The sequence below is a fragment of the Melanostigma gelatinosum genome, assembly GCF_949748355.1.
Source record: "Melanostigma gelatinosum genome assembly, chromosome: 7".
In the NCBI taxonomy this organism is placed as follows: Eukaryota; Metazoa; Chordata; class Actinopteri; order Perciformes; family Zoarcidae; genus Melanostigma; species Melanostigma gelatinosum.
The window spans coordinates 17,666,499-17,793,613 of record NC_136640.1 but is presented as its reverse complement, the minus strand read 5'-3'; the positions used below and the strand labels follow the sequence as shown (position 1 = coordinate 17,793,613).

General features: G+C 42.3%; 9 protein-coding genes across 12 annotated transcripts; 6 read left to right on the top strand and 3 right to left on the bottom strand.

The window, feature by feature from the left end:
• Positions 1-6,534: 6,534 nt before the first annotated feature.
• LOC306779674 (olfactory receptor 52B2-like) lies at positions 6,535-7,476 on the bottom strand (the record flags this gene model as incomplete). The annotated part of the gene is made up of 1 exon (XM_079271651.1): positions 6,535-7,476. The coding sequence occupies one exon, from the start codon at positions 7,474-7,476 to the stop codon at positions 6,535-6,537; it is 942 nt and encodes a 313-aa protein (XP_079127777.1).
• A 12,601-nt stretch (positions 7,477-20,077) lies between these two features.
• On the bottom strand, positions 20,078-21,019 carry LOC306779673 (olfactory receptor 52B2-like; the record flags this gene model as incomplete). Its single annotated transcript, XM_079271650.1, has 1 exon — positions 20,078-21,019. The coding sequence occupies one exon, from the start codon at positions 21,017-21,019 to the stop codon at positions 20,078-20,080; it is 942 nt and encodes a 313-aa protein (XP_079127776.1).
• Positions 21,020-28,685: 7,666 nt separating this feature from the next.
• Positions 28,686-29,615, top strand: LOC306779376 (olfactory receptor 52N4-like; the record flags this gene model as incomplete). The annotated part of the gene is made up of 1 exon (XM_079271260.1): positions 28,686-29,615. One exon carries the CDS (start codon positions 28,686-28,688, stop codon positions 29,613-29,615), a length of 930 nt encoding a protein of 309 aa, XP_079127386.1.
• A 6,597-nt stretch (positions 29,616-36,212) lies between these two features.
• On the top strand, positions 36,213-37,142 carry LOC306780222 (olfactory receptor 52N4-like; the record flags this gene model as incomplete). The annotated part of the gene is made up of 1 exon (XM_079272502.1): positions 36,213-37,142. The coding sequence occupies one exon, from the start codon at positions 36,213-36,215 to the stop codon at positions 37,140-37,142; it is 930 nt and encodes a 309-aa protein (XP_079128628.1).
• Positions 37,143-46,468: 9,326 nt separating this feature from the next.
• On the top strand, positions 46,469-47,398 carry LOC306779469 (olfactory receptor 52N4-like; the record flags this gene model as incomplete). The annotated part of the gene is made up of 1 exon (XM_079271405.1): positions 46,469-47,398. The coding sequence occupies one exon, from the start codon at positions 46,469-46,471 to the stop codon at positions 47,396-47,398; it is 930 nt and encodes a 309-aa protein (XP_079127531.1).
• A 4,059-nt stretch (positions 47,399-51,457) lies between these two features.
• LOC306779672 (neuronal acetylcholine receptor subunit alpha-10-like) lies at positions 51,458-53,459 on the bottom strand (the record flags this gene model as incomplete). Its single annotated transcript, XM_079271649.1, has 4 exons — positions 53,393-53,459; positions 52,381-52,526; positions 52,083-52,234; positions 51,458-51,611 (listed from the first exon to the last, which is right to left on the bottom strand). Exons 1-4 carry the CDS (start codon positions 53,451-53,453, stop codon positions 51,458-51,460), a joined length of 513 nt encoding a protein of 170 aa, XP_079127775.1. The 5' UTR covers positions 53,454-53,459.
• A 750-nt stretch (positions 53,460-54,209) lies between these two features.
• LOC306779400 (post-GPI attachment to proteins factor 2-like) lies at positions 54,210-55,836 on the top strand (the record flags this gene model as incomplete). Its single annotated transcript, XM_079271294.1, has 6 exons — positions 54,210-54,240; positions 54,471-54,644; positions 54,730-54,979; positions 55,270-55,376; positions 55,481-55,589; positions 55,706-55,836. Exons 2-6 carry the CDS (start codon positions 54,477-54,479, stop codon positions 55,834-55,836), a joined length of 765 nt encoding a protein of 254 aa, XP_079127420.1. The 5' UTR covers positions 54,210-54,240; positions 54,471-54,476.
• Positions 55,837-56,613: 777 nt separating this feature from the next.
• Positions 56,614-77,947, top strand: stim1a (stromal interaction molecule 1a). 4 transcript variants are annotated; one of them, XM_079271905.1, is made up of 13 exons: positions 56,614-56,753; positions 57,451-57,583; positions 60,540-60,670; positions 62,189-62,303; positions 63,274-63,385; positions 63,725-63,840; positions 66,355-66,532; positions 70,916-71,093; positions 71,853-72,020; positions 72,185-72,285; positions 72,611-72,840; positions 74,394-74,457; positions 75,197-77,947. In XM_079271905.1, the coding sequence occupies exons 2-13, from the start codon at positions 57,463-57,465 to the stop codon at positions 75,702-75,704; spliced, it is 2,022 nt and encodes a 673-aa protein (XP_079128031.1). In that variant the 5' UTR covers positions 56,614-56,753; positions 57,451-57,462; the 3' UTR covers positions 75,705-77,947. The 4 variants fall into 4 exon arrangements, with proteins under 4 accessions (XP_079128031.1, XP_079128028.1, XP_079128030.1 ...); XM_079271902.1 differs by having other exon boundaries at positions 74,394-74,814; XM_079271904.1 differs by lacking the exon at positions 56,614-56,753 and adding an exon at positions 57,006-57,248 and having other exon boundaries at positions 74,394-74,814.
• Positions 77,948-78,329: 382 nt separating this feature from the next.
• LOC306779747 (protein sel-1 homolog 3) lies at positions 78,330-85,959 on the top strand. The gene is made up of 23 exons (XM_079271744.1): positions 78,330-78,419; positions 78,523-78,997; positions 79,230-79,356; positions 79,464-79,585; positions 79,680-79,795; positions 79,883-79,944; positions 80,023-80,155; positions 80,236-80,371; positions 80,481-80,618; positions 80,944-81,149; positions 81,269-81,448; positions 81,925-82,044; positions 82,203-82,343; positions 82,462-82,524; positions 82,670-82,843; positions 82,941-83,068; positions 83,166-83,249; positions 83,339-83,429; positions 83,520-83,607; positions 83,704-83,813; positions 83,926-84,053; positions 84,158-84,260; positions 85,168-85,959. The coding sequence occupies exons 1-23, from the start codon at positions 78,375-78,377 to the stop codon at positions 85,255-85,257; spliced, it is 3,060 nt and encodes a 1,019-aa protein (XP_079127870.1). The 5' UTR covers positions 78,330-78,374; the 3' UTR covers positions 85,258-85,959.
• Positions 85,960-127,115: the final 41,156 nt, after the last annotated feature.

Here is a 127,115-nt window from a genome sequence, read left to right as displayed (position 1 = left end):
ATTGTTTGCTTTTTTTTTTTTTTTTTTTTCAATGGTTACAGACTACAGTACTGTTCTCTGAGTAAATGATCAGAGAACTCAGGTAATACCGCTGCATCTTCTTCCTGTGAGGCATTGCATTAGGTGTGAAAAATGCTGATGGAGGAGCAGGTAAAAAGGGGACAAAAAAGTATGTCTGGTGGAATTAGAAGACTGTTGTGCTCCTGTTAAAAAGTGTCGGGGTCACACTGCTCAGGGCTGCTGGACACATGTTCCTTGCTCGAAAGTAACACGGAAGACAATCATTCTTTCTTCCATAGTGAAACTTGAGACTGTCACCGGTGAGGCGTCTCCCATCGAAGGGAGTCGCTGAGATTTTCATGGCCCTCAGACTTTACCAACAGAAATAAAGGTTGTCTTAGCCTTAAATACCAATGATACAGTTTTATATACAGAAAGAAAACGACACTTATTACCACTTATTTTCACAGTCTTACATTTAAAACTACATTTGGAGCTTCAAATATAACAGATATAAAATGACCTGGCAACGCCACTGGATGAGTATACAGTATATTTAGGCCTACTGTTATTTAGAAAGAAATGTTCCTCATTGAATACCGTTTCCATCATCACTTCATTTACAGTATTTTCTGTTTACAAAATGGTTCAGTCTGCCAAAGGAATTAGAGCAGGATTGCAAATAAAGAAAATATTGTACAGTAAGGATCTGCATTCTTTTCATTTTTTTTCTCCTCCCTCAGATTCTTTGTTTATAAAATTATAGTTGACTGTATGTATTTGGTTTTCATCTAACTATGAAATAGGACATCATGAAAGTTAAATTGTTTTTGTGTTGTTGGTTTTGCTGTTTTTTAAATTATTTGTTTTCAATAAATGAAAACCATGAAATACGTATGTTTTAGAATATTTGATTTTCATTAATGGACCACACAGCAAACATCTGTACAACTTGTATATATTTTGAAGTGCATAATAAGTACATACAAATGTGAACACTTCTCTAGAGCAAACATATGCTCTAAAGACATATTTCAGTGCTGAAAGGATCCGTCATTGTTGTGATTCATTTCCACAGTCTTTCTTTCAAAATGAGCTCCTGTCATCGTATTCCTCATCGTCTATTTCCATGACATACAGTAGAACTCGCCAGAAGAGAAATGCTCTTAAACATACAGTATGGTAAGGCTCATAAACATATCTTAACATGGATATTAGAACCTTAACCATTCACAAAGCATGTAATCCTCAAATGGATAAAAGGATATGTAAAGAATATTTGACATAATTATCTATAAAGACTCTTTTGGGCTAAAGATTAAATTATACTGGATGTGAAAGTCAATATTGGTTCAGGATGAATGTAAAATATTTCATATAAAAGCCCAAAGCTTTGTTGAGAGGTTTAAATGAATTGTGGAAAACCATGAAATATGTGTTAGAATGATTTTTATTTGATTAATGGACCACACATCAAACATCTGTACAACTTGTATATATTTTGGACTCTGCAATAATTACAGTGTGATTATCGGATGTAAAATAATTTGCAGACATATGGAGTGCATGATAGGTAAGGCAAGGCAAGGCAAGTTTATTTGTATAGCACATTTCAACAACAAGGTAATTCAAAGTGCTTCACATAAAACCATTAAAAGCATCAAAACATAAGGCAAAAGAAAAGGAGATTTAAAAACAATTAAGAACATTCATTGAAACATTAAAAAACAGTGCAAGAAATAAAATGCAGTAGTAAAATGCAGAAATGCAGGAAATTGATGAATATATTAATTGAATGTGGTTCAATTAAAGGCAGCAGCAAACAGAAAAGTCTTCAATCTTGATTTAAATGAGCTGAGGGTCTCAGCAGACCTGCAGCTTTCTGGGACTTTGTTCCAGATATGTGGAGCAGAAAAACTGAACGCTACTTCTCCATGTTTAGTTCTGACTCTGGGAACAGATAGTAGACCGGTCCCAGACGACCTGAGGGGTCGGGATGGTTCATAAGGTAGCAGCAGATCAGAGATGTATTTTGGCCCTAAACCATTCAGTGCTTTGTAAACCAACAGCAGGATTTTAAAGTCAATTCTTTGTTGGACAGGAAGCCAGTGCAAAGACCTCAGAACTGGAGTGATGTGATCCACCCTCCTGGTCTTAGTGAGGACTCGAGCTGCAGCGTTCTGAATCAGCTGCAGCTTTCTGACGGACTTTTTACAGAGACCTGTAAACACACCATTACAGTAGTCCAGTCTGCTGAAGATAAATGCGTGGACAAGTTTTTCCAAATCCTGTTGAGACATAAGTCCTCTAATCCTTGATATATTCTTCAGGTGATAGTAGGCTGATTTTGTAATTGTCTTGATATGGCTGTTCAGGTTGAGGTCTGAATCCATAACTACAGCTAGATTTCTGGCTTGGTTTGTGGGTTTTAACATCAGTGACTGAAGCTGAGCAGTGATTTTCAATTGTTCATCCTTGGTACCAAAAACAATTACTTCTGTTTTATCTTTGTTTAATTGAAGAAAATTCTGGCACATCCAGTTGTTGGTTTGTTCAATGCAGTTACCCAGCCCTTGTATGGGATTATAGTCCCCTGGTGACATATCTATGTAGATTTGTGTGTCGTCTGCATAATTATGATAACACACTTTGTTGCTTTCCATAATCTGAGCTAGTGGAAGCATGTAGATGTTGAACAGAAGAGGCCCCAGTATTGAACCTTGGGGAACACCACATGTCATTTTAGTCAGCTCTGATGTGTAATCAGCCACAGACACAAAGTATTCTCGGTCCTTCAAGTAGGATTCAAACCAGTTAAGTGCTGTGCCAGAGAGTCCCACCCAGATGTTTAGTCTTTCTAGGAGTATGGCATGGTCGACCGTGTCGAATGCAGCACTGAGATCCAGTAACACTAAGACTGAACTTCTGCCATTGTCTATGTTTAAGTGGATGTCGTTGAAAACCTTAACAAGAGCAGTTTCAGTACTGTGGTGCTGTCGAAAGCCTGACTGGAAAACATCAAAGCAGTTATTTACGGCCAAGAAGTTGGTCAGCTGTTGGAAAACCGCTTTTTCAATTATTTTACTTAGAAATGGGAGGTTTGATATTGGCCTATAATTTTTCATCGTTGCGGAGTCTAAACTAGCCTTCTTTAGGAGTGGTTTAATAACTGCAGTTTTTAGGGCTTGTGGGAAGACACCTGAGAGAAGGGATGTGTTTACAATATGTAAGAGATCAGTGGTCATGCAGTTTGAAATATTTTTGAAAAAGTGTGTTGGTAGAATATCCAAGCAGCAGGAGGATGACTTCAGATGTTGTATAATGTCTTCTAGGCTTCTACGGTCGATTGAATGAAATTGTGTCATGATATTTGAATGGATGTTATTCAGAGATCGGGACAACACATATCCTGTGGTTGGTGTGGAGGCACTGACTGCTTGTCTAATTTTCAGAATTTTGTCAGTAAAAAAGGAGGCAAATTGATTGCATGCCCAGGTGGATTGGAGCTCAGCAGCTACCGACACTGGAGGGTTTGTTAGCCTGTCGACGGTAGCAAATAAGGCGCGTGTATTGTTCTTGTTTTTGGTTATGATGTCAGAGAAGAATGACTGCCTTGCATTTCTAAGTTCCAAATTATAATTGCGAAGTCTCTCTTTATAGATGTCACAGTGAACCTGGAGATTAGTTTTTCGTCACCTGCGCTCAGCTTTCCGACACTCGTTTCTCTATTCTGACCAGCGTAGCATTTCTCCAAGGAGATCTTTGCTTACCTGAGACAACCTTCACTTTAGTGGGTGCAATGGCATCAATAATATTTTTAACTTTAAAATTGAAGCCATCTACAAGCTCATTGACTGAGAGGCAAGAGAGGGCTGGTGTGGAGGAGAACTTCTGAATAAATAGTTCACTGGTGTTTTCAGAGATGTAACGCTTTGTCACAACCTTGGTTTGGACATTTGTGTGCAAGGAGATTGCACTCTCAAAGAAAACACAGAAATGATCAGAGAGTGCAACATCAGTCACAGCAACCTTGGAAATGTTTACACCTTTGGTGATGATTAGGTCCAGAGTGTACCCCCTGTTGTGGGTGGGTCCTGTCACATGCTGAGTTAGATCATAGTTATCAAGGACACCACATAGTTCTATAGACTCTCTGTCCTGGGGATTATCAACATGGATATTAAAATCACCAACAATAACAACACAGTCAAAATCAATACAGATTACAGACAGCAGTTCAGTAAACTCATCAAAGAAGGTTGCACAGTATTTAGGCGGTCTGTAAATGTTTAGGAATAAAGCTTGAGTGGAATTCAGAGCCACATATTCAAAAGAACTAAAATGACCAAAGGACATCTGCTTGCATTGAAGAGAATCATTAAATAAAATAGCAACTCCACCTCCTTTCTTATGCGCTCTTGTTTCACTCATGAAACTGAAGTAGAGAGGTGTTGATTCAATAAGAACAGCTGCACTGTTATCTTGATTTAACCAAGTTTCAGTTAAAAAGAAAATGTCCAGTTTGTGCCCAACAATAAAATCATTGATTAAAAATGTTTTTCCTGACAGAGACCTGACATTTAATAAAGCTAAGTTTAATGTGGTTAAAGCTTTCTTTGCCCAATTTATTTGGACAGGCTGACGAGGAATGTATGCTAAGTTTGATAAGTTTGCATGTTTACTATTGTTTCTTCACAGCCTCACCTTTCTTGTTCTATAAACTTGCAAGACAGGAATTGAAGCGGCTAGCTGCATACAGGGCCCCGACTTTTCCTGGAGAGAGTCATTGGTGTCATTAGCCTTGTAGCCTGGACCCAGAATATATCAATTAGTAGTGAGATTGCTTTTCTAATATATTAGTTTTATGCCGAAATTATATATAAATATGTGTGTCCTTAAATGACTTGGAGTTATGGTACTACAGCAGAAAGAAATAAAGTTATGTATTGTTCTAGCTCATAGTGTTTTAGTGTGTTGATGTTGTCTTTTTATAGTCTGATTTTGTGAACCGTGGCTGCAGAACACAAACTGAGTATTGCATTGTCTTTCTGTCTGTCAGGATTTCATTGATCATATGTAGGAAGAATGCTGAGGAGCCTATAAGGTCGTTGATGGGAAGGTTCAGCAGAATTAGGTACATTGGCTTATGCAGAGATTTGCTCAGTACAATAGTGAGGATTAGTCTTTTTTTTTAACCGTCTCTTGTGAGTCTTTGAACTTTATAGAAGAAAAATAAAATACATCACATATATCCTTTTAACATACATCAGATGAACAGCATCCTGATCCAGCTATATGTCTTCCTGCCCAGTGTGTCACAGCACTACAGAGATCCAGCAAATTTACAATTCTTTCTTCATATAATGAAGTATTAGATACAGTGTTTACATCTTTCAATATATATTTGTAGTCACACATATTCTGATCTGTCCACTTTGCCACACATATCGACAGTATTTTAATCTCCCCATAACATCCCTATAATTGTTTGCACATCTTATTTCATATATTGACATTACTAATGATTTCATGTCAAATGAGAAATGTGTTCCAGAATGAAACCCTCAACTTGCGATTGTGGCCCTTTTATTTCCTCCTTGTTGAGGAAAAACACATTTAATTCCTTTGAGAAACACTGCCGATTATCTATCTTCCTTTTTATTTGAGGAAATTACTCAATTCTATCATTTGGAGATTATGAGGAGAAAACAACAAAGAATAAGTAAAGGAGTGTTTGTTTCTTGACAATTGATGGTGATTAATTGTATTTGTTCATGCAAACAGCTGTGGAATTAAATACAATTTTGTCAACACAATGCAAGTTGTTAATACATACCTTTATTGCAATGTCAAGGAAAACATGACCACAATCAGAATCATATTGTTTTAATTTCCACATCAGTAGTCCACCTTACAGTCTACATACATACAATGTATTCAGTGTTGAGACATGCACACAGTTTACACACTTGCTACTGAATTATTTGAAATGGAGCAGAATATTTATTTTTGCATTTCAATACATTTTCACTGCATGTATTTGGTCAGTGCAAGTGCATTCGTACCTGCAGTGAGATACGTTTGCTTTTAGTTTTTGCAACGTTGTCACTTTCAGTCAAACATATTACATTATGTACATCTGTCAGCAGTTTTTAAATGATCTGTGATTCACTCGATTGTGCTCAGCGGATGTCATTTTCCTTACCCTTTATTAAAACAGTTTACAGTCTAAAGTTTCAACCTTCAGATGAGCAATGATCCAGGCTGTTAATCTGTAACCTGTGAAGTGCTGATAAACACATACGAACATTCACATGGACAATAAATAGAGAAATGCACAACATATGCATAAGACAAATAATCAACAGGCACGGAGATGTGTAACTTCTCCGTAGTGCTGTAATACACGGCATGTTGTTGCTAGTGGAGCCTTCATTTAAAGGGGATTCTGAAATCATTGTTTGTTTAGGCGACATAATATATGACGCAAGTGCATGACTCCTCTAATCATGTCGAATTACAATAGAAAACTGGTTACAACTTAGACGAACAAATATTTCTTTTTAGGAACATCACTAGGCTCCGCTTCAGTTCTGTTGTTTTCAGTCCATAAATAATCGGGTTCAAGAAAGGGGGAAACAATAAGATTGATATACCAAGAACCCTTCTAATGTACGGCGATGCACTCTGAAAGCGATGAGTAATGAGCATAAAGGCAGCATTAATTTCAAAGGTTAGGAAAACAACTAAATGTGTACCACATGTCTGAAAGGCTTTTTTCCGGGCATCGGGGTGATTAGTCATGACACATGTACGCAAAATCTGTGCATATGTGTAGGCTATTATTGACAGTGGTCCGCCCTGGAGTAAGACGATAGTAAACAACCCATAGTAGTTGTTTATTCTGGTGTCCTCACAGATCAGTTTGGTCAATGATGGATTGTTACAGAACAAATCCACTATATTTGTCCTGCAAATTTTGAACCGTGTAAGCAACAAAATCAGAGTGATCGTCATTGAGAAATTTGTAAACCATATTAAAAAAATAATTATGATGACTTTTTTTGGACTCATGATAGCATTATACCTCAAAGGACAACATATAGCGATGTACCTGTCATATGCCATGGCACTCAAGATCAGCAAGTTTCCTATGCCATAAAAATGAATCAGAAAAGCCTGAGTGATGCATGCAGAATGGGAAATCACTCTGTTCTGTGTCACAATGCTGTAAAGAAGATGAGGGAAAAAAGCTGTGGCTCCCAACATGTCACTAATGGGCAAGTTGAACAGTAGCATAAACATAGGCTTGTGTAGATTTTTACTGACAGCAATAGTTGACAGTACACACAAGTTGCAAAAGACAATAATAAGATAGGTGAGTGTGGCCAATAAAAACACTGGATAAATATGAGTAGCACTTATGCCCAATGGTACCAGTGTGAGTAAGTCCATATAAGATGCATTTTTAGACATCGTTATACCGTCTTTATGATGCTGTTGCCTTCAAAATTGAAAAAAAGCGTACTCTCACCTGAAAGAAATGTTTTTCTTAACAAGCTATTTTGAAATAAGGGCTATGCATTGATTCAAATGTGCTGCTGGTTGTATACTTGTTGCAGTACATTCTATGATCCTCACCTGTACTGCGCTATAAGGCACAATATAAAAGACTCTGTTATTTATTGCCACTACTTCAAAAACAAAGATGACTCATGGGGTTGGAACAGAATACGTCAGGTGATGCAATTGTTGAAAACAAACTGACATCATGACAGAACGAAAAGTTCAAACAACGTAGTTGTCTCTGCAACATAATTAATCGTATCACTTTTTTAATCAGCTGTCCCCTGCCTTATGTAAGATATGCCTACATGTTATATACATTTGGAATTTATATTTGTTGTCCTGTGTTTTTTTATTCTGACCATCTGGATTCGTCCAGTGACTGCTGTGAAAGGACAGCTGACAACATGGGAAAGACCGAGTGACAGCTTGGAGAGACAGCTGACTGGAGGGAACAGACCCCAATGGGGCCGTCATGGGCAGCAGTCCCCAACGCTGGTTCAGTTAGTTGGAGACACCCGCTAAATGCTACGACAAGTAAACAAAGGAACATACCCCTAGAGCCTGTGAGAGCGGGGGCGCAAGATGGCTCACATACTGACAACACGGTAACAGACCTAGGAACGGAAACGACTATGCACAAAGAGAGCACGACACATGCAACAACCACAACAGCAGCAGGACACAAGCTTCAGGTGTGCATTTGTGGTTGGGAGAAAGTAACATCAGCATTAGGCCTGAAGATCCACCAAGGGAGGAAAAAAGTGTTTGAGAGAGCAGAGACATGGGCCTCGCATTGACCAGTACTTCTTACGAAGCAACCAGTCAAATGAAGCACAGCGACGGGACACAAACCAAAGTTCGCAGAGCATCAGCACCCCTGTCACTGAGGGAAATACAAGCACAGAAATGTCGGTGGAATGGCCCACCTAACCACAGAGACCTCCAATGGAGAAAAAGATCAAAGGGCACAAACCTGGTGTGAAGTGGCCCAAAGCTGTTGAAAAAAAAGAGTGGGAAACCATCAACAATGATCTATCCAAAATTTTGGAGCAGCAAGTGGGCACTACAACTAGAGAGCGAGAAAAGATGGGCGACATTATCTGTAACTATGGAGAGGAGCGCTTTGGGGTTAACAAAGTGAGAAGCAGGAAAACAGTACCAGCACCAGCCAACTCCAGGAGACAACAAGAAATGGACAAGCTAGTCAGAGAAAGGAGACAGATGAAAAAGCTGTGGAAGAAAGCCTCTGACACAGAGAGAGAAGGCCTTGAACAACTCCAAGCGGACATCAAGAGACGACTGGCAACTTTGCAAAGATCAGAGAACTTGAGGAAACTCCGAAGAAAGAGGGAAAAAACAAGAACACTGTTCTACAAAGATCCTTTCAAGTTCGTCAAAGACCTCTTCGCAAAGGAAAAAAGCGGAACTTTGAAAACATCTAAGCAGGAACTAGAAGAACATCTAGAAAAGGTCCACCATGACAGGAGAAAGCATGAGCAGATGATCATCCCATTTGACATCCCACCAATTAAACCTCCAGCTGTCAACCTGGACACTAGCCCTCCAAAATGGAGCGAAGTAGAGAACGCAGTCCGGCGGGCAAGAGCAGCATCTGCTCCTGGGCCTAATGGAGTACCATACAAGCTCTACAAGAATGCACCGGACGTCCTACGCTTTCTTTGGAGGCTCATGAGGATAGTGTGGCAGAAACAAATAATACCCAAGGCATGGAGAAGGGCTGGAGGTGTGCTAATACCAAAAGAGAAAGATGCATCAGACATTGGTCAATTTCGGCCAATCAGCCTTCTGAACGTGGAGGGGAAAATCTTTTTCAGCATAATATCACAGAGGCTGTCCACTTACCAAGAAAGGAACAAGTACATTGATACATCTGTACAGAAAGCAGGGATTTCAGTATTCTTTGGTTGCTTGGAGCACACAAGCATGATCTGGCATCAGATCCAAGCAGCTAAGAAGGACAAAAGAGACCTCCATGTTGTATTCCTTGATCTGGCAAATGCGTTTGGTTCAGTTCCCCATGAACTGCTATGGGAATCTTTCAACTTTTTCCATGTACCAGAGCTCATCACCACACTGGTTAAAACCTATTTCCAAGACCTGCAACTGTGCTTCGCCACAGCTGACTTTACTACAACATGGCAGCGCTTGGAGGTAGGCATTATGGCAGACTGCACAATCTCACCCTTGGCTTTTACAATGGCCATGGAAGTCATCATCAGAGTCTCAAAATGGGTGGTGGGTGGTGAACGAACAACGGCAGGGCTCCGTCTACCACACATTCGCGCATATATGGACGATATGACAACACTGACCAATACTGCAGCGTGCACCAAGCGGCTACTTGGAAAGCTACAGGAGAACATCAAGTGGGCCCGCATGAAAATCAATCCAACCAAGTCTCAAAGTATCTCTATTGTCAAGGGAATGCTTAAAGACACGAGGTTCTGTATTGGCGATGACCCAACACCAACAGTATCTGAGCACCCTGTCAAAAGCCTGGGCAGATGGTACAATGCAAGCCTCAAGGACAAAGAGCAGGTGCAACAACTAAGGCAAGAAATTATCAACAACCTGGAGAACATCAATAAGACCGCATTGCCTGGAAAACTGAAGCTCTGGTGCCTACAATTTGGACTCCTCCCTCGGACAATGTGGCCACTCACTGTCTATGAGGTCCCGATAACAACTGTGGAGAAGATGGAGCGAACCATCACCTCGTACGTGAAAAAGTGGCTCGGTGTCCCACGATGTCTAACTAACATCAGCCTCTATGACAAAGGGGTCCTGGAACTACCTCTCACTAGTTTGACAGAAGAATACAAGTGTTCTAAAGTCAGACTGCAGATGACGCTGAGGGATTCCAGAGACAAGATTATCAGTAATGCTGCACTGCCCCTAGCAACTGGGCGGAAGTGGAAACCATCCAATGCTGTGCAGCAAGCAACATCAACCCTGAGGCACAAAGACATCATGGGGCAAGTTCAGCAGGGAAGAGGAGGCCTCGGCCTGACGGCAAGTGAACCAACTTGGTGAAAGGCCACAACATCAGAACGGAGGAAATTGGTGGTCGAGGAGGTGTGCAAGAGGAGGAGGTCGCAAGAAGTGCGAAGGCTGTCTCTCTCGTGAAGCAGGGACAATGGACGGGGTGGGAAGGTGTGGAGAGGAGAAAGATCAGCTGGAGGGAACTATGGGAAATGGAAGCAACAAAAATTTGCTTTATCATCAGAGCTACTTATGATGTGCTTCCATCACCAAATAATCTCCATCAGTGGTATGGCGAAGACCCAACCTGTGCCCTCTGCCCAACTCCAGCGACTCTCAAACACATCATGGTAAGCTGCAAGACCAGCCTCACGCAAGGCAGATATACCTGGTGGCACAACCAGGTCCTCAAAAGCCTGGCATCAGCGATTGACATCAAGCGGTGTGCGACCAACTCCTTACCCCCGAGAGTAGCCAATTCCCTGAAGGCAACAGCATTTGTCCGAGAAGGACAAAAAGCCCCCAAACATCCTTCCACCAAGCGAGAAACGGGACAATTAATCATGGCCCGTGACTGGAAGATGCCGGTCGACATCGGCCAGCAATTGATCTTTCCTCCAGAGATTGCTGCCACTAACCTCAGGCCAGACCTGGTACTCTGGTCCCCTTCACTGAAGACTGTGTACATCATAGAGCTCACAGTCCCATGGGTGAACGCGTTTGAAGAGGCCTATGTACGTAAGAAGCTACGCTATGCAGAGCTTGCAGCAGAAGCAAAGCAGCGTGGCTGGAACACAAACAACTGTCCAGTGGAAGTGGGATGCAGAGGATTTGTGGCTTCTTCGACCATCAGACTGCTGAAAGAGCTGGGAAGCCACGGTCAGGCTCTGCGGCAGACCATCAAGGCAGTCTCAGAGGCGGCTGAAAGAAGCAGCCAGTGGATTTGGATCAAGCGGAATGACCCGTGCCGGGCTCCAAATATGTCAGCATAACCCACTTGAGAATCCCCACCTGTTGACCATTCAGGCATCTACCATTCTCAATGTTGTCAAGTTTGAGACAGTTGGGCACGGCACACAAGCTGAGGGCTGATCATCCTGCAGCTGGCCACCCTTGGGGAGGGTGTATCGTGTTAAATGGCCGAAACACTCAATGACACAAGGGAACATTACTGATGATGTGTTCTGGGCCCAACTGTCCCAAAATTCTGCAACATAAACCAAACCAAGATACACCCCACACAAGCTGGAAACCCCCACTTGTAGATCGTCAACCACTCAAAACAAGGTTAATTTCCTGGAAGTGCTCACCACCTTGGCACAAAGGACAGACAAACATCATGTCCTGTGTTTTTTGATTCTGTTGATTTTGAAACATAATGAATAAAGTAAATCCTTTGGCTATTTACTCATGATGTATTGTACATCGGCTCTTTTTTAGGTTTGCCATATGCCAAACTGAATAAACATATGACCATTCTAAGAAGTATTTTTCTTTTTCCAAAAATCCTATTTCCATACCTTCAATCTTGGAACTTGATATAACAAAACATAGTGTTTTGAGCTTTGACCGCAAATATGCAGACTTCCACAACGTGGCATTCAAGATCAGCAGGAGCCTAAATAAGGACAGCACCAACTTCACTCTATCAAAGAATGGAGGAAACACTTAAATCTGTGTATCTCTGGATTTCAGGACTTATGTAACTCTACACATCACCAGACTGTGATTTGGGTAAAATGAATAAATAATGCATGGAAAATGATCAGAGAGGATGGGGATATCAGGAAATGTTTACATTTCAATCTACATTGCAGGATAGGTAACTGACATACTATGTTTCAGTCTAATCTTCAGTATGTACGCTTGCATGTTTGGTGTGAAACTGACGTTCTCTGTATGCATGAGTCTAAGGACAGACTAAGCTTCGGGCTAACAGCAGAGTTCATTGTTTGCTTTGTTTGTTTGTTTTTTTGCAATGGTTACAGACTACAGTACTGTTCTCTGAGTAAATGATCAGAGAACTCAGGTAATACCGCTGCATCTTCTTCCTGTGAGGCATTGCATTAGGTGTGAAAGATGCTGATGGGGGAGCAGGTAAAAAGGGGACAAAAAAGTATGTCTGGTGGAGTTAGAAGACTGTTGTGCTCCTGTTAAAAAGTGTCGGGGTCACACTGCTCAGAGCTGCTGGACACATGTTCCTTGCTAGAAAGTAACACAGAAGACAATCATTCTTTCATCCATAGTGAAACTTGAGACTGTCACCGGTGAGGCGTCTCCCATCGCAGAAAAAACCTTGATGACTATCTGGTTGAGAAGAGGTCTGTTCACTATAGTCTGGGTAACAAGGCAAGCCAAGGCAAGGCAAGTTTATTTGTATAGCACATTTCAACAATGTAATTCAAAGTGCTTCACATAAAACCATTAAAAGCATCAAAACATAAGGCAAATGAAAAGAGAAATTTAAAAACAATTAAAGAAACAGTGTAAGAAATAAAATTCAGGAGTAAAAAGTAAAGGAGATTTAAAACATACATTGAAACAATAATTGATGTCTCCCTGAGACATTACGCTGCACGCAATCAACCATACACTGCCGCAATTCTGCAATTACTCGCACACAAACCACGTCTGGAAAAGATCTCTGCCGATCTGCGTTTTATAGTGTACGCCTTGCACAAACTCTGTCCCGGAGGAAATGGCGATATATTGTGTAGTCCTTTTAAAACCATTAAAAGCATCAAAACATAAGGCAAAAGAAAAGGAGATTTAACAGCAATTAAGAACAGTGTAAGAAATAAAATACAGCAGTAAAATGCAGAAATGCAGGAAATTGATTAATATATGAATTGAATGTGGTTCAATTAAAGGCAGCAGCAAACAGAAAAGTCTTCAATCTTGATTTAAATGAGCTGAGGGTCTCAGCAGACCTGCAGCTTTCTGGGCCTTTGTTCCAGATATGTGGAGCAGAAAAACTGAACACTGCTTCTCCATGTTTAGTTCTGACTCTGGGAACAGATAGTAGACCGGTCCCAGATGACCTGAGGGGTTGGGATGGTTCATAAGGTAGCAGCAGATCAGAGATGTATTTTGGCCCTAAACCATACAGTGCTTTGTAAACCAACAGTAGGATTTTAAAGTCAATTCTTTGTTGGACAGGAAGCCAGTGCAAAGACATCAGAACTGGGGTGATATGATCCACCCTCCTGGTCTTAGTGAGGACTCGAGCTGCAGCGTTCTGAATCAGCTGCAGCTTTCTGACGGACTTTTTACAGAGACCTGTAAACACACCATTACAGTAGTCCAGTCTGCTGAAGATAAATGCGTGGACAAGTTTTTCCAAATCCTGTTGAGACATAAGTCCTCTAATCCTTGATATATTCTTCAGGTGATAGTAGGCTGATTTTGTAATTGTCTTGATATGGCTGTTCAGGTTGAGGTCTGAATCCATAACTACAGCTAGATTTCTGGCTTGGTTTGTGGGTTTTAACATCAGTGACTGAAGCTGAGCAGTGATTTTCAATTGTTCATCCTTGGTACCAAAAACAATTACTTCTGTTTTATCTTTGTTTAATTGAAGAAAATTCTGGCACATCCAGTTGTTGATTTGTTCAATGCAGTTACCCAGCCCTTGTATGGGATTATAGTCCCCTGGTGACATAGTTATGTAGATTTGTGTGTCGTCTGCATAATTATGATAACACACTTTGTTGCTTTCCATAATCTGAGCTAGTGGAAGCATGTAGATGTTGAACAGAAGAGGCCCCAGTATTGAACCTTGGGGAACACCACATGTCATTTTAGTCAGCTCTGATGTGTAATCAGCCACAGACACAAAGTATTCTCGGTCCTTCAAGTAGGATTCAAACCAGTTAAGTGCTGTGCCAGAGAGTCCCACCCAGATGTTTAGTCTTTCTAGGAGTATGGCATGGTCGACCGTGTCGAATGCAGCACTGAGATCCAGTAACACTAAGACTGAACTTCTGCCATTGTCTATGTTTAAGTGGATGTCGTTGAAAACCTTAACAAGAGCAGTTTCAGTACTGTGGTGCTGTCGAAAGCCTGACTGGAAAACATCAAAGCAGTTATTTACGGCCAAGAAGTTGGTCAGCTGTTGGAAAACCGCTTTTTCAATTATTTTACTTAGAAATGGGAGGTTTGATATTGGCCTATAATTTTTCATCGTTGCGGAGTCTAAACTAGCCTTCTTTAGGAGTGGTTTAATAACTGCAGTTTTTAGGGCTTGTGGGAAGACACCTGAGAGAAGGGATGTGTTTACAATATGTAAGAGATCAGTGGTCATGCAGTTTGAAATATTTTTGAAAAAGTGTGTTGGTAGAATATCCAAGCAGCAGGAGGATGACTTCAGATGTTGTATAATGTCTTCTAGGCTTCTACAGTCGATTGAATGAAATTGTGTCATGATATTTGAATGGATGTTATTCAGAGATCGGGACAACACATATCCTGTGGTTGGTGTGGAGGCACTGACTGCTTGTCTAATTTTCAGAATTTTGTCAGTAAAAAAGGAGGCAAATTGATTGCATGCCCAGGTGGATTGGAGCTCAGCAGCTACCGACACTGGAGGGTTTGTTAGCCTGTCGACGGTAGCAAATAAGGCGCGTGTATTGTTCTTGTTTTTGGTTATGATGTCAGAGAAGAATGACTGCCTTGCATTTCTAAGTTCCAAATTATAATTGCGAAGTCTCTCTTTATAGATGTCACAGTGAACCTGGAGATTAGTTTTTCGTCACCTGCGCTCAGCTTTCCGACACTCGTTTCTCTATTCTGACCAGCGTAGCATTTCTCCAAGGAGATCTTTGCTTACCTGAGACAACCTTCACTTTAGTGGGTGCAATGGCATCAATAATATTTTTAACTTTAAAATTGAAGCCATCTACAAGCTCATTGACTGAGAGGCAAGAGAGGGCTGGTGTGGAGGAGAACTTCTGAATAAATAGTTCACTGGTGTTTTCAGAGATGTAACGCTTTGTCACAACCTTGGTTTGGACATTTGTGTGCAAGGAGATTGCACTCTCAAAGAAAACACAGAAATGATCAGAGAGTGCAACATCAGTCACAGCAACCTTGGAAATGTTTACACCTTTGGTGATGATTAGGTCCAGAGTGTACCCCCTGTTGTGGGTGGGTCCTGTCACATGCTGAGTCAGATCATAGTTATCAAGGACACCACATAGTTCTATAGACTCTCTGTCCTGGGGATTATCAACATGGATATTAAAATCACCAACAATAACAACACAGTCAAAATCAATACAGATTACAGACAGCAGTTCAGTAAACTCATCAAAGAAGGTTGCACAGTATTTAGGCGGTCTGTAAATGTTTAGGAATAAAGCTTGAGTGGAATTCAGAGCCACATATTCAAAAGAACTAAAATGACCAAAGGACATCTGCTTGCATTGAAGAGAATCATTAAATAAAATAGCAACTCCACCTCCTTTCTTATGCGCTCTTGTTTCACTCATGAAACTGAAGTAGAGAGGTGTTGATTCAATAAGAACAGCTGCACTGTTATCTTGATTTAACCAAGTTTCAGTTAAAAAGAAAATGTCCAGTTTGTGCCCAACAATAAAATCATTGATTAAAAATGTTTTTCCTGACAGAGACCTGACATTTAATAAAGCTAAGTTTAATGTGGTTAAAGCTTTCTTTGCCCAATTTATTTGGACAGGCTGACGAGGAATGTATGCTAAGTTTGATAAGTTTGCATGTTTACTATTGTTTCTTCGCAGCCTCACCTTTCTTTTTCTATAAACTTGCAAGACAGGAATTGAAGCGGCTAGCTGCATACAGGGCCCCGACTTTTCCTGGAGAGAGTCATTGGTGTCATTAGCCTTGTAGCCTGGACCCAGAATATATCAATTATTTCCGTTATCATGTAGGGGAGACAGAGGATGGTTGTGGAACCGTCGAGGAGTGGGGCGAGGAGTGTGTTTGGTCCCAGCAATGACCAGCTCTTTCATGTGGTCAGTGAACTCCAGGTGGGGGGAGGAGGGGGAGAGTGTGAGAGAGGAAAGGGACCTGGATGGAATTTGGGGGGTGGAAGTAGGTGCTGGGGAGGGAGGTAAAGAGTCCTCGTCTAGGAAGGGTAGGGAAAGTGGGAGATCGGAGGCGAAGGCGGTCCCTGATGATGAGGTTGGAGACTCCTCCTTTTGACTGTCGTTAGGCGGGGGCATCCTTTCCGTAAGGTCTCCATGGCGATGCTGTGTGGTTATCTCTTGTTTAGACTCCTCTTGTATCTTGTCCTTGGCAGTAGGGACAGACGGGTGACGCAGGGAGAAAAACAGGTTCGAGGTAAACAGTTTCACCCCTGACTTGTTCAGGCAAATTCCATGCGCTGCAAAAAGATGTCTGCGCTCCCAGAAAAGGTAGAAATTGTTGATAAAATGTACTGAATGGTCAGCACATGCAGTTGACAGCCATCTGTTCAGTGCAAACAGCCTGCTGAATCCTTCATCTCCTCCTCTGACTGGTGGAAGAGGGCCACTGATAAACACCTCAGCCTTGACAGAGCTGACTGTGTTTAACAGATCAATAAAGTGTCGCTTTAGAACTTCAGACTGTTGTTTCACAATATCACAGCTTCCTGTATGCACGATGATGTTTTTCGCTGTGGGATAGTCAGCCACGATGTCCAGGAATTTGTCTCTCATGTCAGAGACCATATCTTTCGGAAAGCAGAGTATTTTGGTGTTCTTGCTGCACAGTTTTCTGACATCTTTTACAGCATAGTCACCAACAATCAGAGTCTCAGGCCCAGTCATTAGCTTTGCCTGCGGCCTTTTACTCTCACATTTACTCTCAGTTCTTACCCTGCTTTGAGGAGATAGCTGCTTATCCAGGTCATCAGATGGAGATTTATGATCCTGCGACAATGGAGCAAATCTGTTTTGAAGTTGTAGGCTTGGTTGTTGTGGAGGTATGTTGCAGGTTTTACTTTCCTTAGCTGTCCTTGGCTTTGTCCGTCTGGGTGCAGGGGTTGAGGAGGAGTTCTGCCTGTGTGCTAGTGCAGGCCAGTCAGTCACATAAGATTCATTATCTGCTCTGTCCTCCTGTTTCTTGGTAGGCCTGGTTATGCTAGTTAGCTGTGTTTTAGCTTGCATTTGTCCAGTGTTTTGAGTCCATGGTAGAGTGGTATCATTCCCATACAGTCCATTTACTTCCGCGTTTACTTCTAGTCGGTAGATTTTTGTTTCCAAGACTGCAATCTTCTGTAGGAGTTTGTAGTAGTCATCCGTGGAGAAGGGAGGCATCTTGCTGCTACTTAGCTTTAGCTTAGCTGCTCGTTAGCAGTAGCCAACAATCCAAATAGCTCGACGACTTTCTGGATTTGTCTTCACTCAAACGTTGAAGAGTGATATATGTGATATATCTGGCAAGATATATGTGATATATCTGGCAAATTGAAGCAAGAAAATGCAAGCAGAGGCAAGCAGAGGCAAGAGCAAGCAGCAAAGCGACTGCACTCTCTCCAACTGTAAAGCTTCCTGGGCCTGGCTACATACTAAAGGTGTGGGAAGTAGTATTGGTACATGGCTGCGTCCCAGTTTGGCCTGCAGCATCTAGGAAAGTATGTGAATATAGTAGTGCCATACAGCATTCACCTCACTGCAGAGAGCTCTTGTGGATGCCCTAGTTGTCTTTTCCCCAAACCACGCCATACTTTTCATCATTAATACCAACACCAGTGACAAGGATACAGAAGCTGTGCTTCATGTAACCTGTTTGTCACCTGATTGTAGAAAGTCGTGGCATACCGCAAGTCTGTGGTATTCTGCATTTCACAGACTACTTCAGGAGCCTTCACCTCGCAGTCTTCTAGCAAATGAGAGCCCCGGCTGACATGTTGGCCAGAGGAATTACAAGCATATCAGGGTGCAGGGCAAGTCATGACAATGGAAATATGTTCTTTATCACAAGAACCCCAACATTCTACCTGGACTACATGGACTTATTAAAGATTCAACTCCTTAGTGGTGGAGCAGCTGACCCCAGTGATACCATTTGACACAAAAGCCCTAGTTGCTTATGGAGTACCAGTTTTGTGTTCAGGCCTTTATCTGTGCTCCCCTGCTCTCCTCGTGTCAGACGTTCTGAGATTTTCATGGCCCTCAGACTTTACCAACAGAAATAAAGGTTGTCTTAGCTTTAGATACCAATGATACAGTTGTATATACAGAAAGAAAACAACTACACTTCCTACAACTACCACTTATTTTCACAGTCTTACATTTAAAACTACATTTGGAGCTACAAATATAACAGTCGGGGCTTAAGCCCCAGAAAAATGACCTGGCAACGCCACTGGATGAGTATACAGTATATTTAGGCCTACTGTTATTTCGAAAGAAATGTTCCTCATTGAATACCGTTTTCATCATAACTTCATTGACAGTATTTTCTGTTTACAAAATGGTTCAGTCTGCCAAAGGAATTAGAGAAGGATTGCAAATAAAGAAAATATTGTACAGTAAGGATCTGCATTCTTTTCATTTTTTTTCTCCTCCCTCAGATTCTTTGTTTATAAAATTATAGTTGACTGTATGTATTTGGTTTTCATCTAACTATGAAATAGGACATCATGAAAGTTACATTTTTTTGTGTTGTTGATTGTGCTGTTTTTTAAATTATTTGTTTTCAATAAATGAAAACCATGAAATACGTATGTTTTAGAATATTTGATTTTCATTAATGGACCACACAGCAAACATCTGTACACCTTGTATATATTTTGAAGTGCATAATAAGTGAATACAAATGTTGTTAATACATACTTTTATTGCAATGTCAAGGAAAACATGACCACAATCAGAATCATATTGTTTTAATTTCCTCATCAGTAGTCCACCTTACAGTCTACATACATACAATGTACTCAGTGTTGAGACATGCACACAGTTTACACACTTGCTACTGAATTATTTGAAATGGAGCAGAATATTTATTTTTGCATTTCAATACATTTTCACTGCATGTATTTGGTCAGTGCAAGTGCATTCGTACCTGCAGTGAGATACGTTTGCTTTTAGTTTTTGCAACTTTGTAACTTTCAGTCAAACATATTACATTATGTACATCTGTCAGCAGTTTTAAGATGATCTGTGATTCACTCGATTGTGCTCAGCGGATGTCATTTTCCTTACCCTTTATTAAAACAGTTTACAGTCTACAGTTTCAACCTTCAGATGAGCAATGATCCAGGCTGTTAATCTGTAACCTGTGAAGTGCTGATAAACACATACGAACATTCACATGGACAATAAATAGAGAAACGCACAACATATGCATAAGACAAATAATCAACAGGCACGGAGATGTGTAACTTCTCCGTAGTGCTGTAATACACGGCATGTTGTTGCTAGTGGAGCCTTCATTTAAAGGGGATTCTGAAATCATTGTTTGTTTAGGCGACATAATATATAATGCAAGTTTACATTGTGCATGACTCCTCTAGTCATGTCTAATTACAATAGGAAACTGGTTACAACTTAGACGAACAAATATTTCTTTTTAGGAACATGACTAGGCTCCGCTTGAGTTCTGTTGTTTTCAGTCCATAAATAATCGGGTCCAAGAAAGGGGGAAACAATAAGATTGATATACCAAGAACCCTTCTAATGTACGGCGATGCACTCTGAAAGCGATGAGTAATGAGTGTAAAGGCAGCATTAATTTGAAAGATTAGGAAAACAACTAAATGTGTACCACATGTCTGAAAGGCTTTTTTCCGGGCATCGGGGTGATTAGTCATGACACATGTACGCAAAATCTGTGCATATGTGTAGGCTATTATTGACAGTGGTCCGCCCTGGATTAAGACGATCGTAAACAACCCATAGTAGTTGTTTATTCTGGTGTCCTCACAGATCAGTTTGGTCAATGATGGATTGTTACAGTACAAATCCACTATATTTGTCCTGCAAATTTTGAACCGTGTAAGCAACAAAATCAGAGTGACCATCATTGAGAAATTTATAAACCATATTAAAAAAATAATTATGATGACTTTTTTTGGACTCATGATAGCATTATACCTCAAAGGACAACATATAGCGATGTACCTGTCGTATGCCATGGCACTCAAGATCAGCAAGTTTCCTGTGCCATAGAAATGCATCAGAAAAGCCTGAGTGATGCATGCAGAATGGGAAATCACTCTGTTCTGTGTCACAATGCTGTAAAGAAGATGAGGGAAAAAAGCTGTGGTTCCCAACATGTCACTAATGGGCAAGTTGAACAGGAGCATAAACATGGGCTTGTGTAGATTTTTACTTACAGCAATAGTTGACAGTACACACAAGTTGCAAAAGACAATAATAAGATAGGTGAGTGTGGCCAATAAAAACACTGGATAAATATGAGTAGCACTTATGCCCAATGGTACCAGTGTGAGTAAGTCCATATAAGATGCATTTTTAGACATCGTTATACCGGCTTTATGATGCTGTTGCCTTCAAAATTGAAAAAAAGCGTACTCTCACCTGAAAGAAATGTTTTTCTTAACAAGCAATTTTGAAATAAGGGCTATGCATTGATTCAAATGTGCTGCTGGTTGTATACTTGTTGCAGTACATTCTATGATCCTCACCTGTACTGCGCTATAAGGCACAATATAAAAGACTCTGTTATTTATTGCCACTACTTCAAAAACAAAGATGACTCATGAGGTTAGAACAGAATACGTCAGGTGATGCAATTGTTGAAAACAAACTGACATCATGACAGAACGTAGCTACATACTAAAGGTGTGGGAAGTAGTATTGTTACATGGCTGCATCCCAGTTTGGCCTGCAGCATCTAGGAAAGTATGTGAATATAGTAGTGCCATACAGCATTCACCTCACTGCAGAGAGCTCTTGTGGATGCCCTAGTTGTCTTTTCCCCTAACCACGCCATACTTTTCATCATTAATACCAACACCAGTGACAAGGATACAGAAGCTGTGCTGCATGTAACCAGTTTGTGTGCTCCCCTGCTCTCCTCGTGTCAGACGTGGGTTGAAATTTTCATGGCCCTCAGACTTTACCAACATAAATAAAGGTTGTCTTAGCCTTAGATACTGAGTGTTATATGCAGATAAATGCAGAAAGACAACAACTACACGTATTACAACTACCACTTATTGTCACAGTCTTACATTTAAAACTACATTTGGAGCTTCAAATATAACAGTCGGGGCTTAAGCCCCAGAAAAATGACCTGGCAACGCCACTGGATGAGTATACAGTATTGTTTTTCTTCTCCCTCAGATTCTTTGTTTATAAAATTATAGTTAACGATCTGTATTTGGTTTTCATCGAACTATGGAATGGGATATCATGAAAGTTAAATTGTTTTTGTGTTGTTGATTGTGCTGTTTTTTAAATTATTTGTTTTCAATAAATGAAAACCATGAAATACGTATGTTTTAGAATATTTGATTTTCATTAATGGACCACACAGCAAACATCTGTACACCTTGTATATATTTTGAAGTACATAATAAGTGAATACAAATGTGAACACTTCTCTAGAGCAAACATATGCTCTCAAGACATATTTCAGTGCTGAAAGGATCCGTCATTGTTGTGATTCATTTCCACAGTCTTTCTCTCAAAATGAGCTCCTGTCATCGTATTCCTCATCGTCTATTTCCATGACATACAGTAGAACTCGCCAGAAGAGAAATGCTCTTAAACATACAGTATGGTAAGGCTCATAAACATATCTTAACATGGATATTAGAACCTTAACCATTCACAAAGCATGTAATCCTCAAATGGATAAAAGGATATGTAAAGAATATTTGACATACTTCTGTATAAAGACTATTTTAGCTTAAAGATTAAGTTATACTGGATGTGAAAGTCAATATTGGTTCAGGATGAATGTAAAATATTTCATATGAAAGCCAAAAGCTTTGTTGAAAGGTTTCAATAAATTATGGAAAGAAATATGTGTTAGAATGATTTTATTTTATTAATGGACCACACATCAAACATCTGTACATCTTGTATATAATTTGGACTCTGCAATAATTACAGTGTGATAATTGGATGAATTAAGTATTTCCTGCTAAACTATGTGCGGTATGATATTAATATCTCCATTGTACTTAAACAACACGAAGTGATGTATACCCCAATAGAGACATGAAAGATAATATCGCAATAAAATCTTTTTTTTTCAAACTTGTAACAAGAAAAAGTCAAGTTTCATATTTGTGTAATTGCAGAAAGATGCACATATTTTCATTAGTCTTAGCATTATCACATGCAATGCCAATGTGCTCCTATCTCAACACTCTTTAAGCCTGACTCTGTGTGACTGATCACAAAAATATATCATCAAAAATATCCAGAGTAAAGCTTCCTGTTCTGCGATATAAAACGGCATTTTTATATGGCAGCAGTGTTTCCACATGGTGGACGGGGGAGCCGGATTTCAGGAGCCGGTGCACAGTTCTACGCCATCTAGGAGAAGCTGGGCTGAAGTGGTCCGTGGCAGTGAGAAACACCCAGACTGGAATGATCTTCACCCTAGTTTGGTCCTCTCAAACCACTTCGGACCTCTTGGTGACGTGGCTCCGGTGCACCCGGCGGACACGGTCCGGCCTGCAGGTGACTTTGCTTCAGTGTCTGCTTCTGCAGTGCCATCCTCACCTGTGGCTGCTGGAGACGCTGACGCTGCCTGTGGCCCACCTGCTTTGCCTGACATGCGGTTCCAGTCCTCATCCTCTTCCTCCAGGAGAAAACTTCTAAAAGAGGCAGTTTTGCGACGGTCCGGTGGTGTCCATTGTTTGTCGGCAGAGAAGGCACCCAGTGGGTCAAGTCCCACTTCCCGGTCCAAGCCAACAACTACCCGGACTGAAGCACCGCAGACCGGGCCACAAATACAACATTCGTTGCCCCTTCACCTCGGCCCTCAGTTACCATCCATTTGCCCGCTCCTCCCTCCTGCAACCCTCATTGTTGGTGACTCCGTGGTTAGAGGCGTTCGCTTTTTTAACGCGGACACTTGCTGCTTTCCCGGTTCAACTGTTCCAGACATTCTGGCGAATCTCCAATCACTTCTGCCAAAGCTCCCCTCTTCAGTAAACAGACTCATCGTGCACGTTGGAACTAATGACACAGCCAGACAACACTCTGAACTGACAAAAAAGGACATGAACCATCTTCTGGAGTTTCTTGGAAAATCAGGAAAATCCCTTTATCTGTTACCTTTGGGGCCGATTATAAAAAGTTATAATGTGTCCTATCATTTATATGCAGATGATATCCAACTCCATCTGTCATTCAAACCCAGCGAGGCATTCACATTAACTAGGCTCCTGGACTGTGTCAATGCCATCAGAGACTGGATGGCAGAAAACTGCTTACAACTCAACGACACGAAGACGGAGGTCCTATTTATTGCTCCAGAGGAGTTTGTCCCCATGATCAGGTGGAGTATTAGTCCACTCTCCTCTGCTGCCCATTGCAACCTGCGCAATCTAGGGATTTTCTTTGATCGATCCATGTCGTTTGACCCTCATGTTAAGCAGCTGTCCAGGTCATGTTTCTTCCATCTAAGAAATATCAGTAAACTGAGATCTGTAGTATCAACACCTGAACTGGAGATGATCATACACACATTTATCTCCTCTCGCATTGACTACTGTAACTCACTTTTCACATCACTCAGTGTGTCTGCTCTTAACCGTCTGCAGGTCATCCAAAACGCTGCCGCCAGATTACTCACCAGGACAAATCGACAGTCTCACATCACCCCCGTACTCCGATCTCTCCACTGGCTCCCTGTAGCATCTAGGATACACTTTAAAATTCTCACAATCACTTACAGAGCACTTCATGGTCAGGCTCCGGCTTATGTAGCTGATCTACTTCGCCCCTATTCACCCGCCCGCACTCTCAGGTCAAACGCTCTAGGTCTTCTGTCAGTCCCACGCACACGATTTAAGACCCGTGGTGACCGAGCCTTTGAGGCAGTGGCCCCGAGGCTCTGGAATGCTCTGCCTGCAACTCTACGCCTCGCAGATACTGTGAATACGTTTTAAAAAACAGCTCAAAACCCACCTTTTTAGGCTGGCGTTTGAGTAAAAGTAAACCCATGTCCTAGACCTGCTCTTAAAATATGTTTTACATTTTTATTTTATTTTTTATTATTTTTTATTCATTTATTTTTCTCTGTGTATGTAATTTATTGACCCTAGGGTCACATTGTGTTTTTTATGCTTTTAACTTTCTGCTCTGTTCAGCACTTTGTGATGTTATGTCTGTGAAAAGCGCTCTATAAATAAATTTCATTCAATTTCATTCATGAAAAAAACAGTCGAAAGTGCCTTCAGGTTGTGTTCAAGTTCATGCACTTGTACTCTTTCATGCATAGTTGATATTGATTACATTATCAGAGACTACCGGGGTTAACAGTGTTATGAATTTCCTTGCTGCAATAAGACAAAATGTCAGCGCTGTTAACCCACTTTTGTAAAGATGTTGACTGACACTCTGTTTTTTAAGAGTGTCAGAAGAGTGTTTCGTATTCCACTTGTATACAGCCCATATACAATTGGATTCAGAAGCGGAGGCACAATAAATATCAGCATGCCCATAATCTTTTGCAAGTCCGCTGAGACATTTTTGAACCTGTGAGATAAAATTGTGAACGTTGCCACGATCTCAAATATGATTAATATGAGCAACTGTGCAACACACGTGTTGACAGCTTTTGTTTTTACTTCAGACCTCCTTGTAACCACACATGCGATCAGAATCTTCACGTAGGAAAATGCCTGAATGGACACGCTGTAGGCCTACGTATATATCCCTGGGAAATACGCTACCTTGCCCGAGAGTTGGATGAGAAGATCGATAGCACTCTTACGTCTTTATGGTAAATATGTAGCTGGAGCCAGCAGCCGCTTAGCTGAAAACACACTGGCACAAAAATGAAAACCTTTATAAAGAAAAACTATTGAAACACAGAATTTTTATGAAATCCTCTTAGTTTGTTCCCCAGACATAATGAGTAGTGAGATTGCTTTTCTAATATATTAGTTTTATGCCCAAATTATATATAAATATGTGTCCTCAAATGACTTGGAGTTATGGTACTACAGCAGAAAGAAATAAAGTTATGGATTGTTGTGGCTCATAGTGTTTTATTGTGTTGATGTTGTCTTTTTGTATTCAGATTTTGTGAACCGTGGCTGCAGAACAAATTTTCTCTACTAGGACAATAAGGATGAACAAGAAATACAACCTTGACTGTAATAATTGTCTTTTATTTGATATTGTACCATAGTCTTTTCAATCACATAGGTATAAATATTCTTTTTTTCTTTTCTTACAGCAATTATTACATTTGCTCAATGCATCATGGTCTCTACACGTCTCTTTGTGTTTTCACAATCACAGTCACTTTGACCTGTGTAATTTACAGACTGTCTGTTTCAAAGTTTGAGTTTAGTATTAAACCCACTGCTGGGAAGGCCTGGCATCTGGCAATCTTTCTCAAAACTTACTCTGAAGTCTTCATTAAGAATCTGAAGTTGAATTTGAAAATGTTGACATCACGCAACATAAAATACTAAACATGATCTGTTCAAACTTAACCATCTTCAGCAACGTTACGTAGCTATATGATACACTACAAATTGGCAGAGTTACATCAGCTAGATGCCTCATTACTTTGTCAAAACACATTTATTAATGAGCCCCATTGAGATATAGTTAAGAGGTATTATTAACTGTCTCATATTGTAATTAATCCCAGGATAATTAGTAATTCCTTGTTGTTTGCTGATGAAGGATGTTGCTTAATAACACCCAAGGGAGGCGGTAACATGTGAAGCTGCATGCAACATACAAACTGTGAACTTTTGACTCCTTAAATTTAATCTCTACTTTAAGCGTGTTGATATGGAAAGAATATTCGAGCAGATTAAAGTTCACAGTTGAGGTTAAAGTATCACAACATAATCTTTCCTTTGTTTTCGATTAAACTGAAATGTTTTACGAACAAATCCACAGTTTGAATGGATATGACAAATGGCTCAATGCATTAAAAATGCATCACATGTTATACAGCCTTTTTTTATTTGTTTATATGTCCCAGAATAAATATATACTAATTGGAACAGTGCACTGAAGTGGTCACATCAGGCCTTTGGGATCAAGGACCTTGTTTGTGCACAAAAACAAGCTGTTTGGACATTAGGACACAATGAAAAGGACTAATCGTCTCACCCAAGAGAAATGGACATGATGGACCCTTGAGTTGCATTGATAATTGATTTGACCCTCTAATTATTTTTTGTGGTCTTTCTCCTGTAAAACAATTGAATTTGGATAACAATCAGGCTTTTGATTCGGTTCAGTGATAAGTTTTGTCGCCTTACAGCAGAGTGCACGGTGTAAATCTGCTGTCTGTGGCCTGTCTTTGTAGAGTTTGCACATTCTCTTTTGTGTTCCCGTGTGTTTCATTCTGACCCAAACACATTCAGGCTCGGCAAACTTTAACCCTAACTTTTTCCGTGGATTTGCTTATACATATTAACCCATACACATATTGATCCACAGACATTTTCCTCTGCTGCCATTACTGAATCCTCTGTTTGTAACAGAGTTAGAATGAATTAGAATTAGACAAATTAGAAAGCTTTCAATCAGTTGCTCAATTAATTTGTCAACTGTGATGTACACAGATTTAGATTCAATTGTATCGTCATTGCACAGCGTACAGGTAGAGAAAGACTTTTAAACCCTGTTTTGCTGACATGTAATTGCACAGCATTTTCTTTTTATTTGAGTCATCAATTAATATAAGTAATTTAAAGTACTTGTTGGGTTTGACTGATGACAGGTATTGAAAAAACAAAACAGGAAGAGAGGTTGACTTTTATTAAAAAATGGATGTGACGCCCCTGTGATGAACTCCGACCTCTGGGTCTTTTGGAAACTTCACTTGGCCAAGATTTTTGCCCAATTGCCCGACACCCTCCCACTCTGTGGCGGAGTGAACTCTGTTTGTCGTCACACCCGCAGCTAAATGAAGCACATAGTGCAGATTTTTTGAAGTGGGGGGGTTGTATGAGGTACTTATCCATAGTCCGTGTATCGATGACTGTCGTGCGCCCCTGTGTCGAGAAGCAGTCAGGAGGTACCTCACGTGAGCAGAGCGAGCTGTGAACGGGTACGTCAGCAAAATATATTTGAGTCACCTCAAAGGAAGGCCCCACCGGCGGAAAACAGGAACTGATTTAACTTTTCAAAACCATGGTTTCTGACAGCATATTTCGGAAGCATCAAACAAGCCTATGGAGAAAAATAAAAACTCCCAAGCTTCTTTGGTGGCATTTCTTTTTGTAAACATCTTCTGGTTTTAACTCTGATGCTTATTAGCTGCTTGGTTTTTGCAACAGTCCCTGTGAATAACACTTTACAATCAAGACAAGGGTATATTTGATTATAAATACAATAAGTTGTTGACATCTGTATGACAAGATTAGATGTCTATCTTAGTTTGAGCAGGTAACGAGGCGCTGCCGCTCTCGTGGTGAGGACAGTGGTTTGACGTCACATGTTGATCACGCTGGACATAAAAGAGATCAAGATATGGCAGCTGAGTTGGGATTCCCACCTCCACAGGCAGGAGCTTTGTAGGTTTCGTTGAGCATTGATGTGCAGAATAAAGCTCAGCATTATTGTGGTGTAACATTTAATGTCACTTCAATGTACAGAAAGTAAGAAATGTATGCTTAATTTTGTGTTCATAATGTAAATGTTCCTATCAGAACACATTTGTGCTCATTATTTCTGTAGGAGGAGACTGAATTTAATTGTCAAAGAAGTAAGTATTTCCTTTAAACTCAAAGTATTTGATGCTTTTCTTGTATTCTTATTCGTTGATGGAAGAATTTCATTTCTTATTAATTTATTTTTTTCACTTTTGTCTTTTTGAGATAAAGAATGAAATGTGCAATTAACAACAGAATGATGCTTAATATATGCCACTCAAAATGTTTGCTGATTCATTTGTTGTTGCACCCATCACAACAAAAGCTTTTGACATTTCTTTTCTCTTTTCGCTCTTTCATCAGTTTAAACGGAATGGAAAGCAACATGACAAGTGATATCCTCAAGATCCAAGGCTTCGACATATCCCCAAAGTTCATCTACCCTCTGTTTTTCTTACTGCTGTTTGTCTACTTTACCCTGCTTTGCTCCAACATCGGAGTCCTTGTGCTTATCATCACTGAGAAGAGTTTGCACCAGCCCATGTACATTCTCTTTTGTAACCTTTCCATCAATGATCTCATAGGGAACACAGCGCTGCTGCCTCGGCTGATGGCTCACATCATTTCGACAGAAAGGTTAATCACCTACAATCAGTGCGTGGTTCAAGCCTTTCACTGCCACACCGTCGGATCCGCCTCACATACGATTCTCATCATTATGGCAATCGACAGATACGTGGCGATATGTCACCCCTTGAGGTACAGCTCCATTATGACTACCAAAGCTGTGGTTGCGCTGTCAGCAACTGCATGGGCGGTGTCATTACTGCTGGTGTCTGTTTTGATCGGTCTCACGGTGAGGCTGTCCCGTTGTAGGTCAGTTATACAAAATGCTTATTGTGACAATGCGTCACTGTTCAAGCTGTCCTGCGAGGACGTGTCCATCAACAACATCTATGGACTCTTTTTCACTGTTTTGCTGTTCGGTTGCTCAATGGGAGGCATAGCTGTGACCTATTTCAGAATAGCTGTCATCTGCTGGATCAAGAAAAACAAAGAGTTGAATAACAGGGCACTTCAAACCTGTGCCAGCCACCTTGTTCTTTATCTTATTATGCTCTGGTCGGGGTTCTTAACAATCATACTGCATCGTTTTCCAAATTACCCAGATTTAAGGAAAATTTCCTCCATCTTATTTCATGTGGTGCCTGCTAATTTAAATCCAGTCATTTATGGAATGCAATCAAGATCATTACGTGATAAAATTATCCAAACACTGCAAAGAAAAGTGACTCCGACCTGATACCTTCTCTTTTCTCTTCATACTTTGTTACTTTGAACATAAAGACACATAACACATGTTACACCTGTTTCAATTGAAACCATTTTTATTTCAGTTTGAAATCTTTCTGCATACTGTTGTCTGAAAAACTCCGATTTTATTATATCATTGTCTTCTGTTACCAAACGCCATGTGGTTTATGGATAAATCTGTACTATTTGCAAGTTGAATTTTAAAGCTCAACATATCAAAGTGTCATCATAAAATGTAAAGACAACATAATGAGGGTCTACTGGCCCCCGTGTGCTAGACCCCAGTAACGAGCTCTCTACCGGCCTAGAATAGCATGAAAATCAATATAATCACAATTTATGGTGGCCTTACCTAAACGGTTCCTATAATAAGGAGTGTATGATAAGTTTAGTGTATAGTCATGTATTTGTTTTCACCGAGTCACAGGGATAATGTTCGTTTCATGTGGCGTACACATTTCAAACAGACTGTGACTAAAGTCAACTCATATAAGATGAAATATACAGTGTCACTACAGCACAACACAATATTTGTTGTGCATATAATATTGTGCTTATGGTAGTTTTAGCTTACCCAACACACATTACCCTAAAACATACATTTCCCAAAAATAGTTTGGTTTTTGAGGTGTTGTTTGAGGTAACTTTTTAAACTTGAATTTACTTTTCTCATTGAATGACAAAATCCTAAAGTGACGTACTGAATAACACCTGGAATCCTTTCCTTTCATGTAAAGAGGCTGTAGGAATCATCTCTTGATGAAAGGTCAACCAGACCTCTCAACACTTCTTGTGGTCTGACTACGTTGTCCTTGCATCTCCAAACCGACACTGATTCAAATCAGTTAAGCTTTTTACTTTCCTTTGGGTTGAGATTGGTGAGTCATGGCCCGTTCTTCAACTTAAAGACTTGGGATAATACGCATAAAGAGAAGAGTTGTATCGCTTGTTGACTCTTCTGTAATGTTGAATGATTCTCTCTCTTTCACTGATTCATGTCATGAGAGTAAAATTACATTTTCCCCAATGAGGGATTAATAAAGTACTTTTTCATTTCCACCCCTTCGTAAAGTCGATCACATACATACCTACATTACATTTGCAAATTGCAACACTTATTACCTCAAGCTAATGTGTGATTTGAAATGGTCTCAGAACTGTTGGGTGTTACGCCTCAGATACAATATCCATAACAGATTAAAAAATAATTATCTTTGAAATGTGTGAAGCAGCAATGGATAGCATATTTATTTGTCACTGCTTTGGGTTGCATCTTTGAATCCCTTGACTTATTGTTTCTGACACAAGGAAATACATGTACAGAAACTAATCCATATTCTATCTATTTCAAATTTTTAAAAAGCACACAATTGTGGAAAAAATGTGTTGATTTACAAACTGACTTGCTATTCCTTTGCTGAACTTTCGCACAGTATTGGGGCGAAAGTTGGGGAATGCAAGTTGTCAACAACAAAACCAATGTAAGGATTACAGATACTAGAACCCAAAAGCACAACTCGGAGACAAGATTCAGGTATAGGTTTCTTTACTTGGTAAAGGCAGTGTCAACACCGGGAGGTCAGTCTAAACAGGCAAACAAATCCAACAAGGGGCAGGCAAAAATCCAAGGTCGAGGAAACAGGCAGACAGGGTCGGAACAGGCAGATCAGAACAGTACGATATATAACACTGGAGAGCTTGGCAGAGACACACAAGACAATCTGGCAGAGAACAAGTGCAAGTGAAGGGACCTAAATAGTGAGGGCTAATGAGGGAATGGACCGTGTAGGCAGGTGCCCCATCGATGAGCCGGGGGGGCGGAGGGGGTCTGGGGGGGGTTGAAGGGGGATCTCCTTGACGGGTTTAATCCTGGAGACATGAAAGGTGGGATGAATTTTCATGGACGATGGCAGACGAAGACGGACAGCAGCAGGATTGATAACCGTGAGAATAACTGTGTTACCGTCAGAAGCGGGTAGGCCGGTTACAAAGTCCAAAGCGATGTGAGACCAGGGACGACTAGGAACTGGCAGAGGATGAAGAAGCCCAGATGGAGGTTGGCGAGTGCTCTTATGCTGCGCACAAACCTGGCAAGCACCAATGAACCCCTTGGTATCTTCCTCCATGGAAGACCACCAGAAACACTGTCTGAGCAGTGCTAGTGTCCGTCTGATCCCAGGATGGCAAGCTAGGCGGGAAGAGTGGCCCCACTGGAGGACCTGAGCACGGAGATCGACAGGAACAAACAACCGGTTATCAGGACAAGCACTGGGTGCAGGGTGTTCGGCATGGGAGCGCTTTACCTTGTCCTCCACCTCCCAGGTTACCACACCAATAACGCACTCAGGGTGGAGGATACCTTCAGGATGGGAAGGAGAGCTCTCTTGCTGGAACTGACAAGACAAGGCGTCTGGCTTGACATTCTTTGAACCTGGTCTGTAGGATAGTGAAAACTCAAAACGGTTAAAAAACAGAGCCCACCTAGCTTGACGAGAGTTCAGTCGCTTGGCCGAACGGATGTATTCTAGATTTTTGTGGTCTGTCCATACCACAAACGGCTGTTCCGCCCCCTCTAACCAGTGTCTCCACTCCTTCAATGCCAGTTTGACTGCCAACAGCTCCCGGTTCCCAATGTCACAATTCCTCTCCGCGGGGGACAGCTTCCGGGAGAAGAAGGCACATGGGTGAGCCTTTTGGTCCTCAGCCGACCGCTGAGAGAGGACCGCTCCTACACCAGTGTCCGAGGCATCCACCTCCACAATAGACTGCCGGGCAGGCTCTGGGAATATGAAACATGATTTTAACTCACCAAAGGCCCCTGCTGCCACAGAGGACCACCGGAAGGGCACATGCGGGGAGGTGAGAGCGGTGAGGGCAGCAGCCACGGAACTGTAGTTACGGATGAACCGCCCATAGAAGTTTGCAAAGCCCAAAAAGCTTTGAAGCTCCTTGCGTTGTGGTCAGATTCCACAGCAGTACATTGCTTTGCTGCTGTGCCGGTGCTCATGTCTGCTTCTCCACACTGTAGGTAATACACTGACTGTGGAGAAGTACCTCATACAACCTGTTAGATCCTGGGGTAGTTCTTGCCCGATACGGGGCTACTTACTGACTCAGCTCTCTATTAAAAGATTGTCGAGCTGGTGTTCTTGCAAGGGAACTCGCCGGGCTCTGCTAACTGCCGTTACTCCCGACGTCTACCCTGCTTCCTCCGGTCTGAGTGCGCTCGGCCGAGAGACCAGCCTGGCCCCGGGCGCTCCTACCAGTCGCGTCGGTTATGGCAGCTTCCCTCTTCTGGATCTGTGCTCTTGGTAAATGCCAGGTTAGGTTTTAACGGCTAGGATTACTTCTAAAACCGTAAGGGATTGTTAAGTGGATTCGGTCTCTAGGATAACCTTACAGAACTCAGTTGTTAGACATACAATGGATTTAACTTTTTACTGCCATGAGGAACTTTTACTACTTGAGCAAATAAATGCACTTGAGAAATTTACTTTAAATGCAGATTAGATATTTATTGCAGGTTATATTTAGTTAGTTAGCAAGGGTTAAGCTACAGCTCACATACAATGTTACTATACTTGATTCGTTACTTTAATTTTCTTCTTAGATTATACTCATTGGTTTTAGATGCCGAGATGGCTCGGTTGGAGCTGGATTTTCAATGGTGCAATGAAAAGGTTCTTTTGGAGTTGTTAGGAGCGAAGGTCTGGCCAGACCCTCGGATTCCTCCTGCTCTCGCAGCGGAGTTCGGCCTCAAGGCTCAGTACAAAGTCTTTCTAGGGCTGCTGTGTTCCTCCGTTGTTCAGTTGTTAAAGTCGAGTAGTGGGGAGAGGAAAATCTCCGTCTTTCAATCTTTGTCCACGAACGGCGGTCTTCTTTCCGTGAACAGAGACGAAGTCCTCCGACGCGGCTGTCGAACGAGGTCCAGTGTTTCTCCATGGATGGCTCGGTCGGCGTCCCATCGTGAATTCCCGTCTTGCTGTTTGCAAGTTACTTCTTTTATAACACTTTTGGGCTGCATCTCGCGTCTCTCCCCCCTCTTCCCCAACACGTCCTCCCTCAGCCCATGATTAACATGACATCATTGATTTGGTGCATGTGCTTCGATAAGTACCTGTAGTTTGTGTATGTGCATGACGATATCACCCCAACTTCCCTGTCTGGGCGCTTACTTAATCAAGCTCTGCGCGTGTCTGGGTGTTCAACATCTGTTGCACTTCCCCTTTTCCTACACTCACACATTTCTAACACAGATTAGTTATCATAATCACAGTTACAGTTGTTATAATCAGTTACAGTTGTTATAATCAGTTACAGTTATTATAATCAGTTACAGTTGTTAATCGCTTTATTCAGCACGCGCTTGCTTTTAAAACACTTATTCGATTTTTCTCTCCTCTCTGCAGCCGTTATTTTCTTAAGGCCTGCACTCAGCTCACTTCCTCTTTCTCCGTACTTTCTGCACTCAGACTGCACTATACTCAGATACACATATTATTATTATTATCAGGTTTACATTTGTTAAATCACTCTATGTATTAAACATTCGTTATGTAACGATCATACACTTTATCTTTCGATTACACTTTAACTATTGATTTCTGAGTATATGATTTATGCTTTTTATATCCTGACCTTCCCCTGATCGTGTAGTATGTATCCAAGGCGGCTTTCTCTGTGAGCTCAACTCTTCTCGACAAACCCCACTTTAAAAGACCCGAAGTATGCCTTGAAGGTGTAGGGCAGTGATTCTCAACTGGTGGGTTGCGACCCAAAAGTGGGTTGTGGACCCGTTTTCAGTGGGTCGCGGGCCTTTACCTGACAAAAAAAAGAAAAGAAAAAAGAAATTGTGATTTTATTTTGAAGGGCATTTTGTATGCAGCGGAATTTTTCCAGCATTTACGGTACTTGTTCAGCGGTGCAGGAAAAACATTGACCAATGCGTTGTGAATCACATCACGTGATGAAGCTCAGCCAATCAAATATGTGTATTCTGACAAGTTTCCTGACTTGAGTGAGATGTACACACCGTGACACACGGGGAGAGACGAGGATATAGAGAGCAGAGCAGGACTGTTGAAGTGAAAGTTGTGAAAGTCAAATCACAGGACGATTTCCAAAAGAGAAAAATGACCAGAGAGACCAGAGCCATTAGACTCTGACTAGACAGACTCATATAAGTGAATTCTTCCCACACTACTTCCTCTTTTTAGAAGATGAGAAAAATATAATATCGTGGCTTTTTCACTTCACACTGAATGAACTGAGTTTAAAGCTGCAGGGCAATTCAGTGAACATAATTTATCTAAAATGAATTGTGTTACGTAATTTATTCTTTAATCCAGCCGTTATTTTTCCTTGAAATGAGAAGAACATGTATTCATGTATTTCTATGTGTTATTTATAATCCATCCAGTTAAATTTGAAAAATGAGAATATTTGTTACATAATTGATGTGTACTTTCTTCATTTGATTTGACAGTTTACTTCACAGAGACGTTACTAGACTTCTTGAATATAGATATACCCAAATTATATATATATATATATATAAATATATAATTTGAACATAGAAATTATATTTATATAATTTGGGTCGTGGGTCCCGGCTTGTCATTAAGGGGTGATGGTGGGTCCCGCAGCCAGACCAGTTGAGAACCAATGGTGTAGGGTATAAATACAGCGGCACGCACGGGACGAACGTCCCTCTCTTCGGCGGAAACAGGAACTGATTTAACTTTTCAAAACCATGGTTTCTGACAGCATATTTCGGAAGCATCAAACAAGCCTATGGAGAAAAATAAAAACTCCCAAGCTTCTTTGGTGGCATTTCTTTTTGTAAACATCTTCTGGTTTTAACTCTGATGCTTATTAGCTGCTTGGTTTTTGCAACAGTCCCTGTGAATAACACTTTACAATCAAGACAAGGGTATATTTGATTCTAAATACAATAAGTTGTTAACATCTGTATGACAATATTAGATGTCTATCTTAGTTTGAGCAGGTAACGAGGCGCTACCGCTCTCGTGGTGAGGACAGTGGTTTGACGTCACATGTTGATCACGCTGGACATAAAAGAGATCAAGATCTGGCAGCTGAGTTGGGATTCCCACCTCCACAGGCAGGAGCTTTGTAGGTTTCGTTGAGCATTGATGTGCAGGATAAAGCTCAGCATTATTGTGGTGTAACATTTAATGTCACTTCAATGTACAGAAAGTAAGAAATGTATGCTTAATTTTGTGTTCATAATGTAAATGTTCCTATCAGAACACATTTGTGCTCATTATTTCTGTAGGAGGAGACTGAATTTAATTGTCAAAGAAGTAAGTATTTCCTTTAAACTCAAAGTATTTGATGCTTTTCTTGTATTCTTATTCGTTGATGGAAGAATTTCATTTCTTATTAATTTATTTTTTTCACTTTTGTCTTTTTGAGATAAAGAATGAAATGTGCAATTAACATCAGAATGATGCTTAATATATGCCACTCAAAATGTTTGCTGATTCATTTGTTGTTGCACCCATCACAACAAAAGCTTTTGACATTTCTTTTCTCTTTTCGCTCTTTCATCAGTTTAAACGGAATGGAAAGCAACATGACAAGTGATATCCTCAAGATCCAAGGCTTCGACATATCCCCAAAGTTCATCTACCCTCTGTTTTTCTTACTGCTGTTTGTCTACTTTACCCTGCTTTGCTCCAACATCGGAGTCCTTGTGCTTATCATCACTGAGAAGAGTTTGCACCAGCCCATGTACATTCTCTTTTGTAACCTTTCCATCAATGATCTCATAGGGAACACAGCGCTGCTGCCTCGGCTGATGGCTCACATCATTTTGACAGAAAGGTTAATCACCTACAACCAGTGCGTGGTTCAAGCCTTTCACAGCCACACCTTCGGATCCGCCTCACATATGATTCTCATCATTATGGCAATCGACAGATACGTGGCGATATGTCACCCCTTGAGGTACAGCTCCATTATGACTACCAAAGCTGTGGTTGCGCTGTCAGCAACTGCATGGGCGGTGTCATTACTGCTGGTGTCTGTTTTGATCGGTCTCACGGTGAGGCTGTCCCGTTGTAGGTCAGTTATACAAAATGCTTATTGTGACAATGCGTCACTGTTCAAGCTGTCCTGCGAGGACGTGTCCATCAACAACATCTATGGACTCTTTTTCACTGTTTTGCTGTTCGGTTGCTCAATGGGAGGCATAGCTGTGACCTATTTCAGAATAGCTGTCATCTGCTGGATCAAGAAAAACAAAGAGTTGAATAACAGGGCACTTCAAACCTGTGCCAGCCACCTTGTTCTTTATCTTATTATGCTCTGGTCGGGGTTCTTAACAATCATACTGCATCGTTTTCCAAATTACCCAGATTTAAGGAAAATTTCCTCCATCTTATTTCATGTGGTGCCTGCTAATTTAAATCCAGTCATTTATGGAATGCAATCAAGATCATTACGTGATAAAATTATCCAAACACTGCAAAGAAAAGTGACTCCGACCTGATACCTTCTCTTTTCTCTTCATACTTTGTTACTTTGAACATAAAGACACATAACACATGTTACACCTGTTTCAATTGAAACCATTTTTATTTCAGTTTGAAATCTTTCTGCATACTGTTGTCTGAAAAACTCCGATTTTATTATATCATTGTCTTCTGTTACCAAACGCCATGTGGTTTATGGATAAATCTGTACTATTTGCAAGTTGAATTTTAAAGCTCAACATATCAAAGTGTCATCATAAAATGTAAAGACAACATAATGAGGGTCTACTGGCCCCCGTGTGCTAGACCCCAGTAACGAGCTCTCTACCGGCCTAGAATAGCATGAAAATCAATATAATCACAATTTATGGTGGCCTTACCTAAACGGTTCCTATAATAAGGAGTGTATGATAAGTTTAGTGTATAGTCATGTATTTGTTTTCACCGAGTCACAGGGATAATGTTCGTTTCATGTGGCGTACACATTTCAAACAGACTGTGACTAAAGTCAACTCATATAAGATGAAATATACAGTGTCACTACAGCACAACACAATATTTGTTGTGCATATAATATTGTGCTTATGGTAGTTTTAGCTTACCCAACACACATTACCCTAAAACATACATTTCCCAAAAATAGTTTGGTTTTTGAGGTGTTGTTTGAGGTAACGTTTTAAACTTGAATTTACTTTTCTCATTGAATGACAAAATCCTAAAGTGACGTACTGAATAACACCTGGAATCCTTTTCTTTCATGTAAAGAGGCTGTAGGAATCATCTCTTGATGAAAGGTCAACCAGACCTCTCAACACTTCTTGTGGTCTGACTACGTTGTCCTTGCATCTCCAAACCAACACTGATTCAAATCAGTTAAGCTTTTTACTTTCCTTTGGGTTGAGATTGGTGAGTCATGGCCCGTTCTTCAACTTAAAGACTCGGGATAATACGCATAAAGAGAAGAGTTGTATCGCTTGTTGACTCTTCTGTAATGTTGAATGATTCTCTCTCTTTCACTGATTCATGTCATGAGAGTAAAATTACATTTTCCCCAATGAGGGATTAATAAAGTACTTTTTCATTTCCACCCCTTCGTAAAGTCGATCACTTACATACCTACATTACATTTGCAAATTGCAACACTTATTACCTCAAGCTAATGTGTGATTTGAAATGGTCTCAGAACTGTTGGGTGTTACGCCTCAGATACAATATCCATAACAGATTAAAAAATAATTATCTTTGAAATGTGTGAAGCAGCAATGGATAGCATATTTATTTGTCACTGCTTTGGGTTGCATCTTTGAATCCCTTGACTTATTGTTTCTGACACAAGGAAATACATGTACAGAAACTAATCCATATTCTATCTATTTCAAATTTTTAAAAAGCACACAATTGTGGAAAAAATGTGTTGATTTACAAACTGACTTGCTATTCCTTTGCTGAACTTTCGCACAGTATTGGGGCGAAAGTTGGGGAATGCAAGTTGTCAACAACAAAACCAATGTAAGGATTACAGATACTAGAACCCAAAAGCACAACTCGGAGACAAGATTCAGGTATAGGTTTCTTTACTTGGTAAAGGCAGTGTCAACACCGGGAGGTCAGTCTAAACAGGCAAACAAATCCAACAAGGGGCAGGCAAAAATCCAAGGTCGAGGAAACAGGCAGACAGGGTCGGAACAGGCAGATCAGAACAGTACGATATATAACACTGGAGAGCTTGGCAGAGACACACAAGACAATCTGGCAGAGAAAAAGTGCAAGTGAAGGGACCTAAATAGTGAGGGCTAATGAGGGAATGGACCGTGTAGGCAGGTGCCCCATCGATGAGCCGGGGGGGCGGAGGGGGTCTGGGGGGGGGGGGGCTGAAGGGGGATCTCCTTGACGGGTTTAATCCTGGAGACATGAAAGGTGGGATGAATTTTCATGGACGATGGCAGACGAAGACGGACAGCAGCATGATTGATGATTTGAGAAACAGGGAAAGGGCCCACGAAGCGAGGAGCCAATTTCTTGGATTCCACTCTGAGGGGAAGGTCCCGCGTAGACAGCCAGCCACGTCCCGGGGCATAACAGGGTGCAGGAACACGGCGTCTGTTGGCAGACCTTTGGTAGCGGTCGGACGAGCGCAAGAGTGTGGAGCGGGCCTGCCTCCAAGTGCGTCGGCACCGGTGGATGAATGCCTGGACTGAGGGGACACTGGCCTCTTGTTCCTGCTCCGGGAAGAGTGGTGGCTGATAGCCACGGGCACACTGGAATGGTGAGAACCCGGTAGCTGAACTGGGAAGGGTGTTGTGGGCATACTCGACCCACAAGAGCTGCTCAGACCAGGAGGAGGGGTTGCGGGAGGAGAGACAGCGTAAGGCTGTCTCCATCTCTTGATTCATCCGCTCAGCCTGCCCATTACACTGTGGATGGAACCCTGATGACAGACTGACCGTGGCTCCCAGCAGCCTGCAAATCTCTGACCAGAAGCGAGAGGTGAATTGTGGTCCCCGGTCGGAGACCACATCAATGGGCAGACCATGCAGCCGGAAAACATTTTGCAGTAATAGTTTCGCAGTCTCTTTGGCAGTAGGTAACTTGGATAATGGAATGAGCAGAGCATACTTGGAAAATCGATCAATGACCGTGAGAATAACTGTGTTACCGTCAGAAGGGGGTAGGCCGGTTACAAAGTCCAAAGCGATGTGAGACCAGGGACGACTAGGAACTGGCAGAGGATGAAGAAGCCCAGATGGAGGTTGGCGAGTGCTCTTATGCTGCGCACAAACCTGGCAAGCACCAATGAACCCCTTGGTATCTTCCTCCATGGAAGACCACCAGAAACACTGTCTGAGCAGTGCTAGTGTCCGTCTGATCCCAGGATGGCAAGCTAGGCGGGAAGAGTGGCCCCACTGGAGGACCTGAGCACGGAGATCGACAGGAACAAACAACCGGTTATCAGGACAAGCACTGGGTGCAGGGTGTTCGGCATGGGAGCGCTTTACCTTGTCCTCCACCTCCCAGGTTACCACACCAATAACGCACTCAGGGTGGAGGATACCTTCAGGATGGGAAGGAGAGCTCTCTTGCTGGAACTGACAAGACAAGGCGTCTGGCTTGACATTCTTTGAACCTGGTCTGTAGGATAGTGAAAACTCAAAACGGTTAAAAAACAGAGCCCACCTAGCTTGACGAGAGTTCAGTCGCTTGGCCGAACGGATGTATTCTAGATTTTTGTGGTCTGTCCATACCACAAACGGCTGTTCCGCCCCCTCTAACCAGTGTCTCCACTCCTTCAATGCCAGTTTGACTGCCAACAGCTCCCGGTTCCCAATGTCACAATTCCTCTCCGCGGGGGACAGCTTCCGGGAGAAGAAGGCACATGGGTGAGCCTTTTGGTCCTCAGCCGACCGCTGAGAGAGGACCGCTCCTACACCAGTGTCCGAGGCATCCACCTCCACAATAGACTGCCGGGCAGGCTCTGGGAATATGAAACATGATTTTAACTCACCGGTTATGGCTGTCAGGATCCAGGATCCCTGTCTGACCTGACGCCTCCCATGGCCACACCCTTGAGTGTGCACAGCTGAGGACACTCCAGCTGATCACCTCCTGCTGCCTGACACACCAGACTCAGGGCCCACTAATGAGTCTGCTGGCACTACATAAGCTCTGGCCCTGCAGTCTGGGGTGGTCAGGTCGTACCGTCTTTCACCCGCGTCAACCCCGTGGCGTCCTCTGCCCTCCTTGTGTGTACGGATTACACTCCGCCGCTCTGCCCTCCTTGTGTGACACGGACTACTCTCGCCGTCAAGCTGCCAGCCCTCCGGTGTTGAGCCACGGGCCTCACACGGTCGCTCTGCCACTCTGGTGTCGGACCACGGGCTCCACACCTTCACACATTCGAAATAAAACCTGTTCATAGTAACTTCTGTCTCCTGTGGTCTTGCGTTTGGGTCCTACCTGCGAACTCCCACATAACAGAACGACCTGACCATAATGGACCCAGCAACCACAGGAGCAGCTACACTGTACGGCCCTAACAGTCTGCTGGAGGAGGTGAGAAGTGTCACTGCTGAGATTTCTCGGATTGGCTGTTTCGTGCAGGAACTAGCCCGGACAGTCAGGTCTCCACCAGGTCCAGCACCTGCACTATTCCCTCCAGTCCTCGCTCCGCCGGTCTGGGAATCCCCTGTGCCGGTTCCAATTCCCTATGACGGAACACTGGGGAAGTGCCAGGGCTTCCTGTTGCTTTGCCAACAAGTGTTTGACCGTCGGCCTCAGACTTTTGCCTCGGACGGGTCCAAGGTCGCCTACGTGGTTGGATTACTGCGGGGAAGGGCTTTGGACTGGGCTGCGAGAACATTAAGTTTTGATCGGCCTAATACTGTGGGTTATGTGGACTTTGTGGCGGCTCTGATGAGAGTTTTTGACCCTCTGGGGGACTCGGATTATATGGCCAAGCACCTTCTCAGCCGGAGAGGGAGCCAAGCAAGTGTAGCGGAACACTCGGTGGCCCGGCCGACTCCGGCTCCCCGTATTCGGACGGCATTGCAGCCAGCTCCTGCTCCTGCCACCTCTTCGCCGCAGCCAGCTCCGGTTCCTACCGCCTCTGCGGCACAGCTTTCCCCAGTCCCGGCCGCTCCCGTCCCAGATCAGCAGCGACCTCCAGTCCCGGCCGCTGCCGTCCCAGAGCAGCAGCGACCTCCAGTCCCGGCCGCTGCCGTCCCAGAGCAGCAGCGACCTCCAGTTCCCGCCGCTGCCGTCCCAGAGCAGCGACCTCCAGTTCCCGCCGCTGCCGTCCAGGAGCAGCAGCGACCTCCAGGTCCCGCCGCTGCCGTCCCAGAGCAGCAGCGACCTCCAGTCCCAGCTGTCGTCTCGGAGCCGCAGCTATCCCCGGACCTCGCGGTCTCGGAGCCAGAGCCGCTCCCGGCAGCTGCCGCCTCTACGCCAGCTCCAGTTCCTGCCGCTGCCGCCTCTACGCTGCAGCCCGCTCCAGTTCCTGCCGCCTCAGCGCCGCAGCCAGCTCCAGTTCCTGCCGCCGCAGCGCCAGCTCCAGTTCCTGCCGCCTCAGCGCTGCAGCCCGCTCCAGTTCCTGCCGCCTCAGCGCCGCAGCCCGCTCCAGTTCCTGCCGCCTCAGCGCCGCAGCCCGCTCCAGTTCCTGCCGCCGCAGCGGCGCAGCCCGCTCCAGTTCCTGCCGCCGCAGCGCCAGCTCCAGTTCCTACCGCCGCAGCGCCAGCTCCAGTTCCTGCCGCCGCAGCTCCAGTTCCTGCCGCCGCAGTGCCCGCTGCCGTCTCTGAGCAGCAGCGACCTCCCGTGCCCGCTGCCGTCGCGGAGCAGCAGAGACCTCCAGTACCTGCCACTGCTGCACCAGCATCCTATTCTCAAGAGCCCTTCCGCCCGCCCGGCCGTCCGCCGGAGCACCCGTGTCCGGAGCCCTTCCGCCCGCCCGGCCGTCCGCCGGAGCACCCGTGTCCGGAGCCCTTCCGCCCGCCCGGCCGTCCGCCGGAGCACCTGTGGCCGAGGCTCTTCTGCAGCCCCGTGGCCGGTCAGAACCAGTCACCCCTCCTCCGGACCCCCTCCGCCCACCCTGGCCGGCCTTCTAGCTGTGGGGCCATCCCTCCTCTGGACCCCCTCCAGTCGCCCTTTTTTGTGTCTGGTGGTACGTCTGGAATCCGTACCTTAAGGGGGGGGTACTGTCAGGATCCAGGATCCCTGTCTGACCTGACGCCTCCCATGGCCACACCCTTGAGTGTGCACAGCTGAGGACACTCCAGCTGATCACCTCCTGCTGCCTGACACACCAGACTCAGGGCCCACTAATGAGTCTGCTGGCACTACATAAGCTCTGGCCCTGCAGTCTGGGGTGGTCAGGTCGTACCGTCTTTCACCCGCGTCAACCCCGTGGCGTCCTCTGCCCTCCTTGTGTGTACGAATTACACTCCGCCGCTCTGCCCTCCTTGTGTGACACGGACTACTCTCGCCGTCAAGCTGCCAGCCCTCCGGTGTCGAGCCACGGGCCTCACACCGTCGCTCTGCCACTCTGGTGTCGGACCACGGGCTCCACACCTTCACACATTCGAAATAAAACCTGTTCATAGTAACTTCTGTCTCCTGTGGTCTTGCGTTTGGGTCCTACCTGCGAACTCCCACATAACAATGGCAGCTTCCCTCTTCTGGATCTGTGCTCTTGGTAAATGCCAGGTTAGGTTTTAACGGCTAGGATTACTTCTAAAACCGTAAGGGATTGTTAAGTGGATTCGGTCTCTAGGATAACCTTACAGAACTCAGTTGTTAGACATACAATGGATTTAACTTTTTACTGCCATGAGGAACTTTTACTACTTGAGCAAATAAATGCACTTGAGAAATTTACTTTAAATGCAGATTAGATATTTATTGCAGGTTATATTTAGTTAGTTAGCAAGGGTTAAGCTACAGCTCACATACAATGTTACTATACTTGATTCGTTACTTTAATTTTCTTCTTAGATTATACTCATTGGTTTTAGATGCCGAGATGGCTCGGTTGGAGCTGGATTTTCAATGGTGCAATGAAAAGGTTCTTTTGGAGTTGTTAGGAGCGAAGGTCTGGCCAGACCCTCGGATTCCTCCTGCTCTCGCAGCGGAGTTCGGCCAACAGTCCTCAAGGCTCAGTACAAAGTCTTTCTAGGGCTGCTGTGTTCCTCCGTTGTTCAGTTGTTAAAGTCGAGTAGTGGGGAGAGGAAAATCTCCGTCTTTCAATCTTTGTCCACGAACGGCGGTCTTCTTTCCGTGAACAGAGACGAAGTCCTCCGACGCGGCTGTCGAACGAGGTCCAGTGTTTCTCCATGGATGGCTCGGTCGGCGTCCCATCGTGAATTCCCGTCTTGCTGTTTGCAAGTTACTTCTTTTATAACACTTTTGGGCTGCATCTCGCGTCTCTCCCCCCTCTTCCCCAACACGTCCTCCCTCAGCCCATGATTAACATGACATCATTGATTTGGTGCATGTGCTTCGATAAGTACCTGTAGTTTGTGTATGTGCATGACGATATCACCCCAACTTCCCTGTCTGGGCGCTTACTTAATCAAGCTCTGCGCGTGTCTGGGTGTTCAACATCTGTTGCACTTCCCCTTTTCCTACACTCACACATTTCTAACACAGATTAGTTATCATAATCACAGTTACAGTTGTTATAATCAGTTACAGTTGTTATAATCAGTTACAGTTATTATAATCAGTTACAGTTGTTAATCGCTTTATTCAGCACGCGCTTGCTTTTAAAACACTTATTCGATTTTTCTCTCCTTCTCTCTGCAGCCGTTATTTTCTTAAGGCCTGCACTCAGCTCACTTCCTCTTTCTCCGTACTTTCTACACTCAGACTGCACTATACTCAGATACACATATTATTATTATTATCAGGTTTACATTTGTTAAATCACTCTATGTATTAAACATTCGTTATGTAACGATCATACACTTTATCTTTCGATTACACTTTAACTATTGATTTCTGAGTATATGATTTATGCTTTTTATATCCTGACCTTCCCCTGATCGTGTAGTATGTATCCAAGGCGGCTTTCTCTGTGAGCTCAACTCTTCTCGACAAACCCCACTTTAAAAGACCCGAAGTATGCCTTGAAGGTGTAGGGCAGTGATTCTCAACTGGTGGGTTGCGACCCAAAAGTGGGTTGTGGACCCGTTTTCAGTGGGTCGCGGGCCTTTACCTGACAAAAAAAAGAAAAGAAAAAAGAAATTGTGATTTTATTTTGAAGGGCATTTTGTATGCAGCGGAATTTTTCCAGCATTTATGGTACTTGTTCAGCGGTGCAGGAAAAACACTGACCAATGCGTTGTGAATCACATCACGTGATGAAGCTCAGCCAATCAAATATGTGTATTCTGACAAGTTTCCTGACTTGAGTGAGATGTACACACCGTGACACACGGGGAGAGACGAGGATATAGAGAGCAGAGCAGGACTGTTGAAGTGAAAGTTGTGAAAGTCAAATCACAGGACGATTTCCAAAAGAGAAAAATGACCAGAGAGACCAGAGCCATTAGACTCTGACTAGACAGACTCATATAAGTGAATTCTTCCCACACTACTTCCTCTTTTTAGAAGATGAGAAAAATATAATATCGTGGCTTTTTCACTTCACACTGAATGAACTGAGTTTAAAGCTGCAGGGCAATTCAGTGAACATAATTTATCTAAAATGAATTGTGTTACGTAATTTATTCTTTAATCCAGACGTTATTTTTCCTTGAAATGAGAAGAACATGTATTCATGTATTTCTATGTGTTATTTATAATCCATCCAGTTAAATTTGAAAAATGAGAATATTTGTTACATAATTGATGTGTACTTTCTTCATTTGATTTGACAGTATACTACACAGAGACGTTACTAGACTTCTTGAATATAGATATACCCAAATTATATATATATATATATAAATATATAATTTGAACATAGAAATTATATTTATATAATAATTTAACTTTTCAAAACCATGGTTTCTGACAGCATATTTCGGAAGCATCAAACAAGCCTATGGAGAAAAATAAAAACTCCCAAGCTTCTTTGGTGGCATTTCTTTTTGTAAACATCTTCTGGTTTTAACTCTGATGCTTATTAGCTGCTTGGTTTTTGCAACAGTCCCTGTGAATAACACTTTACAATCAAGACAAGGGTATATTTGATTCTAAATACAATAAGTTGTTAACATCTGTATGACAATATTAGATGTCGATCTTAGTTTGAGCAGGTAACGAGGCGCTACCGCTCTCGTGGTGAGGACAGTGGTTTGACGTCACATGTTGATCACGCTGGACATAAAAGAGATCAAGATCTGGCAGCTGAGTTGGGATTCCCACCTCCACAGGCAGGAGCTTTGTAGGTTTCGTTGAGCATTGATGTGCAGGATAAAGCTCAGCATTATTGTGGTGTAACATTTAATCACTTCAATTCAAAGTCACTTCAATGTACAGAAAGTGATAAATGTATCTTTTATTTTGTGTTCATAATGTAAATGTTCCTATCAGAACACATTTGTGCTCATTGTTTCTGTAGGAGGAGACTGAATTTAATTGTCAAAGAAGTAAGTATTTCCTTTAAACTCAAAGTATTTGATGCTTTTCTTGTATTCTTATTCGTTGATGGAAGAATTTCATTTCTTATTAATTTTTTTTTTTCACTTTTGTCTTTTTGAGATAAAGAATGAAATGTGCAATTAACAACAGAATGATGCTTAATATATGCCACTCAAAATGTTTACTGATTCATTTGTTGTTGCACCCATCACTACAAAAGCTTCTGACATTTCTTTTCTCTTTTCGCTCTTTCATCAGTTTAAACGGAATGGAAAGCAACATGACAAGTGATATCCTCAAGATCCAAGGCTTCGACATATCCCCAAAGTTCATCTACCCTCTGTTTTTCTTACTGCTGTTTGTCTACTTTACCCTGCTTTGCTCCAACATCGGAGTCCTTGTGCTTATCATCACTGAGAAGAGTTTGCACCAGCCCATGTACATTCTCTTTTGTAACCTTTCCATCAATGATCTCATAGGGAACACAGTGCTGCTGCCTCGGCTGATGGCTCACATCATTTCAACAGAAAGGTTAATCACCTACAACCAGTGCGTGGTTCAAGCCTTTCACAGCCACACCTTCGGATCCGCCTCACATATGATTCTCATCATTATGGCAATCGACAGATACGTGGCGATATGTCACCCCTTGAGGTACAGCTCCATTATGACTACCAAAGCTGTGGTTGCGCTGTCAGCAACTGCATGGGCGGTGTCATTACTGCTGGTGTCTGTTTTGATCGGTCTCACGGTGAGGCTGTCCCGTTGTAGGTCAGTTATACAAAATGCTTATTGTGACAATGCGTCACTGTTCAAGCTGTCCTGCGAGGACGTGTCCATCAACAACATCTATGGACTCTTTTTCACTGTTTTGCTGTTTGGTTGCTCAATGGGAGGCATAGCTGTGACCTATTTCAGAATAGCTGTCATCTGCTGGATCAAGAAAAATAAAGAGTTGAATAACAGGGCACTTCAAACCTGTGCCAGCCACCTTGTTCTTTATCTTATTATGCTCTGGTCGGGGTTCTTAACAATCATACTGCATCGTTTTCCAAATTACCCAGATTTAAGGAAAATTGCCTACATCTTATTTCATGTGGTGCCTGCTAATTTAAATCCAATCATTTATGGAATGCAATCAAGATCATTACGTGATAAAATTATCCAAATACTGCAAAGAAAAGTGACTCCGACCTGATACCTTCTCTTTTCTCTTCATACTTTGTTACTTTGAACATAAAGACACATAACACATGTTACACCTGTTTCAATTGAAACCATTTTCATTTCAGTTGCAAATCTTTCTGCATACTGTTGTCTGAAAAACTCAGATTTTATTGTGTCATTGTCTTCTGTTACCAAATGCCATGTGGTTTATGGATAAATCTGTACTATTTGCAAGTTGAATTTTAAAGCTCAACATATCAAAGTGTCATCATAAAGTGAAAAGACAACATAATGAGGGTCTACTGGCCCCCGTGTGCTAGACCCCAGTAACGAGCTCTCTACCGGCCTCTTGTGTCTTAATGCTAGAATAGCATGAAAATCAGTATAATCACAATTTAATAATTATATAATTTTACAACACTGTACTACATAAACTTTACGGAAACAACTGTGAAGGCCTTGTCTGTGGGTGGGTTTGTGGGTGGGTGTTCTGATTTAAGTAGCTCTTTGTTTTCTGTTTTTGTTTTGTTTGTTTTATGTTTTTTGCTTTTCTTTCTTGTTATTTTCTCCTTTACTACTGTAAACTGAGTAACACGTGCACAAAAAATGAAAATACTTGCTCTTTGATTTGTATGTCATATGGTGCATTCTCATCAATAAAGTATATATGAAAAAAAAATGAAAAAAAAGAAGTAAAGAGTGCAGAACCAGCGAGCAGAACTAATTTCATCAAATATTAAACCTGGTTTGGAGACTCAGATGAGCAGCGCAGGTCTCAAGAGGGATTTCCCTGCATGAGGAGAGCCGGAGGATCATGGGATATTTCACACAGGAAGTGGACGTGGGTGGTAGCCATTTTGAAAAAAATGATTAATACAAAGTATTGTGGGAAAACATCAGATCTGGAATTACCACACTGGCAAAGAAATCCCACTTTCAAAGCTTTTGGCACCAAAATAGATAAATGTATATATTTATCTGTGATAGAATATTATAAAGTCAAGACTCACTAACTATCATTTTTAGGAGCTTTTCTTCTTCTGTGATATCTTTTGTGCATTTGGGTAATACTGAGGATGGAAACAATCATCTTAAGAAAATCTTGATTCATTTTCAGTGCTGTTTGTCATGCTAATGCTAACACGTCTCACATGCTAGTCTGTATGTTTTCATACCATACAGATTTATCCTCATGCATGTGACAGCTTATACACGAGAGGTGTTCTATGACTGTGTTCATTTTGTCTGACTTTTTGTATTTAGTTTGGTGTTTTTAGTCAATTTTAGACTAAAACTGTGGACATTTTAGTCCCATCGAAGTCAGAGACTTTGTCCGTCTAGTTTTAGTCAACAAAAACAACATTTTAGAAATCAAAGATTAGTCGACTAAAAAGTCCAGTTTTAGTTAAAGGTGCAGCGTGTGGTACGCAACCAATTGAAACTGAAACTTCTCCCGAACAACTATAGATGGCTGATGCGAAAATGCAAATATCCCCATCTCGAGGCAGTGTTTGTTTTGTCCATTCTGGGCTACTGTAGAAACACGCCGGCCGGCTCTGTGAAGAGCCACCGCTGTGTGTGTAGATAAAAACTGGTTATTCTAAGGCAGGCATGTCCAAAGTCCGGCCCGCGGGCCAATCACGGCCCGAGGTCAGATTTTATACGGCCCGCGCCTTCTGTCTTAAAATGCATTATTTATGGCCCGCCAGCACAGTCAAAACGGAATGAATAAATCATACAAATTCAACATGCAATTCCTATTTTTACCTCATGTGGCAGCACCACTCTGTAACTGGCTGGCTGTTTGAAATTGGCTCTGACCCTTGAACTGTCATGGCTACGGCAAGTAAAAAAAGGAAAGTCGATAATGTGGGCCGCCGCTTCCAGGAGAGGTGGAGATCGCAATATTTTTTTCACCGAAAACCGAAACAACTGTGTCTCCCTAATTTGTCATGAGACTGTTGCCTTGTTTAAGGACTATAATGTAAAGAGACACTACGAGACCAAACGTGCTAATGCTACAACAAGCTATCAGAGAGCGTCCGTGCTAGAAAAGTGAAGCAACTCCAAGATAACTTGGCCACACAGCAGCGGTCCCTTTCACATGAAAACATCATCAAAGTAAGCTGCGGAGTGGCCGTGGTAATTGCTAAACATGACAAACCTTTTACGGAATGTGAGTTTATCAAAGACTGTGTTATGAAAATAGCAGAAAACATTTGCCCCGAGAAGAAGACAGAGTTTGCTAATGTTTGCCTGGCTCGTAACACTGAAGAGCTATCATCAGATACGAAGAGACAACTTGATTTTTTTCGTGAGCCTGTTTCATGTGTGTTGAATTTAAATGTTAGACAACTTTTCATCACCCTCACTAAGTCATATTTAAGATTGTCTTGAGGTGAGAATATTGATCGGTTCCTATGTAATTAGCTTTTAGATGGCTTGTTCTTTGTTATCTGACTTTCAAGATGTGAAAGAAAGGCAGAATAGTTGTTGAGATGTGTTCACACATGAATGCTTACATTTGGTTACATTGCTATTTGCTGTCATTGAAAATAAAATGATAAAATAACAATGTATGTATAGGCTACTTGTATTGTTTAAAATAATGTCAGCAGGGACTGTTGGCCCTTGGGCATTTTCACATTATCAAATTTGGCCCTCTTTGAAAAAAGTTTGGACACCCCTGTTCTAAGGTAACGAAAATGCAACAGTTCTTATTATCAGGTGATTATACACTGAAGAAAACATACGTATTAATATTAATACGTATGTTATATCCTATTTCTGCCAATAGATCCGCTTCAATGCGGCACACTGTACCTTTAAGACCAAGAAGGAGCATTTCAATCAAACTTCAGAGAACTGCAGTCTACGTGTTTCTGACCAAGTAAATTAAGGAACTTAACTTAGTAAATAAAGTTCATAGTGCTGCATTCACATGGAATCAGGCGAACGACACATGACGCCATGAAAAAATAAAATAAAATGAGCTTGTGTCTCCTAAAAAAAGATATATATATAAGATGAAATATACAGTGTCACTACAGCACAACACAATATTTGTTGTGCATATAATATTGTGCTTACGGTAGTTTTAGCTTACCCAACACACATTCCCCTAAAACATACATACATTTCCCAAAAATAGTTTGGTTTTTGAGGTGTTGTTTGAGGTAACTTTTTAAACTTGATTTTAATTTTCTCATTGAATGACAAAATCCTAAAGTGACGTACTGAATAACACATTGAATCCTTTCCTTTCATGTAAAGAGGCTGTAGGATGATCTCTTGATGAAAGCTCAAGCAGACCTCTCAACACTTCTTGAGGTCTGACTAAGTTGTCCTTGCATCTCCAAACCAACACTGATTCAAATCAGTTAAGCTTTTTACTTTCCTTTGGGTTGAGATTGGTGAGTCATGGCCCGTTCTTCAACTTAAAGACTCGGGATAATACGCATAAAGAGAAGAGTTGTATCGCTTGTTGACTCTTCTGTAATGTTGAATGATTCTCTCTCTTTCACTGATTCATGTCATGAGAGTAAAATTACATTTTCCCCAATGAGGGATTAATAAAGTACTTTTTCTTTTCCACCCCTTCGTAAAGTCGATCACTTACATACCTACATTACATTTGCAAATTGCAACAATTATTACCTCAAGCTAATGTGTGATTTGAAATTGTTCAGAACTGTTGTGTGTTACTTCTCAGATACAATATCCATAACAGATTAAAAAATAAATAATTATCTTTGAAATGTGTGAAGCAGCAATGGATAGCATATTTATTTGTCACTGCTTTGGGTTGCATCTTTGAATCCCTTGACTTGTTGTTTCTGACACAAGGAAATACATGTACAGAAACTTGTATTAAACATCTAATTCTAATAATTAGGACTGCAGTCAGGTGGGTGTTGGCAGCCTCCAGAATAGACCATTACTAAGACCATAGGAAGAAGTGCAATCTGAATGTTAATTAAATCTCAATTAATTAATTCGATTCGTTAATTAGATCGCTTTGCACATGATGAGAAGGCTCAGGAAAAACACCATGATGAAAAATATCCACATAAAGAAGCGGTCTAAAACTTTAGCGACTTTCTTCCACTCCCCAGTCTTTTTCTGTCCTTATCACATCCACTTTGCAGGAGCTCTTTGTGATCGCAGGGGAATCCCACATTATCTGGCCATCATGGCGGATCACCACATTGGTGTCCATGGAGGCAGTGAAGTGGTCATCAGCACTGAAAAACAAAGAAAATGTTCATACCAAGAGCACATTTCGATATGTTGGATACCTTTAAGATCAGGATACAAAGGCACAAGGGCACATTTGGGAGAGTTGCACTCATTCCTCAGTGTTTTGTCTGCGTTTTACATCACTTCAGTAATGCTAAGTGTTTGTGTTTACATGTGTCTGCATGTTATTGTACATATAGCTGTTATCAGGTTATATGTAAGTTAATTTGTCGCTCCCTGGTCGAAAATCTACTTCGGCAATACACCCTTCCTCTTTGGTATAAAAGTGATTCCTCTGACTTAAATTGTAAATTTTCAGTGTTTTTTTTTCTAAGCATTCTTCTGTATAAAAAGCAGACAGAGGCCTGGACACTCCTATGAATAATAGCTTCAAGGACTATTCAGCTTGTGCCTTTTATTCTGACCGATAGAGGCCACCCTCACTGAATGATCAACACAATACCAGTCCAACCTACTTGTTATATAGGACTATATCAGGTCTCCATACATAACTAGGTATGCGGATGGTATCGAGTCCATCGTAATCATCTTTATTCCATTTGAGGTGTGCATCAACCCACACTTGCCGTATCCATAAATATGCAGTCAGAATTTGGTTTCGCTCATCCTGTAAAACAGTAGAGATTATATAAAATACTTGTCAACGGGGAGGAGGGGGGCATATTGCAGGTAAAACAGGGATATGATCAAACATAAACATAGCATCATTGAGTGGGTATCTGCACAGATCTGGTGTGCACCGTGGTGTTTTACCATGTCGATAATTTGTGACAGTGTAACCTGCAGGGTCACATTCAGTATGGTGTTTGTGTCCTCCACAGGCCTCAGCGCGCTAGTATAGTCAGTGAATAAATCATTCAGGAGCTTCTGAGCGTATTTCCCATGAGCACACCAACAGGCTAAGAAATGATTTACAGTCATATTGCCAAAAAGCACGTTCTGTGTTTCAGTTAATCGTGCCACATTACTTTTGTTCATATTTCTGGAAAGGATATTCGGATGTGATCAGTTTTGATGAATCCATTTTCTGGTCAGTGACTTTCAGAGTAAATGCAGCGATATGGATGCTGTGGAGAATATGTGAATGCATGACAGATGGTGGAAGGGGACAAAGAGGATTGCCAGATTGCCATAAAGCTCTAGAAAGAGTTCAGGTATATCTGGCAGCAGTGACTTTCTCTGGTCACACTTATAAGTACCGGTATGTGTTGACATGAATGTTTTAATAAGGAAATGATTCATGTTACTTCTACATTAATTGTTACGAGTTACTAACCTGATATGAGCTGTATGAATAGTTTTTAAATGGAAACACTCGTATTTTTCTAACAGGAGCTTGCCTCTCTGTCAATGGATTTGGGCCAGCCAGATGTTAACCCTGAAACACTGTTTCAATAAAGCCTAGACCTTCTTCCAGCTCATCATAATCCCGGAGACTCTCCGGGATTATGATGATAGTAAATCCCTGAACAACTGGTTTACGGATTGTGGGCTTGCTCGGAAGAGGAATGGAAATCTGAGAGGAAATGAATGATCCATGTCATTTTAAAACAATAACATTCTCTCAGAGCTCTGCGGAACAGAGTTGGTAAACAATATTTTATCCACATGTTTTTAACATCGTCGTCATCTTGGCTGGCACAGCGTTGCAGGTTTCGTCTCTGGAATTAACATAAAACTGCAAAATAAACTGCGGACAATTAAAAATGCATAATTTTAGAGCACACGGGGTAAATTAAAATAAATTAAATAAATGAAAACTTACTTGGTAAAATACTGACACACAGAAGCAAGCGACATACAGTTTGTGCTCTCCATCGTTTCATCTTGCAGAAACAAATGATCTCGATCCCAAGATCCCAAGAAGCATCTGGGCTGCTGTGTGCCTCAAGACTTTAATTCACTAAAGATCGAGCGCACGACTAACACCACCAGAGGAGAGGAGACAGGAGAGGAGAGGCGGGGCAGCACCACGTGTTCACCACATACAATACACACGGACCACGCAGCAAGTTACACTTGGTATCTTTGATAGAATATAATTATGAAAATAAAATGTATATAATACAAAAATGAAAATTGATCATTTGGTTGCTCTCGTGCAGCACCGCGGAGAGCTCCCATTCCCAATAGCAACGAAGCAATATTTGTTTTAAATGAGTTACTTATTATTTATAACACACCGGCTTCTATACATCATTTAACGTTATGGTCTGTGCGTCATTTTTTGATAGGCTGCGCCGTCCAAACGTAGCATCCTCAGCACTCTCCTCCGCTCGCTTTCTCTTCCGGGTGCTGGTGGTTTTCATGCACTGACTGTGTCGTCCTCCTGCTATCTGCCGCACAAGGAGGAGGATGCTGCATCCGCGGGCCTATTATCGTCTTTTGGCAGCGAACAAGTGAAATTTAGTGGATGCAAAAAGTGTCACAGGAATGTAAGATTAGCTGCATGATCCCCAGCACCCTTTGAGGCACTGCATGCTATTGTGTCCGGAATATCCAGGTCCATCCTCCAGCAGCGATATCATGTATGTTATTGTAATAGCGTTATTGACAAGCCAAGTGCGTGCAGTGTGTGGTGGCAGTTATTGGTAAACAGCAAACCTAGTGGAGGTAGGTTGATTCCGTTTTTTCAGAGTTTAGATGTTTAGTTAATGCATGTATGTGTATCAAAATGTCCCCAAACAACTGAGTTAAAATTGCATATCACACATTTTTACTAATCTCCATAAATACCTCATATGTAGCCTATTGTATGTGGAGAAAGTTAATCATGTCACATGCATTACATCTGCCTCGCCTTTGCAAGATGCTTTCAAATGAGGCATTTCCCACTGTTTCAGAACAAGATGCTACAAGGCTCCAGTATCTTGGGGCACGAGAGGCCCCTGGTCATCAGGGTATCATTCAGCGCCTGTGTTGTGTGCACTGTGTGCCTACCACTGCTTGGACTAATAACCTGCGTCTTCATATCCTCTGTTTTTCATTACGAGGACTCTACTGGTACACATTGCCAGGTAATTTCCTTATTTTGCAAACTGCACCAGCCATGGTTTTCTTAAGATGCTCATGTTGTACTAAATCGTCACTGTGTGTTTCCAGGTCCCTAATTACCTGCCATCCATCAGTGCCTCAATAAGCCTGAGCCCTGAGTGCCACATATGGCGGTTCTGTATCGGACTGCACTCGGCGCCGAGGCTCCTGGTGGCGTTTACCTACTTCAAATTTTACAAGACGCGTTTTGCCTCGAGGTTCCCGGAGAGTTTACTCAGTCGCTTCAGCCTGGCCTTTTCTGTTTGTGAAAACCTCGGCCTCTTGCTGCTCACATATGTGTCGTCAAGTGAAACATACTGTGAGTAATCCATTGTTTTTATTGGAGAGGTTTTATTCAAACCTCTCCTTTCTCTTTGATTTACAAAAGGAAAAGCAGTTTAATTTATATTCTAAACTGATTCAGCAAAATGAATAACCCACCTGGCATTTCTTGAATTAGTAATAAATAAATGCATTTATATTTTCAGTGTAGTTTGAAGTACGATATAGCCTTGGGCCACTGATGCATTGACTAAATGTATTTTATTGGGAAATTCATTATGACAATGACTAAATGTTTCCCTCTTTTTGTATATTTCTGCTCCTTAGTTGTACATAAGGAAGGCTTTGTGCTCTTCCTAGTCAGTTCCCTTATCTACATGCTGATAACCTGCCGTTTATGGAAGACTATTAAGAAGCATTCCTTAAGTCCTGAGGTAAGGAATGCCAAATCACTCACAACAGACTGAAATCTCTCGTGCCATTTGCAGCATTTCCGTCCATTTGTGCTTTTCTGTTTTTATTTTCGTCTCCCTTACAGGATGCCAAGTCTCACTGTTGGAAAGTGCGCTTCTTACTTCTTAACATATCCTTCTGTGCTTTCGCCGGATTCTTTTATTGGAAACACAACGTGTACTGCGAATCGGGGAGTAAGTCTATTAAATCAGTTTGATCATTTTGATCTAATCTAAGAGGAGATAACAGTGCTTCAAGGAAAACGACACAAATATGTCCATCATGTACAGCTCTGTTTCTTCTTTCACAGGTTACACTTTATTTGCCCTGTTTGAGTATCTGGTGGTTTTCTCCAATATGGCCTTCCATGTCACAGCAGTGTGGGACTTTAAGAGCCGGGAGGTCATGGTCATTTCGACCTCTGAAGATAAAGACTTCTGACTAGAAACTCAAGGACTACGTGCTGAATACACCACCACACAATCACCTGATGTTAACAGCCTGGATACTGCACAGGGGGAAGAGTGGGATGAAGGCCTTTTCCACATATTTCCATGATGACGGAAGTCCTTAAAGGGTGTAGATGTCAGACAAGCACATGTGCTACTGTATGGTCAATTCAGTGAGCTGGAAGTGCTTTTTTTTTGCCTCAGTGTCTCATTCACGGATACCTTCACCTACACAGTACAACATTTTATGTAATGTGAAATTTTAACTTTTTGTACAATGCACAACAACAAGATGTGGTCTTACTGTATGTGTGCCAAAGTAAAGTGACAGTCCTTCAACAACTGCATGCTTGGTCTACATTTTGAAATACAGTCAGCAGTTGAAATCATGCAGCACTTCTCTAATGTGAATATATTTTAAATGTATGCTAAATCAATCCCAAAGTGCATTGCCTTATAATCAATTTAATTATATTACATTAAAAAAACAACTTCAATAACGAATGTGTTCGTTTTTCATCACAATTGATTTACTTATAATTGATAGCAGAATTATTAATAATATCTAAAGGACATTGCGTCCCAGTGTAGTGGCTTAAGCAATCCGCTAGATCGCGGACTTCAACAATGTCTTTAAATTAGTTCGACGTGATATCAGTACACACTCCGGGCGGTAGGGGGCGAGCGTTCCCGGTAATAACCAGAGGGACTCTGGTGTGTAGAGGAAGATACGCGTCAACCACATTCTGCGGCGTTTTTCGGTCTAGTCTCGGTCGGGGGAGAGACCGAGACCTTTCTTACGGGACGTGGAGTCCACCGAGCTTCAACTCCGAGTGACCAGTTATCTGCTGCGATGTTAACGCAGAGCTGAAGCTACAGATCTGCTGGCTCTGATAAGTTACATGACAGGTAACTTTGTGTTCACGTTATCACCTAGCCTAGCTTAACGTTACAGTTGTTCTTTATTAACGTGCGTTGTCTGACGGGCGGGTGTCTCGTTGTTATACATCCGACCCAGGCCAGTAGCGGCTCGCGCAGTCCGAACCAGGACACAGAGCTGTGTTAAACCCCGACGTTCGTCTCTAGAAAAAAAACACGGAAGCGCGAGCGCTCTGTGGCGTTACTTCCCCTTCGTTGGATGTTACACTTCATTTCCTAGTTAGCCGAGATGTTGAGCTAGCTAGCGTCAGACGTCCACACCTTCCAGACTCACACGGACCAGGCTGCTGTTCTGTAGTCGCGTTATTCTTCTCCGTGAAGGGACATGTGTTTGCAAACATGCCGCCAAGAACCCCCAAAACACCGCTAAACGGACACTAATACTAATAGGGGGGTTTGACGTATCGAAAGCCTGGTGATCAGCAAGCTAACGACCGTGGACACTCATTCATTCAGGAAGAAGAGGTACACTGGTGAATCTGTATGTAACTAACCGTATTTCTTTGATCTAAAGCCGATGAATGCAGTATCCTCTCCACGTTAACGCGGCATGTGTTCTAAGAGACAAAGTAGCTCCATTGTTTTTCAATTCTGAGCGTTGTTTAATCGATCAGCCGAGACCGAAACACTGAAATTAGGGACTCTGCTGTTGTCTTCTTCTCTCCAGCACACACCAGTCATGGACTTCAACAAATGTGTGGCCGTGTGGATACTTTGCTTGTGTCTCGCGGGAGAATGTTGGACCGAAAAACCGAGTTCACCCTCACCGGACAGTCAGACTGTAGAGAATGGAGTGTCAGGTGAGTAAACAATGACTGACTGCATTAGTGAATTGTAGCATTTTAATCGTTCATATGTATCCACATGTTAAACCGAGATCACACACGATTTAGAGTACTACTGTTCGTGCCACATCTTTTGTGATTGTGCAGACCCGATATGGCCATGCTGAGAATAGTCCAGCTGGCATTCTCCATTAGTCCTCCAGCTCAGATCAATCCACATAGTCACACAGGAGGTGATCGATCGACTGGTTAGTGGAGCACATGATCAGGGGTTCAATAGTGAGGTCATACTGATCAACATGTTAAATCACTTTCCATTAAACTGTAAATTAGAGCCAGGACATTGACATTTGGCTGTACAGTATTTACAACATACATTGCCATTCTTTATTACACTTTAATTGGTTTAAATTGGCATAAAACCGTTGGCCTGGCACACGTCTAAGCAATCATTAAGTTATTCACTGCGCAGTACTTCATACTCTATATTGATATTATGTAGACATGGATTTGCCCTTCTTATCATGCGTGTCACCAGAATACTTAACGACCGAACCTAGTGTGTCGTGTTAAAGGCGACATGGGCCTCTCACAACAGCACACTTCTGCAGTGACTTACTGAAATTACATTATTTAGTGCAGATTTCTTTCCTTTTGAGTGAATTTTAAAAGCTCCTGTTGTAAAAAACAAACCAAGTCTTCTATCACTGCGATGATCTCTTACCATGAATGATAACAATGGTTGCATCTGCCGAGCATATCTTGACCTAAACTATGAAAACATAGCCTAAGTAGGATAACACATGCTATGACTCTGGTTTTAGCATAAATCATTGCTCAGACATTTTGTAGTATTGTGGGAAAATGTCCACAATGCTCATACACCTTTAGTGTTTGAAGCACATTTTTACTATTGTGTGTCTCATGTCCTAGGAGGCCACGGTGTGGGAAGAATTGTACTACTGACAGTGCTTTTCAAGGCGTGACAGTACATCTGAATGGAGACAGATGCAGAGTAACTGCTGCACTTATGACGTGGCAAAGTTCTGGAGTTTGTTCTTCATCTACATGCAGGCACACACAATGACTTGCATAACTCGAGCTCTTAACAAGAAGAAGAACAAAAGTCAGCCTGACTGGAATGTAAATATCTAATCTTGTGTCTCCGGGGGGTTTTCAAGCCAAATGAGAACGAGGGCCAGGTCGTGTGCAGGTGGTAGGCTTTCACTCGGTAACTGTCACTCTTTGTTTAACACGGCGAGTGTGAAGGTAGAAAGAGGAATCGCCTTTTCGGTATGTGGCCTTGCTGGTTCCCTGAGGCTGAATGCATGCATGCATGCTTTGGCTCAAAAATTAACACAACACGGAAGTTCAGTTGTGTATCAACGTGTATCTAGTTTATGTAGAGGAACATAAGGCTCAATATGCCAACTAGAACAACGTTGTTGTACACATTCATGGACACGGTGACCATTGCAGAGTTTAACCTGTGACATAGTTTACTTTCTGTTTTGTCTCTCAAACCGCTGAGTCAACCTGTCATAACATATGGTTCTGGGAATAAATACAACATGGATTTGTATGATAAGTCTCAATGCCGATCCAGATGCCTGCAGTTAGTTGTACACTATCGTGTGGGTGATGTTCTTGTTGGTAAAAACCAAGCTTAGGAAATGCAACTTCCTCATGTTGGTGAGCAAGGCCGGCCTCCCACTTAACCGTTCCCGTCACCTTCAGTCGGTGTGGTTATAATTCCTTGAAATACTCTATAAAGCATACTGTGTTTGACATGGTTATGCTTCTATAACTTAAAAGGCCTCCATGAGAGGGGTAATCGCACATTAACTGGAGGGTTGCATAAGTTGGACTTAAACTGAAGTGAATCAAATCTACACTTGTGAAGGTTTCAGGGGTAGTGTACTTGTAACCGTGCTGCATTAAATTAATAATCCACATATAAGTGTACTGTTGTTGCATGTAGGACAACTGCTGAGTATCTGCAGTACATGACAAACAAGGTTTCATTTTAGTGGGAGTGGCGACATTATCTTTGATCAGAGGATCTGTAGTCCGTCAGGAAGGAGAGGGAACACAGAGGGCAGACGGGATGGAGACGTACATGTCTGATGTATCTACGATTGATTAAGGAGCCCTACGCACTGAAGTCCTAACGGAGGCCCTGCTGTCAAAGTGTTCAATACATTTGATTGTAAACAACATTTGTATTACTAACAAACCCAAGTTTCCTTGTTAAACAGAACTGTGGAATACAAATTGAAGATAGATAAAATGATATTTAAAAAACTGAAAGCCTATTATTTATTGAAAGCCAATTTGCCTTGGGGTATCGCTGGCCTTTTGGTCTGACAGTCATGGTATCTGGCTGCTTGGTAACATCCCCACATTGAGTGAAAGGCTTTACATAAAGAAGGCTTTGTCTTCAGAGAGCGAGAGAGAGAGACTCTTCTGCAAAAAGCACTGTAGGTCAAAGGTCATGAACATTGGTGGCCATCACAGGATTAGTTGAGATATTGTGTTACTTTAATGCTTCAAATAGTATTTATTATTATTTTAATATCTGTCTTTACAGGCCTGGTTGTTTCTATTTTAATTGTGGAACATTATTATTATGATTAGATATTCCTGATATTGCTAAGAATGCACATTGGTGGTATAATCTAAAATCTTCAGCCGACTCTAGTTTTCTGTGATATCATCTCGCAACAGGAAGAACCATGACTAGGATTTCTAACACGTCTTTTGAACAGTATTAATTCAGGGTGGAGACCTGATGCAATAGCAGAACACTGTTGTTGTTTAATCCTCTTTAACAGTGAATGAAGACATTTCATTGCTGTCCCCTCTTTGTTTAGTCATCTTTGTTGTTGTTGTTGAGTTAGTAGTAGTAGTAACACCCATGGGTTTCAAAAGTGCCTGTAACACCACCTTGACATGACTGTTTCTCCACCAGACTTTTGTCGCATTGATGTGCCGCTATGCAAGGATGAGAATGCATTCCTCAGCTACGAGGCCATCCGTAGCATCCACAAGCAGATGGACGACGACGCGAACGGCAATGTGGACGTGGCGGAGACAGACGGCGTAAGTACCAGCCGTAAAAAACAGTTCTCCCCAGGAGCTGCTGCTCTGTTGATATGCTGGTTTGCACAGACACAGAGGTGGTCTTCAGTCAGTCTGAAGAGGCTTACAGGTTTCACTATCGTAATCTGACTCGTCACAGGATTTGCTGCTTAGATGGTCGGTTAACCACAGCCCTGTAATGTCCTTCACTTACTCAAAGTAACTGGAGGATTTGTCCCGTTTGTGCTCCAGTGCACTTTTTTTTTACTGAAGTTTTGTCAATAATTAACTGAAGTCACAGTAACTCTGGTTGTAACTGGCATGCATGTTGTAGACCTTGACGTTTCCACATCTGTACAAACACAACGAACAAACAAGGAGTATTTGCGTTCCTTTAATCAGACTTTGTGGTTTGTACCTCTGAAATGCATGACAAATAAAAAGTATCGTAGTCATAGCTGCCGGAAATCCAACCTGTCGCTTGTCAGACATCACTGATGCCTTTTTAAAAGACGCTGCCTGTCGTCCATTTAGTACGGTTACATCCTGAGCTCCAGTCTAAACTACCCGTGGCCTTGAGGAGGGGCCCCTCTGGAGCCTCATTTCACTTTGGTTCAGTCTGTTGCATCTGGTTGAGGCCAGAACAAAAGTGCTCTCTGCTTTAAGAAGAGGCCCTTGGCATGCAAATACCCCAAAGGCAGAAAATCAAGTGCAGCACAGTGAGCATCTGGAATGGCTTTGAGACGAGAAATAGAAACGCTCAACACGATTAGGAGCACTTCAAGACGGTAGTCCGACTTCCTGTTATCATACAGTGATTAGATAAAGAGGATGGCTGATTTCTTTATGAAGCAAGATCAAAGTCTGCATCAGGTCTTGGCCACATTATACAGGTCCTGCTGATCCTCCAATGAATACCTTCTCAGGATATTTCACCTGCAGCACAGACCGTTTCTCTACCCCGTAGTGAAGTCCTCCCACACAACTCTATCAGGAAAGAAAGAAAGGCATCATGACGTATCGCTGTCTTCCACCCATGTCGCATGCGTTGGCTTTTGTGGGAGTGTAAGATGCTACGTATGTAACCGACTAGGAGTGTGCTTCCATTGAACAATAGACACCACTGCAATGATGGCGGAAATGAAATTCAGAGTGCCGTCAATTTTGGTGTTGGTTTGTGTGCGTGTGTGTGTGTGTGAACACTTACCTACGTAACCCACAAGTGCCGTTTCTAAACATTGCAAAGGGCAGTTTGTGTGTGCGGTTAAGTACATGGGCAGTAACTCCTGAATTAGGTAAGAGGAAACCCAGAACAATTGACTGAGTGGTACATTCAAAACATTCTGTACGCTGAGGTTGTGTCAGTAATGGAGCTAAACAGGTGGATCTGTTAGGTGTTATAACTCTGGGTGCAACCGATCACAAAACTCACGGTTCAGATGGTATCACTGTTTTTAAATCGACTACCCTTTTCCCCAGTTAAAACCTGTGCCAATTGCATTCTCTGTAACCACAACAAACCTCCTTGTCATTCTGCAGTTCCTGAGAGAAGATCTAAACTACCACGACCCCAAGGCCAAGCACAACACCTTCCACGGGGACGATCAGTTCATCAGTGTGGTGGACCTGTGGAACGCATGGAAGGGCTCTGAAGGTACTGCTTTGAGCCATTTGACTTTTCATAAAAGACTTTGGTTCTTGGTCTATACAGCAGTGTTTTAAATAGCCAGTAAACTGGAGTGCATGTATTGTATGTTACCCCGGCTTGACATTCTCACTCGCCCAAAGGAGCAAGGCAGTTGGATCAGATGGCGTGTCAAGCAAAGTGCAGTCTGCTTATCAGCTCCAGCCAGCGGCAGAGTGGGACATCATTGACTCTGTCGGCACACAATTCACACACTCTCACCTCCTGCTGCCTATCTGCTCCGCTGGGCTATCGTGTGCTCCCATGAGAGCACCCATGTCGTTTTACACCCTATCTGGCGGCCTTCCTACCCCCCCCCCCCCCCCCCCCTTTTCTTTTACTTATCCTGCATTGCAGTTTCTCGACAAGGCTCTGGAGGTTTGGAGGCAGGAAACTGGGGTTATTTGTTCCCACACTGTTGATGCTCTGCCAGGAGCTGGGGAGTGTGTTTCCCTTCCCCAGTTATTACTGCGGGGCAAGACAATGTATGCTATGCAATAGGATACCTCATAGATCATTCAGGATCCCGCTTCACATGGTCATATAATATGGCTCATGTGTCAAGCTGTATAAGCGGTGCAGGTATAAAGTGTTACGATAGGGACACCTGGTCGTTTCGGCTCTGCTTCCTTGGCCTGTATAGCAGCCATCTTTAATTCTTGCTGTTTTTTTGCTTCTTGGCCCCAAGAAAAACCTCTTCATTGCCTTTTCTGATCGTTTAGGATTGCCGTTCTAAAATTAGGGGCTACAGGTCTACAAGTACATTGTTCGCTCAATATAAACGTGAACGCCCTCAAACATCATAAAAGTTCAAAGTCAGCTGTCAATCAGGGACATATCGTAGCCTTATCAGTACTGAACCCTGCTGGTTTGGATGAGTGAGAATCGATGAGCACTGTAACTGTTTTTATTTTATTCCCCCCCCCCCCCCCCCCCGCAGTGTATAACTGGACAGTGGATGAGGTGGTGGAATGGCTCATCACCTACGTGGAACTGCCACAATATGTGGAGGCCTTTCGCAAGATGCATTTCAATGGAAGTGTCATGCCAAGGTAAGAGACATCGTGACCTGTCTAATGTCTCCAAATGAACAGTGCGACACATGCAAGTAGTAGTTTACATAAGACTGTTTAGGACTCTTTAGTGCCATCTATTAAAACCCATTTCCATTACTTTCTTTACAAGTCATTACATTCCCTATTCTGATCCTTCAGCATGTATTGTAATTCCCCTTAACTAGTGTCTCGTATGACCATTGGTGTTTTAAGTCTGATTGGTTAGATTTTGACGATTTGTTAAGGGGTCACATGACACATGGCTCAGAATGTTTTACACCCTTTGCTCTTGCTTCCTTGTTCCTGCGTAATGACCGCGTGTCTGTTTTCTGTCAGGCTCGCCGTGAAGAACACCTCTCTGACTCTCTCCATTCTGAAGATTCCGGATCGCAGCCATGTGCAGAAGTTGCAGCTCAAGTCTTTGGACACCGTACTGTTTGGAGCGCCCCTGAGTATGTGACACTTTACTTTCATTTCCTTGTTTGATTCACAAATGCATTCATACAACATGTAACGGGTTTGTTCTAGATAGTTTGAAAGCCTGACTAGAGATGAAGAGGGGTTCGGTTTTATTATCTCTTCATGAAAGTTTCATTTCATTCCACTTTTATTTTCTGTTTGATAAGCAGGATATCTGAAAAAATTCAGTAAGATTTGGTGGAAAGACGAGAAAAACCTATTTGGATGCTGAAAAAACACATTGCCTTATCTGTAAAATATGTTAGAACTTGTTACTTAGTAAGTCAACACGTCCTGTGACTCCCTCACAGGACAAAAGAGAATTGATTTTACTGTGAAACATCTGGAGGAAGTTCTTCGTTTGTATTGGCGGCCTACGACCGTTACCAACATCCTCACCACTGTTGTCTGCTGCTCATTTTTCATCAGCACTTCGTTCCTGTGATGTCTGGTTTTGTTTTCACCGTTTCTTTACTCACTTACTCATCTACTCGCTGATCTACTCATTTCATCACCTTCGTCGACCCGCTTTTGATATGCGAGGGTGAAGTCCTGTTACAACCTGTATGGAGGAAGGGAGGGTGGAGCCACTCTGTGTTCCCGGCACTCCTCTCTGCATAGGGAGACAAATACTCTCACTGCTTATTCTCTCTGCTCAACCTCCAGAACTACAGATTGTTGTCTTTCAGGTTTTTTGTCTTCTCATTATTTTCCTCCCTAGAGGCTGGTAGCCTCACAAAGGATCGGGGTGTGGCTCAGCTGTCATACCTCTTGGCAGGCTGATCTGACACTGTGATCAGATGGTTCCAGAGTAACTGCAATTTTTTAGCTTTCAAGAAAAACAACATGTTTGACATTAAACGCTTGGTTACAGAGTCCCAGCTGCATACTAATATTATGCGCTTGACTAGGTGTTGTGAAAATATGAATTGATTGAGATGCACAGAATATGAATGGCGTGTGGAGACTTTTCGAGCCTTGAGGTTTGATCCTTTTTCACTGGAGAACTACTAAGCTGCATAAAAAGTAACATTGCATAATTGTAGGAGTGCTGATGGGGGCAGATGTATGTGATCACCAGAGAAACTGATGAGCCTTCATAGAAAGCAGTCATTAGCATTAGAAATGAATTGCACAGTGTGTAGTGGTCTGTGTCTGGCATGTGTCATTGTGGATGCGTTTAGTTCCGAGTCACACCCGGAGGAAGACATTAGCGAGTCTGGCTTTGACAGCCTCTTAAAGCCACGGGGTCCCACTAATAGTCAGTCTGACTCACTACAGAGCAGCAGCATTTTGAGACACGTCTCACAATGGAGGGATCCTAATATAGTGGACAGGTGTGGAAAAACAATCGACCCAAGCACATTTCCAGTTTTTGTGGTTAATTAAATGTGACTTTATGCTCCCTGGGTGGGATTTCTGAAACGCAGTGTGATGACAGAAAGCAAACTGTTTCCTGTTCGGGACCGAAAGGGTTGTAAGAGCGTTGAATAGAGCCGAGAGAGCGGTCTGGCGTTATCTCAGAGACAATGCTCTGAATCCGTTTCCGCTAATCCTCTGTGCTCAGTCACAATGCAGACCCAAGACTAACAAAGCACACATGCAGTTTCATATCGTGAGCTCATTTTGGGGAGGTAATGATCTCCATATGCCGACCTAAGAAGAGAAAAGAGCTCTATGCAACAGCTGTCTCTCTTCTGGTTTGTTACTTTTGACACAACAGTGGTACAGGAACATCTTTGTAAATATGTTTTAAGGTGGAATGTCCTCCTGATCACATCTAAAGAGAAACAAGCCTGTACTGACCAGTCTTCCTAATTCTACTTCCTTTTTGTCTCACTCCAGGAAGTAGAAGTCGTGTTTTTGACACCTCTTTCCCGCACACCCCTTTGCAGGTTTCGCAAGACAAACTCGTGTGGCTCGCAAGGCTGATAATTACGGCTGTGTGTCAACTGCTGCATGACGTCATCAAATGACAAATAGATGCCCAAACTTTACTATGAGTTTTAATTTGACGACTGTGAAAGTTCTCCCCGCCTGAAAGCTGACCTGAAACTAATGTACGGCTTCTTACAGGTGGGATAGCTGAGAATCTCTTACAGTGACATCATGGCACAATAACCACACTTGGTTGTTATTATTAGGCTTTGATTCATATCTCCTTGTGTTCATCAAATTGTTATTGTTGCCATTGTTTGGTTTTCTGTGCATGTTTGTTAGCATTGGTTACCAGACTGGAAGAGGCCGTGTTAAGTTGGCTTCATGCACCAGGCCCCTCTCACCGCAACCTGAACTTGTGCTACTGTCACTCCACAACACTTACGACCAGGCTATGTTTCAAGCTCAAGCTTTAAACCACATCCTTGTGAAGCTCGCTCATTGTTCGCAGGTTTATCTCGTGATCTAGATCTAAACTGGCTGGTTGAACAGATCCTATTCTGCAGCTTTATCCTATGATTTGGATGTTCATTGGCACGCTGAAGTAACTCCTCTTCTTTGTTTTCCAGTGAATAGACACAACCACTTGAAGGACTTCATGCTGGTCGTGTCAATAGTCATAGGCATGGGTGGCTGCTGGTTCGCCTACATCCAGAACCGCTACTCTAAGGACCACATGAAGAAGATGATGACGGACCTGGAGGGCCTGCAGAGAGCTGAGCAGAGTCTGCATGACCTACAACAGAAGTGAGGGTTTTTCCCACCACCCACACAGCAAACGGTGTTACGCTCTGCGAGTACTGCGTTGTGCACACGTAAAACACAGCGGCACAGCTTTCTGTCCGTCTTCATTTTAGAACTTTTAAACATGCAACAAATACAATAACGCTCACCGTCTTCTTGTCTAAAACGAACATCAGGAAGTGTTGCACCGGCAATGCTGCTTGCATGTCTTGCATGTGCAGCGAGTTCTTCCTCACACACCCACAGCTCATTGAGACACTGCGGCATTCTGCTGTAAACTAATGAATCAGAATTAATATTGACAGACTCTGAACAGCATTTTGTTCTTTGTTACGAGTTTGATAACAGCCTCTCTCATTATGAAGCCTTTGGTGAGTTAAATGGCCCCTGCTCTTCTTCCCTGATGGTTTTATTTAAGTGTTTTTCTTTTGTTGTTGGCTTAAGCAGGAATTGATTGAAACGAGGCATCGTGCAGGGAATCCTGCCAGTCTCAATGATTTTACAATGCAAATTCTAATTTGCATAGAGTGGTTCTCAATCCTATTTGTGCTCTATATATATACACATCTGTCATAAGTCATTACTTGCAGAGCATTGCCTCATTGTTCTAAAAAGGGAAGTTAAAAAAAGACTGGAAGAGCTGCACGGTGCTTCATTAGACTGTAGATGAATCGACTTCAACGAGTCGCGTTTAAATTACATTTCACCATTAGATCAGATGAAAAACGTGTATGACAAGATGTATATAATATCCATATGTGCATGTTTCAATGAAGCGTAAGTGCAGTCTGAGTTTAGGTGTGCTGTTTGAACAGCTGGAACGGTATTTAAGCTACTTTGACAACTCTGTACAAGTCGACCAATCAGGAGGTCGCCATCTGACCCGGCTGCAACACCCGAGTGCTCATGTTTTCTTTTCCACACAGACTTGTGAAAGGGCAGAGAATACACCGAAAAGCACAAATGCATTTGGGTTGTTTGCTAATCTACTACAGCTTTCCAAAGCTGTTCGTTGTCATTTGGTCATTGTCATGATGATATTGTTTGGTTAATTAGACCAATTTTACTTAACAATAGCAGACGAGCACTGATATATTGGGAAACATGAGAGTGTTTTTGGTAGCACTGGCTGGAGTAGTGCAGGCTTTGTATCAGACTGTGGTGGTGAAGAGATACCGTAGTTCTCTGTTTCTTTAGTTTTCTCTTCAGCCCTCACCGGTGATCAAAAGCAGACATTTCCATTCCTTGATCCTTCACAGTGAGAGGAGCCAGCTGAGGTGGCTGTTACCTGCTACCCTCTTCCCTTGGGGCTTTGCTTTAGGAAATACATCAACACTGATCTTTGGAATACTTTGTCTTTGATAGATTCCCCCCCCCCCCTCTCCCCCCAAAAAAAACGGGTAACCTCTGTGAACCTGTCAGTTTAGCCATTATTAGGCCTGCGTCTGCAGTATTACAGGATACTGCACGCTGACACCTGGTGCACTCAGGCCATTGCTGCCTTAATGATTAAATGTTAAGGAATGGGATGTTTTTAGAAGAGAGCAACACCCACATAGAGCCAAATTCAGAGAAAGAGTTGACGGTTTTTAAAACAAATCGTACTATTTTGGTCCTGTTAATACTTCAAGGAATGCTCAGAATGTGCTTTTAAGCGTGCACGGTCTCCTCTTATATCCTTCAAAGGATACTCAAACACATTCTCATCCGCAGGTCAGGGTTGTTGTCACTGAACAGGGATCTGTAGGCATCGAAACCTTCAGTCTGTTACACTACCTTCATTACCCACATGAGTCCCTCTTTGTGTCAGCTGGCTGTTTAGTAGACACACGGAAACACGCTATACTCTGATGAACACAGCGACTAGAATGTAGAGACACGACTGAGATTTCACTAACTGAACCTGAACATTGGTGTTTGTGTTGGCGTTGGATTCTTCTTCTTCTGCACATCCTGTTTCACTGTAGTACCTCAGTCATAGCTGCTATGTTTGCATATTTTCATATAGTATACATGAGGAGCATTTCCTTGTTGGAGCAGTACAATACGGGAGTGGAAAGTATTTCCAGTGGGATTTGCCTACTTGATACCATTGAGGTCCTCCCTCTGGGGCTTTACACTTGTGAACCTGCCCCGGCCAACTTTTAATTTAGCTCTGACATTTCTTTCTTGCTCAGATAATTGCTCATACCCAACTCTCCCCTGTAGATTAAACCAGAGAGCTTTTGTGCAGACTTTATTCAGCGTGTACCAAAAGTCACCGAAGCTGATTTGTAATCAGCGCAGACATTGCTTTATATTTCATATCCCAACGTTATGGCTACTCATTGAGACTTACAGTGTGATTTATCTGCTGTAGTTCAGTAGTGTTGCGCAACCACATTAAAATTGAAACAGTGGTGAATGAGAGCTCAGAGAAAGGGCAAGAAAACCAATTGTCTTGCACCGGTTTCTCATAAAGTAGAAAATGTCCGATAATGATTTTAAAACTCCCATTCATTATACTGGGGGGTTTGCAGTAGCTTGTGTATTAACCTTGTGTACTCCTAATAAAAAGAAAATGTTAAGCAGTCAGGCTAACCTGTTCATCAAAAGCAGGCGACTAAGATTCTCTGACTTTTCAGAGTTGGTGTTAAGCATTAAAGTGTTCTAAATGGATATCAAATGACCGTGTAGGTCAGTGTGACGAGCAAGAAGAGACCTTTATCTCATGGAGCACGTGTTTGTGGAGCTGAGAGAGAGAGGTATGTCCTCTGTCTGTAGCCGTGCTTTTCTTCCTGATCCCTGCTGCCAGCTGTTGTCTTTCCAGACCTTCAAGCAGATCCTGTGGTGGTGTCAAGTAGCCCGGCCCAGCCTGCTGGGAGACAGTGGGAGGAGGCTTTTGGCTGGTGCTGGATTTCCTGGGTGCCTTTTTACAATGCCATTAGACCCGGCCTCTGCCTCACTGGTGGGAGATGGTGTTAAGCGGGACTGCTTAACATTTCCGCTCTAGTGCCGATTCAGCCTCATTTGGATTGAGGTGCGGTGTGCAGACAGACATCCCGGAGAAGGACTAGGCGACGAGGACAACAGCACTGCATAGGATAGCTAGGCGATAGCTTAGGAGAAGTGGGATGAATACACGCATAGTAATATTAGTGCATTGAAAAGTTGCGGGTTATCTTTTACCTTCTCCTGCAAAGTGTGCAGAGACATTCTGCGTCCTGTCTTGTGATGCAGCTCCGGTGAAACATTTGTGCAAGTCTGTAGTTCTGCCAACGCTCCCGAACCTCAGCTAGAGAATGACAGAGGTCAGGGTCGAAAGCATTAGCCCGACTGCCGACCACCCACATTTTTCCATAGCTGGCTCTCTGGATCACCTTTCATGTCTCTGCTGTTGTTTGGCCTGACATGAGGAGAGTGCTTCCCCCTAGTGCCTGAAATGCAGTACTGCGCCCTGCCCTTTCATATCTGGAGACATTCTTTTTAATGCCTCCGTGCAGGCGACGGCTTGTTTTTGACTTGTCATTTCTCAGGAACGCCTTCAGTGAACAAACATTCACCTGGAATCAAGGATATACTGATCAGACTTTGGAAGTCAAAGGTCATGTGACCTCATTACCATCTAATTTTCGCGATATCTCAAACACGTTGAGGGAATGTCTTTTAAATTTGGCACAAATGTCCACCTGGACTGGAGGGTTAACTGGCTATAATTTGGTGGTCAAAGGTCACTGTCAACTTGTTTTTGGCAGTAACTTAAGAATTGAAATGCTAGTTATGATGAAGCGATGACATTTTGGAGAGACAGAGGCGGTAATTCTAGTTTTGTTGTAGATCTGTTGTGTCATAAGTGGCAGTATTACATATAATAATGTGTTAATAACTGCTTTGCCAGATGAGGGACTTTTATTTTTTTTAATTTTTTTTAAATTTTTTTTACAAAGTCTTCTAATAAAAACATGCCATCATTTTATATAATTGTGTCATTTTAAAGGTAGACTTTTTTTAAGATGCTAGTCTAAACATATCCCCCGTACAGACCCGACACATGATGCTACAGCAGTATTGGGTACCACACTGTTCTAAAGTTACGCGGTGGCAGCTGTTCTCATTCTTCGCTCTGCTCCCGCTGATGTCCGTTTATTGTGAGCTGCCTAGCAGCCGGCCGTGGCTCTCTGCTCTCTCGACATGTTAGCCATTGTTTCCGGTGATTCATAGGTGATGCAAGTCTTAGATTCCACAAATACATGGTGCTCACATGCTTCCGTGTCATGCCTGCCCACAGACACCGGCACCTACTACGCTATGTTTCTTTGTTTTGGCGGCTAAAAGATGTCTTCCTTCTAAAATGAACATAAATGTAAGACATCTGATTCTCCGCGTTTCCTCTACTTGTCCTTTCAGGCTGCAGATTGCCCAGGAGGAGCACCGCACGGTAAAAGTGGAGAAGGTGACCCTGGAGCAGAAGCTGACGGACGAGATCAACGCGGCGAAGCAGGAGGCCCAGCGTCTGAGGGAGCTGCGCGAGGGCACCGTGAACGAACTGAGTCGCCAAAAATACGCTGAAGAAGAGCTCGATCAGGTAGATGCACAGTGATGAATGTGATTTCAACATGGAGTTTGTAGTGAAACACACAAAGGAGAAGCACTGAAAGTGAGTGGATCGTGTGAACTCCCAAGGTGGCAACTGCGCAGTATGTTTAGTGTGATCAGATTCACAGTGGCTATAGTATACATACGCCCACCGTAGTTTTTGTCCATTCGGAATTTGGCAGGAACGGCCGAACACATCCCACACAAGTAAGTGAAACACACGAGGTTTGCTCGAGGGACTATCGCAGTGATCTGATTCAGACACCTGTTTTTTGTCACCGTTTTTGTCATTCAGAAACACGGTGATAAATTGGAAAAATTCAGGGCTTTCGCATTCAGTGTAGTTTCAAGACGCTTAGAGGCAAGTGTTGAGATCCATCAGTCCATAAATATAAACACGTTTCAATTATCTTTGACTTTTGGAGGATGTAAGATCGAGACGTCTTTTGTTCGTGTGCGTCATGAAACCGCGTGATGGCTTACTGCAAACGAGCAAGTTGTGTGTTCGTTAAGTATGAAATAAGTAAGAGATTTTTTTATTTTAAGTAGCACATTCATGGCTTTTCCACACACGATCTTACATTTTGGTTCGAAAATGTCCCAAAAAATGTGTAATTCTCCTATTTACAAAATCGGAAAGTCCCCAAAATACAATAATCACTGTCAAGAATGCGTTGCTAGATAATCTATAATTTATGAGTGCGTTGGTTTTATAAATTTGTCACCTGATGGTTGACGTTTGTTGCAGGTGCGCATGGCGTTGAGGAAGGCAGAGAAGGAGTTGGAGTCCCGGAGCAGCTGGTCACCGCCAGAGTCTCTCCAGAAGTGGCTGCAGCTCACCCACGAGGTGGAAGTGCTCTATTACAACATCAAGAAGCAGAACGCTGAGCGCCAGCTCCTGGTGGCCAAAGAAGGGGTAAGCATGTACACGCCTCAAGGGGAACGTAAATGACGATGGATTATATTACAAAGCGGCTAATTTACAAAGTACTAAGTATTTGAGATACTCATTGGACTGTTGGATCTCGGTTCCCATTTAACATAGTGTGTGGTTCATTTTTTGGTCATTTGTTGTCACAGGCAGAGAAGATAAAGAAAAAGAGGAACACTCTGTTTGGGACTTTCCACGTGGCTCACAGCTCCTCTCTGGATGATGTGGACCACAAAATACTGTCAGCAAAGTAAGTCAGAGATCGTAACTGTGGAGTACGTTGAATAGAATTTTAGAAAACATGTCACTGGAGCTTCGTTTGTACAGGATTAACATTACAAGGCAAGGGAGGGTAATAAAGTATTCACCGCACACTGTAATACGACTCCTCGTCCTGGACAGCATTTTAACAATCCCAAAATACCCGGATGTGGTCTGTAAGAGACACGGACATTCTGCAAGACTCGTCAAAGAGAGCCCTGACACCACAACAGCACAGTTTTTGATATTATGTCTCTTTATGAAGTGATAGTAAGTGACTTCTCCTCTCCACCTTCCCCCTCATCCATCCACAGACGGGCCCTGTGCGAGGTGACTGCTGCTCTGCGGGAGAGGCTTCATCGTTGGCAGCAGATCGAGATCCTCACCGGTTTCATCATCGTCAACAACCCGGGCCTTCCTTCCCTGGCCTCGTCCCTCAACCTGGACCCCAGCTTCTCGGGCGGCAGGGCCACACCTCAGCACTTCATCATGTCCGGCGACATGGACGACTTGGACGAGGATTTGATGCCCGGAACTCTGCAATGTAAGAGTTCGTCCGAATCTCTTGCCAGTTCTGGGGGATTTAGCAAACGATCCAAACACTCCAAGGCTCTGCTGGGGAAATACAAAAGTCAGCCCTCGTGAGAATTTGGACCTTTGTTTTTTTTTTTTTTTTGCTAGCTACAATTACTGGAATCTGTCCTCGTGGCCTCCCTGGTGATGGAGGTAGTGAGGGTCACACATGTCTACGATTGAATGAGTGTTGTTTTACATCTGTATAATGTGTAAATGTAAGTTCACATAAATGTCTTGTTCTTTTACACACAATACCAGTTCATGCCTTTTGTTGGTGGTTCTCATTTTGGATAAAATTGTTACCTTGACTCTCAGTCTATAATGGGGACTGAACTGTGACTTTCCTCTGGAAATTGAAATGTCAAGAAAAATACAGCTCTTGATGAGAACCCGTTTCTGTGCTGATCTTATTGCAGTGGTTGTGTCCTAATATGTGCTACTTTTGCATCTGATTTTGGTCAAACAGCTGCAACCAAATGAAGCCCAATTTAAATCCTTATGTAGCTTGAATATGAGAAAAAAATATATACCGGTACACACAAAAATCTATTTTTTACAATCCTTGTGTAAAAGAACATGTTATTTTCATTGCAGGAGTCTTGGATTAAAACATCTCACACATCTTAATCTCATCAAAGAAACCAACAAAGTTCCAATGACCATATAACGCTCACGTGCTCTTTAATTTACTTATTATTATTATTATTATTATTACGGCAAAACTTGATGCACGTTAGTTTCGGGTTTGACTAACTGCAGGCAAAACTGTTTCTGCAGAATCCTTATTCCGACCAAAATAGTGAGTAAGTCTTTTGAGCAACATTAATTGCGCTCCCTATCTCCCTCCCCTCTCTCCCTCCACCACCTCTCTGGCATTTGGCTTCCACCTCTGTCTCGTTGGGCTAACCACAGACGGCACCCGACTGTTGCAACGGCGAGCCGGCGACCCGTGGTCCGTCGGTTCAGACTGTCGGCACTTGTGGAAATACCCTGGTTGGCCATTTATTCACGCCCCCCCAGTTCAGTCCTCAGTTTGACACCCCGTCTCTTCCCTTGACTCAAAGCCCTGCGGAGCTGCAGCGTGTTATAACTGGACCGTACGATGCAGATGGACACAGCTGAAACGACTCCTTGCTGCGTTCATCTGACCTCCCCGTGGTTGCTTGCTTGCCACATTTATCCCCCTCTAAACCTCGTCACCACACGGTGCACCCCTTTCTCCCCAGAGTGATTCATCACTTCCTTCCATAAATGGCCAAATAATCGTATTTACCGTCACCGTTTGTCCCTTTTTGTTTAATTTAACATTTGTCCTTGTGAGAAGGAGAGATAGAACAGTGGTGCTGGGATTTGATCACACTTTAATTATGTTAAATCAGTGGACACGTAATCTTATTCCAAGTTTAATATCATTTAAAAAAAAAGGTATCCCAGCACCGGAGTGTCTTTCCACTAATCTCGCCTTGTCTGTCCGACTGTGTTTCACAAGTGGTTGTTGATGATGCTGTTTTGTGCCCACAGCTCCCAGTATGATGTCCCTGCGCCAACGCCACATTGACCCCCAGCTGGCCATGGGCTCCCAGAGGTTGGTAGAGAGTTGCCTGTTGGCGGGGCAGCAGGGGGAGGCGGCCCTGTACCCCTCCAGGTCTAGGGCCGCCCTCAGACAGTCCCGCAGCCAGTCGTTTGGGCAGCTCGATTGTGTCCCTCTGCCTCTTTCCTCGGCCATGTCTCACCCCTCCGTCATCTCTACCTCCAACCTAAACCCTCATTCCCAGTCCTCCTCGATCTCTTCCTACTGCTTGCCCAGCTCTGTGGGTGGCGTTGAAGCCCCTCATTCCTCCTCCCATCTATATCATGCTTCTTTCCAGCCCATGGATCCCATTCCTGATTTCACCTTCTCCGATGTCTCCAAAGCACTCCCCTCATACAGCGGCAGCTTCGGGTACCGGCCTCTTTCCGATTCTCCACACGCATCGCATGTGCGTGGATGCGTGTTACACCACCTGCCGTCATTTGTGTGCATCGTAGCGTCGGTAACTTCATCTGTCCATTTTATTTTGATTTGCTCTCGTTAGTGTTCGTTTTCTTTCCATCGTTTTTCTTTCACGTCATTGCACCCGATGTGGCGTTACAGGATCTACACGTATGCACACTTTCAACCTCTCTGTGTTCGTGTTCTTTGCCTGCACAACTAACGAGTGTGGAGTTCCAGGCTGTGCCCAGCGTATGTCCCAACCCCAGCATGCAAGGCTTCACCTTTAATCTGTATCGGTTTGTTGTTGTCCTCGTTTCCTCTAACTTGTGTCCCTCCCCCTTTCCCACAGGGAACTAAATCGCTCCGACTCCGACTCCTCCCTGTCCCTCTCTCAAGTTGGCGATCGGCTGTCTGCCTACAGCTCCAAAGGCCACCTAATCAAGCCCACCTCCCTCCTTCACGGCCTGTCCGGCCGCGCAGATGATGCCGTCTCCCTGCATGCTCACACCCCCAACGGAGGGAACCGCAGTCACGAGTTCAGTCCTACAGAGCAGCCCCATACTCCCGACAGCCCCGTACTCATGAAGAAGGCATACGGCACGGAGCAGTCGCCCAGTCTGCCAGAGATCAACAGTCTGTCGGAGTCGTCCCGCTCGCTCAGCCCCAACTCCACTGAACCTGACACACCGTCGCCAACAGGAGGGCAACCGGTGGCGAAGGGGAACACCCGCATCCCGCAGCTGTCCTCCAAGAAGAGCCCGCTGGAGGAGGACAGCGGCTCCACGGGAGAAGACACAGATTCCACTGCCAGCCGCAGGAAACACACCTTCAAGATCTTCAAGAAACAGAGGAAATAAGGGCTACATGAACGACAGGCTTTCACAGCTGTTTGACTGTATTCCTCTGGTCTGTTTTAGAAAGGGAGAGAAAATGTTTGCGGGTGCATTGATGGTCAAACGATGTCACAATTTGTTGCATCTTTCTGTAGGTACGACACCTACTCTAAGAAACTGTGGGAGCAACCAGCTGTTGGGTTTTATCTGCTTATTGGGTCAATGTTGAATTTGTGGGTTTGTATATTGGAATGTAAAGTATTATTTATTCTGCAGGAAGTTGTGCCGTCTCCAGAGGGGAAGATGTCTCCCAGTTGGGTTTTTTTCTTTCTTGTTCTACAATCTATAACATTTTGCATGTCTTCATTTTGTTTGACTGATACTCGAATGCCCTTAGTGTTTGCTTGGTTCTTGTCGTTAACCTGCCGAGACAACACTTGTTGTTTCTTTTATTACTACCTAGCCACCTAACCTACAAGTCCAAAGTCAATGTGCACTCCCCTGTTCCTCACTGAGTACTTTGTTTTTATTGAAAGTTACACGGGGTTTTTTTTCTGTCTTTTGTTGTCTTCTTCATGGCAGAGCAAATGACACATTCAGGAGATCCTCACAGACGAGTAGAAGCGTGGACTGTTACATTTGGGACTCGGTACATGTTTGGCAGACAAAAGTGAAATTGAAATGCCCTTTGATCACAGCAATAGTAGCTTCTCGGTTTGAGTCATACTCCCTCAAAGTGTAAAACAATATAGATTGAAAAACGCTTGTAATGATTTCCATTTGATCTGCACCTGGATGGCATCACCTTATGTATAAAATATATTACAAAAGGAGCATCACATTATCAGACCTTTCTGCTTTATTTTTTTAATTATTGAGCGGATAAAACAGAGTAAAATAAGTGCTTTGCTTAAATGTCCAGCTTTAAAACCATACAAACAAATGTAACCACTGATTAATATTTGGATGAACACGTGTCTTAATGGAGGTGTTTGAATTTGTCCAGTTCGAATTATTGTTAATGTTACCAAAAAAAAAAAGAATTACCATGAGTTTGTGTGACAATGAACTTTTATCTGGCTTTCTATGAATTTAGAAAATGAGTTCTACTTCGGAGAAAGTGTTTAACATGAAAAACATATGAATCAAAGGATTTAACTCGAAACACTTTAAGCACATTTTTGTTCAACTATTAAAAGAAAACTTGTTTTTAAAGATTGTCATCCTAACAGATAAATGGGATCCAACGTGTTGACTGGCTGCCAGTTTAACTTTGATTTGGCTCCTGCTGTCAATGGACAAAAACAAAGTGATTCAGTAAGAGATGGGTGCTGGTAAGGGCTACAGTTACAAGGCGAAATCATTTGCACTGTGAAAGACGGACGTTTTCAAGTTGCAGCCACTTTGTCGTCGACATTGACAGACATGGAAGCTGAAGCCCAATCACGTCAAAGTGCCAAATCACTATCTCTGTCGGAGGGCTTTGTATTTGTCGTGTGTGAGCCCCCTTTTGCACACAATGCAAAACCACATGTGTCTGTAATGTATATCCTGAGTTCAAACAATGAATGTCAAAGGGTATCGTTTCTGTGACGGTATCCTCAGTACAGTGTGTTTACAGTTGTTACAGATGATTACACTCAGATTATCACGACAGAGAACATTGTGCCAGTTTTAATATTGACGGCTTCTTGTGAGCACAGAACTATGCATCAGTAGTTGTAGGTGATTACTAAAGGACACCGGTACGCTTAGGGCGCTCCTGACCGATCAACAACCAAAAAGTGCTGCAAAAGTCACAGTCGGCCAGCCCCCGGCCTCACAATGTAACAGGTGGTTTGGATGCATAAGACATGAAACCAGCTTAAAAAAAAGAAAAATCTTATTTCCTACTGGTACTTTTTAAAAAGTGTAATTTGTACTTTATTTGCACGACCGAGCTGTAAATGGATTCTGCCATCTGAATGTGTGCGAGCGTGTGTGTGTGTGTGTGTGTGTGTGTGTGTGTGTGTTTGTCTGCTTCCAGTATAATGGATTGTAATGTTGATGCATGTCAACTGCAAAACCTACATTGGGTTAAAAGAGTGGATGCGCTTAAATTCGTTACTCCCCATCCTACTTTCTTTTTTTCCTTCTCTTTTATTTTGAGCTACTTATGAATACAAACCGTATATTTGTACAGAGAAAATGATAATTTTGCATCTTCTGTGATGGTCTAAACTTTTATGGCACTTCTGCATGATAGCAATAAACTATTTTGAATGAAAGATGAGCTGATTTGTCGTATAACGTTATACACCACATGATGCACTTAACACTCAAGACAACATCTTCCCATCTTTAGACTTAAACAAAGGTGTCTTCTCTTAAATTTAATTTCTCAAAGATGTCAGTGTACTTAACAAGTTTGCCCCCGGAACAAAGAACCAGAGTTCAGACGCAAGTGCAGATTCAGCATTGCAGGTGACTGAAAACAGTTTACCTTGTGTTAGTATGCAACCCAATTCTCAAAGCTCCACCCTAACTGCGCTGTGTGTGTAGCAAACAGGGTTTGGCCATGTGCTGTCAAATATTGACTTAAGCTTCAGCATCAGTAAGGTGGAGCAGGATGAATTCCGGATCTTGGGGCTTCTGGTTTTCTTCGCAGCTCGGACATCATTAATGGAGAGATTAATGAAAACACTTTTATGAATCATGGGTTTCCACAAATACATCTGCGTGTTTGCTCTCAGTATGCAGGTAAGGAGCAGGTTTTCCTTCATGACCTGTGACACACTGGTCACTTTTGCTTTTAACAGATTTAATTATTAACAAGCACCTGCGTGTCTTCTGCCTCGCACAGATCGTCTGGGCTTTAGACGAGGTGACGCTCCTGAATCCTCCGGAGGAGCCTCTGCCGGATCATCTTTTGGAAATACTCTACGCTTGTGCCGAACCTGCCACGGTACAGCTGGACTGTGTTGTGTCTTTTGAAACTGGCATCACTTCGACACTCCTGCTGAGACAGTGGGGCTGCGTCCCCGGCCACCCTAAAGTAAAGACCCTGCAGCTGAACCTGCCGGATTGGTTGGTGTATCGAGCTGATGGGATTATTCCAGACTCCCAGGGGGTGCTGAGTTGCATCCTTCTGGCGTCAGTCAGATACAGTGGATTTGATGACACTGAGAGCTCTGTGGTAGCCCGGGATGAGGCAACCTTGTGGCCTAAACCTTTTTTTAGTCGACCTGTAAAACGGCATCAACTGTGCATTTCCTGGAGTACAGAAATGCTGCAATTAACTCAACTCTTTTCAAAGAAGCAATGTACTTTGGAGCAAGGTAAGGTTTGAGGAGTGAGCTTAAAGCTGCAGCAAACTGCACATGTGGACAAAGATGAACTAAAGTCAATGCCAAATTGTGTCTGTCAAAATGTAAGAATCAGATATACAGATGAATGATTTTAGGAAATGTTATGCCATAGTGTACTGGTCTCGAAAGGATGATTGTGTTTTTAGATGATGAGTATGGAGGATGAGTAGTAGTCTCAACCAAAAAACGCCGTGTCATTCAGAAACGGTGCATTTCCTGTCTTCGATGTATGGCTCGACTGGAGAAATGTTTGGTATCACAAAGACACTAAACCCTTACAGCGCTGAGTTCCTGGAGTATTTGCGCGTTAAAACCATCTCTTCCCCATGGTAAGACAACAACGGTGACACCACATACAGCCCAGCTTTCTATTCTGCTAATGCAGATATTATTTGGGGACAGTTAACCAAGCGTGCTTTGTATTTTCTTTTGCCAGGTGTATGTTCTCCATGTGGATATTTGTCACCAGACATTGCGAGGAAAAGCTGTGTGGTTTGCTCTACCATATAGACTCCCATAATAACTATGTCACACCGACACTGTTCCTCAAAAACTCAGGTAATATTCTTCACTCACGTCTCAGATATTCTCATCATGCATGCACAGTGTCCTTCTCTGGACTTACACACACACGCACACACTGCATGTGCAGGTCAGCTATACATCCAGATGGATGGAGAGTCCGAGGGAGACTCTGCATTTACCCCTGCATTCAAGGTGCCTCTAAGTGAGTGGTGCCAAATCAGTGTGAGGCTGCGCGGTAGAATGGTGAGTGGTCTCTCCTTGACACAAGATGTCCTCTCTGTGTGTGATCATGAAAAATAAAGTGGTCGTTGTCATGTTTGTGCGTCTCAGGTGACTGTCTCCATGGCGTGCGTGAATAAGGAGCAGAGAACGGTCCATTCAATAGTACAAATGTAAGTCGACCTCAGACATGACAAATTACACACCATTAACAACAGGAACTAAAGAAATATCTGCGTTGTGTCTTACAGGTTGGAGCATATCGTCGTGCTGGATGACACTGAGGGATATTTTGTGATCGGTGGAGGGAAATACATAAGAGGTGTGGAAGGTTATTTTGGGCCGGTGGTTTACTACCGCAACCGAATACCATCCCACAGCATGGTGAGGTCCTGCACCTGCCCAGAGTGAATGTCCATGTTGACTACTCTCTGTCGGAGTCTGATCGTTTTCCTCTTCTCCAGGATGACGTTGTTGTTCCAGATGTTATCAGGACTGTGAACCTGACAGGCTGGCTGCATACCTGTCAAGCATTCCGTCTGGAGATGGATGTTAAAATCAGGGGCTATTCTCTCCAGGCCCAACAGGGGACAGAGTCTGGTAGGAGGCATTTATAGCCACTAGATGGTGCTAGAGCTACTGTGTCTGAAATACTCTCTGCAGAGCCCCTGAGTGTGTAAAGAAACTGTCAATGATGTGTTGTTTTCAGACACTTGTTTCGATGCGTTCCATGAGTGGATGGTGAAGGACAGACGGCCATCAAAGACACAGTGTGAGCTGTGGGAGACGACTGTCCCGCATAGGAGACAAGCTGCAAAACTGGCCAGGTTTTTGGTTTTCAAACATGGTGAGAGATACACTGCACACAAATGGATTTGTCTTTGCGATGGTACAATATATGAAGGTGATGGCGACAACAATTCACTTTGCGTATTAAGCTGTTTGAATTGAAACATGAGCGCTACAACACTGCCATAAATTACAGGATATTGATGATTCAACACATCTGTTGGGTTTGAACAAAGTTTGGCAGCACAGCACGAGTTTGTAATGACTGACCCTTTCGCTTCTCATGGGGCTGAGTCAACATTATTTCCTGCTTATCATTCACTGATGATATCACGTCTCATTCCACACACACCACTGAAATCAGTTCAATTCCTGACTGGCAGGAGAAAGGCGAGCTAGCCTGCCAGCTGTGGGCAGAGCCCTGTACTCCTTATCGCTGCATAGGCTGAGCAGAGCGAGCAACACTGGAGTGGTCAGCAGAATATTGCCACTGCTGCTCCAAGCCGGCTGCTTAGCTGATAACCGAGCTCTGCACATGTCGTCAGTGCTCTACAGTGCTGGCCTGGGAGTCGAGGAACAGCCCTATAAGGTGTGTAGGTGTGTGTGTGTGTGTGTGTTACTGCGTCAGCTATAGTAGAACTCTGCCTGGGGTGGACACATTTTAAAAAAAAATTTGAATATCCTCTCATGCCCTTGTGTTTGGTGCAGGCTTGGCTCCTGGCCCTGCTGGCAGCCCAGAAGGATGAGCGATTAGCACTCCTGCATCTCGGGCACCTGCACCACCAGGGTCTCCATGGCCTCCCCGCAGACCCGGACTTGGCCTACGCCTATTATGCAAACATAGCTCAACAGACAACTCTAGACCGTCACAATCCCACACCACAGCAGGTAATGCATGTGTTTGTGACTGCATGCTTAGCTGTGCTCGTTTTTGCAGGTCTTGTTTGATCCAAAAGTACTGCGCGTTGTACCTTTTTTACATGTCCGTCACTTTTCTGTGTGAGTCAATATTAACAGTTTCTTTCCGAATACACATCATTAATAAAGGCATAATTTAAATGATCATACAAATGAAACGTGAAGAATCTGACACAAAATAACATCGTTATGTAATATAGCATACAGCAATTGTAACGCAGGGGCTGGGAGGACACTGTTATTACAATCGTATGAGCTGATATGTGATATGTTGATACATTTTCTGCTCTCCTTATTGTGGCCATAGTTTCCAGATTTCAATCATCAACACGTTGATCTTTGTCAGCTGCATGTCTGGACTCTTTGTCACTGTTTTAGAAAGGAAAATAAACGAAAACCCTTTAAAAAATGTTGTGTTTTCTCTCTCCTCTTTCTTTTTCTTTTAGACATTTGTTGAGGCCCTTTACCTGAACAATGATGAGGTGTTGAATCTCCAGACCAGGGAAGACCATCATATCTTCCAATGGCTGAAACTGCAGGCAGGCAGGGGAGCAGCTGACGCCGAGGTATAGCCTGTTCTGTCATCTCTGCTTTTTAAGCTGAAAGTACACAGAAAGTCAGATAAAAACAAATGCGATAAGAGGATGAAAGGGGGCCACTCGCACAAGGTGAGGATGTTTTTTCTTGAACATTTTTTAGCAATAATTCAACAACTGTTTTCCAGCAAGCTGTTGCCCGCATGCTGTTCTGGGGTCAGCAGGGAGTGTCTCCAGACATCCAGAAGGCTGTGAGACACTACGAAAGGGGAGCGGTCCAGTGGGGGGACCCAGTGTCAATGTATGACTATGGCATAGTCCTGCTACAGGTGGGAACTGCAATGAGAAACATGACAATGTGTATTTTAACCGACTGAAATACTTTCTATTGAGTTTTATCATTTAGTATTGGCTCTTATTATTAAATATGAATTGGTTTCTGTGTAGGGGCAAGGGGTTGAAAAGGACATTCCAAAAGCTCTCACTTTCCTGAAGAAAGCAATGGACCAGGTTTTGTATGATTAAATGTTAATTGCATCGTTATTACTCATTTCGTTTTTACTCTGTAACTTATTCTCAGCAGGAATAAACCATTCAAAAACCCATTCAAAGTTGTCACTCCTAATCTGACTTCTTACACTATTCTGTCCCGCAGGACTTTGTTCCTGCAATCAGTGCCCTGGCCTGGTACTATGAGCGCTTTGAGCAAGACTACGAGCAGGCGGTGCAGCTGTGGGAGCGGGCGGACCTCCTGGAGTCATCAGACGCTGCTTTGAATCTCGGTATCATGTACTCACAGGGCTTGTATCCAGGAAAAGCTGCAGACCAGGTTAGCCCAAGTATGAATGCTTTGTGTGACCTTCTACTAGCATGCTTACAGACTAAAAGGCTGATATGAGGAGGTTAATCATCCGTCCTTCCTGCAGTGTATGGCCTATCGGTACTATCAGAAGTCTGCAGAGAGAGGCCACATCAGGGCAGTGATTCTCCTCACCGGCATCTGGATCACTGGGCTACCTGGATGCGTCAACAGACGTCCATCAGATGCACTTTTGTTAGCCACTGGCCCTCTTATTTATTAATTTCACTGCACAAACATGATTTGTCCTGGCAGTATGTCGTGACTGAGGTGTCCTTTTAACTGACTGCAGGTGGGCAAAGTGGGTAGCTGAGCACAACGGATACCTGGGCAGCATCTTGCGGAAGGCCTTGGATTCATATCTCAAGAGTGACATGTAATCTTTTTCTCCATTCACACCTGGCACGATCCTGATCAGGCCACTTGATTTCAGTCGTCCGCATTAACGGTCTAGCTTTTCCACAGGTTCAACTCACTGTTATATTACATGATGGCTGCTGAGTCCGGGTACTCACCTGCCCAATTTAATGTGGCATATCTATGTGAACAACATATGGTGAGTTATCCCCTATAAGCTACAGTGTCATGGTTTTATTTATTCTTGTCATGAAAAAAACCAACATTTTTTTACTCTGTATGTCCTTAGTTCGATTTTCTGGATCCTTCTTTTGCATCAAACTGTATGTGGAGATATTACAACCTTACACTCCAAAGTCAAAATCCTGACATCTATGGTGAATTACTATTCTTTGAGGATTCAGTTTTTGGAAACTTGAACGGTAACATTCATACTTAAAATGCTTCTTTTTTGTTTTTACCTCTAACTCCAGCCTTGATTAGGATGGGTGACCTGTTGTATGAAGGGCAAAGAGACAGGCAGAAAGACTTGTTTTCTGCAGCAGCGATGTACACGCTGGCAGCACTGAGGGACGAGCCACAGGTCTGCTTCTTTGAAATAGATTTTCTGGCAATGTTTGTGTGTATTTTTTTTTCCAAGTCTGTTTCCATTCAAGATGGAGCGTGTGTGTGTGAGCCATACTGTTCTTCCACAGGGATGGTACAGCCTTGGCCTCCTTGCCGAGGAGGGTTACAGGCTGCCGCTGTCAGTATTGATTGACCTCGGCCTTTCAGAGCTGTACCTGGCAGACAACAGTTTGCTCCTAAGCACTTTGTACAAAAGGTGTGTTTGAACTGTATGTGTTTATACACCAGTTTTGTAAGTGCAGTTTGCCATTTTTTTATGTAAATCTGGAAGAAAAAGAATTCTTTATTTTCTTCCCAAAGATGCAGAGACTCAGAGGATACAGATTCATACTTGCCTTGCAGCCTCGCCCTCTTCAAAGTGTATCTTCGATCGTTCCAAAAGGACTATAGTGCTGCTATTAAGGTTAGTGTGATATCCTCAAGATACATTTGAAAGACTCATCTTAGTATTGGTCTTTGGTTGGGTATTTGCACATGCAGTTAGGTTTTTAATAAAAAGATCCATATGAATAAAAGTACTTTGCTGATTATTGTTATTCTCATCATATATTCATCTAGTGCAGTGTTTCTCTAGCTTTTTATCTGGGCACCAGATTTTATCTTGAATAGGTAAGCCAGCCATTTTCAAAGAGATATATGTTTGATGAATCACAGCTTAGTTTTATGCACGTTATTAAAAAAGTATATGCAAATATATACATACAAATACTTTATACATGGGACAAAATAGATGAATTCAGAAGGAGTTACCGGTAACAGGCCATTTCATTTCCTCTCATCAGGAAAACAAACAAAGTCAATTATCAGCACAATACAGATGTTCAGGCTTCCTCATATAGCTCAAAGGTGCACTCCAGATATAAATTTTCAATAAAATAAATTCTGCTCATTTACTTGATCCAGTACAGACAAGTTTGGTTGAAATACATGCAGTCATTTTTTTGTCTATCGAGTCATTTTGTAGCTGCTCACTAATATATTATGTTTCCTTTTTCATACAACGTACAGTTAGATACTTTAGTTCACAACAATGCACCCAATTTCATAACCTAAACAACATAATCTTAAAGAAATGAGTCACTTGTTACTATCGCTGTTCAGATAATAATAATAAGTTCAATAGCACAATGTTTCCCTGTGAAATGTGGTAGAAATATAAAGAAGCATACAATTGAAATGTTCAAGTAAAGCAGCTGAAAATTGTACTTAAATACAGAACTTGTGTAAATGTACATACTTGCTCTCCAGCACTGGCCAAAGTACAGCACCATTATTGTGATGTCAAAATTGAGTCATGTTATTTCCCACAGTTCTCCACTGCTGTCGCCGTGGTTGCAGCTCCAGCGGCATTCTTAATCATCCTTGGCGTGCTGAGGAGACACGTCCCGTCTCCCAACTAGAGGATTCTTCATGGGATCGTCAGTGCAACAAATTCAGGGACTAAACCAAGTCAACCTGCACGGCAACAACATCAACACATGTCGTGCTGGTTTACACATGTTAACTATGGGATCACTGTAAAGAACAAATGTGAATGGTGTTACGTCTGGAGAGTTTTGGGTTTGGGAGTTTCTTACTGTTTAACGCACATATTGATTTTTTTGTGAAACGAATGCTTGGTTGAACAATAAAGAGTCTGAATAGGGAACACTACATTTGCAGGTTGTTTCAAGAGACTTCTGGTGGAAGTTGTTCTTGGACCTCCTTTTGTCTCCCAGTGTGATGATTCCTTTACTCCGTGGATGACTCTTACACAATTCAAATCATTGATGCCCAGGTGCAGCCTCAGGTTTCCTGTTTTCAATCACTTTTGTCAGGACAGATTTCCAACTGTTTTAAAGGTCAACATTCAATCTTATAGAAGAATAAAGAGAGTTATTCATAATAACATCACAGCTACAAGTCTTCAAACCTGGCAGGCAATAAGAGAGTTAGATGGTTGTTCAAAAATAGTGTCTTTCCTGCCTTCAATACACTGATTATGCTCCGACCTGCTCCGATAGAGGATTTAAGGTATAGCGCAAGATAGGGACACTTCTTTCTTTGGTCTTCAGAAGTCAGATGTTTAGTCGTTGTTGCTTTTTATTGTTGCCTATGTGTTGACCAGCATAATAAATATATTGTTCAAAAAAATCTGTCTTTTATTATGTATAATTTGCACACATCACACTGCTGCTCATCAAGAATGGAAACCAAAATCAAGCGAGCAATTACGGACACTTCTCATGAGACCAAATCCATTCAACACTCAACATCTCATTAACACAGGCAAACAAGTGTAATTGCTTTGCCTCTGTTTGTTGAAATGATTCACATTTTGTTGGGGCTTATGGTTGCGAGGATGGGATAAAAATAGAAATTTGTACTTGTTGAAAATAAATAGAGAAATAGCGGCATCAGGGCCATTAATCTGAGCTGAATATGGACTGATGTTTTTTCAAGTTGTTGTTTGGATACATTTCAAGAGGTTAAATGATCTTAATTATAAAATACACATGGCAGATGGGTGCACATTGTGTGCCTAATATCCCCACTAAAACAAATGTACCAGAAGTTCTCAAAAACAGCCCACATAATTAATAAACGTGCAGAGGAATTGTTTGCAGGTCCATTCTTTTTTAGCGTAGGTGTCTTGTCTGTCCTGACCATCTTTTTGTTCCTAAATCCTGACAAATCATTTTACAGATATGGCTCCATTTCTTTTTTGTAAATTTGGTGGTCAACATTCTCCAACTAAACACACATGGTGTGTTTTTGTCATGCAATTGCCATGGTAGAGCATTACGGCTATACTGTCAGGAGTAACACAAGCTGACATTTTGAGAATAAAGTCAATGTAATAGGTGTACATTAGATATTCCAGGAATCAAGTCTACCCAGTCCAATTGCATACACCATTTTATTATATTGTTCTTGTATCACCGTGAATTTATCCTATAATATCATGAGCTCAATCTTGTAATATTATTCTTATAATATTGTGACGTTTTATTCAGAAATACTTTGACTTGATTTTTTCCCGATACTGGCCCTGACACTCCATCACAGATTCCGTTTAAATTTGAAGAGCTTTTAAACAGATACGTTTAAACATTTTCTGAAATATTGAGTGTCAATAAATACTTCAGAAATAGATCAACAAATGTCAATCATTTAAAAACATTTTTTCACTTTATTATTGGTGTCTGGTTTTTGAGGAGGGGTTAGTGGGTTGATGGGAAATGATTATTGACGTCAGTATGTCAACACTCCTGGCCGCGTGCTTCTTATGACCCGGTCCTAATTAACAGAGCGCGAGGCAGTGGTAAGGTTTCTACGTCAATTTAGCGTTACCTCGAACATTTAAACTCAGTTGGACCCGAAATATTTCAACCATCAAGAAGACAAGTTGAAAAGTAAGTAAACAAACGGTAAGATGCACTTATCTAACTTGACTCGCGCGTTTTGCATGAGAGGTGTGCAGACTTTGCAAGAGAAACAGCACAGGTGTAGCTAATGTCATGCCGTGATTGCAAGCAGGTGTGTTGGTTGTTGGGCTCGTGTTGCTGCTGATATCAATGTATCCAAGCTGTAAATCGTACAGTGGGTGCTTCTCTGAGGCTCAAACTGAAGTGAAATCATTTTGTAACTCGGCACTATTTCCTCTAAAATCTAATCTGAAATTAGACAAATTGTCTGATGAATGTGATGTGAAGTTTGCTCATGAATGAGATTTTAAAGGGCTTTAATTTTGAAATGCTACATCAGAATGTCCTGGTTCTGTCTGAGTGGCACCTTGAGGTGGTCTGCTATTAAAGCTAAGGATTCTTCTCAGGACGAGGCCCGACACATTTCGAGTTGTTGGTGCTTTTAAGCTAATTCTCCTAAATACGTATAAGTCACATGTCCTTGATTTACCCCTTTAGTTTCCAGGTTTTTTGGCAGACAATGCTCCCTCTGGAATAAACTTCATGAGAAGTAGGAATGGTGTTTGATAATTAACTATCCCTGGTTTCCAGCTGTGTGTTAGATTGCTGTTGAAAGTCAATTTTCATTCTATCATCCATCAATCATTTGTCGTCTATTCTCAGCATGGCTTTTTTTTGCAAACTAGATTCAGAGGTCTTTTTTTTTTTTTTTTTTTTGAAGATACCATTAATTCCTTAAATAATAATGTTTTCAGAAGAAATAGGTCAACCTTTTGCTGTGGTGGTTGTGTCTTACAGTAGTTTATAGCGATGTGTTAAACATGTCGGTAGGATGAGGGTTAAGCACACAAATCCACGTGAGCAGAATGGAGAGAGCTCACATCATGGGGTGCACAATGCCACTGAGCATTACGATGTTGACTGTTTAATTCAGGGTTGACTATACAGTGACTATAATAATAACTGGTGTCGACATGTTGTCACACGGTGTTGTTGTTTTTTTATTTTAAGAAGGTTCAGTGAATTCAAAGGCGACGTTGGCATATGACTAATGCACCTTTTGGACAGCAGGCTGTAGATTCTTCCCTGCCCTGTGTTGTTGCCACTATTCTGCTAGCGGCATTTGGCATCATCCATTGTGTTTTTCCATGATAGTTTTGTTATCCTGCATCTTATTGTGAATTGTATATGTGTTCTAATGCTTTGTGCATTGAAAGGCTGTAAGATAACAAATCCCTCATAGATTGTGATTTAAGTGCCCGGCAGCCCAACTTGTGATCAAAGCTAAAATGCGGACAAATGAATAGAAAAGGAAACCGTAGCACTAAAGGGAATGTGGAATCAAATTAGTTTAACTCTGTGATTTTTACTCGGTGCACATTGGCTTTTAAGAATGCAGCTCCTGACAATCTGCATTCTCAAAGCAATCTGTCTCTCTTTTCCTCTTTCTTCTCATTCACATCCATTGGCTTTCCTCTCCCGTTTCTCTTTTTTCCCTTTTTCCCCTCATTTTCCCTCCCTCTGTCTTTGCAGATGGGCTGCTTGGCCACTGAAAGGGGAGAGAGCTGTGCCAGTTGTGAGCGTACAGCGGAGGCAAAGAGAAGAAAGTCAGTCAGCTGGACTCGGTGGTGGGAAACACAGCAGAGCCACAACACGGAGGTGCCGACACAGGACAGGTACTACGTGTGTGTGTGTGTGTCTTTGGGGGATGGGGGCGTAAAGTAGTCCTCTGAAGGACTATATTATGAGTCCTCAGGATATGTTACTAAAAGAACGAGAGCCTTTCACTGCAGCACTGAAGACTTGCAGTATATTTTAGGCTGTCCTCTTCTGAGACTTAATATTTGTTTAACATATTTCAAAAGTTAGTTAAGAATGTGTTTGACAGCTCTCTTCGTTGTTTAAAGTGAAATCTGTATGCACCTGTATTAAGTTTAATCAGCGCTTGTTACATTAATGACATATCTATGTTTAACAATGTTTTCTTCTGAATATTTCCAAGTGAATGGTTAAATGTTTTTAAGCTGTGATGTTTTTTAACTCAGATAATCCTAATTTCTGCCAAAAAGGATAAAAATAGTCTTTACCATTCATTTTACGAGACATTTTATTCGGCAGAGGATGAGTACATGATGCAGAATGTATGCTCTTGGTTCAATGTTTTTGGCAGTTGTACATGAGTTAATTAAATGTGATTGTGTGTCTTGGATGTAAAAACACAGCACAATCAGCGCTAGCTGTAAAGGTAACACCGTGTCTACACCGGAGGTGTCGTGTGAGCAGCCCGTTAGCAGAGCAGCAGCTTCAGTCCTCTAAAGATGCGTCCAGGGCACATTATTACGTGTAGGTCACCCACGTTTGGCAGCGCTCAGAGCTTTGGGTCGTGTTCACGCACTTATAGTGTGAGGTGGTGGGCGGCCGATAAACAGCTGTAAGGTTTTAAAATAGCAACTTTTCTGTTAGACATAGGTTTGACAGACGCAGACACGCTGTAACTTAATAGTGACATGAATCAACACCGATTGTCCAGCTTTAAAATAAGTCATTGTGGTCACAGTCCATATTGCTAAAACACCACTTTTTGGAAGCCGGTTAATATTTACTTGATATTGCAATATATTTTTTACAGCTTTATCACCCATCATGTGGGTAGGAGGATATGTTTTACATATAGTATCCGACCCACTAACATTCTTTTCAGCAAACATTTTCCACGTGGTTTGAAGAAATGATACATTTTAAGTTTTCTGTGTCGTCTACTTTCAGTATTCTGTTGGCTGATTCTTTTGGCTCTGGCACAGTTTCCCGCCTATGAAGCACTGATTGGCTCTGTAGTTTTCTAACCATTAAACAATGGCCAATGAACACAGAAAAGTAAGACACATCCTGAGATATGCAAGTATCACTTATTGCAACAACCATACATGCAGTACATAATCTCAATCAGACACAGGTTTTGATGTTTAGACTGCAGAGTCTGATCGTTATAGTATATCGATTTGAGGTTTTAATGCTATTACATGTTTAATACCAATTAATTCACCATTGTTGACTGGTGGCAGTTTGCTGCTGTACTGTAGACTAAGAACTCACAGATGAGATGTAATGGTTGGTGATCAAACATAATTCCTGTTGTTAGCATGGTGTTTTTTTTGTATTTGGAGGCACAACAAATTGTTTTTATCTACATTACCAATAATGCAATGGTGCCAAACAATTCATTTCTTTCATGGGTGTCCAGATGTGAATATAGATGAGTGTGTGAAAAGTGCAGGCCTATTCATTTCCTCCTTTCTTGGAAGCCTGCTGTGAAGTGTCGGGGTGAATGATAGCACGAAGTGAACTTCACCACGCGGTGCGCATCAGTTATTGCTGTGACAGGGCGGAGCTTTTCACACACTCCAGATTTATTCTTCATGTCATTTGGTTTTAGATTTTTGCCAAACTACCCTCACTCATGGGCCAAGTGGCCAAGCCTTAAGGTAACCTTATTATGTCCAAATATTAAAGATCTGTGTAAAGTCTCATGTGCCACTGATGAATCTCAACTGTTTTGATGTTATATTGTTCTACATTTGTTCTTGTTGCGTTACAGTTTATTTGCTTGAATGTTGTAAGAAATAATACGTCATTAAATGTCATCGCCATACAATACATTTTCCTCTTGAATTTACAGAATCTGCTAAGTTGTTAGTGAATGATTTTTGTATTAACTTTGGCCAGGGAGTAATATTTAGTGCTGAACATCTGGTGAATTTTATATCTGCCAGATGATTTATCTTTCCTAACGGGCCTCATGAGCCCAGTAGTCTACATATTTCACATCATATGTTTAATGATGCTCCCCCCCCCCTCCCCCAACTACATCAAGAAATGTGCAAGTCAAGTGGAATTGTTTGTTAATATTTTAATAGCTTATTTCTGCATGTATACATGTTTCCTCCCCAGCATCCAGTGCCATGGCCACAAGGAGCCAGAGCCGTGTGGGATTCAGAGCACTCCCAGTGGGTGTGCCTTCTTTCACCCTCCAGCTCCTTCTCATCATCTGTAGATGCTCACTTGATGCCCAGGCTCAAGGTAAGAATGTTTCCTGTTGTGTTTCTTCTTGGCCTGGTTGCAAGACAAAGAGGATGCACAAGGGAGAGGGTTAATACCACTAGTGTTCTTTTTTGCTCCCACAACAACCGGAAAACAATATTTAAGTAGATGGTGAAGAATAGAATAAAAAGTCAATTAGAGCCTGTGCATATTGGGTGAAAAGCAGCACCACAAAAAGCACCAGTATGATAAAGAATGAGATCATTTAACAACCAGGACTGAGTAAAATAGTTCATAAATAACTGCAACCACGTGTTTAATGTGCATCGGTACGCAGTGAGCGATCACTTTGTAGACCAGATTTAATCCTTGCATGCTACTGAGACAAGGCCACTATGCCCTCTGCTGTCAGAGCACTCCACTGGCTTCCATTCCTCCCTGTGACTGGCTTTATTTATAGCATGGCAGGAACTGCTACACTAACAAGTGACAAGTGCTCAAAATATACACACGTGCACACACGCGCGCACACACACACACACACACGACACACCAGTGCCAGCTTTCTGGGGTGGTAAGGGGCACTAACAAGGTTAATGCATGAGAATTGGGAGCAGTGTATTCAGCTCTTCTAAAATGAGGCCTGGTTAATGGGCCTCAGCTCTGGCATATGCCAAAACGTGTGGGTGGACAGGAGAGGGCAAATGCCAGGCCAGGAGAGGATAAGAGCCATTCTTCGAGACAAATGTCAAACATTTACCTGTTTTCTGGAATAATGAGTTTACTGCTATTTTTCCTCCATTATAAAAAATATTCCCTCAGCTGCTTTTGCTGTTTGCGATGAGGACTAGTTCCCGCTTGTGCTATAAGTTATATTTATTAAACAGATAAATAGAGGAGGCGCCAAAACTCTTGAACTTCATCAAGCCTGAAACTTGATCATTTACATTTGACCGAAATATATGAGACTGATTGGGCAGTCACCGGTCGTGGTCGATCAGCTGAACTGCTGACCCTTGAACTACTCATGCTGCTAGCGACACAGCATCGTTCCACAAGTCATCTTCAATGGAAGCTCGTAACATGAAGCTGCAAACTGATGCCCGACACTTGTCGCTGTGTGACCGGCACGACACGCTACAAGTCCAAGTTGAGCTGCTCTCAACTTTCTTTCAGCTCTCCAATGACGCAGTGAAGCTCAGCCAATCATATGGTTTTGTTTGTCAGTTCCATTGGCCAGTTCCCAGTGCTGTTTAACGCCATAACTACGTCAACGAGCGCTTAAACGACACTTCAACAGCAACAATGTAGCTGGCAACGCATGCTCGCTTCATTGCTTTTGTCTCTCGTACTCTGAACGAAGCATTTTTGTACCTCTGGTATCGGTCAGAGATTCAGATAGTCACGTGTCTTTGATTGTATGGAAACTAACACGAACACACTGAAACAAGCAGCAGGCTCATTGCATGACACAACCTGGAACGACCGCATAGCTGCCAGAGTACACATGTGCGATGTACAAACGGGATCAGGAGTTTGCTGTCAGTAGTACAGGTTATACACTATTAGTAGTGCAGGAGTGCATTTTAGATACCACCTGCATTCATTTCTATCCTTAGACGGTTTAGCTTCTTTTTACTGCTCTGTGGTTTGTGGAAAACACAAGAGTTTCTTTGTGGCCGACATCTGGTGATTCGCTTTTGTGCTTCTCTGCCTTCTGCTGAGGATCTGGTGTTCCTGTCTGCTGCAGAGACACAGGAAGGAGGGCGAGTGTTTCCTGTATGCTTAACAGTTCGCTAAGCCAGATGCAAACAATGACAAGTCACATTAGTGGCAGAGATAAAAAATACCTTTTTATAAACGGTATAGTTGCCGGCTGGGGCAATATTAGCTTTACAATAAACTGTAACATTCTCAGAATGTAGTCTGATGCTTTTATTTTGATATGAATGGCATAAATAATGTTTGGTACATTGTTGTAAATCCAATCATTCACACATATTCCTCTTGTTCTTGTTGTTATATAGGTGGAGAACAAAAGCAGTAACTTGTCTCATAAATCTGAAGAATTAATCATGAAAAATGCACAGGTGTGGCCATTAGAAGCCCCCCCCCCCCCCTTGTCTTCTTGAAATAAATTGGTGGCCAGTTAAGATGACACAGTTGAACTGCTGAGTAAACACCAGTGAACATGACTCGCCACCATACAACAGGCACTAAGAATCATGAAGCAATCTTTTGAGAGATGAAAGTTGGACATTCTTCAAAGCGTTTCTCCCACGGGGCTTTAAATTACATCAGCAGGAATCTGCTATTCTTTTAAGTGAGTGAAGATGAGACTGTACTCTGTACGATGGTGATCAACAACAGTGAGTGATGCTGCTTGGACAACATGTAGCCTAAGAAACAAACGTAGGAGATTCATCTCTTGGTGCGAGTCCTTTCTGGCAACTGCAGGAAATGCAAACACGGGTATTCATCAAAGTCTTCACTGCTTTCTGCAGCTTTGGGTGTTAGTTCTGTCCTTAATCAAAGACGATGACACCAGGAAGTCCAAAAGAGAGATGTACACTGATTGTAAATCTGTGTCGATGTCTCTCCTTCCTATCACGACGTTTCTCGTCCGGTCACTTTGATTTGAGTTGATCTTTTTTCCTCCAACACTTTGTTTTCTAGACTAAACCATCATACAACTCTCATCCATCCGCTTACGGTTAATCCTTCCAAGTCAGGATCTCTGATTAAGCGATCAGTGTGAATGCAATGCAAGTCATTTCTCAGACACAGTGGACAACCCCGGGTACGGCTGCAGCACTGCACGCGCTTCAGCCGCTCGTAATGTGCCAAAAGACAACTCTGCCTTATCAGCAGTCATGGAAGCCTGCCAAACACCTCTCAGATTGTTTTTTTTTTTTATTACCGAGAATAAATGGATATTGAAGCTGTGAGTAACGGTGTGACCCGGCAATGAAGACACTAATATATTTAAGTCTAGTGTGCGTAAGTACAGTTTGACAGCTGAGCTGGTTCCATTACGTGTAGTGTTTTACATTTACACAATAAAAAGTAGGAGCTTTGAGAATCTCATTAGACTGGCAGTGGGCTTATCTTCTCAACTTCTCCTGTCAGTATGGTTTTATTTATCATGCTCGATTTGTGTTACATCTAATTTAATAATACAGTAAGCTGTCAATAATACACAAAGTATCTTAAAGCATCATAAGAGCTGCTACAAACCTTCTTTATGCATTATGATGTTATACAACAGTCCCAGGACCCGTTCTGCATTGAGAGCGTTAGACATGTGATGTCGCTTCATGTAACCAATGGTTGGAGAAAGGTGTGTGTGTGGTGATGTTTTTTCTCCTGACAGCTCACCATTTTTGCTTCAAGTAAAGTAAAGATGCGCTGATATGCAGCAAACATGCCGGAGGGCTCAGACGGAGGCAGCATACGACTACGACTGACACGCCGTCTGTCACGGCAGACTTTTTCAGTTGATCCCGACATCTGAGCCGAGCGTTCAAAACCTCGAGAGGACGTTACAGACGCTCAACGTGGAAGCGTGGCGGCACAGACGGAACAGGAACGCTTGTCGAAAGATCCTCCGTAATGAGTTGGTGGGAGCGCTTGCTCATTTGGCACAAGCCACAGGCAACACACTGTGGGGCGGATCATAAATGACAAAAGCATGAGTGCTAGTAGCTCGGTAAACCTGTTTTCCTTTACTTGAGGTAAAACTATCGACTATGACTATAAGATGTATCTGCATATGAATGTTATTAATACACCTTCCATTTATTTTAAGGTGAAAAAAAAGCTATTAAGAAAGTTTAGGCAGATAAGGGATGCTATAAATTCATAATATTCGACATAGCCACCCTTTCGCTCATCTCAAAGCGTATATATTATTATTTTATATGATTGCTGCTTCTGGGAATATGAGGGCATGTTGAAGCTTCTCCTCACACTAGATGGCAGTGTTGCTTTGTTTAAAAGCAGAAATTCGTCTTCCTTCTTTAGGTTAGAACAGTTCCATGTGAAAAGGACTTGGGCTTTCATTCATTAACAATGAAATCAAGTGACTACAGTGTGCTTTCATTGATTAAACCTGTTCCTGTCATAGCTTGCGTTACACTCACAATAGTTCAGTGGTTATGCCATAAAGGGGGCTTTGTCTTTTTGGCTATTTGAAAAACATTTAATTACTTCAGTTGGTAGAATGTTTTTAAATTCTGTTAAGTAGAGACATGCTAGTTGTTAAGAGAGGGGGGCTTTCATGTTCTCCAGACCTACAGTGCCTCCCTTTTTAATGAAATTGTGGAGTCAAAGCCTTCTAAGATTCATTAGTCATGGTTGTTGTTGTCAATTGGGGGGAAAGGGCCCGCAGCAGGGTGCAGCTCCATTACAACACAAATGAGTTCAGAAAGCCATCTTTTTAAAGCCTACATTCAGGCACTTCATTTAAGATGCCTGGGTGCACTTGCTTATTTTTGATGACCTTAATGTCACTGAGCCAAAAGACATCAAACTGGAAGAGTTTTTTTTTGTGCCTGTGTCATTTTAGAAGTCTCTGGCTGTTGCTGTGCTTTTCATCTGCTTCGCTCTGATTTACCAATCTATAAGGTCATGAAATATTACAGCAGGCCATAAAAGCCATGGCACATCTACCACCCAGTAAAGAATAAGGAGTAGAGTCCCAGTGGACTATGTCACAGCCTCTGACTCCCTACACATAGCAAGGCCCATTAAGTCTAACTATCTGGCTTTATGCTTCCCAGTAGCACCACCTTTTTTTTTTTTCCCAATGAAAAATCCCTGTGACAATAATGTTTATTCAATGTAACAGGAGAAAAATGATACAAATGTGACACAGAGCTTTTATTATGAGGTTGTGCCCTTTGAATTTTCTACCTGGAGAACTGGAGAGTAGCAGAGAAATGGCATTCGAATGCATTGTTTTCCATTTAGCTGAGAGTGCTGCAGAGAGTGCAACAGTCAAAAAGCTTCAGTTACTAGATCATCAGCTTCACTGGCAAACAGTAGCCAGAAGTTCAAGTGAGGAGAGAGGGAGATATTTAGTTGGCAGTCGATTCCACCACCAGGTCTGTTTAGTAGCTGTTCCGGAGCTTTCCATTGTGTATCACACTATCTCAAGATGGAGTTTACTCAGTTGTCACGGAACCGCAGATAGAACCGGAGGGAGTTTTTCCTCAAGTCTGACAAAAATAGCTCCGATGACTTTATTAGGGTTATCTCCGTTCTTTGCTTTTAACAGAGAGCCTGTGTTACAAACTGTGGCATTTACCAGGCAGTGGAAGTCTGACAAAGAATGCTACTGAGTTGTATTATGGGCAATGTAGGACCCAGCGTTTGTAGAGCTTGACTAATATGAAGGAATAAAAGTCAGGATGACTCAGCTTCTGCTGCTTCAATTTTACTTTTCATCGTTTTCCTTAATGAGTGTGTCTGTTGCAAGCCTCCCTTCTTTGTAGACGTCCACCACTAAATCGCTGGAGTACTCCTGTATGGACTTCCTGTTTAAGGTCCATTTAGTAGCTTCTTTTTACTTCATCCTCCTCAGCACATAGTCCAAATACAGGTTAGCCACATACCCCCAGTAAGGAAAACTAAACAGTTCACAGGATTAGCTGGAATAATCACAGCTACAATGGAACATGTTACTGTGACGTGACCTGCCTTGAGGGAGGAGTTAAAGCTGCACCTTGTGCTCCTACACAATGACCTCCTGCATTGTGTACTCCTTCTCCCTTGAGAGGAGCCTAGAGCGCATTCTCTCCTGATCCTGTTGCCACAATAGCTGTGGACTCAGGATTTAGGCATATACCACGGCATGTCCTTGGAGAGACGGTCATTAAGGAGTTCTGTTTGATATTTGAAAATGAGACCCAGGTGATGCTGACTATGCATGTGGTTTTTGTGTGGGTGCGTGTGTGAGATTATATATTTAGCTGTGCTGCCGGAGTGGGAAGAATCCAGATGTCCTCGGACTGTTTGTCCTCTGAGCCTGATGGCGTTGTGGAAAAGTGGGTGTGGCTGCGTGACTGGGCTTCCTGCTTTAGCGTTGACACAGTTCTTCAAAATGACACCTGAGGGAGGGAGCCCTCACCGAATGCATCGCAGTCTCATCAAGTGTTGCAGTCGGCCCAGATTAATGGGGCTGAGAGCAGATTATGCAGGGCTGTACATCATGTCTGTCTAACTGCCTGCTGCTCTCGCTGCCTGTCAATGATCTTCCCTCCTATATCCTATCCTCCCACAGGGGGGGAAAAAAAGAGCAAAAACTGCCATTGTCGCCTTCAGCAAGACGAACTTAAACAATTTTGAGCAGTTTGTCATTTATCTCTGGATAAAGTACAGGTTTGGTGAAACATCCCCACTATCCTGAGTGCTCGACTCATTTGTAAAGCCATCTATCTTTCTCCTGGCCTTAGTTCATCTCATACAAACGCATACCTCAAAAAAATGAACTACGTTATAAGACACAACGGGCAGAGGGAGCACGTTTGAAGAGTTATCTCTGGAATGCCCTCGAACAAACAAAATATATATATTTTTTAAATGACGAAAAAGTCACAATGTATGGACTGCGTGGCATCCTCGTAGTTTGAATTCATGATGGTGTCAGACGGTGAAGTTTAAAGTGTAGTTAAATGGATTGGACCTGCTATTATACAGGTGTTTTACAACTCCAAAGGAATGAACTGCTGAGTTGGGCTACCTGCGTCTGTAAATTACCTCTGTCGCCACACCCTGTGCGCCCGGTCCCGTGTGGGGGTTGGATTAATCTTCCCAGCACATTATTGAATGTTTTCCCTTGCTTGGGAGCAGCCGATAAATTCTGCTTGGCACAATGGCCCTGCACCTGCTCTCCATAGCCTTAGAATTTCGAAAAAAGCGTCACTTTTTTTTTTTTTTTTAACAAGGCACTCGGGCCATAAAGAATAGAGTCCCAACATGGATATACAATGCTTACAATAGCCCCAAACAATTAGGGGGCAGCATTTCACCAATACTACAGGGTCCATACAATATAAATACACATCAGTCATCAGTTATGAAAAAATAAAGCCAAATACTAACGAACAGCAGGGACAGAGTACGCGAAATTCAACCCAACTGCTTTTACAATTATCATGAGGTATCATCGCAGAGCTCTAGATAATGATTTTATCACAAACCGTGTATTTAACCGACTCTTATCCGGAGTGTGTTACAGTGATTAGCAGGACTGTGTTTTAGTGTCTTCCACACACTTCAGTGTGACTTTTGGTTTGATGGGACTGAATATTTCAGTTTGCATACAGACTGCTACGAACACATGGGCATTGCAACTGTAATGACTTCACACGATTCGTGTGGAAGTGAAATCCTGGACTATGAACAGTCCACTGAGCAGAATTAGCCAGCCCAGCTCAATCTGATATGCTTAAATATACACCAGCTATGAATATTTCACATTTGGAAACGAACACAACAGAATCCATGCTCCCTTTACGTCCTTTGCACTGCTCGGCGATTGAAACGGCTTCCCGCAACGTTATTTTTTTCAAGGACCCTTTCCATGCAATTATTGTCACCCAAATCAATACTCTACACTCCATTTACCTCGCTAAAGACTATCGAGTTGATTCAAATATCTATTTTCTTCTCTTTGTTTAGTTGCTGCTTGTTTAAGAAACATTCTTCATACACAAAGCACACCATAGTTTAGCGGAGTGGATGTCTGGGACAAAAATGTCTTAAGACTTATGCTGAGGTATGTGGGGACAAAAAAGAAGCTTTTTTACTTTCACCAATAGGGGGAGCTTGCACACTTGCCATCGCCTGTGTTTTTCACGAGCTCTTTTTAGTCTCACATCTTTATTCATGCCCCACCGTATCGCCTTTTGTTTTACTCTGTGCCTAAAAAGGTCATATGCTGTATATTTTCACTGCTTTTGTTATGCCACATTAGTTGTAAATGGTTCACGAGGCTCGCACAGCAGTGATTAGTTTGCTTCGCCGCGGAGTCACAGAAAATATTGGCTTTCCTGAACAAGATCGTTTACACCAGTTAAATTAATTCCACTGCGTCTCCTCCTCCATCTTCACCCTCGTCATTCCTGTCTCTTTGTTTTCAGCCGTTCACTCTGTCTTTGCTTCCTCCGCCTAAACCCCCCCCCCCCACCTACTCTCCACCCTAGCTGTGCCCATGCAGTCCCCCCCCCCCCCAGAGCCAGAGGTGAAGAGCAGACTCCTATAATTACCCAAGTGTCTGTGAAATGAATCACTGGGCGGCTGATTGAGCTGCATGATGGGAAACATCCATCCTGAGTAGTACGACTGAGTGTTCTCAGCCCTCCACCCCATCTCTCTGCTGATGCCCAGGGCTGGCACGTGTACATCCTCGCTGCCACTGCTGAGAGAGAGAGAGAGAGAGAGACAGGGTGTGGTCTGCAACCGCTGCATGCTTTTAGCAGGAACCATGGCAGCTGACAGGGAGCCGAAATGTAGTAATCGTCAACGCTGTTACATAAACAACACTTACCACACCTGGATTACCGCTCTTGTGCGGTGGTGGCACCTGAAAGTGTCCCACCCCCACAGTGAGAACGGCACACCTTCACCGTGGATGCAGCCCTGTGAATGCTGGGGTCGGATTGTAAGATGGTTATATGCTTTTGTGTCTCCAATTTATGAAAAATATAAGGTTTTGCTTGCAATAGGAGGTGGAGGTCACTTCTACTTCCCGCAGTGGCTCAGACTTCCATGATCGGCGGGGAACATTTCCCAGGAAGTAGAAGGCACAAGCTGTTCAAATGTATAATCCACATGAGAAAAAGTAAAACCGCGCGTCACCGCATGGTAAGCGCCAGCTTTGCTCACAGACAGGTTTGTGTGTAAAAGCTGTAAATGTCTTTGAAATACTTTGAAAACTGTGGAACAGATGAAGCGCGTCAGTTTATATCACTCCTGCACTGAAGATCACACGCTGCATTATTTGACTGATTATTTCATCATTCCAAACTGTTATGAGTCACAGTCGGCATGTTTATTATAAATTGCACATCTGTAGGAAATAAAAAAAAGCTATTCCCTATTAATAACTGCTGCCCCGCAGAGTAGCTGCACCCACACCACGGTGTAGAAGTGGGTCATTAAAGTGTACCGCTGTATGTGTTCTAAAGCAAAGCATCTGAGCGTTAGCTTTACTGGGCTTTACATACAAACGGCGTGCAAATTATTATGGCAACAACAAAATCTATTACACAGCAGTTATCAAGTACTAGTAGGTCGATTTCCATACTTGAGTTTAAAAGTCATTTCAAAAAGTGCAATGGCAAATCAACAAATCATTCATTCGGTCTTCAATGTGAATATTTGAAATAAAAGTGCAAGAACCGTGTAGAGAATACATATTTACACGATTAAAAAACAAAGATGTGTGTGGCTGCTTCTTAAATATGCTTGTTAAATACAGAAATGTATTCAGATGAAGTTTTAAAAGGCGAGGCCAGAGGTCTGTTTGTGTCCAATGTTGAACAGAGGACGTGGTGAGAGGGTTCTATGGTTGCCAGGCAGAGTCACACTTATACGACAAACTACGATATCAAAACCCGCTGAAAGTAACGCTGAATGGTTTCTCACCGGCACCGTGAGTGACTCACTGCTCGTAAACAAGACCGTCGCTGTGATCAACTGTCACTGTTTGCCTGGTGTAAAGCTGGAGGGCTGTTACTGTTCAAATACAAACGATAGAAATGTTTTGTTTGTCATGTTATCAGCCGCGGTGCTCAAGAATCTAGCGTAGCTAACTCGCTTCTTTGCAGCCATACCACCTCCGAAGGGACGTTCTCCACCATTCATAGATATTTGTATGGATCAGTACGTGCATCGGTAACCTCAGTCCAATACATGAATTGATTTTAAAGTTCTATTTTATTTAGTTCAGTTTTGTTATTGAATTAAATTTACTTAATTTCACACTAATTTCATAGAAAGCAAGATACAGTTAATAGACAAATGCTGGTCAGAGTGGACACACCGACACATAGTATTTGGTTGATATACATTGATATATACTGGGGGTGACATTGCTGTAGAATAGTTACAGAATAGTTTACTTTTTCTTGCATGAGGTTGTAACGTTATTAGTAAGTGATGTGTCAAACGGCAAAGTTCTTGCATCCACTCCATCAAGAGAAAGTAATTCAAAGACACTTTTAGAGATGACAGTCGGCAATACAACTTAAGCTATATTTGTGCTCAGCGGTTTAGCTCCAACTCAACACTCAAAGCTTCGGCACGCTCTCTTAGAGCTCAGTGCGCCCGCTGCTTTGATGCTGACTCTGTGCTCACAGAGACGAAGACAGATCGGGGGACAAACAGTGTGTGACAACAGCCCTTCTCCCCGGCCGCCATCAGACATGGGAGTTTATACTGAGGAGAGGATGAGTGCTGTGACAAAGGCAATAGGACAGAGGGGCAATGGGACTGCATGGGCTTGATTGTTTAATTAGACTTTTCTTCATGGCATGCCAAGCCAAATGAAATGGAAAAAAAGAGGCAAAAGGATTGAGGACAGAAAACACTGGGCCGACGTTGTTGGCCAGAACTCATTGTCACAGATTGCGACGGGCTCATGAGATTCTGGTGAGTTGCTGATAGTGTCGTCATTGTGGAGTCTGCGCTTCTGTTCAAAGCTCAGACTTTGCACACAAACAATGACAATTTTTTCATGTAATTGCATTATTTATTTATTTTAAGCCTTGGAGTTGTGCAGTGTGACGCAGAGAATTCCACCGGCCATGATTCCTCATGGCTCTCAACCCCCCCAGAAGAGTCACTCCGCCTCTCTCGCAGCAGTAAGCATGTTGGATATTAGAGGTGTGCTGCTGTCAGACGGCCCAGCGTATCCGTCGCTGCCTATACAACAGCAGCTGGCTGAATGTGTGAGGGATATAGACCCTGCTTAATGTAATCTCTCTGGCCAATAAGGCTCCAGGCTTGACCTGAACCTCTGACACCCTCCAGGCTTGGACCGCGCAGAGTTCTGCAGAGAGTTCACAACGGGCCCATTCGGAACAGACCTCTAGCTCGGCCCCCGGTATTGCTGCTGGCGGCTTTCTCCTCTTGTCTAAAATAACTTCACACTCAGCAGTGCGCTTCCTTGAGTCCTGAGCAATACAGCAGCTATGACATACTCGCATCCCAATGCTAGAGAACACACGTAGAGGTCACACGGTCGTCCATTGTATTTTTAGGTTGTTCTTAGTTCTGATTGAAGATCTCACCTTGTTGTAGTGATGTAGAAGTATTTTCTGGATGTGTTCAGTACAACCAGACATTGGTGCCTTTTAAAAAAAAATTGATTCCAATGGGTTTGGAGATTTCGTGCAATGTTTATGTGCTCTGGATTCCTCGTGTTTTAGCCACCTGGTAGGCCGTGTGTTTTGGGAGGGAGGGGTCAACATTGAGTTGAAGTGAAAGAAGGTAAACTAAGCAGATAAATGATTTATGTCAACAAGAGTCCCCCCCACCCCCTCTGTCCAATTGTGGGAGTGCAGAGACACACCGGCCCAACCAAACCATCAACAATAGGAGGAGAGGCGGATGAATTTGGAACCAGAAGAGCTCCAGGAAGTATACTTCAGCATTGTTGCCCTTTGATAGTAACATGACTATCCCTCCCTTACACACAACAGTATGAAAAGACCTCCTGACTTGTCTCAATCTTCTGTAATTCACTAGAAGACCTGGTTTACAGTACCGCCGTTTGAAGAGCGATTCCCACCCGTCTTGAGAAATTGACAGTGCGGTGTTCTGTGACATCTGTTTTGCTGCTGCTCGGTACGCTGGGTAATCCAGTGCATTTGTATGGAGCAGCATCCTGACAACTGCAGTGGCTCCCCAGCAGCCTGAGAGGGATTACGCCTGTGCAGTTGATATACCTGACTATTGACAGAGCCGGCACCTCCGACCACGCACATTTCAACACAATGTCACCCAGCCGTCACAGGCTGAGGAAGAATGATTGAACTCTTAAAAATATGAAAGTCCTTCTTGTGTCCTTCCTTTTCCCAGGCTTTATCATCTCCAGCACAGTCTTTTTGTCATCATTGCACACAGGCTCCGAGTCTGCCTTCAGTGAAGAACATGCATACTTCTTCTCCAAAAGGAGATACTGTGAATCTCAGCTTTCACTTTAATTAAATTGTGCTTTTGTTGACTGGTATAGACAATATTTCTGTCCTCAAGAAGAACCATATATTACCTTTTTCATATGGATTCTGCTCTGAAACAAACAAAAATATATTACTTCTTGTTTCTTTTCCCATGTTTAATGCATTACTTCTGGAAAATAGGTGCTTATGAGGCCTGATAACGTCTGTGATTTGTGACACAGAGTGCAATATCGCTGCTGTAGCCATCGCTCGACTCGCCGGTGTCTGAGATTGGGACAAAATGCCTGCCAGGAGAAGCCGCACAAGTGTGACACCGTGAGAGAATTGGATTTATTGAATTTTCAATGGGAAAAAGGGGGAAAAAAAACACTCAAACTAATAAAACACCTCTGGGTATTTTCCTATAGGGCAGTGTTTATGACTTTTTGCCTTTGTGGAAATGAGTGGCAAAGGTTTGCGCATTTGTCTGCAGGCTATGTTGTCATTATGAACCCCAATCGCCCCGCTAAGAGAGGGTCAGTCACGCTGCATCCAAAATCAGTTTGCTGCTGCCTTTTATTCTCCTGTCATGCTGACACAGTTAGATTCAGTCTTTCTTTTCATTTGCTTCACTTCATTGCTCTATTGATTAACATACGCTTCGCTTTGTGAAAGAAAATTTGGAGGTGAAACAAAGGAATGAAGTCCCTTTGGTGCACATAATATGTCAAGAAGAAAATAAACAGATTATGAGCATCGTTAGTCAAGACTGCAGTTCAGCCTACTGTCCAATTCACCGACTTTTTAATAACCTCTTATACGCGTGATGTCGGAAAAATTGACTTGAAGCCCAAATAAACGTTTCATGTCCTTGTTACGGAGACAGAGCTGAGACATGCCTGAACAGAGCGTGTGCAGACAGCTGCACAGATTAAAATAAGAGCGTGTCTGTTGTGTGAGTGAAAAATACGTCTGATACACTTGCTAGATTGGGGGGGGGGGGGGTAGTCGTTGCAGACACACCTGGTGGAGTTCTTCACCCGTCATTATCACTCGCTGATGTATGATTGTGTTACCAAGTGATTTGCATAAATATATATGCTATTTTTCCAAATCACGTATAAGATTATTATCTAATGGTACTATAGCTGAATTTGTGCTAAAATCACACGGCTGCTGTTGTCAACCTCTGAGGTCGGATGCGGGCCCATATCCTCCTGTTCAGGCGGTTTAGTCCAGACCAGAGTTTGACTGACAGCGTTCACACCAACCTGAACAAACTGAACCAAACGGGTAAATGCACCGCAGTTTGATTGACATGCACTGACCAAGTTGGGTGTGAAAACACCTGAAGGCAGATGTTTAAGCGATCCTCCATAATGTATTTATAGTTGATTGTCTGTACCAGAATGTCTAAATGATTTAAAAGATGCCTGTTTTGATGGGCTTCAATTCAGTCAATATCACACATTGTTTCATGGCACCACTATCCTGTTCTTTATTGAGAAAGACATTTCAATTGGATAGCAGAGCACCTGCCTCTAACACATTTTTTCTTTTTAACAATGACAACTCTAATCATCAGAAATTGATATTTTAAATGCCAAACCTGGGCTTTCATTAAAGTGGTGTCATGTGCAATAATAAATATCTTTAAAGGAGGAACAAAGGTGTTAAATAATGGTCTGAATCCAATTCAGAGCATCATGTTCTCTTGTGGAAGCTATTACATTATTGTGATTGGCACACACCTCTTTGTCTGGAGGCTAAAATGAGAAACGAGCCATATTTTTGTTAAGCGGGATATGAAAGCATTAATTTTCACCCGCAAACCTGACGGAACAGGGCACCTAGGGGCCAGTTAATACAAAATGATCACATTTTCACTCATAATCAATATCGGTCAGTGACAGTGGGCCGCTATTTTTCATCCCGCCAGTTGTCTGGAGAGAATGATATGTGGCTCTTTCCTGGTAAAGGGCCCTCTCAGCGAGTTGGAGATGGAAATGGCATTTTTAACAAGTGGCCTGGGAAGCTATTGATTATAGCTCCGTTTCTGGGGCTGCAGTTCCTCTGCCCCGGGAGCCTCTCCCCCCCCCCCCCATCTACGCCCGTTGGTTCCTCACAGAGTGAAAGCAGCATTATTGAAATTGTGTCCACTGTTGTAGGTTGTTTTGTTCGGAACATTTACTATTTGTCACGATGCCACTTTGCTGTCTTTGTGGAATTTGTCGGCTCTCTGTCGTATGTTTTTAATCCTAATTGAGCTACCTGGCGCAGCTTTAACTTGCGTTGGGTTTGTCGTTTGGTTTCTGCTTCTACATAAGTTTACATATAATGTCCGTCCATCTTTGTTGTTCTTAGTTTGTATTAAGGAAAACCTGGCAAACTTTAACTACATTTCTTTTTGGAATACCTAACAAAATATGAATGATTAAAGCTGTCCCATAATACAAATCTGCTGACGCGGACTACACTGAAAACAGGTAAGATTCTGTCTGTTCTGCTCATCAATTTTTAGGAAGAAAATTCTGTACAGCTTCTTGTTCGGTTGACTTCGGGCATACAGTTGTGTGTGTGTGTGTGGCTGTAGCTCTCCTTTTGCAGCTTATTTCCCCTATGACACCTTTCCCTCATTGCTCCCAAGCCTGCTATATAATCGTGTAGCATTGAGAGCGGGAGCAGTCTATTAACTCAGCAGCATCAGCAGCTTAACAACACCGATTGTTTTGCAACCTCGCAGGTCATAACCCAGTCTGAAAGTAGTACAAGGAACAAGGGACGTCCAGACTCCAGAGCTGATCCACAAGACCAGGCCAATCATTTCACGTTTCCTCAAAACAGTGAAATTAGATGGAAGGATAGAGCTTGCATTATTTTGTATGTTTCCTATTGTCAACAAATCCCATGAAAAACGAGACCAATAACATGTTGGACCGTCCCTCTGTTCTTTCCGTCCTCCCTACCCATTAGCTCAAAGCCCACATGTTCCTACTGAAGACAGAAACCTTTACAAAAGAGTCACGAATATATAGTTTATTTTCAGTGATTTTCTGGTTGGCATGCTAGATTTTAGCAAAGGTTACTCAAACAGAATAATGTATGATTGATATAATGATAGGTTAATGCCCCGTTGGTGTTCTCTTCATCATTAAACTTTGTTCATGTAAATGGTTATCAAGAATATGACACTCAGTGGAACAGTGTAGCTCACTGATTTTTTCTTTTTTTTTTTATAGTTTTTGGTCACAATGAGTGTTTTAAAATGTCAGAATAATAAGAAAACATTTAAATAAATGTCAAAGATATTGCTATTGTGTTATAGACACAAATAGCAGCTTTTAAATGAGTGTCTGAGAGAAAGCAGCAAACATTTTCTGTTGAGATTCAATATTTGCAATATCGCAGGCATTTTTGTTTACATTCTGCCTGTGGACATGGCCCGGTGACCAGGATAGAAGTGCGTTTAGCGGTTACATTTCTGACTGTAATCGGACCTGAGAAACTCATATTTTAAGTGTTCAGAATTGATACCACCTCGTATGTAACTGATGGTTTAATGCGAGGCAGAAGTTAACAAGTTAGCATGAACTACCTGCTGGCACACATCCGTTTGCCAGATGGTGGGTTGACTGGGTAAACAGATCTTCTGAGTCTGATTGTGTTATCCCGGTGTGAGGGCCCACTGAGACGAAGCTGGCAGGAAAGGAAATTGTGTATTTGATATCTGGCATTGGATGTTAAAGCAGGTGGGTTTTGTCATGACATCAAAGCTACAAACAATTATGCATGGGATAATGTGTTTAACCTGAAGCAGTTATACCTTGACTGTCTTTTAACATGTCAGTATAAATGGTAGTTGACTAAAGTACAGTAAATAAAGACGTCTCAGGCAGCACATTGGCAGAGCAGCGGCTTCAGAGCTCTGTCTGTCTCTCCAAAAACGGTATTGAGTGGAGGTCACCTGCGTTTTGGCAGCATTCAGAGCCCAACGCGTATCACCGTGGATCCAAAACAGAAGTGTGTCTGTTCTGTTCTGTCAGACGTGTGAGACGACTGGAAAACACGGCTGAAACACTTTCTGTGCAGACACGGCGTGAGGAGGCCGGTTACATTATATATTCCTTTTTCACTTTCATGTCATTTTAAAATGTCTGACTCTTTGACACTGATTGTCTGTCGTGCATGCTCCTACATGGTCACAGTTGTGTTGTCTTACAGTAAATGTTGAGTGTTTGGCATTTTCAGTTCATCGCTGACGGCGGTGTTTATCAAGAGTTTTTGGAAAAGCCAGGAGTATGAAGAGAAAGTTCATGCAGAAGATGACAAGAAGCAAGTTGAGTGCCGTCTGTTTCTAATCCTGTTTTTAAGTGCGCGGACAGTTTCACATTGTCCTCCTGTGATACAGTGAGAGCAGCAAATAGCCTCTTAAAGCAGGGCTGTCAAGATTTCATAGCAACATATAATTAAAGAAAAAGAAAATAAACTAACAATGGTAGGCCTTAAGAATAGGGTTAAATAATTATTCCAGAAGAATAAAACTCAAGTAATGGACATGGTAAGATATGTAAAATATGATGCTAAAAATTACATTCATTCATTCAGCCAATCACCTAAAATGTAATTACACAGTCCATGGCAGTACAGTGGCTTCGTGACGCTGAGGTACGTTTTTTGAGTGAGGTAGGTGTAAATGCACATTCGGACATTGGTTACCGTCCAGCCCTATCGAATGCTAAAGCAGGGATCACTAATGGGCGGACCGCAGTCCGACTCCGGACCCAGACGCCGTTGTATCTGGACCCTGGACTTATAACCGATAGATGATGGAGAATTATGACATTTTTACAGAGCGCTTCTATTTTAACCGCCGCAGCTTTTCTAGCCTTTGCGGCGCTCGTTCAGCGGTCCAGGAAATGCACCGACCAATTACATTCGTTGTAAACCATCTCATGAGATGTTTCTCAGCCAATGAAATATGTGTATTCTGATAAGCCTCGCCCTCGACTCGAGTGAGGTATTCACACACACGGGAGAGACCCAACAGTTGGAGAATTACGTGAGTCAGACGTTATTTCACATGGCGCGCTCGAGAAAGAGAAATGTAGACAGTTTAACCAACAATGGACAGACACTTAAATGTTCATTATTCCCACAACCAGTTCAAAACCGGTATGTGTCATATGTTCAGAGACCATTGCGATTATTAAAAGCGGCGACGTGAAGCACCACTGCGAGACAAAGCACAACTCTTTTGAGCAAACGAGCCGAAATGAAGGCACAGAAAAATAAACCTAAGAGTCCAATATGATCAGAATCCTAATGCATTCATTCGCTGACCAACAATGATGTTCACAGAGGGGAATAGAGCTGAAACAAGTGGTTTTAATCACCACAGATAAAGTCCCTGCACACAAGTGTATCTTTTTAGAATATCATTTCGTGGCTTTTCGTGATTGACATCACTTCACACCTGATTGAACTGAATTTAAAGCTGCAGGACAATTCAGTTCAATAAATTCAATTCAATTGAACTTTCTTTATTTGATTTGACAATCAGTTGTTGACTACACACAGACGTTAATACAACTGTTAGCTTCCTCAATATATATGGGACTAAATCATATCACAAGTTAGACATTATTATGATGTACCGGACCTTTGTGTGAGGAAATTCTCTCTAAATGGACCTCGTTAAGTTTTAATTGAATACCCCTGTGCTAAAGCTTCTAACTCTAGGTGAAGTTACTAGTTAACATATGCGGTGGATGGGAGTGTAACTACCGTAACTGCAATCCTATCACAGCATGGAGCAAATTGGAAAAGAGGCTGGCGCAGGACAAATGATTTGTTGGAAGACTGCAATATCAGTTAGAGAGGTTTTTTTTAGGCTGCATTTCCAAACAGATTAAGGATAAATTGAAGTTCATGACTGCATAAGATGTGTTGTGTAACTGTTTGAAAGGTGCATTAAAAGTTTTCTGACTGAGGGAAAACAGCCAGTGCAGTCAGTTAAACTCAGCATGTTACAATGGACTCCAATTGTGAGAAAATAAAACTACCAGAGTGGTCAAACAAACCACTCAAACTGCTCCTGAAGCCTGATCCAGTGCTGCTGTGTCCCCGCTCAGAGCCGATGTTGCTCATGCAGGTTCGATTTTATTGTAGATTTTATAGCCCACACACGGAGGAAACAAGTTTTGGAAAACCCCAGAAAGTATATTTCTGCCTGCCAAGCTTCTCAACAGGATCCTCTGTGACCTTAGGATACCTTAACATTGTATAAATGCTTACAAAGGCATCCATTGTCATTGCTCATTAATTACCGAATTACAGCCCAACTGTCTTTGTTTCAAATGATGGCTTACTGACCAAGAGGGCAAGTCCTCCAGCTGGTGTCTGAAAACAACCTATTAATCCTTTGTCACAGCAACGTGCATTAGCAGTCCGTTCAACTCTTATCACAACTCGAGCCTCAGGATGCAAATTTGAGTATAGTCGAGTCCAGTGAGCCTGTTATTACACCTCTAACTATAACAGCACAATAAACTACAGTGTACAAAATGACCATAAACAATGAATCAACATTTCTCTACAAATCTGTCAGCAACAAAATGAACATCGTAATGAAGGTTGTATTTGCTGCAGGGGCTGGACTGCATTAGTTGTATCTACTATACGTGTACCTAATGGACTGGAAATTTGGTGAATATTATAATTTATATTGTAGTACAGTACATCTTCCATACATTTAATCAAAAGCCATTTATAAATGAAATAACCAGTTGGGATTGCATGTTCTTTGTCTAATCCAGTAAATTGAAAACTGGACACATCAATGCAGAACTCCTCCTGGGTGACGTTCCACATGCACACACGCCTTTGTGTAACTCACTGTTATCTGTGAGGAAGAATTTAATTAAATCTGCACCGTTTTTCATTTCAAATTTGGGTACGTTTTGGATTTATAATCTCCCGGGGTGGAGGTTAGGTATTTTAGAAATGCTACTAACACGAGGGTCGTCATCTTTATTCTCCATTCGTCATCATCAATTATCAGCAATTTTTCACAAAACTACCACCCGGTTTGAATTGGGAGGAATACAAGGGTCCGTGGCATGTTTCATTTCAACAGAGCAGTGTCTGTGCAGCAGGATTGAATAAATGATTCGCACAATTGAGCCCAGTCATACCACACAAGCAGGTTTTAACTGCAAAATTTGTGACGCAGCTCCATTGGGAGACATAGGGACAAATCATTCACCTGTGATGTGTGGTCAGCATGAGCAACTCGGCCACTTTCACTTGTTAGCAGATGACTGGTAGCTCGAGTCTACACACTATAGGAATAGGAGCTGTCTTTAACATCGTGTAAATGGCGTTGATGGTGTTTCTAACGTGCTAGTGGCTGCACAGCTGGACAGCCTCAAGCACATGAAGTGTTTTGCACGTTTCCTTAACCTAGCTGCTCAGTGAGTTCTGCAGCCACCTTCTGCATCACAAAGCTTGGAAGGATTAGGAGAATCAGCGCAGCTAATCGTGCCCCGAGGAGAAACAAAGGCGACTGCAGTTTTGCAGCCTCACAAGTTGAAGACTGGTGTAGCTACCAGATGGAATAGCGCCTCACACATGGAGGAGAGATTCCTTGAACAACAACCTGCTATTTGCGCCACTCTCCTCTCTGCTAAGGTGAGGAGAAGTGCAGTTGACATTTGCACACTAACCGAAATGGACATCTCCAAAGCCGATGGTGGCGAACGGGTCTCGAGCCAGTGGCCATCATCATGTCCGAGGAGAGGACACCTTGTCAGTGATTGCTCCACTGCTTCATGACAGAAACGGGCTTTGGTGAAACAGTTGTTGAGGGAACTAAACTGGCTTCACATACAGAGTTGTCTGAGAGAAACACCACTGTGCATGAGATGACCAGCCTGGTACCTTAACCTGACGTTTAAGGCAGTGACTTTCTTCTCCCAAGATGAACAACGCTCCGGTGGGATATCCGAGGATGCAGCACTTAAGGTAATTGTATACTCTTAACAACAAAAGCGTACTTTTTATAGTATATATTAATTCTAGATATACTGTGATAGTGATTGTACATAAAAAGGCATAAGCATACGTGTTACAAGACATGTTAATTATTTTCAAAGGTGTGTGTTAATGTCCGATTTCATCTCAGAACTGTATAAAAGATTAACAGTTCATTTGGTAAGAGAGATTAATTGTCTGCCTTTTTCCACTGCTGCAGGACTGGACCGAGGACAATGCCGAAAAATTCAAATCACCATCATTATGTGAAGGTGAAGATGTAGGCCATGCCCACAAAGAAAAGAAAAAGAAAATCTTCCGCTTTGGTGGATTTATTGAGTGAGACATTCACTGAGGTCAGAGTAAAACTTGAATGTGGCAGCAGCTCAGTTCATGGAGCGCTTCCAGCTGCCACTCCGGGACAAACACCTCAGTTTGCCGAGGTCCCAGGAGGCAGTCGTCCTCTTGCTGGCCAACTTAGCCAAACAGTGTTTGTGTATCCCTGACTCTAGCATTGCAGCATAGACTGTATACATTGTCCACTGCTGGGGACATGGCGATAGCACAGCAGAGCAATCCAGAGCATCTAGACATTCCAGTCAGTCGTGGTGGTCATTAAATTACACTCTAGTCAATAAGGCAATAATTACATATTTTCCCTAAGACTTAGTACAGGTTTTGTTTGTTGTTACATAATTCACAGTTTAAGAAACAGTCCTCTCAATCCGTTTATTGTGTTTTTGTTTTTGTACAAGGTGTTTTCTATTTTTTATGAGGACTTGTTACCGCCGCAGCATTCTTGTCTTGAAGCTATTTGCACTCTTGTAATTACTCACATAATGTCATCATATTTATATAGACGCAAGACTGTAATGTACTGTGTTTACAGGTTATTGCCGTTAACATTTTCAAATAAAAGAGCTGCACACTACCACACATTTTCTCTGCTTTATTTGTTCAGTCACATGGTGACCTTCATCCAGACCAGTTGGCTTAACTGCCAGCAGAGTTGTAGTCAAGACCACCTAAACCGAGACCGAGTCATGACTTAGACCAGAGTGTATTGTGTCAAAGTCTAGACCAAGACCAGGCCAGTGTGATTCCCCTGCTGTGTGACACACTTGTGATATGATGTGGAACATGAAACCAGAGGCACTCCTCATAATGATCCTAAAGATCCACATTCCATTAAAAACACCCACAGGAAACAGATGAAGATCCCTCTTCAGTCACTTTGTTGCCATAAAGTCTTTATTATTTGTTTGTATGTAGAAATGTACCATAAGAAATGTCTCAAAAGGCATTACAGAGGTGAATTTTATGTGTGGGAATTGTCCTTTGTTTTCTATGAGGGATCACAGTAATGATGTTAACAAATGAATAATGAGTAATGAACAGTGAAGTGAAATGCTTTTTCTATGTGAGCACCAATGCATAGATGACCTCATTTGTGAATCAGCAAGACTGAGGTGCACACTCAGCCAGGAGCGGTCAAGTGTGAGGTAAAAAGCGTCGTGAACAAAGTCGTCTTTTTCTTTTCTTTTTCCCAGAGCACACTTTTTAAATACTGGACACTGTTGTGACAGCCAAGACACACCGGTAATAGGATGCAGAGTAATGGACACAGTCAATTTGGGCAATTCCACAGACGCGTCGATCCATCGCTTATCAGAACTGTGTCCGAACGATTGTTGTAAAATAATAGAACCTTAGCTGAAACGATCATTAACTGTTTAAAAGGGCCATCTTTTCCTTCCCTCCTGCCAACTATCTACCTTTCATAAAAAAATATGAATCAATATATTTCAACAAAATGTCCAGCAGCCTTTTCAAATTTCACATCCAGTTAATTGGAATTGTGTGCAGATTTCAAGCAGCACTCTCAAAAAGGATTTACTGTGCGGGCATAGCAGCCACTTGAACACCACCATGTGTGAGATGATAATCACTCGTATGTCCTTGTGTCCTCTGTTGTTGTTACATGTTGCTCATTAAAGCTGCTCAGTGTGGGGGCCGGGCCACAGCTGTACACGTGCGTCCGTGTGCAGGGGGATCCTCCCGTCCTTTCTCCTGTTTGACACATAAGCTCTGCTGGTGCCAGATGAGCTCTCACTGACAGCTGGATGCAGGCCGGTCAATCCTCCCGGGTTCACCTGTCAGCCTGTGTTTCTCTTTGCCTCCTAAAGTAACGCTGACACTTCCTCTGTCCCTATCCCCCTATTCCTCTGCTGTCACTCTTCCTCCTGTCCTCTACCTCCTCGCTGACTCGCTGCCTCCTCTCAACCAGCACAGGGTTAATCATGTAGCTGCTTGGCCGGGGCACTTGTCTTTGTCAACACACCAGATCCTCCCTCAGAATTCATCTGTCTCGTCTGTATCTGTGGTTTCCCCTCATTCCAGGACGTCCCCCCCCCCCCCCCCCCCCCCCATCTCACTTCTAAGGGTTTGTATTTCTAGTGTTACAGTGGATTGGCGGTCTTATCCAACATCAGAATCAGAATCAGCTTTATTGGCCATGTATGCGTATGCATACAAGAAATTTGACTCTGGGTTTTTCATTGCACAAAAAAAAAAATAGAACAGATGTGAGCATAAACATTTAACGACTATGTACAGTACAAATATATACCAAAAGTGATGTTTACACTGCCTTTTCAGCTCCTCCTAGTTTCTATCTCACCCTTTTTACTAAATGATCAACATGCAGTACATTTATTGGTTTGTACACAGCGTTACAAACATTATTCCGATTTTTTACGGGAGCAGCGATGTTGAGAGGACCATGTTATGAGCCGATTGGTCATTAGTCAGGTCGCGGTCATTAATCTGCAGCCGGTCTCAAAGTCATTGGCTTATAGATCACATGGTTGTGAACTTTTCCTTTTGTGTCCGTGGTTTGGTAGATTTAAGAATACATTAAAAAAAAAAGCCACTGCAGGCTTGCTCGATATTCTTTCTTCTTGGACAACAGAGCATAGAGTTGAGATCAGTTGTGCAATTAGCCGTGCCATTCCAAATGCTTTTCACTATTGGCTGCAACACAGTCAGATCACATTTTCCTGAACCCCCCCCCCCAGCTATGTATAAGTTTGGTGCAATACTTCTGATTTGTTTGTGCGTCTAATAAATATTTGCCTCATGTATTGTTGTTGTGTGACTATATGATCTTTTTCCTCACATTCATTTTGACATTGTTGCATAACGACCACTGGAGCATATTCTGTCTGCTGAGTCTGTGTTTTCTTATTTAATTTTCTGACCTAACATAATGTCATGATAATTTATTAACACAACTTTTTTCAGATTCATTTGATTAATTACTGTATGTGAACAAACAACACAGGGACGTGTCATTTATCAACAAAATCTGCTGCGGGTATTAAAGTTCAAACCACAACAGCATGAGGATAATGAATGCAAACATTGTGTAATAAGTCAAACAATTAAATAAACAAAACAAGGAACTACAATTCCCGCCTCGCGCTCGTATGCGTGTTTACAGCCGTGTCTGTCCAAAATGTTTTCCCTTCATCCTTTTATCCTCTCAGACGTTTGTGTGGAGTCGTCATAGTTGGCACTTGAATTCTTGAGTTAAGGCTAAAAACACGAGTTGTGAGGTCACCGTGATCTTGATCTTTGTCGTTAGACCAGCAAATTCGAATCAGTTTAGCCTTGAGTCGAAGTGGACGTTTTTGTCAAATTTAAAGAGAGAATTCTCATGAGAACAGGACAGACGGTCAGCCCAAAAACACAACAAAACACTGCTTGCTTCTTTGAACTACGATAACATGAGATTTACATGAGTACATTAATCACACCTTTATCGATTTGTTGTGCACAAAAATGGAACCATGAGGTGGACTAATCAGCCAGTACTTACTCTAAGCACACATCTGCATGAGAAAGTAAATAGATTGACTAACCTGTCAGTGCCGTTTCATTCCGAAGGGAATTCTTTGTGCATCTTTTTCAAATGAAGCATTCCCTCTCAAGCACAACAGATTGCACAATGTCATAGTCTCACAGCACACTGGCGAACAGATTACATTTCTGTCGCACGCTTCTTTTGTAGATCGTATCTGTTGTGTGTGTTGTTTTTTTGTGTCGGTAGGATGCTTTGTTACTCTGTGATAGTATTTATGCATCAGCTGTTTGGCAAGGATTTGGAAGCAATTCAGAGTTAATGACTGGTACACGGTCACAAATGACTTGGAAATAACAAATCTTACTGTGAATAGGAAATGTCTCGAGGCTGATGCATCATAAACGATCAAAAAGTATGTTAATATTGTCTTAATTGTGTTCCTTCCACTAAGATGCACTTGTTCCACCTCTCTTCCCACTGTATCTCAAGCTCTTCTTGGATTTCTCGGCCTGTACCCTGGTGTTAATGCTAATGCGCGCTGTATCAGTGGAGACAGTAAAGGTGATGGCTAGCCTGAGTGGACTTCTGTCCTATATAAAGCCCTATCCCCAGACGGGCCGAGGGAGATTTAGTGGTGAGCGAAGGGCTCTTTTAAATGAGTGAGTGCTGGAGATGTGGAGACGCATCTTCACACCCAGCCATTTGGACTGGAATGGCGGAGAGGTGCGCACCGGGGTCCTGTCCATTTGGAAGACTGACAGCACAATCTGAGACGTCTTAATCACATCTGCTTGTCTCGTTAATCAAAGGAAGTACTATTGTTAAATGTTATGCCTCCGTCCATCAATGCGCTAGTGCATTTCCGTTAATAATTTGGCTAACCTTCAAGGAAAGTTCTTTTAATGAACACATGGAAGGAAAAGCTTGCGGACGATCTGCTCTCTGTTTTATGAATTTGATGTGTGCATAGTTTCTAAAGCAACTTGTTTCCATATGGTAAAATTGTTTTTAAATTTGGTGTTTTTTTGTTCGAAATTAGTAACTTTTCCTCAGTGTTGTTAGATCTCATGTTACGAATTAGAAGTAACTTTCCTCCCAAAAAGTAGTAGTGGTGTGTATCCTTGAGTACTGACCAACGTGTTGAATCCATTTCCTTCTGCATGAAATATTTGCAAAGTTGATTTTTACATTTTCTATTTGAACCATACATTGTTTACATTCACGTGTGCATTATTGGGAGTGATGGGATACATATATCTCAGACTGTAAATTAGGCTACTAGTAGTTGTAAATGCACAATGACAAAGCATGAATTAACATGAAGTGTTTTATATATAAACTAATGAAACATTTAAATTATTCACATGCAACCAATATCTGCCCAAAACTGGAGATGTACATTTACAATAACTAGACATATCTTTGGAAAAATACACCAGATATACATTCCTTAGATTCACTTCCCGTAGTTTTTGTAAGAACCTTTTTGTTTTCTTTGTAATAGTTTACGTTATTATTGAGAAAGTTGACGATGATGAAAAACTAATGTGTCATGCTTATGAAGGCATTAGTGCTTCTTTTCTCCTCATTTCCCCTCCACAGTGTGTCTAATGTGCATTGCTCTTGTTATTATACAGCATTTTGAATGTTCAGTGGACTTTTCTGCCGTGGCAGACTGTACTCTATAGCTCTGAACTGTTAATAACGATCTGAAGGTGAGATTGGACTCATCTTTCTATTTCACTGTCATGGTCCTTCCATTCGGTTACCGTGTACTCATTTCCACCAGATTTCATTTATCTTTCTTACTGCTGTGACCTCTCAACTCTGGAAAAGGCTGGGGTCCTGAACGCCTGTCCGCTTCCCAGATGACTACCCGGAAATGTCACATGTGAAGACCCCCTCCTGAATGCCTTTCCCTTTTAGCTGATGGTGTACTTCAGTCGTTGCAGGGAACAGAGAGATTTTGGGTGTCTGCAGGTCATGAAAACATAAAGAAATAATAGAAAACCTGCAGAATCAATCAATACATTGCAGTGTGACACTGGTCCTTGGATTTAGATATGTATTGTATCACTCCCATAGCATAATGCATATATATGTTACGTTGTAGGAGACAGGCAAACAGTAGGTTGTCTACAACCAGTGGAAACATGTTGACATCTCTGTACAGCAGTTGAGTCTCAGCCAGGGACAAACACGCAAAACACAGACTCATGACGACTTTGTGTCCGGCAGTTTGTTACTGTGAATGAAATTGATAGACTTAAGTCGTAGTTGTTTGTTCAGAACAACGTTTTCTTTGCATGTGGAACATTGGAATAAGTACAAAGAGCAACGCATCTGCAAAAACCCATTTCCAAGCTTCGCGAGCGAGTTCCAACCTACTTCTGGAACCTTCATGTTGGACTCATAAAAGCTGGCTAACCGTCAACCCTGTCAGCGCAGGCTGAGAGATGAACGAGTCATGTCATCCCGACAACATTTTAAATGTGTTTTGAGGCCCCCTAGCTGAGTGGCTGCCACTCTTTCTCATCGCCAGGCAGATTTAATGCCCAACACTACTCCCAAGAGCAATGGGAACCACCCCAGCACATCAAGGGGTATATTTTCCTCTATCTCTCTGTCGGTCTTTGTGAAAGGACCCGGGTGGAGGGATTGTGGAGCTGGACCTTGAATTCCCTCCAAAATGTTTCTGCATGTCAGCAATTTGACCTCTCAGCTTCCTCTTGAAGGGATCCGAATAGGATCTATGTGTTAGGAATATGCTTGCCACTGCTATACAGGAACCAACACAAGGTCATAATAGGCAGTGTGTGCCTCTGCTGTAGTAACGGTACTGCATATTCTCAATTGTATAGTTCAATAGCATATCCATAGCTGAAATCTATCTATTATAGGCATTACAGAGAAACGTATATGAAGGAATTGGCCTTTTATTGGAAATGGATGTACAGGTAGATTTGGCAAGAAAGGCTTTTTTTCTTTGAGGGAATATTCCAAGAATCAAATCAGCAGCAAATATTCTGTTGGAGAACTCCTCTCTTACTCTAACAAGCGCAAACGGTAAATCATTATTACATTTTAGCTAAGAAAAAACATGGTGAGAAGAGCTGCAGCTGTTACTGGGGTTGGCCTGAAGGTGTATGCAGAGTAGTCAGCGAGAGCCAAGTAATAAAAGCCAGCGTGTACACCTGTTCAGAGTGTGATTGGATGTTACCAGTCAGCTGGTACCCAAAGCTGCTGATGGATGAACGAATGGTAGTGGGGTTGAAATCCTTATCTCCAGCAGCAAGAGATGATGTGAAGTGGTTGTGTCAGTGGAAGCCTGCTGTTTATTTAAAGCCAATGCAAAACCTAGAAAATGCACGACGTGTTACCACTGGGCTCATGCTGTTGATTTAAATACGCGACAGCTTATTGGATGCGAGTATTGATGCAGTATTGTCAGTCTGTTCAAGAGCTACCCGACAGTCAATCGACATTTTTTTTAATGGCAGAATATGTACAACCGCAAGTTACTGGTACAGTCAGACACAAACATCTCTCGCCAACCGACGTGTTAAAAGCAGACACATTTCAAACATTTTGTTCCCTATTAAAAGGGCAGAGAGCAAAGAGTGCAGGTGAAAACAAGAATACCATTATGGAAACTCCTGGCTTTAAGTCTGAGTGCCTCTCTCTCCTGCTGTTATTTCTACATCGTCACATTTTGAATTGGATATAAGGGAGGGGGGGGGGGTAGATTTCATATTGACTGGCTTATTGTGCTCATTCAATTTGCAGTGAAAGTGTACTGAAATGGAAGGATGAGCTGGAAGCTTGGGTGACTGTGTGGATGCTGAGCTGGCAGCTCCAATAAAGCCTGAGGGGGCTCAAGTCTACCTGGAAGTGTCTGGGAGATGATGTGATTGCTGCTGATGATATGAGGTAATGGATGTGTAGAGCTTTCTATCCAGCGGCAGTCTCTCCTCCTCCTCTGCCTGTAGCTGGTGATCTCACTCTGTAAAACACCTCCACAAAGTTAGTCTGAGAGACAAAATGGTACTCCCACAATGCTTTGGGTGCGAGTTTCTTTTTTATAATGAGAGCCCCTGTCGCTGATCCCAGACCACCTTTTGGCATTTCTGCCACAGTTATTCTATGTTTGATAGCAAATAACCCCAGAGGAGTTACTTTATATTCTTACAGCAAACACGCCTCCAGACTGTATACAGCTGATGATTGATTGGCCAACAGTCTAGTAGTACAGTATTCAAATGAATGAGGCTGCGCAACAGCCTGAAGCTGAACTGAGGTAATGATTTATGTCCAGCAGCACATCGACTTCAGATAAGTACGGCCCATTTCTCACCTTTCCATAACATTACCTATTATGGGCCTTTTCAGTACAGCTTGTATGTGGCAAAGGTTAAAGGATGTAGTGGTGTAACTTGTGTAGGGCTGAGTGCAATTATTGATGCATTCATGATTAGCAATACCTTGAAAATAACAGTAGTAGTATTCGACAGTTTTTAGCATGAAAAGTGAATATTATGCACTCTGATCGTTCACTGCACAATACAAGGAAAACATAGTCAAAGCCGTAATTGGAGCTAAATGTAACATTAATTACACGACACACGTCAATGTTATTTTCTTTACTGTCAAATAGCCGTCCCACAAGATGCTTGTTTAGATGTTAATATTATCAAGCTTCATATTTTTACTTGGAAACCATCAGCTAAATTGACAAATGTCATCAAAGAATTCGGCAATAACAATGAATAAATGTAAGTCCATCTGAAGATGGACATCTGTCGCTTTCAATCTGTCAAACTCCAATGTGAGGTAACTGACACCAGGAAACACTTAATAATGGATGGACCAGATATTTGTAGCACTTTAACGGTTAATAATTGGTTTGTAAAACGCTTATTAACATTATTTGGATGCTGTTGTGAAGTTGCATCTGCTGATTATAATACATTGTAAACTGGTTAAAAAATACTGTGCGACGCATGTATCAATATTTAAATAGCTACTTTACATTGTCCGTACTTGATTATGGTTTTTGGTTAATCTATTAACGTTTCTAGATGTCTTACAAACTATTTCTTAAAGTAATTTGGTAATCATTGATCGATGAATATGATCAAATGCTTGCTGTAGTATGTAAAATGCTGTAATGTCTGCAACACTAAACCCTTTAAAATAATATAATATATAAACTAATACAATCACAACATAATTATTGTCGTCTTATCAGCTACGACACAATATATCATTTATAAACTAATTATTTCATATTCCTCAACTGATGATAAACTAACATAAAAACCTTTAATGAGTAAACATGGTCAATTATAATTTGATTGTCAACAGTAAAATGAGTTTAACTGACTTTTAATTTACCATTTGTTGATGATGGTTATTAAGTGTAATGGTATTGTTTTAATCAGATACAGCAACTATACTTGATGTTGCCTTTTTATTGATGGTTCACTATTTACAATGTGCGCTTCCACTGTGTTGCTGTTGTTTTGTGACATCAGACAACAGCTTCTTGATGAAGACAGCGTAAATGGATTTGCCCCGAGTTTGCAAGTAGGAACTCTTGACTTTGCGTTGTACTTTTGCTAAGAGGAGATCAAAACATTTTAGTTTTACAAATGGTCTGGAACACAGCAGAAGGGTCTCTGTCATCACATGATGCTGGTGTATGTATGCACAGGCTGTGCTGTTGCACACGCCACTTGCTCCTTGCTAACACAGTGCAGTGGCTAATGCAGCAACATGGCAGCTTTCAACTTCTAATGCTTCCAAAACTTAATTTGCCATTTCTATTCCTATCTATCTATATATATATATATATATTATATATAATACTCTGCAACCTCATTGTACAATGTGTGCTGCATGTAAACATTATGTTCTTGGAACATTTGGAAAATGTAAAACCATTATTGGATCTTGTCGACTAGTCACGTTACAGTCACGGAGGGTCCATTTATTTAGTTTTATTTCGTTATTATACTCATTGCCACAACTGCAATCTGCGATAGCTTTATGATTACAATGATGTATTCAGTAAAATGTTGACATTATGTCACTGACATGTTAATAGCATCATTATGCCGGCATCTTGCAGGACTTTGCGAAAAACAAGTGTTGCTATATTCTATTCATACGCGCTGTCAGAACACAGACATGTAGTTCTGCAGACCACAGCTGAGTGCGTAATTGACATTTTACAGTGTTTTTCGAGACGTGAAAGAGAGGCGACGAGGGTTTGAATCTGTTATTTAATTGAGTGTGTGATACAGCGTGTACAGTGCTGCTGGTCTGAAGGGCTGGAGACCTCCACCAGTGAGCAGGTGAAGCCCCTCAGAGTGCTGTCAAATGTCTGTCCTCCCCACTAATGGAGACTGGAGTAGCAATAAATTGATTCTTCTCATTACAGTTTCATAATGCACTTCAATTGTAGCACAGCCTGCGCAATGCGATTGTAAACAAACATTGTTGGTGCTGTAATGGCTCATAGTAGGGTACAAATGATTTCTGTTGTCTGCGTCACATATACGCTGTGGTTGTCCTCTGGACTATAATATCACTTCTTTCTTGTGATTTTATTCTTCAGGCGTGGTACGATTTATTTGACTCGAGTATAACGTGTTGGTTAATTCTATTGTTTACCAATGTACCGGTAGCTTAATATGCTACGTGGTGTTTTCTTGGTTTAATAGGAAAAATCATTTAAAACAGCATGCTAATATCCTGCACCTTTACCGTTATGGTATAATCAATCATGCTAATCCTATTACCATTATTTTGCATTATACTCCATCTGTGTAATTCCAGTCTAATGCTTCCTGTTGGAAGGCTTTTTTTCCCCAGTTTACATATTTTGTTATGCATGCGTGGTACACAGGATTAAACAACTGTCAATGCAACTGTCATAGTTTTATTTTATACAAATAGGTAAAGGCTGAACAATTTGCTCAAAATATTACGTTCAAATTAGTCTGATTAGTCTGATAGTCTTGAGTTAAAATAATTCTGTAAAACCAACACGGTGACATCTTCTCTTTGACCAGACCAGACTGCAACAAACCTCCACCGGCTTTGTGTGTCCACCAATTATTGTTATTAATACAACATTCCTCCTGACCTTTTTGTCTGTAAGTCTGGGGCGTAACCCCGTTAATAAGGTTCTGCCATGGCCAGTTGTTTGCTGTGAAAGGGGACTCAGGGCCGATGAGTGCGGAGACGAGAGAAAAGCTGAGCGCACTGTAGCAGCTCGGGGTGGATCTCAGAGACGGAGGGAAATGTCAGGCTGGAGCCACGTTGCCACCAGAATAACATAGAAGCATGACACTGCTGCCTGCTTTCCACTTTGCAATGCTCTATTCGACAAAATGTCCATCTGCCGATATATTCCGAATGCACTATGGAGGTTATTAACATGCCCTTGGCAAAAAAGGGTTTAGCTCTGTGGGGCAAGCATCTCCATAAATCGCGGCGGAGGCAGGTTTATTACAGGTTGTAAATAGAAGCTCCTGCCATATTTTATGACAGCCATCACTAACTCATTCTGATTCTTATTACCTCTCTGTTCTTTGACTTGCGGGACCATTCAGACACACATTCTGTGCCCAAGTTTATGCTGTATAAAGGATTGATTGTAAAGGAATTCATTCCTGATGTAATTGCACCTTCAGCTTGCGCCACACTTTTGACTTAAATTGCTGTTTTCATGTAGATTATAACGAGCCGAGCCTGTTTCTGAATGGGTACGTATAACATTTACATATGGATTCCTGTACAGGCAGTTTGATTGAAGAGCTGTTTAGTACAGCCTGTTATGGAGGAGCAGAACACAATACATTTTTGATTAGTTTACAAAATCCGATCATCCGTATGGAGTTTGAAGGGAGCACCTACATTTCATTTTTTTACAAATGTTAATAATTGTTAAACACCAGGGATTCATGCAATTTTGTAATACAGAATTGGCATAACCTTTAATCAAAATCAATCCTCAAGATGTTTCTTAATACACGTTGCTTTACAAGTCGCTATGATTTCAGATTTTCACAGTGATCTCTGACAGACAAGCACATATGTACACAGCAATCACGTCTACGCATCGTTTTATACAAGCAGCGACCTTTACTGCTCTGCCGTGTTTACTCGTTTGAATTGGCTGACAGAGCTGTAATCTGCTTATGATATTTAGCATTTGGTTGCCAGCAGCCGTACAGGAAGTAGTGCTCTAATTCAAGTGTGTTGTTTTGTGGACCATACGCTGTACATTTTTCAGTGGAAGTTAGAATAAAAACACAAACAAACAGACCGTCATGGATGTCCTAGCTTTGGAATATTGGTAAGAATTCAGGGAAAAGACTGAGTTCAGCTGCGAACAAAAGAAAGGTTCCACCACTGATTATCTGGTTGGAACTTGCTGGGCTCTGATTCTGATTATAATTAGACCGTTGATCATTACCCAGAGGTTAGGATTGCAGGAGAAATGATTATTTCACGACCGTCGTTTCGAGAGAGACAAACAACCGCATCTCTTCCATTAGAGCAGGGGTCTCAAACTCATCTTCACTCCGGCCCACATCAGCATCACGGTCGCCCTCAAAGGGCCGGTTGTAAATGTAAGACTGTGTATATGTAACTACTCCTAACATATTGGTAAATAACTGTCTCTGCATTTGATTATTGTTTATTCAAGTGTAAAAATATTGTACATGTAGTTATATAAATGTAAAAATATATTTAAGCACATTTCTGTTATTATAACTTAAATCCTTTTAATTTAGGGTTAAGAAACCCACATTACTCTATAAAAGATCAAACTATTGAAGAAAATAGCAAAGACAAATATCAAACAAGTTATTACAATAACTTTGTTCAAAGCTTAAAATCCTTTTAAGGGTGCGTTTGCACAATCCGACATGAAGTATTTCATGTGTTGTAAAGCCACGTTTGAAGTAGTCTTCAATGTAATCACAATACATTTCCATTTCAAATGTACAGTAACCAGCCAAAGAGCTGCTTCTGTGTTTAAGTATCTCATCATTATGTCTTTCTATCATAGTTATGACTTTCTATCTCATAATTTCGACTATGGGGATATTTTTATTATCAAGTCTAACTTAAAAAAAAAAGAAGATTATTATTATTTTAATTTTTTTAGTGCTGGCGGATTCACGGGCCACATAAAATGACGTGGCGGGCCGGATTCGGCCCGCGGGCCGGGAGTTTGAGACCCCTGCATTAGAGACTTCCAAACTACACCCCTGTCCTGTGCTGGGACACACATGGGCGGCGTGAATGGGGATGAATGGTTGGATTAGGAATGCCGCGAGCGAATAGATTATCCAGTATCTGGGCAGGCAGATGAGCAGAAAACGACTACACAAAGAGCCAGATCTCCATCAAGGGCTCAATTCATGGCGCTCGCTCTTTCACTTCCTGTGAAAAAGCAAATTACATGGTGTGTTTTCAAGAGGCCGGCGAGGGAGAGACATCAAGAAGACATTTTCTCTTTCTCTCTCTCTCTCTCTCCCCTCTTTCCTCATCCTACTCTTTTCCCCCCCCCTCCTTCACTCTTCAGCTCTTCCCACTCTACACTCACTTACGCTCCATTTCTGGGTTCAGATGTAAGATGTGAAAATGGGCTCTTGTCTTCTTTCGCACACAGACCCAGTTGCACTCAAGAGACACGCACGAACGCACGCATGCTGTAACCTATATTTGCTGAGTATGGTGAATGCCTATGTGTAAATGTTTTAAGAGGTTTAGCCAGCGAGAGCTGGAATGAGCGTCGCTGTTGGCTGGGTTTCTCCGCCCGGGGCCCCTCGCCTCGCTCCCCCCATTTCACCTCGTAGAGCTTCATCCTTATCGCTGTCCTGCACCCCATCACTGCTGAAGCTGGGCTCCTCTGCTGCTTGACCACATTTATCCAGGGGCCTCTTGTCTGGGGGTGATAAGCTGTCAGACTTACCAGTATGGATGTAGGAGTTCCCATACCCCCACTAGTTCACTCCACCCTACTCCGCTTTACCCCTTCCACCGTTTTGGTTACAGAACCGTACTAAACAATACTTCTGTGCATTGTTTTCTATACATCTCGCCTTAACGATCACACGCTGCACACGTTCCACTCTTATCCCTCTTATTCCCTCTCCTTATCCCCCCCTTCTGTGTTTTTCGACTGTATTAAACAAGCGGAAAGCATTTTGAAGCGAACACAACTTTGAATGGTTTGTGGAATGGGCTCAAAGGGACCTTAGACAAAGAAAGTGTGAATGCTAATTCCAGCTACACTTCACCAGATTTATGTCTGTGTGAACTAATTTTACACAAGAGGCAGCAGACATCAAAGTCTGTCCCTTTTTATCCGCTGATGGCACGCGGCGCCAGTTTGTTTGGGAACAGCTGTGCTCTTTTTTTTATGTTTTCTGAACTTTGTGTACAGAACTTTTTCCACATAATTGTTATAATACAGATATATGTGTTGTTGAGTCTCATGAAAGGGAGACTGATCCAGACGTGTTTTGGTAAACGTTAAGATAACTCTCGCAGCGCTTTGATGGCGATACATTTTGTGCTTCGTGTGGAAAAAATAAGCTTTACCTTCTAAGGTGTAAATTAATGCTCTGCAGTTGTTGCAACAATACCATATTCCATTTTGGCAACAATTGTCATTTTCAAGGTCCTTCCTCCACTCTCATGGCTTACAGGAAGCACAGCCATGTGACGCCGACTGTATCAATGCTGCCACTGTAGACCACTTACTACTTAGCACAGGCTGGACCACATGCTCCGTATATTTTCAGGTCGTCCTCCACTAACCACTTGCATCTAAACTATCAGCTGTTTATTCTCGCCAGCATTATTCACATTTGGAGCCTAAGGTACCACGCCAGGCTCCTTATATGCAAAAAGAATAATCTCTGAGTATTACTGTTAAACACAAAAAGCTGCAGGCTACTGATGGAAAACTCCGACTTCGAGGTGTAGACATGCAGCAGGATATATTGTAGCATTAAGGTTTTAAGTTACCTTGTCAAGTGCAGATTTGCTTTAAAATGATATCACTCAATTGACAAAGCACTGTCATACTTTAGAAATATGTGCTTTGGCTCCGGTGTAATAGCCCAGAGAGAAGAAAACGTTGCGTTTGTTTATCTGTCATCGAAAAATGTGTGCTGCCAACAGATGCTCCTGCTGGTGTCTTTGACAAAATACACATCTTTTCTTCCTCACGTGCAGAAAGCTTAATTATAGTTCCTTGTGGGGGGGGGGGGGGGTTTGCAGGGAGAAAACGAGTGAAGATTATGTGCGGATTCATGATATTAATTAGCACTGTGTGTAAAAAATGATGGACTTGATCACAGGTTTCCGCAGAAGCTGTAATTAGGACATTAAAGCCATGGTGTGTGCACGATGCAGCCTGTTCGCTGTGAAGTACCTGTTTTATGAACTTGGGAGCGTAATGACCTTGGAGCTTAGTCAGAGAAATGTGGCTGGAAGGCTAACTTGATAAAACGGTGTGCTTCACATCCAAAAAACAGGCTCCTACAAAAGTATGGCTGTCCATGGGAGGCTTTTAATGTGTTACAATGTTTATGTAGCCTCTGGTTTGTTGGAGAAGTTGAGCTATTACACTGTTATGAACGTGTTTTGCAGTTTCCTTGCACAGGTTTCCATTGCGGCACAGACATTTCATATCGTCGAGTTTTGGACTTTTGGCCGGA

Bases quoted from the DNA above. Each gene is read 5' to 3' on its own strand.
- stim1a (XM_079271902.1), top strand. From the start codon at position 57,463: ATGGACTTCAACAAATGTGTGGCCGTGTGGATACTTTGCTTGTGTCTC. The intron at 62,304-63,273 runs GTACTGCTTTGA...CCCCCCCCGCAG, and splicing joins CGCATGGAAGGGCTCTGAAG to TGTATAACTGGACAGTGGAT. The intron at 66,533-70,915 runs GTGAGGGTTTTT...TTGTCCTTTCAG, and splicing joins CTGCATGACCTACAACAGAA to GCTGCAGATTGCCCAGGAGG.
- LOC306779747 (XM_079271744.1), top strand. From the start codon at position 78,375: ATGGGTTTCCACAAATACATCTGCGTGTTTGCTCTCAGTATGCAG. The intron at 80,619-80,943 runs GTGAGAGATACA...CCTGACTGGCAG, and splicing joins GTTTTTGGTTTTCAAACATG to GAGAAAGGCGAGCTAGCCTG. The intron at 81,150-81,268 runs GTGTGTAGGTGT...TGTTTGGTGCAG, and splicing joins TCGAGGAACAGCCCTATAAG to GCTTGGCTCCTGGCCCTGCT.